Source organism: Tiliqua scincoides, chromosome 1 (genome assembly GCF_035046505.1).
Source record: "Tiliqua scincoides isolate rTilSci1 chromosome 1, rTilSci1.hap2, whole genome shotgun sequence".
Classification (NCBI taxonomy): domain Eukaryota; kingdom Metazoa; phylum Chordata; class Lepidosauria; order Squamata; family Scincidae; genus Tiliqua; species Tiliqua scincoides.
Genome location: NC_089821.1, coordinates 47364483 through 47505215, shown reverse-complemented (window position 1 = coordinate 47505215; position 140733 = coordinate 47364483). Strand labels below are relative to the sequence as shown.

Below are 140733 nucleotides of genomic sequence, written 5' to 3'. Positions count from 1 at the left end.
TTCTGTAGGCTGCTCATGCTAACTTCGAAGTTTCTCTTTGCTGCTGACTTTGTTGTTGCAACACCAGCTTCATTTCATCTAGAATGATGGTTACTTCTTCCTTAGCCACACAAGTTCACAGTTTCTCCCCAAGGAGACACTGTCTCACTCAGTTCTAACACCCATCTTATGGGCTTGTGCTCCATTTTTCCAAGCAGAGAGAAGTTCCAGGAGCTTCAGGAAAACCCTACATTTAGGCTTCTTTTGAAAGAGAAATCACTGGAGGCTGATGGTGTCTTGGAATATTTGGTTTCTTAGCAACCATGCAGGTTTGAGCAAAGTACATACTGTAACATGCTTTGGCAAGTAATACCAACAAATGCTTCCCGAATATCTAACACATACTGTCTTCGTCCATCTCACTAACTCAGCAAGGGAGGAGGAGGAGAATCACCATATCCCTTTGTCCTTCCTCTCTGGTAGGCACATCCTCCAGCTCTGATGCAAGGCACAGTGAGAGGAGGGAGAAAGGACCCCTATCTACATATATATGGTGATGCTACACATTATTCTATGTTATGTAGAATGAATTAATAGGAATATGTCACAAGTACAGTAGAGGATGAAATGGAAGTATAAATAATAGAACATATTCGATCATTTGCATTAGTGGTTTGCAAATTGCCTCGTTCCATCCTGATTTGTTTGTATGTAGAGGATTCTAGGATATTCCATGGGTGCACACATAGTTTTTGAAGGGCTGGGCGTCACCATCATCTTGTGTGAACTGAGTGAAAGTCATCCTACAGCCACACAGGATGTCCATGTATTAGTGGGCAAGTCACCACTGAAGAAACCCTGATAAACTTCCAGGGTACACACTTTGAAAATGACTGAATTATACTAACACTCAGTAAGAGTTTATCTTGAAGATGTTCTTCTAATTCTATATTCAAGAGAAATTGATGTGAGACAAAACTTGGCTTAGCATTCTGAAAACTTGCGTACTTCCTGCCAAAAGTACGTAGTCTAGTCTTCCCCTTTCCATAAAGGTCAACAAACATCTGTAGACCAAGTGTGGGAATCCTACAGATGTTGATATTGAGTGAGTGGCAGCAACTGACATTTTCTCTTGAATGCAACCACTAGTTCTTTGTATAGTTGATGGAGGTATTTCCTGTAGGAGGAGACTTCCAAGGGGTCATATTAAACCAGGTTATTTTCAACAAATACATTTATTTCTCTTTTCAGTAGACATATAGTCTACAAAAGTGCTTTCTTACACTAAGTAGTGATGAAAAGATGTCTGATACCTCAGTCCTGAAATTCAGGGTCCAGCTGTCAGAATATCTATGATTGATCACACATCATCAGTGACTGATCACACAAGTCTCAATTTGTGACATTGTGGGGGCAGTTTATCAATATCACTTGACATTTTTAAAGGAACAGTTGTGCCCTGCTTCTGCTGAACAATAACACTTTTAAGAAGAAACTAGTTAATTTAAAAAGTTAATTCATATTAACTTTTTAATGCTATGCTTCATAAGCAACACCCAAAGTTGTGTACAGTCAACGATTAAATTTAAAAAACAAAAATGAAAGACAACGAACAGAAGTACAGCTTGCAAAAAACACCAGCAGTAAACTAGCACAATGGTTTTATATTGCATCAGCCTACCAAAGCACTAGATCGGAGGCATTCATTCTTTATTTAGGCTGCCACCCTGTGCACAGGTAAACACACAGGCATGTGAACAGCAAGGCACTATGAGGTGCAAATCTACTTATTTCACACACTGCAGCTTCTGCTGTGGTATATTTTGAACTGTTAATGGCATAGTACAGTATTTATAGGATAATGACGTTTTTCAGGCTCCGAATTTCTCTAAGCAAAAGAATAATTGTCCTTGGGTTTTCTATCAAATCAAACTGCATACAGCAAGTACGATTGAAAGGAATCGCCATGTATGAGGACAGAGAACTAGGATATTGCAGTGAGTTAAAAAGTCCAAGTCTATGCATGTTTACTCAGAAATAAGTCCCATTGTAGTCAGTGGGGCTTACTCCCATGTATGTGCACACTGGCGGGGCTGTAAAACACAAGAGAGAGGGGTACATGTGGGCGGTTGGGTAGTGGGGTGTCTACCTTGCCCACAGTGTTTGCCTGTGAACTTTTGGCTAAGCATGATTTAAACTTGAATATCTCACATCCATCCAAAATGAATTCTCATGGATGGCCCCAGAGTGGCTCCCATTGTATGGCATACTTGAAGAAGATCTCCATAACATGACAAGTACGTTCCTTTTGTTTATAAAGTGGTTTATTGAAAGAAAACTTTCCATAACAATTGGAAGGTTGAGTTCAGTGTTTCACTGAAAGATTATAATGCAGTTCCAAATAGATCCACCCATAGACTGTACAGCAATAATTATGTAGGTCTTTTTTTAATGCACAATAAATAAAATGGTCAATTACAGCAAAATGACTGTAACTATGGCAACATATCTGTCTGCAGAGATTCTGTAGTTATCCTGTAGTAAATGTAAAAAATTCAATGTACAGAGAAATAGCAATTTCTCTGCAATTCAAGGTACAGATCTTACAATCTAGATTTGAAAACTACTACAAAAATATGAAGTACTTGTTCTGTGATTTTTGTAATGAACAGTGAAAAGAAACACATCCTGAGTCTTGAATCTAGGACACACCCTGAAATTCTGAGATCAGCTGCTCAACAAGTGTTGTATACTGGAGAGGATTTAGGACCATTTTCCTGAATGCTCCCCTATGTATAAAATGTTCTATTGGGTAGAACATTTCAGACTTATGTTTCGGGGCCTGTTTCTTACATGTAAATCAGACTCCCCCCCCCCCACTCCATATAAACCCTTCCATTAATGAAATTACATGAAGAAACCTCTCAATGTACAAAGAGACAAGCTGCAGCTATGTCGGCAATGGAGTCAGCACTTTTTGCAGCATAACCATCAAACAAATGCCTGTGTGAATTGTTTCTATGCACACAGCCTAATTCTATGCACATCTACTCAAAAGTAAGTGCCACTGAATTCAATGAGGCTTACTCCTTGGCAAATGTGCATAGGACAAGCTTTCAGATGGAAGTTGCTCCATGGAATTCTGATGGAGGGAATGGATCCTACGAAGGAAGATGTCTTGTTTGAACTAGGGCTTCCCACAGAAATAGTGGCCAATATGAGCTTAATCTGACATTTATCGCCAAACAGAATGCCTTTGAGAATCTGTGTAGGTGTTACTAGAATGAACAGTGTTCTGAAGTGAAGAATGGCATGCTTTCTAAAGATAAGGTATAGTTGACACACAATGCAAAAGCTGTTTGTACAGGAACAGGTGCAATATTGCCTGCCAAAGTTTACAATTGTCAATTTATAAACAAATTGCTAATTTCTGCCTTTTTGTTCATCTAAACTGTGTTCATTTCAATGTTCTTTCTTAAACTTCTGCTTCCAAACATTTTACTGGTGGTTCAAGTTTGGCTTGGGACTCTTCTGCCTTTTTCCCATTCTTCTTTAATTCCTGCTCTGAAGTTTTGCCACTTGTCTTCGTTTCTTTGATGTCTTTGGTTTCAACTGCTTCTTTTTTTTCCTTCTTGTTAGACAATGGAGACATTTTCTTATATCTTTGAACAGAAATGGAAAGCAAGTTAGGTAAAGAAGAATGGCCATTTATATAGTACAGCTCAGTTCTGGGAAACTAGTGGGAGAGAAAATATAACATAGCAGCAGCTGCAGTTATGTCTTGGAATGTTTGTATTAGAAATACTGTTTCACTAGCTCTTCAGATGCTGAAGTGGAAACACTGGCTTATGCAACAGCAGCCAAAGCCTGTCCTCAAGCATGAAGAAAGTCTTCATTATCTGTAGCAGCACAACCTTCTTAGTGGTGGCTCCCAATTACTAGTTGAAGGGTTCTTTAACAATATCTTAGTTATTCATATCTAAACTTTGGAGACTTTCCATTAAATCTGTTATTCTAACAAACCCTCTTCTCACATCTTAGATCTTCTCACATCACCCTCTTAGGTTTGGGGTGCCGCAGGGTTCCATCTTATCCCCCATGCTTTTTAACATCTATACGAAGCCACTGGGAGAGGTCATCCGGGGGTTTGGAGTGAGTTGCCATCGTATGCTGATGACACCCAGCTTTATCTCCCCTTTCCCCCTGATTCTGAGGAGGCAGTTGGGGTCCTGGATCGCTGTCTGGAGGCAGTAAGGGGCTGGATGTGGGCGAACAAGCTGAAATTAAATCCGGATAAGACAGAGGTGCTCTTGGTTCGGAAATCCACAGCTCGGGTGCTGGACTATCGTCCTGCTCTGAATGGGGTTGCACTCCCTCTGAAGGAGCAGGTCCGCAGCTTGGGGGTTCTCCTGGATCCACAGCTGCCCCTGGAGTCCCAGGTGGCAGCGGTGGCCAGGGGAGCCTTTGCTCAGCTTTGGCTGATTCGCCAGCTGTGACCGTACCTGAGCTGCCCGGACCTGGCCACAGTAACCCATGCCCTAGTGACATCTAGATTAGATTATTGCAATGCGCTCTACGTGGGGCTGCCTTTGAAGACGGTCTGGAAATTACAACTAGTACAAAACGCGGCTGCTTGTGTGGTTGCTGGGGCACGTTGGTTTGACTCTGCCGACCCGTTGCTCCGGCGGCTACACTGGTTGCCAGTTCTGTTCCGGGCCCAATTCAAGGTGCTAGTTCTGACTTTTAAAGCCCTTTATGGCTTGGGTCCGGGGTATTTGAGGGACCGCCTCCTTCCCTACAATCCTACCCGTGCTCTTAGATCATCTGGGGGGGCCCTTTTGACTGTGCCGCCACTAAGAGATGTGAGGGGGCGGAGGGGAGGAAGAGGGCCTTCTCGGTGGTGGCCCCCGAACTGTGGAATACCCTCCCCTTAGAACTGAGAACTGCTCCCTCGTTGCTAACGTTTCGGCGTGGAATGAAGACCTTTCTATTTCAAAAAGCTTTTAATTGTTGACAGGATGGCTGGCGTTCTTGCTTTTTATATGAAAATCCACGGGGTTTGTTTGTTTTTAGATTTTTTAATTATTGTAAATTGTTTTTTAATGTATTTTTAAGGTGTTTGTAAGCCACCTTGTGTGCCCGCTGGGCAAAAAGGCAGGGTATAAATTAATATAATAATAATAATAATAATAATAATAATAATAATAATAATAATAATAATAATCATCATCATCATCATCATCATCATCATCATCATCATCATCATCTGATAATAACTTTCAATCCCCAAGGAATACATTCTGATGAATGTGCTAGTTTGATCAATTTTTCCCCTTTTTTTTCTTAAATGGGGTGAAACCATGAGGCTAGGGAAGCTTGAACACTGTGGTTCTTCTTCTCCCAGTTGCACCCCCCCCTGCTTTTGCTATTTTAATTTTAAAAAATCTATTCACTTACAATGGAAACTTTTTTCTACTGGAAATAGCGCATGGAGGCATGCAATCAGAATGAAATCATGGCTGGGGCAAGTCTTAATGCCTTCTGTGATGATGATGATGATGATGATGATGATGATGATGATGATATTGGTATTTATATACTGCCTTTCTGGTCATTGGATTACTCCTCTGACTTTATTCAAGGCGGTTCACATAGGCAGTTTATCTCTAAACCCCTGAGGGGATTTTTACAATAACAGAAAGGTTCTGTCTTTCAAGAACCACACATTTCAGATGGATTTCTGGTATCACTTCTGGCCCCCAGTTGCCTCCCATGCTCATGCTGGCTGACAAGCAGCTCCTCTCACTTGAAGGGCAGCCAGGACCCTTCTTTGTTCACGCCAAAGAGCAGGTGGAATAACTCAACTCAGCTTGTCAGCTGCTTCAAGGTCTCACCATCCACAGAACTGCCAGTGGCCTCAAACTGGTGACCGTCAGATGTTACCTTCAGGCTAACAGTGTTACGTGAAAAGCCCCCTTTTTTCTTAGTTGTGATTTTATATCTGGTTATGTTATTATGGACTAAAATATCATACAGGCCAAACTTCCCATACAGGCCACAAAGGCGTCAAGTCAAGCTCATGGTGACAACATCCCCCTCCCTAGGGTTAACAAGTCTGGAAGAGTAAATCGTTGCTTAAGTGTCTCCTATTGTTGTATTGTTAACTCTATCACTGCTTATTGTGTAAGTTCCCCTAGCTAGGAAACCAGCCATTAGACACATTGAATCTTGCTGATAAGGGACATCTTGACCCCAAACACCCTGGTGGGTGGCAGTTTTCCCCAGCTCAAACATCCTGGTGGGCGGCAGTTTTCCCCCAGCTCAGCACCCAGCCCATTTCAGTCACAGCAAAAACCCTTTTAAGAGAGGGCTCCGGCCATGTGCTCTCTCTCTCTGACTCTTCCCCCAAGGCAGAAGGTCCTCCTCCCAGGACTCTTCCCCCCATCCATCTGCTCCTCAGGACAGGTAACTATCTTTTGTTCTGGAACTCTTTCCCTTCTTTCTTTCCCACCTATTTCTCCCCTTCTCTCCCCATCTTTAGTTAGCAACGGGGTTTAGCAGACCAGGGACCCCTAAAATCCTTCCCTACAAATTTCCCTTTTCCTAATTTCCTCGGATGCACCAAATACATGTCATATGCAACCACCATAAGCTAGGTACACTTTTCAAGTACTAGAACCAAGAAATGTGCATTATGTTTTCCTCTGTGCTTTTGTAATAAAAATCTAATCTTGTATTAAAAAGTTATCTCTCTCTCAGTCTCCTCCTTAAGCAAAAAAGGGAATTTCTCTGCATTATGCCGTCTTGTTATCTAGCCTGCGATCCTGAAGTTCCAAAAAGGGTAGTATACTAATTCCCCTATACAAAACAGCCCCTTTTGGTAACAACAGAGGCTCTACCCTCTAGACCAGACCTCATGCCCTGATCTGATGAGGCTGCTGCAGCCCACCATGTGATGATGGGGAGAAGCTGCCCTCATCCATGATCAGGTGGACAGATCTGTGAGCAAAACCTGGTGGGGTGCTGTGGCTTCCTGCCTGGCCCATGTGGTTAAAATATTCTCCTTCAAGTTGCTCTCCACTGGGGAACAGATGAAAGATTAGAGACTATGGTATGTTGTTCGGTCAAGGAGCATATTTGTACACACTATGCTATGTTAGTATATTTCTAAATTAAGCATAGATTACAAAGTTGCTATAGATCTCCAGTGCTTTCTCATCCAAAGGACACTAACCTCTGAATCCAGACTCCTGATATATCTCACTGCTTGGGGAAATGGAGAAAATGAGTAGTATGCTCATGAATAGATGCAGAGATCACTTAAATACCCTTTGGATGCCACACTGTTAGCCCTGCTTCCTGGCTTCATAAATGCCTTTCTGCAGCACAGTTAATCCACTGTAACCAAAGAACTGATGGAACTGATTTCCTCGTATTTGGGTCAGGTCCCAGGGAGATAGAATGCCACCACTTGAGGCCTTATGCAGCCATCAAGGCCTTAATGCTGGTTGCTATTTGGAGCTGCTGTTTCACAGGGGCTCACAAAATTCTGCCAGCCAAAAATTCCACATAACAATTATGTAAATTATATTTCTATTGACACCATTATGGTCACCCAGTCTGTGAGATCAAAGAGTAGTTAACAGGCACATGTTAAAACTATGGACTGGTTTACACTGTGCCCTGATGCATAAGATGCATGCATGATGGGATGTTTGGGTGTCTTAGTCTTGCAGTCTCTTCCCCCAACCATGTGCAGAACAGTCAGTTCAGTCGGATGTGAAGGAGTTGTGTTAACAGGATGGACTTGTAGAAAAGCATGCTTGGAAGCTGGTTTACCAAAAACATTCTATAGGCAGCGGGAGGAGTGTCAACATCTCGTGTCAAGGCACTGCGTGATGACCGTCAGGTTAACATTAACATTCATATTTATTGTAAAAAAAAAAAAGTTTAAGTATGTTGAAGTAAAAAAACAAACCATCGTACCTTTTGATATAGCAGACAGCTAAAACAGCAGCAGCTGCAAAGAAGATGAGTGCAAGCACAAGGAGAGCAGTGGGTACACCTAAAGAGAAAAGCCAAGAGACAATTTTTAGAATCACAAAGCTGGAAAGATCATCCATCATGTCTGGCACTACCCAAGGATGGCCAACACTCACCAATAGGTCAGGTAAAGCCAGTTCAAGGTAGTGTTTTGACCTAGAAAGTTCTTCACATCCTGAGATTTGCATACTTGAGATTCTCAGCCTGACGTCTGTATATCACACCTATGCCAGCTTAGGTGGGTGTTTTGAGCCCTAACTCAGACTGCCCTCTCTGCTATAGGACAGGATAACTGTGGCTAGGTTAGGAGCAAGGTCTTATTGCTATGGCCCTTAAACTGTGGAATGGTGTGCTAAAAGGTGCCAGGAGGCGGTTGACTGTGCTTCAGAGGAGTGCAAAATCTTTCTTTGTCTTGCTTTTATGACTAGGTAAGCTCTGCTCTGTTATAATTGATAGCTATTTTTGCTTTATTTTTATTTATATGGAAGCGTAATTGTTTCTACTGTGTTTTATTTGTAAGCAATCAAGCTTTTTGGAAAAGTGTAATAATAATAATAATAATCTCAAGAAAGTCAAGATCTTATGGGATTTTTGAATACAAACTGATAAAGTTTTGGCACACAATACACCAGATATTACAGTAATAGAAAAAATAAAGTTACCATTGTCAACATAGCAATACCTGGCAATAGTAGAAATGATGAAAAAGCGCATGAAAAAATTAGTAAATATCAGGATTTAAAAACTGAAATCCAAAGATTATGGCACAAACCAGCAGTGGTTATCCCAGTGATGATTGCTACACTGGGTACATTGGTGCTATTCCAAAACACCTTGAAGAGCACCTGAACAGCATAGGGGCCACAGAAATTATCATCAATCAACTGCAAAAAGCTGTTTTACTAAGAACAGCTTACGTTTTGTGATGGTGTTTATAATATCAAAATAAGATACAAGCCAGGCATCCCAGGTCTTTAGGAAGGACTCAATGTCTGGATAAAACAGTATTTCTCAACATCTGCCTTCCACTATACCACCTCACATGGTCCACCTGTTCACAGTACCACCAGAAGTAACTGGCAATGACATCATTGCCAGTTACTTCTGGGTTGGGGGGCCAGATGTGATGTGACAAACACCAGTAAGAGACTCAGGGTGGATAGGAAGGCTTTTTTTTTTAGTGCAAAAAACATGCTTTGAAGCTCTGCCCACTGAGCTGAGCTGTTTGTGTCATATTCCTGGTCTCCCTGCTAGGTGGCAAGAGTCCAGTGAGTACCACCAGACATCCACCTTAAGTACCACTGGTAGTACCCATGGTACCCTTCCTAGTTGAGAAACACTACGATAAAAACAAACCAGTCAATAACACCTAACTGACTGTGTGAAAATCTCATAATAATGACAATAATGCCTCTTTAAATTGCTTGACATTCAAGTGGGCCCACCACCACAGCACCTTCACAGTATGGCACATTCATGCTTTTGCCCCTTATCAACTTGACCCCACAAGGCATGGGGCAGCATTTAATCCCAGTGTTTTATACTGAGTAAGTATGACACAGTGTCTGAGCAAAGTATAACACAAATCACTTCCTGAAACGTAAGTCACCAAAAAATACCCAGTACCTAGGAATTTTTCTCTTTCATAGCAAACATGAATACATTGATTAGCATTATTTTCTATTCTGGTTTTCCCTGGCCCTACAGCAGAGCTGGAAGAAGGAGGAAAAGTTTCTAGACTGATGAGTGGAACTTTAAGGGAATAGGTTGAATTATGAAAAATTCTGTTAACAGGAATTCTCAGTAAAAGGCTATGAAACCCACCCAGTACCTCTGATTTTAAATATATTTGATAGTCTTTGAGGTGGGAATCTTTATTTTATTACCAGGCATTGATCTCCCATTTCAGACTGTTAAGAGTCAGAAGTCAAAATGCATAAGGGCTCACCATATTGCCTTAAAAAAAATTATCTTATATCTGAAAACTCTTACATACCTTGGACAAGCAAGCAAGCAAACATACAAAAGGTAAAGGAAACCCACTGATGACAGCAGAGCCTCTATTAAATCTATTAAGTCTATTTCATAGTACGGTATATTAAAAGCAGACTATCAAATTTCAAGCAACAAAAGCTCTTCATCAGGAGAAAGAAAGGGGGGCTGGTCTTAGCAGGCTCCAGCATAAAGGATCATTTGTGCCTCCTACTTCAGATTTGCAGTATGTTTTTGTGTTTTTCCACTGCTCCCATCGAACACGATGTGAACTATAAAGAAAGCTGGGAGTAAGGACCAAGTTGCGCATTACATTAAGCAGGTAGCTTGGGCCTATGTGCTTGCTTTTCCCGGCTGAAATGGAAATTCTTGGAATGGTGGTGGAGGGGAAAATCAGAATCAAGACTGCAGCATGGGATGGGGTTTTTTAAAATTCATTTCCACCCACCTCTCCATCACCCTTCCTAAGGTGGGCATTTGTCCCGAGAGGGAAACTCCACTGGGCTAACATCTCTTTGTGCTCTTCTTCCAAGTATAGACTACACCTATAAGGTGAGTCTTGAAGAAGTTACTATGGCCACATGTAAACATGTTACATTTCATATGCTACACTTCTTACACAAACCTCAGTTCTTATATTGAAATGAGTTGGAGTTGAAATGAGATCTTTGATACCAATACAGGAGGTTTTTTTGCTCATCAATAGAGAGAGGATGTGCAAATTCACAGCCCAATCCTACCCAGGTCTGGAACAGTGGGGCCACACAGCCCACGCTGTATATAGTGCTGGGATCGAGCAGGTTGAAGGTCTCTTTGGGGGGATGGAACATTTGTTGCCTTACACCATATCAAGTCCCAGCCTGCCCAATAGGACTACTCAGATCTGTGTCAGTGAAATCGCTGGTGCAAGTCAAAGAAGCCCCATGTTGGGGGAAGAGGTTCAAGAGAGGAAATAGGATATGGCAAAGGCCTCCACTGCCAATCCTGTCTCCCTAGTGGGCCTAATTCATCCCCCTCTTCTCCCTCCCCCTGCCCCTGCGCTGTACAGAGCATCTCCTACCTGCTCTATCAGGCGCAGCTCTGGACCCAGCACAGGACTTCTTGCTGGCGACCCTTACTCCCAGGGTGCCACAAATGTGCTTTAACACATGTTTGCAGCACCCTTGGCTGGCACAGTGGCCATTGGTACATATAGGATTGGACTGTCAATTGACTTATTTAAAATGTAAGACTGCTTTCCTTAGAAAAGGGGTCTTTATTGAAAAAAATTTAAGAATAAATAATACAATATTTTTAGGTATTCTATTTGGGGGGGGGGAAGAAGTGTGCATATTCTTTACTGCAGTGTGATCTTTGTTGTTACTTCAAAAGCATAACCTGCCCTGATTTTCACCTCCAATATTTAGTAGAATTTTTTAAAACTTAGATTTCTTCCTAGTTTTACCCTCACTTCTATTCAGGACCAGTCCAAGAACCAAGAACCTGTGTTGGCATGTCAAATGCTGACCTTCCTTACCCCCCACTTCCTCTCACTGCTTTGGGAAAGAAGAAGGAATGGATTGGAAGAGAATGTGTGAAGGAAAATGGTAGGCTAGAGCATTTTCCAGGGAGTAGCAGGAGGAAGAGTGATGGAGATGGGTGGGCGCCTTGCCAATTGCCTCATTTGGCCTCATAGATAGGATGACTCTGCTTCCATCCACATGAATACACATGTTTGGACCAGAATCCATGGAAAAAATTCTAAACCACCATAAAACCAAATAAAAGATTGTGATCTCTACCTCCAAAAATGACTCTGTCATTGGGAAATGCAACTCGATTTGCTGTGTGTGGTGTGGGCTCCTCAGTAGTTGGTGGTGGAATGGTTTCTGTTACGCATTTAAGACGAAACTTTGGAGATCTTTTTGTTTGTGGTGACTCAGATGTTTGAGCAAGTGCTGAAGTATCCTGTAATTCGACTGTTGAGGTGGCGTTCGTCTCAGTGGATGTTTCTGGTAATGCAGTTGTACCTGCATCTTCAGGTATGCATGAATCAACCCATGTGTCTGAAAAGAAGGGGAAAAAAGGTGAACTGAGATTTATTGGCACTATTTGGCATGTAGATCCCCATATTGAATTACAATGGACATTTTCCTAAGTATTGCCATGTATCAGAACCAATCAGATCATTCTATTGCTTCATTATGATGAAGAGCACACTTCATTATCACCATGGGATTTTTTTAGGCACACGTAACAGTAAACAGTAGGTGAGAGAAAATAACACAGGCCTACAAAATTGAGGGTCAGAAAAGTTTCTCCCAAAAGTTATGGTGGTTTGATATGAATTTGGGGTGCTGATTCCAAAGATGGCATCCGTTTTGCCCTATCACGTCTAGTTTTGGAGATATAGTATAATCTCATTAGTGAATGGTTCAAGGAGCTTCCTCATGAGGAAGCCTACACCATGGCTTCCTCATGAGGAAGCTGCTTGAACTAAAGAGGCTATGCCGTGTCTCCAAAACTAGACGTGATAGGGCAAAACGGATGTCATTTTTGGAATCAGCACCCCAAATATACCCAGGAATTGGTGTAACGTTTAAGGAAGCAAAATGTGTGTTGGCCTATGTAATTTGTTTCATCAGGCAAACTTAAAGCACATTAACCTATGCATATCCATATGGCAGTGGTTTTTAAACTGGGGCATCGTGATGCCCCAGCCTGAAGGCCCTGGGCTCTGCCCCCTTAAGGGGCGGAGGCAGCAAGGAGGCAGGAACACAATCCCCAGCACTGCTTCGCTAACAGGGCTGCAGGGATGGGGATGCACTCACCAGTTCCTGCAGCAGCTGTCCTGGGGTGCAGGGAGCCCTGCGTGAGCATCTGCAGGGCTCCCCAGGCTTCTAAAAGTGAAAGTGGAGTGATTGTGGAAAAACCCGGTTTTGTGGAAGTGGAATGGGATCACTCCACTTTCACTTTTAGAAGCCTGGGGAGCCCTGCAGATGCTCGTGCAAGGCTCCCCACACCCCAGGACAGCTGCTGCAGAGACTGGTGAGTGTATCCCAGTCCCTACAGCCCTGTTAGCGACGTGATCCTGGGGACTGTGTCGCTGCCTCCCCCCCACCCCCAACAAGACTTACTGTGGTTCAAACTCTCCAAGAGGTTGAAAACTGCTACCATACGGGCTTGTCACAGTCTTCAAGAACAGAAAGCATTACACTGTCAATAATCAACTTAGGCCACAACTTACAGCACAATCCTCCACAGTGCACCCTCTGGCCTAGCATGCACTGCATCAGTGCTAGCCATCACAAAAGTAAAGCACTTCACGATGGCATAGCAGTTGCCAGCACTGGTGCAAAGGCCCATGCTGGTCTGTACGCACTGGCAGAAGGAGTGGCACACGTTAGGAAGGATAAGATCCATGCTGAGCAGCATGGAGGCGGAATGGGGTGGGGGAGGGTGGGGAGGGTGTTTGGTGGTAGCAACACTCACCAAATCCTGTCCTCCTCCTGGGCCTAATCTGCCATAATGGATCCACTTGGACTTGTGCCAGCAATTTAGCTCATGCTGGTCCAAGTAGACTTGTTATGCAAGCTAGAGCTTATTCCAGGGCAACGGAACGAATGTCCCCTTACTTTGAGGAGCCTGACTACCTTCCAACTTCCCCCATAAGATCTGCTGCATCATTGCGGGTGGGGGATGTGGGACAGGTTGGATAAAATTGGGTTGCCTGTAGTATATTTACATCTCAACAAGAAAGTGAGATTTGCTTAGTTCTTACTGGAAAGATGTACCAGCAGGAATTCCCTGCAATAGAAATGTATTGTCAGCTAAAATATATCCATTTAAATGCACAGGACTTGTGGTCACTCTGTGTCCATAAGCGATGAGCCATATTTTAAGAACATGCAGATTAGCTGTTATTTGTTTGTATGGCAAATGCTGAAGATACACTCAGGGCTTCAGATATGATTTTGAAGAACCACTGATCACTTATTTTAAGGGTTTGTTTATGCACTCTGATACAGCTCGACTGGGACATCTGTAGCCATTTGAGTACAGTATAAGAAAGGAAGGAAGTGATCTCTCTGCAATTCTTAGTCAGAGTCCCTGGTGAAAAGCCTGATGACGCATTTTCATTCACAAAATAGGACACTGAATGACAGATTGGTATTACTTTCTTGAGCGCAATCTTAGATGACGCAGTGAGCCACACCTAGAAGGACTAAGTTAACTGAATTGTGGCCATACATTTAATAATGTTAGGAAGCTCCTTTCTACTGAGGCAATTGGCCACTTAGATCAGTGCTGTCAATACAATACTCCAGAATTTCAGACGGGAATTTTTTCCACCCCTACCTGGAGATTCCAGGGATTGAACCTGGAATTTTCTGCAGGAAAAGCACGAGCTCAGCCAATGAGCTATATAGCTGCGCCCATTAACCACAGATGTTACAGATTATCTATTAGAATAGTTCCAATGTACTTTAAATTCTTCCTTAGTGCTATGCATCATTTTTAACTTGCAGTCACTTTATTAACCGTAATACTCCCAACACAGTTTGTTTTAGCCCTTTTTCTTAACAGCATTCTTTCCTGGCTGCGACTGACAGCTAATACACCCAATGGGAGTGACACATTCCAGGTAGCAGCCAACCAGGCACTGCCAGTTTCCTGCCTAATTGTGTAACAATGAGTGCAATCCTAACCAACTTTCCAGCACCAAGGTAAGGACAATGCAGCTCCAAGGTGAGGGAACAAACATTCCCTTACCTTGAGTAGGCCTCCGTGACTGCCATGCAACTGCAGGATGCAACATATGCCCCACTGGCACAGCTATGCCAGTGCTGGAAAGCTGGTTAGGATTTGGCCCAGTGTCTCCTATTGTGCTGTTTCATGCAGTGGTCAACTTTTGGGGAATATATTCCATGTGCTGTTTGTCTCATTGAACTCTGTAACCATTGAACTCTGTAACCTCATTGAACCTATGGTAACTCTGTAACCATATTGTCTCATTGAACTCTGTAACCTAAAAGATTCAGTATGGCTGGAGTTTTATGAAGTAATGTACAGATGTTACTCATTCTTTTCTTAGGACCAACATACACTCTCTCAAAAAGGCCCTTGTATTGCATGCAGGCCCACTCAGTGGTCCAGAGAGGCCCAGGCCACTTTCAGGTTTTTCAAACCCTCCTTCTCCATCATAACAACTACTTAAACAATGGGAATGTGTCATATTTTGATCTGACAGCGATGCAATCAAAGTGAACAAGGGTTTACATTTGAGGGACCTTTGAACTTGAGGCCTGTGCTAAATGGCCCTCCTGCCCTCCCACATTGGCCTGAACGACTTGCATATTCTATTACCCCTGTCTTGTCCTGACCTTTGTAAAATGCTGCGGTTCCCCTGCTAGGTTTCCTTTTGCCAGTGCTGTGTGCAATAGTACTACACAAGTGTCATGGAAGACTATTGAACAGTACCAGTGACATCACTAGCAATAAGGAAACTGAAGGCCCAATCCTATCCTACTTTCCAGCACTGGTGCAGCCACAATGCAGTCCCTAGGTAAGGGAACAAATATTCCCATACCTTGAGGAGGCCTCTGTGACTGCCTCCCCACCACAAGATGCAGTGCACACCCCATTGTCACAGCTGCACCAGCACTGGAAAATTTGATAGGATTTGGACCAAAGTCATCATACCGAAGCCATTTTTGTAAATATTTTAAATGTTCTTTTTTTCTTTTCTTACTGAGTTGTCTCAACACCTGTGGCCTGGCATCATGGCACTATATACTTCCCTATCCTCTGCCAATAGCAATCAATGATGTGATGAGGGGCAAAAGAAAAATTCTTATTGACTAGATGTCAGGACACAGGGAAGTTGTAAAATGTATTTTGGGCTTCAGACTGCCCTCAGCACTGCCTTACCACTTCTGTGGGTTTTTCTAATACCAGCCGGACTATAGAAAAATGCTACTTCTACTGTATCTCTCTCTCTCTCACAATCAATCAATCAATCAATCAATCAATCAATCAATCAATCAAATTTATCTTTTCCTTCTGTTACATCTACAGTGCACCTGGCCCACAAGCTGGAAAAAGACTGTGGCCATCTCTGCTCCAATTGCAGATGAGTATTTATCACACACAATATTGGTAGACCAAACTCCCTATCATTCCTGCAAACTGCCTCAATGGGAAGTTCTTTCCCTTTTGAATACTGCCAAAGGAAGAGATTTGAGGCAAGATATCCTTGTTACACAACACACACACGCACAATTCAATTCAAAGTATAATTGTAATACAAATCTGCACTTACCTGAAGAATTGAAACAGTAACCGACAGTCTTATGATGATCTTGGACTCTCCAGACCAACACGCCAGTTTTGTTCCGACCACATTTACTATTTGGAATTATCCGAGAAATGACAATATATTGTTCTCTTACCCAGCCAAAACTGCAAAGAAAAGCATTAGTCATTTTCTTATTAAGTGTATTTCCAAATCAAGGAATGTAAAGTTATATACTGGGTGTTGATAAAATCCCATTTTTCACAGTAGCTAAGGAAATGGATCTAATGTTGGGCTTGGCTGTGGCCCTGCTCACCGCTGAAACACACTATGCTGCCTGTGGCTGGTTACTTTCTTTCCAACCTCACATGCCACACATGGTTGTCTGAGTGTAAAAGATGCTGTACGCCAGTGGTTCTCAAGCTTTTAGCACTGGGATCCACTTTTTAGAATGAGAATCTGCACCCAGAGAATCTGGTGGTCAGGACCCACCAGAAATGATGTCATGATCAGAAGTGACATCATCAAGCAGGAAGATTTTTAACAATCCTAGACTGGAATCTTACCCACACTTGCCCAGGAGTAAGCCCCATTGACTATCATTGTTCAAATCTAATACATAGTAGCTTGTTAAAAGTATAGATCTGCTACATTTCCCCAAAATCAGTCACCTACCATGGTAGCATCAAGTCTAATATATTAAAAATAAAATATTGAAATGAATGGGGACCTACCTGAAATTGGCTCACAACCTGTGGGTCCCCATCTACAGTTTGAGAAACACTGCTGTACCCTGAGCAATATTACAGAAAATTCACAATTTCCTGTCTTAAAGATTGGTAATATTATCTGCTATTGGTATCTTTTCAATTGGCAATTGACAGTCCTATGCGTGTCTACTCAGAAGTCGGTCCTACTGAGTTCAGTGGGACTTACTTCCAGGTTAGCATATATAGGATTGTAGCTTAGTCAAGACTCTAGTATGCACCATCATGTATGCAAATTGACATATATGTAAATGAAGAAGCCACTGAAAATCCTGTGGAAAAAATAACCTGTTAACATAATCTAAAGGCAGATAAGCGGTGGCAGATAAGCGGTGGTAACATGTTAATGTGTTGGCAACCTTCAGTCTCGAAAGACTATGGTATCGCGCTCTGAAAGGTGGTTCTGGAACAGCGTCTCGTGTGGCTGAAAAGGCCAATCCGGGAGTGACAATCCCTTCCACACTGGGAGCAAGTGCAGTCTGTCCCTGGTCTGTCTCCCTGGCTATGGGCCTTCCTTCTTTGCCTCTTTGCCTCAGACTGTTGGCCAAGTGTCTCTTCAAGCTGGGAAAGGCCATGCTGCACAGCCTGCCCCCAAGCGGGCCGCTCAGAGGCCAGGGTTTCCCACTTGTTGAGGTCCACTCCTAAGGCCTTTAGATCCCTCTTGCAGATGTCCTTGTATCGCAGCTGTGGTCTACCTGTAGGGTGCTTTCCTTGCACGAGTTCTCCATAGAGGAGATCCTTTGGGATCCGGCCATCATCCATTCTCACAACATGACCGAGCCAACGCAGGCATCTCTGTTTCAGCAGTGCGTACATGCTAGGGATTCCAGCACGTTCCAGGACTGTGTTGTTTGGAACTTTGTCCTGCCAGGTGATGCCGAAAATGCATCGGAGGCAGCGCATGTGGAAAGCGTTCAGCTTCCTCTCCTGTTGTGAGCGAAGAGTCCATGACTCGCTGCAGTACAGAAGTGTACTCAGGACGCAAGCTCTGTAGACCTGGATCTTGGTATGTTCCGTCAGCTTCCTGTTGGACCAGACTCTCTTCGTGAGTCTGGAAAACGTGGTAGCTGCTTTACCGATGCGTTTGTTTAGCTCGGTATCGAGAGAAAGAGTGTCGGAGATCGTTGAGCCAAGGCACACAAGGTACACACAACAAGGTTGTATGTTATACACACCAGAAACAAAATTTGTGGGAACTGATATTCTGTTTTTCTAGAGACCCTTTAAATTTCATTTCATGAGACAAGGGCAAGGTTAAGCAAAGTTGTGTAATAATGAAACTGAAAGAGCAGTAAAGATGGGTCTGAAATAATTAAGCAATTTCTGTCTGGCCCACAAGTCTACACATTTGATCCCTGTTGCGTATATGCAACATTGGGCAGAAATGGCTTCAAAATGGAGGTAATTTTAGGAAATCAGTGGGTCAGAAATATTTTAACAGTGATCAGTGGGTCAAGGAATATTTTATGACATGATAAAGTCCAACTGATACATGATTTCCACAGCCAGGATGTTATATGCTAAACAGTGAAAACAAGAGTATACTGGGATAGGAGAACAGTTAGGCATAGTATGAAGATGCACAATGATTATTCAGTATAACTAGGATCCAAAGAACCATGTAAGTAATAATACATAAGGGACGCTTTGGGCATTTCTGTGTTGAACAGTCACGTGAGTTACTGCATGAGTGCGGTACACAAGCAGTTCAAAATGGTGGATTTTTCAGATGCTCATATAAAACAAAGGGACTTGATTGAATTGATTTGACAATACCATTAGCATTGTCAGGACCCACTGGGCACAAACCTTTCTGCAGTCAAGGTCCTCAATGATGGTCTTCATAGCTGCTTTTCCATGCTTATTGCATCATCACTTGTTGAGATGTGGTAGTTCTCTTTGACAAGCATGTTGATTTGACTCTTGTTGTCTTCTATCACTGCTGTCACTGGCTGGCTGCTCCAAGGTTTGTCAATGATGTTTGTTTCTCTTGAAGCTTCTCACCCAGTGTCTGACTGTACTGATGTCAATGGTATGGTCACCATACAGATATGGAGTTTAGTATGGATCTCAATTGGACTGATTTCTTCTGCGGTGAGGAATTCAATCACAGCCCTTTGTCTTATATAAATATCTGAAACACCCACCATTTTGAACTGCTCATGCACCACACTAACGTGATATATCGCATTACCACTCTGTTGGTGAAATTAAACACATCTAGTGACCAGGCAAGCCCACAACATTATGCAGTGCCAGATTTGAAATTTTTTTTTTTAAAGGAGGCATTACCGACTAACAGCCCAATCCTATCCACACTTTCCTGGGAGTAAACCCCATTGACGCCAATGGGACTTACTTCTGAGTAGACATGCCTAGGATTGGGCTGTAAAGGTCCTACTAAAACACCAACCCTCATATTGAAGAATTTAAATAAATATTGTGACTCTCAAATGTCTCTCTTGCAGCTCTCAAACATCAGAAGTTTATTGTATGCGGCTCTTACATTAAGAAAGTTTGGCCACCCCAGTCTAGAGTTTAGATTAGATAGTTGAAAAGAAAGGTAGAGGACTCTTCATGATGTTGTCACTCCCTACCTCACCCTACCCTACCTCCGAAAGATGTTGGGAGAGTTAGAACAGACAAGAGAAAATATTTCTTTACACAGCGTGTGGTTGGTCTGTGGAACTCCTTGCCACATGATGTGGTGGCGGCATCTGGCCTGGACGCCTTTAAAAAGGGATTGGACAAGTTTCTGGAGGAAAAATCCATTATGGGTTACAAGCCATGATGTGTATGCGCAACCTCCTGATTTTAGAAATGGGCTATGTCAGAAGGCCAGATGCAAGGGAGGGCACCAGGATGAGGTCTCTTGTTATCTGGTGTGCTCCCTGGGGCATTTGGTGGGCCACTGTGAGATATAGGAAGCTGGACTAGATGGGCCTATGGACTGATCCAGTGGGGCTGTTCTTATGTGCATATGTTTTTACCCCCATTTTTGCCAAATCACCATCTCTATTCTGTAACTTTCTACATTTTAAAATTTGTTTTAGAAAACCCACCCTTCAAAAGAAAATTTTGCCAATGTGTTTCACACCTATGATTAATAATATATCATAATTAATAACCAAAAACAAAGCAGTGGATAAAAGTGGCACAACAAGAATTCAGCAAGAACTAAAGTTGCAGTTTATAAAATGGTCGCTAAGGGCGTTAAGCACAAAAGGTAAGGGGTCAGGTTTGCCAGCCTCTCCTGCAGGTAGAACATTGCCTTAGGCACAGCTAAATATAAACAAATTTGTACTATGTAAGAATATAATCTAAATATGAATATGCACACAGTATACATCGGCCATATATGAAGGAATAGACACTGGAGACTTGGGGAATTTATCCCATGTGCTGTTGGTAAGATGTGCTGTTGGGGAAAAATCAATAATTTAATCTAAGAATAAATCAAAAGTTTGTATATTGTTGTTTGCGAATGTAAGTGCTAATAATGATGTGCTAAAGATTATAAGTGAACAAGAAGAATTACTGTAGTCTGTTAACAGAAACTAACAGCCCAATCCGATCCACAGTTTCCTGGGAGTAAGCCCCATTGACTGTAATGGAACTTACTTCTGAATAGACATGCATGGGATTGGGCTGCCAGTTATTTAAGAAGTCACATAATTAGGAAGTTGACAGAGACATGAGAAATTTTCCATACTTGCAGGTTTCAAAGCCGTGCTTCCGGGCATTTTCAATCTGAGCCTTAGAAGCCAGGGTTAACCCCAGCTCCCCACATATGGCATTTGCTTCTGAGAAACTGAAGCCACTTCCTTTCTTATCTTTAATGACAGTTATGCCAGAAATTCTGCATGGTGAAGTGTCAATATCTGCAAATAGAGTAGAAATACAGCAGGTTATAAAACTATTGATATTGGTTCTTTCATTCTGTGTACACTGCAGGGTGAGTCTGTGCAAGGTATAAAAGAAGCGAGCTTAGGCCAAGTCTAGTTCAGGACTATCACCACTGCTTGGCAGAAGCTCTCCAGGATTTCTTGCAAGGCCTTTCCAGAGCCTTCTTCGTAGGAGATGCCTGGCATGGACTCTGTGACCTCAGACCCTGAAAACACACATGGTGTTGCTCTGTTATAGCCCCTTCTGAGTGCAAGAGGTTGATTAAACTTTTCATATTCTCTACCAACCCAAATGTTATGATAAAAGAGGATTGTCTGGTAAGTCTTATGCTAGGCAAAAACAGTGACTACTTTAATTATGAGCATTATTTCTCAGGGCAGGCTCTCTTTGGAGCAAGCCGACCTTGGAGGATAAGGGCATACTAGAATAGGAGTCCAGCTTTTATTATTCAGTGGCCTGTTGGTTTCATAATGAGTTTGTTGAAAGAAGGAAGTCCTTAAGAGTGTAAGTGTGCTAATCTTAGTATGCTGATTTTCAGTCTACTAGAGAGATAATTTTTTTTCAGAAATGTTTTCAGATATTCATGATAGATTCCACTGATGCCTTGAAGAGAACACATATGAGTTCAAAACATGAGGAAAAATGGCCAACAAAATTGGCCCCTGCATAAAGGAACAAAATTCCTGCGCTCAGATCTACATCGTGTCTAGTTTGACCCTCTCCTATGTAATCAGCCAGGTCATCGGGACAAAAGTCATATCTAACCTGTCTCTAAAACTTGCTATGAATAATAAATTATAAAATATTTTGGTTGGATCCTAAGTGGCTTCTGCACAGATTGAAGCCACTGCTGTTCATAGAAGAGGGAGTTAAAGAATATTAGTTAAAATCCCTCTTATCCTGCAGACTTTCTTATGCCATACCCTTTTGTTTCAAGAGTTCCAGGACCCTGAGGAAAGAATTTTCATCGAATGCTAGGACCTGCTATAGCAAGGCAGGAACAGAAAAGCTCACTTGTGTGAGCTTCCTTGCACTTGTGCTCCTTAGAATCCAACTCTTTATATGTGCATAAATGCCATGATTTTGACTGCATTTAAACTCATGTGAATGGGTTTTGTTTTTTAAATACGCTGTGATACTCATCAAAATGCTTTTGGTGTAGTGTGTTAGGTTTTTACACTTGGAATGCTGTTAAACTTGCTATCCAGAATTAAGCATGGTTGTGAAACATCTGCCATGATGGGGTATTCTTAAAATCAACTCAAAACACTGTCAAGTTACGCAGCCATAATACTAATATGTCATCAATTGCACTGACTTCTGAAAAGTCAGTGTTAGAGATGCCTACAAACTTAATTGGTTGCAGTAATTCTGTTTGTCAATACACGACTCAGCATTTCTTACTTTGATAAATAAATGAGCAAGCAAAGCACTATATGACAATGAAGAAAACAGCATCATACATTTCAATTTGGAGTAATTCATTAGCATTTCAGTTGCTTCTGCCAAGCGGAGACACCTTAGTTTCCTTTTGTGTATGCAGCCTTGGCAGGGTGGACTGGACTGATGCCTTCATTATACTATAATTTGGATTGTGCTTTAATTTGAATAGTTTATAGCAACTGCAACCCTGCACATGCCTGATCTTGGAAGCTAAGCAGCATCAGGCCTGGTTAGTACTTGGATGGGAGACCCCCTGGGAATACCAGGTGCTGTAGGCTGATACCATAGTCTTTCGAGATTAAAGATTGCCAACCATTTGTGAAAAATTCCTTCCTGAGAGTCGTGGGATGGATTGAATTACCTTTTCCCTTATGGTGGTAGAGCTCTCAAAATACACACAATTACAGCATGGAATTTAGTGGGAGAGCACTTTAGAAAAAGAGCACAAAACAATCATATTGGAACATACCTGTAAAAGCAAAAGCATCCTGTATTATGGTGTTTGTAATCCAGATTGAGAAGAAAACAGTGGTAACTCCAAAACAAGATATCATTGTCAATGATACCAGCTGCAGATTCAGGCCAGGTTGCTTCCCACCTTATAGTGCAAATAATGTACTGTGATGCCTCTTCACACCTTGGTCGTTTGGAGTAAGGTCCTTGCTTGGTGGTTTCAGAAAAGCCACTGACTGCATTGTCTCTCTTGCAGGAACAGCAGTCAACTTGTTGCTCAGCGAAGCCACCCAGAGGCCAAGGTCACTAGCTGGAAACATGTGACATCTCCACCCTCCAAAAAGTGAGAACAGTCTGGAAAATACAACTGGCTCAAAAAACATTCATCTGAGGAAGAGAGATAACACCGCACTATATTGTTAGCCTTATAAACAGGAGGAAGGTTTTCCTTATACCTCTGTAGGCTCATTCTGGAAAAGTTCCTGTTTAGTTCATTCTGATGATCCCATTCATGTAACCCAGTGTTTCTCAAACTGTGGGTCGGGACCCACTAGGTGGGTCGCAAGTCAATTTCGGGTGGGTCCCCATTCATTTCAATATTTTATTTTTAATATATTAGACGATGCTACAATGGTATGTGACTGCATTTGGGGAGATCTGTACTTCTAACAGGCTACTATGTATATACTTTTAATGTGATAGTTAATGGTGTGATTACTCCTGGGTAAGTGTAGATAGGATTGCAGCCTAGGATTGCTAAAAATTTTCCTGCTTGATGATGTCACTTCCAGTCATGACATCACTTCCGGTGGGTCCTGACAAGATTCTCATCCTAAAAAGTGGTTCTCAGTGCTAAATGTGTGAGAACCACTGATGTAACCTATTCAGCTGTTAAGATAGTAGCCTGTTTTATGGGACACAGCCTATTCTTTCTCTCTCTCTCTCTCTCTCTCTCTCTCACACACACACACACACACATCCCAGAGAGAGAGAGAGAGAGAACACCATACAAGGCACTTTCCTATGGTGAGAACCTTTCATTATGAGGGCTGTAGAAATAAAATGCTTATCTGTGGTGTCAACAGTGGGCATTGGGAAAGCTCTGCTGTGTAGCAAGTCAAGGAGAGTTCCAGCCACAAGGAGAGTAAGAGAGTTCTGTTCTCTCCAGCCCAGGGGTGCCCAAACCCTGGCCCTGGGGCCACTTGTAGCCCTTGAGGACTCCCAATGCGGCCCTCAAGGAGACCCAAATCTCCAATGGGTCTCTGGCCCTCCAGAAATTTGTTGGAGCCCGCACAGGCCTGACACAATTGCTCTCAGCAGTTTGACCTCTCACTCCCTCCACTGCTTGCTGTTTCATGTCTGTGATGCAATAGCGGCAGCAAAGGAAAGGCCAGCCTTGCTTTGTGCAAGGCCTTTTATAGGCCTTGAGCTATTGCAAGACCTTCATTCATTAATATAAGTTCATCTTTAATATATTCATTTATGTAAACTTACATAAATTTATTCAAATTTTAAATGTAAATTAATTCTTTTTTCCCCTGGCCCCCAACACAGTGTCAGAGGGATGATGTGGCCCTCCTGCCAAAAACTTTGGGGACCCCTGCTTCAGCCCACCCACTCTAGCCTCACTCATTCTGAGCCACAGCAGTATGACTGGCATCAATTATTCTCAATTATGTCATCTTATAACTAAAATTCGCTCCATGGCATAATCTTATTTATGACATAAATCCACCATGTCCTGGTATCACCCAGTGATGGGGGTAGGGGGGGAACACAAATGAAGCTAGAAAATGACACAAAAAGAGGAGAGTCTCAGAGCCCAATCCTATCCTTCCCCGAGGCTGATGCAGCTATGTATCTGGGAGGGTGGATTGGGAGGCTTTGGAGGGGAAAGGAAGCCCCACCTACTCCACATTGGGTCTCCGTGGACTTGCATCAGCTCTGTAGCTGGTGCAAGTTCGGGGTCAAAAGGGGCGGGAAGACTTGCTGGTGTGTGCCATTGCCACCAGATCTTCCTCCTCCTCCCTCCCAACCCAATTTCACCATCTCCTCTGCCTCACCTTCTCTGGCAAGAGTGTCAGGTTCCAGTGGGAGAGGTGGATCTCCACTGATAGAAACCTGTATGTCAGTGTTTCTCAAACTGTGGGTCGGGACCTACTAAGTGGGTCGTGAGCCCATTTTAGGGGGGTCCCCATTCATTTCAATATTTTGTTTTTAATATGTTAGACTTGATGCTACAATGGTCTGTGACTGCATTTAGGAAAATATTACTGACCTGTGCTTTTAACAAGCAACTATGTATATGAACACAAGAAGAATTCCACTGGATCAGGCCAAAGGCCCATCTAGTCCAGCTTCCTGTATCTCACAGTGGCTCACCAAATGCTCCAGGGAGCATACAAGACAACAGACTCAACCTGCCTCCTGGTGCCCTCACCTGTATCTGGCAATCAGAGGCAGTCTACCTCTGTAAGGAGGAACTTGCACATACCTGCCATGATTTGTAACCCATGATGAACCTTTCCTCCAGAAATTTGTCCAATCCCCTCTTAAAGGCAGCTAGGCAAGTTGCCATCACTACTTCCTGTGGCAAGGAGTTTCACAGACTAATTGCATGCTGGGTAAAGAAGTATTTTATTTTCTCTGTCCGTCCTAACTCTCCCAACACTCAATTTTAGTGGATGTCCCCTGGTTCTGGTGTTATGTGAAAGGGAAAAGAGTGTCTCTCTATCCATCCCCTGCATAATTTTGTATGTCTCAATCATGTCCCCCCTCAGGCGCCTCCTTTCCAGACTGAAGAGTCCCAAATGCTATAGCCTTTCCTCATAAGGGAGGCGCCCCAGCCCAGTAATCATTTTGGTTGCTCCCTTCTGCACCTTTTCCATTTCCACTATATCCTTTTTGAGATGTGGCGACCAGAACTGGACGCAATACTCCAGGTGTGGCCTTACCATCGATTTGTACAACAGCATTATAATATTAGCCTCTTATTCTCAATACCTTTTCTAATGATCCCAAACATGGAATTAGCCTTCTTCACTGTCACCGCACACTGGGTTGACACTTTCATCGAGCTGTCCGCAAGCAACCCAAGATCTCTCTCCTGATCTGTCATTGACAGCTCAGAAGCCATTAGCCTTCGCCTCTGATTGTGAAGTTTTGATTTTTTTCCCCCCAATGTGCATGACTTTACATTTACTTACAATGAAACGTATCTGTCATTTTGCTGCCCAGTCTTCCAGTTTGGAGAGATCTTTCTGGAACTCTTCACAATCTCTTCTTGTCTTCACCACTCAGAAAAGTTTGGTGTCATCCACTTTTAACAATGATAGTAAATGGGACTTATTCCTGGGTAGGATTGCAGCCTAAGATTGTTAAAATTTTCCTGCTTGATGATATCACTTCCGGTCATGCCATCATTTCCAGTGGGTCCTGACAGATTCTCATTCTAAAAAGTGGATCCTGGTGCTAAATGTGTGAGAACCATTACTATATGTGTTGTCGGTGACCATTTTGCAACAGCGCAAGTGCCTTCCACTGTTGCAACATGCTCTGCAGTACAGCCCAGTCCTGAGCAGGGGAAAGGAACACTTTGACTGTCTCCAAAGCTCTTGTCCCAAATATATTTGTGGACAAACTTTTGGTGCAGCTCTAAAAATTGTACAAAATCAAGTGCGTTTAAAGGCAGAACAGAAACTTTGTGAATTCATAATTAGCGCCCCCCCATATTACAGAAAACAGGTTCTGGGTGGAATAAAGGAAAGATATAATATGAATTTTAGTGCTAGGCAGCTCACACCTAACCTGCATCTGCACAGCCAGGCCGTTTGTCCTGCGCTGCATCCAATGCACGTTAGAAGGCAGCTGGAGGTCTCCTTAGGGTAAGGGGCTATTTCTCCTCTTACCCCATGTCAATTCCCAGTCTGCCCTATGGAATTTCTCAGATTCGCACTGGTTATTTATCTGGCACAAATCCTTGAAGCCCTATGTAAAGCCAGGATGGCTGGGAAGGGGGTTAGGATACAGTGGAGGAGTCCACTTCCAATCCCACCTCCTCATGGGCCGGATCCATCCCTGTTCACACCCACCCAGAAATGCCTCCTCTCCATGCCCCTGAGATACTTGGCACCTTACTTGCTTGTGCCAGTGGCCCTGGGGTCAAGATGCAGCACCAGTGGGATGGCGCAGGTCTCCCTGCTGGTGCTGCTGACCCTCAAGTCATCACACATGCGCCTTATGGCATGTTTGTGACACTCTTGGTTGGCGCAGCAGGTGCTGCACCAACTGAAAAGGATGTTAGGCTTGCACTGTTATTTCAACAAAAATAGTCACCCATTTTGTCTAATCGCTGATGGATTCCTGTTGTATCCATTGTACAGCATAAATAAAAGTCACAAATGACCAACAGGGAGGACTCTAAAACAAAATGTTTATTTCCAAAACTCAAGTATGTGATGCTATACAGTACAATACTAGGACACCTGTGCAAAGTCTTACAATCTTACAATTTAAATAGTATATGCAAAAGATAGTGCCCCTTTGAGTTCTTCCTACTTAAAAACAAATCAGTGCTGTGCACAAGAAACAAATGTGTCTTGTTAAAGCCACATAAATAAATATTGCACTTCAAAAAAAAACCCCCATAAAGAACAAAAACCAAAAATTATTTTTGCATGAATACTGTAAAATGACTGACTGGCCTACTCTCTGTAGCCATAAAAGTCCTGTGAATTGAAAGGAATATGCATTTTTTCTTGCAGATACTGTAAAGGCACACTAAAAGCAGATAGTGCAGCCCAATATCTTGCCACAGAAAATATGGTCACTGATTTGTTAAACAGCAGGTTTTTAAAAGCATCTTGGCCAATAACTGCTGAGGAGCTGTTACTTCCCTTAGCCCTTTAATGATTGGTTTAAAATCTTATTAATGAGAAAGGGAAAATATTGACATCTTTGCAGATATATACCTTTTCCTAAGAACTAGTAAACCTGTAAACTGCTTCTCCAGATAGTGGATAGTTCAAGGTGTCAAATCTGCATACATTTAGCCATTTCTGCCCAAAGTTGCAGATACGCAACAGGGACCAATTGTGTATATGAGTGGGCCAGGCAAAAATGAGTTAAGTAATTCTGATCAATGGAACTATTTAGGGCAGCAAATTCACACAAGGATGTTGCTTTTCAACTGTAGTCAGCATTATCAAACAGAGCTGCTGCAAACATAACACCGGATCCTTTATCTGCAGTTAGGGAATTAGAATTGGCTTGCAGTTTGCATGCTCCCTCCCTCCATGGACATGAATTCCTCTGACTCACATCGACCACATTAATGTTCAAGTCAGCTTGAACTCCAATTGGCACTTATCTTACACTTATCAAGGTTTTGCTTTTAGAGAAGATGTAACCAGGGTAGGAAGCCCATGTTAAAAGCTTGGTTAAACAGCAAACACTAGTTAGCATTAACCATAGTTAATGCCACTGTTGATATAACATTAACAATGGTTAAGGCCAGAGAAGAACAGCTAGGAAAAATTCACCCCAGAGAGGAAGTGCATAACACTATGGCCTGCTCCCGCAACTATGGTTAAGGTTCAAGAGCACTACACATGGACCTGCCAGCTATGAAGAACAACAGCATGGTCTGCCCATAGTTGAACAAGAACAATAAATCTCAGTGTTTTATTTCATTACAGTAGCTGATCATCCCATGTACAACCTTCCACTGACTAGGAAGAACCAGAGTTCTAAAGATTTCAGCATCCTATGGCTTTCTGCTTTGAGTTTGTGCAACTGTACGGTTTTTCCTAATTTCCTAAATACCAAGTTAATATGTTGTAGTAGGTGTGCCTCTTCATTCATGTACAAAATATGTGAACCATGATGAAACTGCATGGTAGTGTTCCTTATTGGTTGGGTTATCTAGGCTGTGATCCTATGCACATTTTCCTGAGACTAAGCTCTTTTGAACACTGTGGGACTTCTGTCTGAATAGGAATGCACAGGATTGCACTGCTAGTCTAACTGCCAGCAGAAATTGTTTACCCTTTTTATTCATCTCTTCCAGTTTCAGAACAATTTGACACACGTTCTCATTAACCCTATTGAACTTGCTTTATCATACTATTTTATTCTTCCAAAGATTTCTAGAAATATAGCTAAATGGTGAAAATACTGTTTGACATCAGTGTTGGCCATTGACTTCCAGGTATCCAAGCTCGTTAACACAGCATTGACAACTCTCCTTGAGGAGAGTTCCATATTACACAGCTACTTGACTCATCATTAAAAGCACATACATCAATTTCCTTGAGTCTCCTAATTATGCTGAAGAAGCAGTTTCTCCATGCCCTGCTGTCAACTTAAATCTGACAGCAGCTTATTGGTAGCTTTCTATTTATCCTTTTCAGTGGAAAAAGGAGAGGCTACTACTCATCCATACATGCACTAAAAGAATGAGTTTCTATCATGTGTGTATGTCAGATGGAGTTTGGAACTCATGCCCAGTCATAGGAAGCTGGAAATACCCTAGTTAAGTTATTCCCAAACTGTGGGTCAGGACCCACCCATGGGTATCGACCTGATTTTTGGTGGGACACAAAACTGAAAGCTGATAGCAGACAAGGAAAATGTATGGAGCCTTATGGAAGAAGTATATGCACTCACAAGTAGACAACTGTGCTTCCGCTCTTATCGAAGGCCAGCAAAGGGGAACGCAAGCCACCAGAATGGTCCTGATCTGATAAATGTGGAGCTCAACAAATGTTCTAGAAGGTGGTTCCCCCACTACAGTAAAAAGGATAAAAGCAGAGGCTTGAGTGGCTGGTAAAGTGAAGCTTTTTTTTAGTCTTGTAAAACTAGGCGGGTCCTGACAGAATGTCATTTTAAAAAGTGGGTCCCAGTGCTAAAAAGTTTGGGAACCACTTCCCTAGCTAAATCGAAGTGGCTATCACACTTTAAGTACAAGGCATCCAGGTCTAAAGTTTTGCTAGTGATATTTCTTAACCAGCTGACCATTTTAAGGTACATGTTGTATAAAGCCCTCCATAAGATAAGCCTTTTCTTTAGTGCTTCAAATTCCATCATAGGAGGAATTCAATTCCTTCTGTACATCAATGAATATTAGATAGAATTTTGCAAAAGGCAAACAGTACAATCATGGATGGGAAGAACACCACCTTGTGATGTTTGCATCCCTTTTGCTGAAATAAACTCAGAAGACTCATCAGAACTCTCAGTAGTCCTTTCAAGCAGTCCCTATGGCAAGCATCAATTGCCATAGGGCTTGTTTGGAAATGTGTGGGCTTAGGCTTTGTTCTTTGTAATTTGAATTTATTCAATAATTCATTGTAATTTGAGTTTGAGTGTAATTTGAATTTGATTAAGACATCTGTCATCACCTGCCAGGAAGCAGTCATTCTAACCTTATTAGAATATTAGAATAAAGTCATTCTAACCTTATTAGACCTGCCAGGAAGCAGTCATTCTAACCTTATTCAGAGAAGCAGAAAATACACAGCAGAAAACACCTCCTTTCAACTTGCCCAGGGGCTTCTTTTAGTGCTAACTATTCAGATTCAATAATATGCAAAAAAAAACTTATGTGGAGAACATGAAAGAATTATGCTACTCAGGTTTACAGATACAATGTTAGGATGAAACTAGACATTATCCTGGTAATCTGTTTCCAAACTTGCTTTTACTAAGTTCTGAGATAGAAGAGTATGATGGATATCTACTGTACCCGTTTTTCCCCCAGATGGGTTTATTTCTGGTTTCAGAGATTTGCTGGGCAAAAACAGGCTCATCATGAGCTGCATGTGAATGCTTACATGCCTCCACCATATTTACAATGAACAAAGTGACACAGGCTGGATGCACATATAATTTTTCACAATATTTCCCTCACAGAAAGATGAAGAGAAAGCCAGCAAATATGTACATGCACACACTCTGCATTACATGTTACACTGTATGTATTGGTGGGGGTGGTAAGCATTCATGCTTGCACTCATGGAATGGGTCTTCTTTGGTAAGTGTAAAACTGGCTCTAGTGAGAAGATATCTTTAGCAGATTTCAGTTTAACTTTGTTCAATCCTTACAATGGTGAAATCCAATACAAGCATCTAAGCTACTGTAACTAAGGGCTTAATAAATGTTATTGACTTATATAGCAGGAAGTCTGTGGACAGCTTTCTTCAGAAGTACTGGAGTTCATGTTTCACCTATGAACCGCCAAGTGACAATGCCCCAGATTTTTTGTCAAACACTGTCTTTTCTCATGTGATTGTACTGATAGTCAGGCACATCAATCAGATAACAATAAGCATAAAGGAGACAGGAGCATTTATTGGCTGGTGTATCTGGCTAGTTAAAAAATATCACACTGCATTCATAAGTCTGATGGCACAGAATAAACTAAACGGTGGGTTACTGAACACATTTAACCACCCTGAAAGTGACAACGCATTGTTTTGCTTTGTGCACTCCACTTTTAAAATGGGTGTGTACTGGTGTATCATTAAATGGTTCTCCCGCACCTGCCCACCATTCACGCTTTCATTATTCTGTGCGTTGGTCATGTTGCAATCCTGAACTCCACCAGGAGTATTGCTGGACAGCAGAACAGGTTGCTTTCACATGTGGCCCATCCGATAACTCAGTACAGGAGAAAAAGTAGTTGTATAAACTGGAGATTCCCAGCACTACTGCAAAAATGACGACAATGGCTGCTACAATCCAGAACACGTTCCAGTGTTTATGCAGTTTGGGGTACAGTATTTGTACATAATGAATAACAACTTCAAGTTTGCTGCAAAATGGAAAAAAATATTAAGGAAATTTTATGAAGTTCATTGAAAACATTAACAGTCAAATAGTTATGTCTGAAATGCTACCATGTCACGCAATACTCAAAGCTATAACAGGTCAGAAGCTGTTATGTGAAAGTATTACAAGCAACTAAATAACTCAAGTGTTGTCACACACAAGAACTGATTGATAGCAAGAACTGCCTGAGTTTACTATAAATGTGAATCACACGCTAGCCATATGCACATAACTCCTTCATGTTACAAATGCCTCTCCCCCATTTGCACTTCCAAGTTAGCCAATTTCTGGTGTTAACTTCAATCATCTTCAAGCCTTTCTAGTGACCTTAAAGCCACATTTGTGAAAAATGCTCTTTGTCCAAATGACGTCACGCAATTTGCCCCACAGTTCATATTGAACAAATGGAGCATCACTCTGAAAACACAGTATGAGTAATAAAAACAGATACACAGTTGTGTAAAGGAAGTGTTCAAGAGTATGAAGAATGCTTCCTTTGTCATGCCATTGTTTTTGCTGCAGGTTACCTGTCCTGTTGAATTCAAGCCAAGCCAAAACAACGAACTGTTCATTTACCTTCAGAAGAGTTTAAAAAGCAGTTGGAGGTAGTGGGGGAGTTGCGGAAAGTTTTAATTCCAGCATCACACAGTGGCCTACTGAACCATCAATGAAATCTACTACTACTAAAAAACCAACTACTGAAATCTGATGGGGACCTTGAAATGAGGAAACAGATCAGAGAGGTGACAAGGAAGGACAGGGTTGTAATCATGGGGGACTTCAATTATCCTCATATTGACTGGGTCAATTTGTGTTCTGGTCACGATAAGGAAACCGGATTTCTTGACGTGCTAAATGACTGTGGCTTAGATAAGCTAGTCACGGAGCCCACCAGAGGACAGGTGACTCTGGATTTAATTTTGTGCGGTACGCAGGACCTGGTTAGAGATGTAAACGTTACTGAGCCATTGGGGAACAGTGATCATGCTGCGATCTGTTTTGACATGCACGTTGGGGGAAGAATACCAGGTAAATCTCTAACAAAAACCCTTGACTTCCGACGGGCGGACTTCCCTCAAATGAGGAGGCTGGTTAGAAGGAGGTTGAAAGGGAGGGTAAAAAGAGTCCAATCTCTCCAGAGAGCATGGAGGCTGCTTAAAACAACAGTAATAGAGGCCCAGCAGAGGTGTATACCGCAAAGAAAGAAGGGTTCCACTAAATCCAGGAGGGTGCCCGCATGGCTAACCAGCCAAGTTAGAGAGGCTGTGAAGGGCAAGGAAGCTTCCTTCCGTAAATGGAAGTCTTGCCCTAATGAAGAGAATAAAAAGGAACATAAACTGTGGCAAAAGAAATGTAAGAAGGTGATAGGGGAGGCCAAGCGAGACTATGAGGAACGCATGGCCAGCAACATTAAGGGGAATAATAAAAGCTTCTTCAAATATGTTAGAAGCAGGAAACCCGCCAGAGAAGCGGTTGGCCCTCTGGATGGTGAGGGAGGGAAAGGGGAGATAAAAGGAGACTTAGAGATGGCAGAGAAATTAAATGAGTTCTTTGCATCTGTCTTCACGGCAGAAGACCTCGGGCAGATACCGCTGCCCGAACGGCCCCTCCTGACTGAGGAGTTAAGTCAGATAGAGGTTAAAAGAGAAGATGTTTCAGACCTCATTGATAAATTAAAGATCAATAAGTCACCGGGCCCTGATGGCATCCACCCAAGGGTTATTAAGGAATTGAAGAATGAAGTTGCAGATCTCTTGACTAAGGTATGCAACTTGTCCCTCAAAACGGCCACGGTGCCAGAAGATTGGAGGATAGCAAATGTCACGCCTATTTTTAAAAAGGGAAAGAGGGGGGACCCGGGAAACTATAGGCCGGTCAGCCTAACATCCATACCGGGTAAGATGGTGGAATGCCTCATCAAAGATAGGATCTCAAAACACATAGACGAACAGGCCTTGCTGAGGGAGAGTCAGCATGGCTTCTGTAAGGGTAAGTCTTGCCTCACAAACCTTATAGAATTCTTTGAAAAGGTCAACAGGCATGTGGATGCGGGAGAACCCGTGGACATTATATATCTGGACTTTCAGAAGGCGTTTGACACGGTCCCTCACCAAAGGCTACTGAAAAAACTCCACAGTCAGGGAATTAGAGGACAGGTCCTCTCCTGGATTGAGAACTGGTTGGAGGCCAGGAAGCAGAGAGTGGGTGTCAATGGGCAATTTTCACAATGGAGAGAGGTGAAAAGCGGTGTGCCCCAAGGATCTGTCCTGGGACCGGTGCTTTTCAACCTCTTCATAAATGACCTGGAGACAGGGTTGAGCAGTGAAGTGGCTAAGTTTGCAGACGACACCAAACTTTTCTGAGCGGTAAAGACCAGAAGTGATTGTGAGGAGCTCCAGAAGGATCTCTCCAGACTGGCAGACTGGGCAGCAAAATGGCAGATGTGCTTCAATGTCAGTAAGTGTAAAGTCATGCACATTGGGGCAAAAAATCAAAACTTTAGATATAGGCTGATGGGTTCTGAGCTGTCTGTGACAGATCAGGAGAGAGATCTTGGGGTGGTGGTGGACAGGTCGATGAAAGTGTCGACCCAATGTGCGGCGGCAGTGAAGAAGGCCAATTCTATGCTTGGGATCATTAGGAAGGGTATTGAGAACAAAACGGTTAGTATTATAATGCCATTGTACAAATCGATGGTAAGGCCACACCTGGAGTATTGTGTCCAGTTCTGGTCGCCGCATCTCAAAAAAGACATAGTGGAAATGGAAAAGGTGCAAAAGAGAGCGACTAAGATGATTACGGGGCTGGGGCACCTTCCTTATGAGGAAAGGCTACGGCGTTTGGGCCTCTTCAGCCTAGAAAAGAGACGCTTGAGGGGGGACATGATTGAGACATACAAAATTATGCAGGGGATGGACAGAGTGGATAGGGAGATGCTCTTTACACTCTCACATAATACCAGAACCAGGGGACATCCACTAAAATTGAGTGTTGGGCGGGTTAGGACAGACAAAAGAAAATATTTCTTTACTCAGCGCGTGGTCGGTCTGTGGAACTCCTTGCCACAGGATGTGGTGCTGGCGTCTAGCCTAGACGCCTTTAAAAGGGGATTGGATGGGTTTCTGGAGGAAAAATCCATTATGGGGTACAAGCGATGATGTGTATGCGCAACCTCCTGATTTTAGGAATGGGTTAAGTCAGAATGCCAGATGTAGGGGAGAGCACCAGGATGAGGTCTCTTGTTATCTGGTGTGCTCCCTGGGGCATTTGGTGGGCCGCTGTGAGATACAGGAAGCTGGACTAGATGGGCCTATGGCCTGATCCAGTGGGGCTGTTCTTATGTTCTTATCAGCCTACTAAACCACTGGTCTCAGACATTCCATAAGGTAAGGTATGTTTCATCAAACTTAAAACACTTCATTTTCATTCCAAGCATAGCTATTTCTCACCTGCGTTCATTAATTATTTCATTGTCACTTTCACTCGCGTCACATTCATTGGGGCTTTCGTCTACTTTCTCTTCATCATCTTCTTTCAGTTCATCAAGTTCTTTGGTTTTCTTCAAACCTTCCTGATAACTAAGTGCAGAAATGCAGGTTTGTATTTCTCATCTTTTAAAAACCATCTACAGTATTTATGCCACATGACTTATGACCCAATCCCTGTGTTCCGCTAGCTCTGGTTGCAGCAAAAGCGCTGTAAAGCACTCTGCAGCACTGCAGGGAGCTGGTGAGCAGGTGGGAAGGCTGGAGTCTCTGTGAAGGCTGGAGTTCTGTGAGTACCAGCAGAGTGATGGAGTCCCACAGCAGCAGCAGGTGAGCCTAGTGTGGGGGAGTGGAATAGGGCAGAGGCTAAACAGGATGGGGGAATGGCAGAACAGGGAGCATATGGGGCAGAAGAAGGACAGATTGGGCCCAGGAGGGGGTTGAGTTCAGTGGCAGAGCACGTCGAATCCTAACCCTCTTCCTAGGGCTAATCTGCCTGCTCGATCAACTCTAATTTGTGCTAGTGATATTGCTGGCACAAGTCCAAATTGACCCATAGCAGCTGCTGCTGGGTTTCCCCAGGGCAAGGGGACGAATGTCCCCTTATCCTGAGGAGACCTCCAGCAGTCAAAAATCCCCCATCGGATACAGATTAGCCAGCACTGCAGCATTGCCACATAGGAATTTAGTTAGGATTCGGCTGTTAGCAACCAAAATAGCACAATGGCCTAAATGACTAGCTTGCCACCCGCTTTTACTTCATTTTCAGATTCTTGGTTCACAGAACCAGGATGTAAATATCATTATTACCACTGCCCCATTAAAAAGTACCTGATAATTACATATTTAGAGCTGATTTTCATCTCATCTGAGCCCAATTGGTTAATGGGTAGCCCATTACAAGGACTGTTTAGAGCAGCGGTACTCAAACTGGTGGGTCGTGATCCGCCAACTCATATAACATTGCCCTGTTCCCTTTAAGGCTCTTAAAGGGGTGAGGGCAGGGGGAAAGCAGCAAAGCGATCCCCAGGATCATGCCCCTGCGGAGGAAGGGGGGCTATTTTTGAACTAAACATACGTACTCTCAGGGCTGGAAGTGAATTTCTGGTTTTATCACGCTTGCAACTTTCACTATTTAGAAGCAGCAGGGAGCCCTGCAAGCACTCTGCGGGGCTCCCTACACCCTCCGGACCCTGAGAGCACATATGTTTTGTTTAAAAATAGCTCCCCTTCCCCTGCAAGGGAACGATCCTGGGGATTGCTTAATTGCCCCCACCCCTGCAAAGACTTACCCCAGGAGTAAAGCACCCGGGAAGTTTGAGAACCACTGGTTTAGAGCAACACTAGACCTTTATTTTAAAAAAATAGGAGTGAAAAGAAATTCAGAATAAAGGTGTGTGTGTTTTTTTGCAAGGTACATTAAGGTTTGAATCTGGAAGTTATCTTTACATTTGCAAACTGCGTTCACAGTCAAAGTAAAAGTCTTAGGGTCCAATCTGATCCAACTTTCTAGAACTGATGCAGTAATGTGACCTTACCTTGAGAAGGCCTCCGTGACTGCCCTCCCCACAGGATGCAGTTGTATAGGATTGGTAAGTTGGATAGGACAGGGCCCTCAGTTACTTATATTTACTCAGCATGGATATTTACAGATTATTATTATTATTAACAGTATTTATATATCGCTTTTCAACTAAAAGTTCACAGAGCGGTTTACACAGAAAAATCAAATAACTAAATGGCTCCCTGTCCCAAAAGGGCTCACAATCTAAATATTCTGATATTTATTCTGTATCTGATAAATACAGATCTGATATTCTGGTATTTTGTAGAAAACACACTTCATATTTCTGTGCATATCTTCCAGAAATGTGTAGTCAACAGAGCAAAAGGAGTTTGTGCCAAACTGATTTCTACATAAATTGCATTAGGTCACTTAAGTTGCAGTCATGATAGCTTACTAGGATTCTATTACTGGGACTGCCCAGGCCTTTTGCTAAACAACAGATTCCAGAGGTACAATGGCAGGAACCAAGTCAGTATAAGTTTGGAGGCATACTGGAAATGGACAATTCTCATTTAGCACTTCGTTACAAAACTTTAAACAAGAATAGAAGGCACACTTTTATATTTCATGAATAACATATTGTAATTCAAGGTTCTGGCTGTCTCAACAACAAAAAAAATCATGCTGTGGAACTGGTTTCATACAACAGAGGAAATAAGGGTCAAATCAGTTTCAGGGAATGATGCATCATGAGTCACAGCTATTCCATTATACTTTTGTTGAATTGTTTTTCTTAGTTCCAGAAGGTTGTTGTAGTTACAAAGACATCATGTATTGTTCAGCACAATCTCACAATGTGAGAACCTGCTTACTTGGAAGTAAGTCCCACTGTGTTCAATAAAGTTTACTGTCAAGTAAGTATGTATAGCATTATAGCCTTTGTTTATTTAAAAGAGATGCCCCAACTGCTATGGCAACACATGCTGAAAAGAGAAGAACACAGTAAGACAATTGTCCATCTGAAGTGCCTTCCAAGCAAAGTATCCTGTATGCTGGAATTTTTGGTTTCCAGAGCCAAAATAGTTAATGTGTCATTTTCTATTTATGGAGCAATGCACAGCTGGTAACACAACTTAAGCACTTGGGCACTGGGTTTTTCAAAAGAAATGCACTTGGGTAACTGGATTCCAAATCAAAAAGCCAGTGCAAGTTAGGTTGTAGAAACCTGAAGAGTTTTTTATTCTGAAAATGCTATCTTTGCAGAAAATACAAAGCAGGAAACATCTACTATTTTTGCAAGCCGTGCATTCTGATAGCCTATAAAATAAGAAGAGTAAGTGTACTGTTGTATTAGATAAATAAATAAAGTGTCCATCGCACAAGAATCCTACTTCATAATTCAGTTGACACTTATGCTCACCCTTTGTTATAAGCTTCCTCTTCTATTTTGGCCTTTGTCTCTGGGTTGATCTCTTCCGAGCTGCTCTGCGCTGGTGCTGAAGGAGAGGGTTCACAGTCAGGATCCCCGTTTGATTTTCCACTGGCAAATTTAAAATTAAGAAGAAACACATTATGTTTATCTTGCACGATAATGGAAGTACAATTCCCTTCTTAAGGCCCTCAAATACATCATTGGTAGAACAGCCATGTTCTCATCTATTTATAAATAGGGCCACAGCCTATAAAGCTACAGCAAATTGAAAATAAATTGAGCTTTTTCATTCAAATATATAGTACATTTTAAATTCTGGTGACTCTCATGGGAGAAGTTATATTCATATTTAAAGATCTCCAAATGAAACAAATGTGATTTAAAAGCATTTAGCTTTAACCAAATTGTACTCAAATGCCTACCAATTACGTATCTTTCCACAGTGGAAAGTTAGGAAGAGATTCAAAGACCAGCCATATGTTGGAGCAGGGGTGTAAAAAATAAGGGCCATGGGCCGGATACAGCCCTCAGAAGCTCTTTATTCAGCCCATGTGATAATTGTGCTTTCCTAGCACTGCCCTTTCAGCAGCACCACTTCTGGTGAGGCACTGGGAGGGAGTGATGGAAGGAGGCTTCAGAAGGCAAGGAATGCTGTTGGTGAAGGGGAAGCACAAGAGGTGTGAGAGAAACATTGCACCTTTCTGGTGTTGAGCTGTGAAGTGACACCTCAACAGAAACAGCACTGCTGAAAGGGCAGCCTGCGTAATAATTGGGCTCTCCCAGCATGATAATTGGGTTCTCCCATATCTTGAAAATTTGCATGTTCTAATTTGATTTGAAAATTTGATTTGCATATTATGTTAGCTAATGGGTTTCTATGTAAGAGCAAAGTGCTTATTTCTGGCCATCATCTCCTAAATGATGTAACTTCCTGCTTAATAATGTCACTTCCAGCATCAAACAGGTTCCATTAATGCTATTCGGCTCATTGTATGAAACAAATTTGATACCCCTGTATTAGAGACTGCAGTGAGAAAGCTGAACAGAGAATTCATTGTAGTTTTCCCACAATTAGATTAGAAAAGTGAACTGCTATACTTCTCTACATGTCTAGCTCTTTTTATCTTCTCTATTTTGGGACCAGGCATCTTCACACCCTCAAGAACTCCCCTTACAACAGCATGGGCAGCCCAATCCTGAGCTGCCCGGTGCCCAAAGAAGCCTGCCACCTGCCAGCAGCTACTTGGGGGAAGAGGATATTCATCCCCTTCTCCCAGGTAAGGGAGGAGCCCTGCAATAGGACTACTGGAGGCCAAAAACCGTTACTTCATGACAAGAACTGGAAGCGACAGTTTTTGGCCTCACAAGGCTTTCTGAGGGCTGGGGAGGCCGCATGCGGCTTCCCTGGCCAAAAGAAGGCCTTCTGGGGTCTGAAAATCATCACTACCTATTTTCGGCCAAAAATGGCACTGAGCAGGTGCCTGTGCTGAGCTGGCATTGAGTGTTGCAGGCATGCCTTATGGCATGTTTGCGACACTCAGCATTAGCAGAGGGCCAGCGCTGACCTGATAGGATCAAGCCCAAAGTAAATACATTTATATTTGTAGCTACTTCAAATAGCTCGTGCACACTAATGTTTTCCTGGTATAGGGGGTTGTTTCAGGTCAGGGTTCAAGCAGTTCAGCAATTTAAATGAATGAAAGTGACTACTGTCTACACTAGATATGATGTATACAGATGGTCCCAATCCTGATCTGGATTGGGACCATGGCACTAGAAGTTAAGCTTCTCCCCACTCCAACTTCACTTTCTTGATGAAAATGGCTCCCTTGAAAGAGCCTGTATTAGGGCACTCTAAAACTGCTATTTGCAAATATAGGTGTGCGCCACTTAACGACGGGGATATGTTCTCCAATCCATGTTGTTATGCCATTAGGTTGTTAAGCAAACATTCAGTCCAATCTAGTGCCTTTGTTGTGTAAACAGACACTCCCTGCCATAAACTGGCTGGCTGTACAGGCTACTGGAGATAGGTTGCCTCTTCTTTGCATTAAGGGCCTCTGTTGTGTTAACAGACACTCTGCTGCAGGCTATGGGAGTTCTGACTGCCTCATTAAGAGCTTCTTTGTTGTGCTTTGACCACAGTCATATATGCCAGTGGTACTCAAACGTTTCTGGCCAGTGGCTCCCTTGACCCCCATGGCTGTTGGCCATGACTCCCCATCATGTTCCTGAGGGCTGGAAGTGACATAATTAAACAGGAAGTGGCCAGAAATATTAACTATATTAAATATAATATAATATTATATATTATATTTATATTAATATTAATAAATTAATATTAATTATATTAATCAAATCATTAATTAAATGCAGATCTTAAAATATATTATTAATACACAGCAATATACATGCTTTATAAATGATCAGCTGCTGATCACTGTTGGAGACAGGATGCTGGAGTAGGTAGATTTTGTCTGGTCCAGGAGGACTCATTTTTTAAAACTTTGTAAGCATACCAATAGAATTGTTTTATCAGATGAACTTTGTGAACAACCAGTCTGAACAACCAGTCTGACCAACATTACACACACACACCCCTGTGGACCCCAATCCAACTAATCATTTTTCCCATTCTCCTTGGATAGGATTGAACCCTTTATTAATTTAATGAAATTAAATTTTTCCAGCAGCTGGTGGGGAAAACAAAAACAGACCATGAAAATATATCAGAGCTGTTAAGGGTTTGGTTAGGAAGCTGATTTGTCTCCTATACTAGGAGATGTACAGCTCAAGCCTATGCATGTCTACTCAGAAGTAAGTCCCATTAGAGTCAATGGGGCTTACTCCCAGGAAAGTGTGGATAGGATTGGGCTGGCAATCACTTCATCAATGGCTGATAAGTATTCCCTCCAAATAGCAAGATTCATCACTTTGAAAATACAGCCTTTCCTCTTCAGTCAAACAACAAGATTAATAAATCACTTTACAAACAGTACCCTTTTCCTGCTCCTGGTCAAGTAAAGTGTGTGCTTGTGTTTCCCCTCCCCCTTTGCCAACTGCATGGAAACACACTTTAAGGGGAGGGGGAGGAAAGTGGGAAGGTTTGGAGATCGAAAGGGGAGATTGGAAGAGGGAGGGGGTTGAAAAGAGAGATTTCACTTTGATAAGAAGCGATCCCAGGCTGGGAACTAGGAACCAACCAGACAAGGATCAGCGAGGGTTAAGGACTGCAAGCCGAGCATGCTCGGAAGAGGGCGCGGTGGCAGCAGCCACTCTCGCAGCTGAGCAACTCCTGTTTCTTCTGCTTTAAAAAAAGCGCAGATGACGGCAGAAGATGGGCTTGCATTCTGCCCAGGGGTGTGACTGTATTGCTGCGAGAGGACATCCCGCTCCTCCCCTTTGAATTCCTGGCACCGCCCTAAAGAGCCACGCCTCATAGTTTGAATAACACTGATATATGCGGTATGTTGTTAAGCAGAAGGTTGTTAAGCGGTGGATTCCCATATTTAGAGAGACTCAAGATGCAGTTGCACATCTCTGTGATCTCATCTTGTTTGGCCACAAGGTCTGGTGGAAGCATAAGCCACAAACTGGCAGCCTAGTAGCTTCATTTTGGTAGGACCTGCAGTTCTTTTCTGAGCACTACTGACTGCTGCTTGGCCATCAACTTGTATGCAAACAGACATTTTCATACTGAAAGACTTCTATGCTTCTCTTAAGGAACCTGACCCCAGAAAAACCTCTCTGAACTTCGTATTCCTATACAAAATCTATATACTGTACTACATAAACAAATTCTAAGCCCCATCTTTACCCTTCAAAAATCAATAATCATAAATTCCAAATGTCAGCAAGACATTTCCTCCAAATGTGTTGCATTTCCTGAAGGAGGGAGAAAGTGCTTTCCCCTAAAAGAGGGGAAAGTGCTTTCCCTAGCTGCCAGTGTATTGAGATGTTTTAAGGAAGGATATTCAGGCACTAACTTCCAAAACATAAGTTCATCCTGTACTCTTAGTGGCAATTTTTTGTCAGAACCTGAAACAATGACTTGGGTGTGTCCCTTGCTCCCATCTTTATTCAATATTGCACTACTTAGCAAACATTCACATTATTTTGTGCTGAGTACAGTTAACAGCTTTTCAGAAACTTGGCTGACATACTATCCCTGTCTGCAACTCACATGTTAATCTTCGTGTGTCCTACCACAGCTTACGATCAAACCAATGTGGTATGGTAATAATGCTATACTCTATGAACCTATTCTGTTACCTTAGAAAATGGATCTTTTTAGGTCTACATAAATTATCTGCTAAACAAGTCTAAAAAAAAATACTCGTGAACTCACTTTTCTATAAGTGCTGGTAGGACTGGAGATGATGTCTGATGGCTTCTTCCATTTGAAGACTCAGACTGTGAATAAAGACGTCAATTCAATTTCATTTAGACAGCAACGACTATGTTTCTATACAATGTACTTAACATAGACATACACAAACAGTTTGCAACATTTTAAAACACTAAGGTTGTAATCCTATACACATTTTTAGTTTGTGTTTATGGAACTCTGTGCCACACAAATTAGTTTGTGGAACTCTTTGCCACAGGAAGTAGTGATGGCATCTTGCCTGGATGCCTTTAAGAGGGGATTGAACAAATTTCTGGAGGAAAAGTTCATTACGGATTACAAGTCATAGTAGGTATGTGCAAGCTCTTGGATTTAGAGGCAGGTTGCCTCTGATTGCCAGATGCAGGAGAGGACTGCATGGGGCTCCCCGCAACTCCTGTAACATGCTGCAGCCCTAAGTAAGTAAAAGCACTCCCTCACCCCCCTTAGCAATGTGATCCTGGGGATCATGTCACTGCCCTTGCCCCTTCCCCTGCAAAGACTTAGAAGTAAAACTCCCAAGAAGTCTGAGAAGCACTGCAGATTGTTCTAGAGACACAGTAGACTGACTCTCCCCCTTTTACCCCTTCTGCTTCTGAACTGATCTGCTGAATCTGGTCTTCATGTGCCTCTCAAAAAGATGAAACATTAGCACTAATAATGGTCCACATTTGTGTTCAGGTGCATTGCTGTACCACTGTTCTCAAAAGAGTCAGATTTACTGTGTTATTAAATGTGACATTTTAAGCATGGGGAAAATGCAGGAGGATAATGGATGATGTCACTCATAAAGAGTGCATGACAAATCTGTGATTAAACATCCATGCAGAAGTACCCTCTGTATCAGTTTATTCTTGATGTGAATCTAATATTTGATTTTTGTTCACATGAGTGAAAATGTGTCAAATAGCCTTAGGGCCCAATCCTATTCAACTTTTTCCAATTATCCAACTTTTCATATATTCCCTTACCTTGAGGAGGCCTCCGTGACTGAACCCTGCCCACCGTAGAATGCAGTGCATGCCCTGTTGGCACGGCTGCAACAGCGCTGGAAAGTTGGATCTGGCCCTTAGATTTATAAAAATGTGGCAGTCACACCTGCATGAAACCTATCTTTTTCTTTAAAAAGTTGATTTCTGCAGAATTTTAGAAATTTAAAAAGTTACCAAAGATGGCATCAAAGGTACAGGCAGTGTACTAGGTGGCTGTCCTGGAAGTTCAAATTTTGAAACCACAGCAACACTGACTCTTCTCCGAGGCATCTAGAAGAAAAATACATTACAAAACATCATATATCTCCACAGGTTATACAACCCAGCAGGTAAGGGCAAAGCAACCAGTAGGACAAAATTTTGGATGCAAACATTCTTAAAAAATGGACTCGTATTCACTGTTCGGCTCTAGATCTACTTTAATACAGATAATTAATAAATGATTTCTATTCTAATAGCTGCAACAGTTAGATATTTATCTTCTTCTAACAATTGTTACCAAGTCTACAAAATCTCATGGTGTCAGATCCAGAGGTGACCTAAGCATCCACATTGTCTGAACCCCCCTCCCCATTTTACTGTCCCTGCATGCGCACCAATAGATAAGGAGATGGGGAGAGTGGGTAATGGGTAAAACAAGTGGGTGAGGGGTGCGAGTAGGAGGGCAGGCCTGCCTGCTCCCCTGTAGATGGGGGAAAGATTCGCCATCCTCTTCCTTCACTTACCTGAAGCTTGGAGCCCACCCTCCCTCCTCCATGCCACTCCTATTTCAAATGAACAAAAGTAGAACATGCTGGGATACCAGAATGCTCTGCTCTTGTTCATTTGAAACAGGGATAGTATGCAGCCAAATAGGTGAAGGGAAGGGTACAATGCTCCCGATTTTCTGTGCCTTCTTACTTGGTGCTTTGTAAGCTGCTGGCTGGGTGGGGAAAGATGACCTAGAGGTGTGGCAATTGTTTTTCTCCCCTTCTTTCTCCAGCAACACTGACTGTTGCTGCGGCAATCTTTTTCCAACTCACTTTCAGTGAACCAGAAGAGAATTGGAATGCCAGCAGGAACAGCAGGCTGGAGAGGGTAGCAAACAGATGGGCTGGGATGGCAATTTTCAACCTTTTTCATCTCAAAGGAAAACTAAGGTACTAAAATTGTTAAAAAAGAAAAGAAAAGAAAAAAACCCCGGATGTTTGTGCCTTGACAAAACAAGTCACACTGCACTGAGGACAGGCTCACATCCCTCAGTGGCCCTACTAATATATAACCTCCTCCCAATCTCCTGCAGCACACCTGCAGACTATTCGCAGCACACCAATGTGCCTCAGCACAGTGGTTGAAAATCACTGGGCTTGGGGTTCACCACCTCTCCAACTTTCCTGCTCTATGCAATGATTTCATGATGCTTCATGGACAGGTTGGCCTTGGACAGGTTGGCCAAAACCAGAAGTACTAAAACACTTGCATGCAAGTTTAGTAATTTAACCTTTGTTAGCAATAATATGTGGAATAGAATCAATCACTGAAGAAATTCCCCACTGCCAATAGCTAACCCCCTGGTGGGATGAGGGAAGGGACTAGATGCCTTCCTTTCCGCCCCAAGGAAAAGAGAGTTATCTTTTTTTGTCCAGACATTCCAGAATCTGGATTTCTGATGAGAACTAAAGCAGAATCAATCCAATGCTAGAACAGAACTATTCCCTTGGCCTCATCCCTACTATACAAGGTCCATTTGTTCAGCTACTTTCGTTCAGCTGTCCATTGAGACAGGCAGGAAGACAGTGCAAACCACCCAACTGGGTTCACAGCAGCCACTGGACTCTGGATGGCTATTCACTGAGGGTCAGGAAGGAACTCTTTGTTAAAATTGTCAGCCCTGATCAGCTGTTAGGCTGCCATGTTTCTTGCCTGGATGAGATTTATTGGGATACGTTAATTGCTTACATTTGACTAATTACCATTATGTTCTTATGACTCAGCTTTGGCAGATGGATCAGTATGGACATGGAAAAACAACTACACTTAACAGAAACACAGGAAGACGTCTAGAAGATTCATCTCAGTTAAGGTGGATAATAGGATGTTCATAAGACTAAAAATGCTCTTTGTGGAAGGGTTTTCTTGCAAGGGGGAACAGGTATATCTGAAGGATGACATGAATTGTACCAGGCCAACATCTCAGCTAGCTGTCCAGCCTGTTTCCCAGGACACTTGAACACTAAATGTCACAACTACACCTTCCATGAGAAGCCAACTAGGAGGTTATGTTATGTTCCTGCAACACAGTTGTAGATTGCTTGATCCCAGCTATTAGTGCCTACCTAGTGCCTATTTCCTTTTCCCTGCAATTCTGAGGGTTTCTTTTAGAAATCATGTGCTTTTGAAACAAATTCAGGCTTCCTTTTATTTAAATGATTGTTTTAGAGTCAGTCAATCATGTTTATTGGGATACTTTCCACATCTGATATGCAACAAAGGGTGCAATTCTAACCCCTTATGTCAGTGCTTTCCAGCACTGGCATAGAGGCGCCAATGGGACATGTGCTGCATCCTGCAGTTGGGTGTCACTCACGGAACCCTCCTCAAAGTAAGGGAATGTTTGTTCCCTTACCTCAGAGCTGCATTGCCCTTATGTCAGTGCTGGAAAGCACTGATATAAGGGGTTAGGATTGCTCCCAAAGTGTGTGATATACTTTGTTGAAAAACTCTCTAGTCCTGGGCTGGCAAATATTAACTGTGGATGCCTTAGATTTTTAGAACATTGAAAGATTCATCAGAACCAGAGGGAGGGATTCTTCTAACTACACCTCCACTTATAATTAAAAGCTAGTGCCTGTATAGAACTCAGAGCGCAATTCTAAGTTGCATTGACGCAGCACGGCCTAAGCTGTATGCAGCATAGCTTAGGAGCAGGCTGGAGGACCCCTTGAGGTAAGGGGATATTTTTCCCCTTACCCTGAGTAATACCCCAGCCTGCCAAGTGGAGATACTTGGATCTGTGCCAGCTATTTAACTGGCACAAGTCTGAGCAGCCCTGTGGAGGGTGTCCAGACCCGGAAGGGAGGATAGGATATAGTTGTTCACTCTGCTGATCCTGCTGCCTTCCTGGGCCTGATCCATCCCCCATTCTGCCCTCCACCTGCCCAGAAACACCCCTCCCTCTCTCCATTCATCCGCATCTCCTCCCCCCCATCACTCCTGCTGCCCATCCGCATCTCTTACCTCTGCTGTCAGTTATTCTTTAGGGTGCAGTGCTGGTGGGGCAGTGAAGGCCTCCCCGCTGGTGCTGCTTACTCTCTGGGTGCTGCAAATGTGCTTTGAGGCACATTTGCTACACTCTCAGTTGGCGCAGGGACCACTATACTGCTGGAATGCCTCAATAGGACTGCACTATCAATGCACTAATCTGATTTCTCCACTTCTGTTTTTGGGACACCAGTATGATATATTTTGGGCCATGTGGTTATCCTAGCCCCTGGAATTTTTAACACAGGACAATAGTACATTTAGACTTCTTTAAGCAGCTTCATTTCTTTAAAACATGGAACAGTACCATTAGTTATTTGATTATTCTCTGTAAACCGCTTTCTGAACTTTAAGTTGAAAAGCAGTATATAAATACTGTTAATAATAATAATACCTTTCCAACAGAAAGAGACATAGATCTAGAAGTACGGGGCACACCATCATCTGCACCAAGGATCATTAAAAACAAACAGCAAAAACAGAAATTGTTAGAAAACATGAATGCCACTGAAATACCAAACAGGATAATTTTCTTTCAGCAGTGCTATTTTATACTGATTATGTGCACCTAATGCAATACTTGATATTATACAGGTTTAAGAATGATTCTTTTGCTATAACAGATAACGGAATGATTTCCATTCAATATAGTATGATTCCCAGACATATCAGATCCTTTATGTATAAATACATTAAGATCCTTGCTCTTTAATAGACCAATGTGCACTGTTGCATAAAATATTTAATCAGAAGATGTGCAACTTTATTCAACTACTAAAATTCTATTTTGTCAAATATCTGAATGATCTGCTTTTGTACCCATGTAGATATGGGAGTTCCCTGCAATAACAGATAGCAATGCAGTCATTTTTTTAAAACTTTGGGAGCTAAAGATGGTTTTTACCAGGGGAGCCATAACTTCTGCTAGAGTTCTGATTGGCAAGTTTCTTAAACTCCATGAGCTCAGCATGATCCTTTTCATACGTTCTCTTCAAATTCTCCACATATTGCATCATAACTTCAGTGGCCTTTGACATGCGTTTCTCCTGCAAAGAAGAGATGCAGCAACAGACAGAGAATATTTTCAACACGAAGCAAATGGCTGATGTCCCCAAAATCCAGGAAGACTGAGATTAATAAAACCAATATACGATTAATAAAACATGTATTGCCACCTCTCTCAGCAAGAGCTTTTCAGATCAATCTTACCTTCCACAGACAAAAGCAGATGAATTTTGTAAGGAAATTGCTATTGTGCAGTTTCAAGAGAGGCAATTACCTTTTCTTTAGTCATTTGCTTAGTTAACATCTAAAAGGTCTGGGCAATAATGTCCAGAAGCTGTTTCTCCAATAGCTTATTAAGATGAGGAACTACTACGAGCCAAGTCGAATCCAGTCAGAATGGGGCTGAGATCAGTGCTCTACTAGTGTGCACATGGGATAGAAAAAAAAGCAGTTCTTCACAGGGATGGGACCTTGGTATCCGCGAGAGATCCCTTCTCGGAACCCCACCCCCTGTGGATACTGAAAACTGCAGTTAAGCAAATCCACAGTTTTGGCCCCTAAAGCCTATGAAGGTGACTGAATGTGCTCTGGTCACCTTTAGAGGGCTTTCTGAACCCTGCAGAGGCTTTGTGCTTCCGCCCACAACCTCTGTGGGTTTCAGAATGGCCATTTTAGGCCAAAAAAGTCACTTCTGATTTTCTGAGGGGGCTGTGGATGGATGTTCACGAAGCCTGTGGGCAGATGCACACAACCTCTGTGGGCTTCACCTTCTGGAGGACACAGGAGTGCAGCTCTAGTCACCTTCAGAAGACTCGGGTTGGGCCAAATCTGGCTCAACGCAGGTCCAGGGGACGCACGTTGAGTCAGATCCACACACAAAATCTGCAGATATGGAGGCCCCACCTGTACTACCAAACAATTCCAACTTTATCCACAGGACATCTACTTTCTCCTCAAGGTACATCTAGGGACAGCAGCTAACTGCATAATTAGGACATAAGGTCCTAATCAAGGAGTGACTCCAATTATTCTGGTTATTGATGCACCACCAGTGAACCAAGAATGCCAAAGGCACATGTATTGCTTGCTGGAGGATCACGTGCACATTTATATTGGGGCACTTCTGTTTTATAACTAGATAGCACAGAAGTGCCAAACCATGAGTTTGTAATGGTATGGTATGGATGGTATGTAATGGTATGTATGGTAAACCATGGTTACCATAGTAACCATGAGTTGAAGGAGTAGTTTGAAGGTATGGCATGAGAACTGTTCATTTGTGTTCATACACATAGTTTGGAGGCTTCTTAGGGGCATGTGTATTCCTCTGGGTTGTGGTGGTAGTTTCCCATAAAATATGCTAATTTCAAGTAAGGAAGTCAGGGAAGATAGAAGATATTTGACCTTAATAGTCTTACCTGGCGAACAGCGCCAACCATCTCAGCCCGACTGGATAATCTAGAGGACAAACGATGCAACACAGCAATGTCCTCTAACAACTTCTGGTACATGTCTCTGTGTTCAGAGTGATGCCATAAGGAAGCTGAAGACTGAAATGATAGCATGCATTAATGTATCAAATCAAGGAGCAAGTCTGACAGAAATAGTCATTGTGATTCACAGTTCCAGAGCAGACCCTTGGTGGTCCTTTGGAGGTGCCAAGAAAAGGTGTTATTTAAAAAAGTTTTGAGCAACTAACAGAAAGCATCCTCCACTGCAGTTATATAACTGCCAACTGTTTCCAAAACCTGCACAATGATTGAAATTCCACTACAGGCACCAACCATAGCAAAATCTTATTTTCTAAATATCACACCTATTAAAGAATAAGAAAATCAGCATTTCACATTGAAAAAGAAGTTTCAAATACCAGACCATAACTTAGGTTCTTTTAAAAAGGATAGTTATACAGTACCCCCAAAAATGTAGTTATACTATTTAGGGCGCAATCCTAACCAACTTTCCAGCACTGGCATAACTGTGACAGTGGGACATGTGCTGCATCCTGCAGCTGGGGGGAGGTCGTGGAAGCCTCCGCAATGTAAGGCAATGTTTGTTCCCTTACCTCGGAGTTGCATTGTCCTTACCTTGGTGCTGGAAAGTTGGTTAGGATTGTGCCCTTAGAAAACTGGCTAAGGATTTCAGATACTATGTAGGCTTTCCGATGTGAATGGATTAACTTACTGACTTGGTATGAGGATGGTCTGAACACTTTTTGGCTCACTTAATCCTTATTTATGGGCCTTAATTCAGTGGTACAGCATATGCTTTTATATGCTGAAGCAGCTTCTTGCTTCCCTCATGGTTTAGAATACATGTGATTATTCTTAAAGTGAGCAGTGATTTGGAACAGAGTGTCATCAATATGCTGATGACAGCCAACTCTTTCCACCAAATACCAAGGGGGGTAGCTGAAATCCTGGAGTGCTGTCTAGAAGCAGCTGGGACCTGGATGAGGGTTAATAAACTGCGATTAAACCTGGATTAGACAGAGGTTCTCCTGATCCAGAAAACCACAACTCAGGTGTTAGATTGGTACCTCATGCTGGATGGGGATAGCCCTCCCCCTATAGGAGCAGGTCCACAGCCTGAGAGTCCTGCTTAATTCATGACTGCTCACGAATGGCCAAGTGGCGGCTGTGGTCCCGGGGCAGGGGGGCCTTTGCTCAGCTTTGGCTGCTGTATCACCTGTGACCATACCCAGGTCAATTGGATCTGGCTATGGTGATCCACCCCTTAGTTACATCACACTTTGGGCGCAATCTTCAGGAGTTCTTGGGCCAGTGCAAGTCCCTTGCGCCGTCCCAGGAGGGTCGCAAATGTGCCGTAAGGCACATTTACATCTCCTTGAGAGTTGGCTGGGCTGGTGCAGGGACGCGCGCTGGCTTGCAGAGGCTGAATCCAGCCTCTGCACTGACCTCGACAGGGAGGCTTGCATTGGCCAATCTTGGCCAATGCAAAGGTTTGGGGAGGGTGGGGAGGAGGTGAGAGGGAGGCATTCCAGGGTGGGGGGAGGGCAGGGGGAGGGCGGTCCTGGGGACAGGTAGGTGGGGAATGGGAGGTGGGGCTGGAACCTGGCTGTTATGCTGGATCCCAACCCTGTTCTCCAAGCAGCGTGGAACAACTGCAAGCCACTCTGCTCACCTCAGACTTATGCCACCTCCTTATGCACAAGTCCATGGAGACCCATTGGGGCTGCGATGGCTTACCCCGAGGTAAGGTGTTTTCCCTTACCTCTGGCTGAGCCACTTTGGGCCCCTATCTTGCGCTGGATACAGCGCAGGCCCCCTGGATTGCCTGTTCCAGTGCAAGATAGAATTGCGCTGTTAGACTACAGTAGCAATCTACATGGGGCTGCCCCTGAAGACAGTATAGAAACTGTAGCTTATTCGGAATGCATCTACATTCTGTGTGGTTACTGTAATGTGTGCTTACTGGGGCTTGGTGGTTTGATTCTGTCAGGCCACTGCTCCAATGATTGCACTGGTTGCCAATTTGTTTCTGGGTCCAATTCAAGGCACTGGTTTTGATCTACAAAGCCCTATATAGCCTGGGACCAGGGGACCTTTGGGATTGCCTATTCCCATATAGTCTGGCTCATCCCTTTAGGTCATCTGGCAGGGCCCTACTAAGAGTTCCACTGCCATCCAAGGTAAATGGGATGGTGGTGAGAAACAGGGTGTTGTGGCACTGAAACTCTGGAACATGCTTCCAGATGATCTTTGATCATCGCCTGCTGTGGAGCAGTTCCAACTAGGCTTAAAAACATGTTTAAGTAATGCACATCCACATTAAGTAGTGCAAAACCTTGAAACTGACATAATTCACTGTTTCCAAAAAAATAAAAAGGGGCAATGTTAACAGGAAACCAGGTAGCTGGATGCTATTTAAACAGTTTAAATGCTGCATTCCTTGGTACTGTCACTATCACTATTAATCAGTTACATAAGTTTATGCATGATCCTAGGTTAAGGGACTTTTTTCCTCTAAATTATCAATACAAAGACAACTCAGAAAGATCATGACCCAGATCCTCTTTCCCTGCACACCATATTTCTTAGAGGCCACTTCTGAATCTTCCAAGTTTTAGTGGTGACTTGTTGGATAGAGCGGGGACTTGCTTGAGGACTCAACTAACTCTAAATCCAACTGCACATCTGCAGTTTGCCGCATGACCTTCTGGATCAGGACAATTATCAGTAAGCGCCCAGCTAAAACACTGGCGACTTGTGGAATTAAATATTTATTAAAATTTACAACCATCTGTCGATTAAAGCAAAAGACATTTGATGCCCTGTTAATCTTACAATTCTCTAAACAACCACAAGTAATGAAGAGTAGGCTGCCAACATGAAGCTCTTCTGAATTTGAAAAGGAACAGATAATCCTCAAGTGTAGCTTTGAAAATGTAAACATACAATCTTCCTAATTCTTTCTTCCTCAAATTTCTTCATTTTGCTGCTCTTCCTGGCAAGTCTAATAAGAGATTTTACTGTTAAGACTAAGGCAAATTGAACAGCCCTACTCTGCTTTTCTTATCAGAGGTGGGTTAGTAAGCAAGCTACAGAGCAAGAAGAGTGGACAATCCTGCTATTATTTTAATAATGTTTAATCTTTTCTTCATGAATCAGCATGAAACTTTGCTGATGTCAGTACTGGACTTCTTGAAATTTTTCACACATGAGTGTATATAGCAGCTTCATCAAATGACAGAAGAGCAGTGCCCTGTCCAATATGACAATAATAGTTTTCACACTGTTGTGGATTGGAGGCATGGAATTGCCTTTAGTATAGACATTTCAGAATGGCTGCACCCAACTCTACAGGTGCAGCATCCTTAAACATGAATCAGCTTTGATCACATACATGATCTATATTTAAAAGCAGATTTACATTTTTCAGTTACATTAAGACTTAACAAAAGAATAATCCCCATTATGTGGAAGATGGGGGGAGGTAAAACAAAGCAGAATAGCACTTGACAGTAATTGCACTCCTTAGAGTAAAACCTAAGCCATTGATACCCATGGAAAGGAAGCATGTTGAAGACTGGTAAACATGGCCTGGTGTTGTCAAGAAAGCAACATTTTTCTGGGTATCCAAGCAATAATTACAGCAAACACAAGCTGAGAAAACATATGTGTGAATTGGTTGTAATATTGCATTATGACAGTAGTTTATACTATGTCTGCAGAAGAATAACATTTGCAGAGGTACAGAGTTTCAAGAACTGAAAGTGGAAGAGGAGCCATCTTGGAGAGAGTAGTTCCCTATCAAATCCAATATCTGCTCTTTAGTGACAGACAAACATAATAAATTCTTAATGAAATGTTCCCTCTTACTTCTAAAAGAAACCAGATAGAAGATAAAATATGATACAGAATTACAACTACATGGAGTTATGGCAGCCCACTATACAATATTCCTTGTTCCTTTCCTTCATCTTTGAGTGTGTTTGCCTGGGGCATTTCTCAGGGATTAGAAGAGCTCCTCAGCCTGGGGGCTGGGGATAAGAATAGGCCCTCAGTTTGGCTGTACTTGTCGTAAGAGGCGACTAAACAGCCACCGGGTAGATGGGACTCAATAGCCTGGGAAGGTAGCTCATCTGAGAGAAGGAAAACTCTGATCCCAAACCTCCACTGCCTTGTGGCTACATCCAGTTATGGAAAAGGCTCCAGGAGTCAACCTCGAGGCAAAATCCGGAGCAGGAGTCCCTGAGGCAGTTCATGGCTGAACACAGTCACGCTCTGGCAACTCCTGCGATGCCGCTATAACCAACCATATTGGCCTCTGCCTTTCCATTGGACCATTTCAGCGACGTGGAGAGGGGGGATTTGCTGCATGGGTAACAGCCTATCCTCCATACCTACTTTACCCAGGCTTCGTGCACTGGAGAGGACACTCTGTTCCAGAGCCACCAATCAGAGCGTGACGCCATAGTCTTCCGAGACTGAAGGATGCCAACAAGAAGAGCTCATTCCATGCAGCTGATTCTCCACAGGTCACCTGAGGTCAAGTATTAGGCCCCTGCCTCTGAGCACTCAACACAGTGCAGAGCAACAACTACCCTTTTATGTTTAGGGGCAAGCTCCAGGAAGCTCTGGGCATTTTGTTTGGACATGAATGTAGGAAGAAAATATGCAAATAAGGAGCCAAACTTCTATGTAGCAAACTGTAAACTCGGCAACAGAATTATTCAATTGAAACATATATAGGCAACGTTTGATTTACATGTGAGTTGCATTCCCAGAAATCTGCACATGTATTAAAAAAATGATTAAAATATTTTTCTCCACAGGAATCAACGTAATGGATATAAGTTAGGAGAAAAGTCATTGAACACTCATGTTGATGAAGGATTGCCCAAGATAGTGTAGGGGGAGGGTTGAGGAGGAAGACTACTGGGAGTGGGAGAGGCTAATGTGGCAATGGCTGAGAAAGAATGATGAAAACAAAGATGCTGGCAAGGAAACTGAGAAAGCAGCAACCGCCCTTTCTGTGAGCGCATTTTCTTTCTTTTATCTTCTGCCTTTGGGAGTGAACTTAGAGGGGGCCTCTATAGTCCATTGTAGTGTCCAAACTTTCAAGGACATCCAGAAACAAGGGTGCCTCTGTCTTTTCCCACCTTGGGGTGAGGGGGATGTGGCTGTTAACAGTCACTTACCGTGCCTGCCTCTGCTCTGAGCCCTACGGAAGCAGCACCATTGTTATCAGCCTGAACCCCAGGAGCTCAACGGTCAACTTCATTGGCTGCTCTTTTCCAGACTCCCACCCCCTACAGGAAGCTGCCAGCAACTAACAGGATTGCTTATTAGTAATTAATTAGCAGCTAATCGGCTGCATTATTTTAAAAACTGCCAGCATAAATAAGACTTCAGGTACCATTGCAGACACTCACCTTAAGTCGACCTTGAGGGAAGGTTTTGAGCAAAAATCATGGAATTTTCTTTGATCCTTGGATAAGTGGGGAGGGGGGAGATTAAAACTTAGGGGGGAATCTGACTAAAATTTTGTCTGATTTTACCCAAGGTCAGGTTCTGAAAAATAACCTACTGCGCTCCTGGACTGTGGAACTTATTTTGAGTTTTGTACAACATGTTGGCTTGCAGCCGTACATGGAGGCATCTTTACAATTCTCAATCCAAGCAAAAAACACCTTCCACTCAGTGAGGCAAGAATTCTCTCTTACTTATTGTAAAGTTTGTTATTTTATACCTTTTACAACACTGTTAAACTTTCTGCTTGTATAAGAATTACACAATCAACAATGAATAGGTTTTGGAAACAGATCAGTAATACTCTTAAAATCAGATGTAACTGTGTTAAGCTTACTGAATCCTTACAAACATAAATGCCAATGAAAGTTCAACCATGGAAATTCTTACCGTAATAGCTACTTTAAAGTTGCTCAATTCTTTCTCTGTGTTCTCCTCAGCAAGATTTCTCTCTCTCTCTGCCTGGTTAATTCTTGATTCCAAAGTATAACTATCATTTCTGAAAGCCAACGAAAGCTGTACAAACACACTCTATTTGAGGGGGAAAAATGAAATCTCACTGTGATACAATTGGAAAACAGGAACCGTACTTAGAAGCAAATAAGTTTTTGGTAGGGATTAATTTCTGAAAAGAGAGGAAGTGCCACATCTCATGTCCTCTTGGAAGTCATATTCTCCATTTTGGAAATCTCTAATTCTGAGAAGCTGACTAAGCTTCAATCCAGCTACAAGAAGCCAGGACACCATTCATTACAAATTCTCCAAGGTTGTGCTGTGTTATGCAAAGTCCACGACCTCCCTATAGTAGAAAATGAAGTTTGTGCTCTTCGGTACCCCACAAATAAACCCTGAGTCACCCAAATCTAGCAGTCTTGCCACTAGGAGAAAGGCAGATGGCCAGGAGGTCTGGTCTAGAGGGCAGAGCCCCCGTTAGCCCAAAGATAACATCAGAAGGGCTCCAGTTTGAGGACACTGGCAGCTCCCTGAACGGCTGAGAATGGTGAGACCTTGAAGCAGCTGACAAGCCCAGCTGAGTGATTCCACCTGCTCTTAGTGTGAGCAAGAAGTGTCTTGGCTGCCCTCCATGTGAGAGATGGAGCTGCTTGCCAGCCTGTGTGGGAGAACTGGAGGCCAGAAGTGAGACCAAACCAGGAAGATCCATTCTGAAATGTTGTTGGTTCTTGAAAGAGAGAACCTTTATGATTGTAAAAATCCCCTTGAGGGATTTAGAAACGCTTGCCTATGTAAACCGCCTTGAATAAAGTCAGAGGAGTAATCTGATGACCAGAAAGGTGGTATATAAATACTAAGTAGTTGTTATTATTATTATAGGACCAACTACACATTACATTAATAATGTGCTTGACAACATCATGCTCATTTTTTAAATTTTCTAAATAGCAACCATGACCAGGGACAGGGAACTGATATGAACTTCAGCAGGGGCAAAGGATTATGCTTCCTTCCCTTCATGCCACAGCCATTAACCAGATTGTGCTCCTGCTGCTGCTATTTAGCAAGTAAAAAGTAAACATGTCACGGCCAAGCACATTATTAATGCAACGCATAGTCTAACCCCTTAGTCAGGCTGGTTCTGCAATTCTATCAGAAAGGAACTGGGAACCCCATGCAGCACTGTTATTTGATAGAGAGAGAGAGCTGCTGACATGTTAATATTTGATAATACACAAAATGGTGATAACACTGATGGTCAAAAAACAGAAGCCTCTCATGACTCCTTGACTTGTTTTTTGTAGACATCTTGGCAGAAAGTTCTGCTAGATAAACCAAACTGACGGCTATTCAAAAATCTCAGTATGATAGATCAAGAACAGCTTCCTTCAAAAAACAGCATGCCATTCTGAAGCACACACCTACATTACATGGATGTGTCCTCCATCCTACTATTTATCTTCCACTAAAGTAATGGAAGATAGTGAAAATATAATTGTCACCTAAACTTTAATGCAAGGTATGATATTCCTTGAAAACAGGCAAAACTTATGGCTGAAACTTATGTGCCAACACTGGAACTAATGTTCTGGTGACAGAACGTGCTTTCAGGCCATTGCAAATGATGATCCAGAAACACGTATAGTCACATGCTCCCAGACTACCACCAAACATATTGCAGAGGCTCCAAGTACATCAGTGGGAAGAAGGCTTGCCAATGGTGGTGCGGTGGATGGAATGGGTGAAGGGCTGGGGAGGTATGTCATGGTGGGAAGGGGTAACACCCAGCACAAGTGACTTGCTGCTGATGCTATCCCCTTGAGAGCAAACCGAGATACCCCCTTTTTCTCTTTGAACTTGAGCTAGCTAAAGTGCTGGAGCAGGTCCAAGGACACCCACTGTCGGATGAGAGGTTTATAGGGTCCAATTGCGAGGCTTGGGACAGGAAAGGGAAAATATTTTCCCTCAAGCCTCCTGATTGCCTCCCTCCACCATAGCATTCAACCCACAAAGCCTAATAACCATTTCTCTTAAAGCTCTTTAAGTAACAAAGATTTAACTTACCTCAACCTCTTTCTCAGTAAGTGGAGGGGAGCTGCAATAAAAACAGAATTAAAGTTACACAATGCTGCAGCACAAAAATCATTGTTCAGCAGATCCAGTAAGAATCTAACAAGGACAGGACATATAATTGAAGAAAACTGTCAAAGTCAGTTCAATTTGTGTGAGCTGTAAGCAGAGAGTGAAAAAATGCACCATAATACAGTACTATATATTATTATATATATTGGCAACCTTCAGTCTCGAAAGACTATGGTATCGCGCTCTGAAAGGTGGTTCTGGCACAGCGTCTAGTGTGGCTGAAAAGGCCAATCCGGGAGTGACAATCCCTTCCACACCAGGAGCAAGTGCAGTCTGTCCCTGGTCTGTCTCCCTGGCTATGGGCCTTCCTTCTTTGCCTCTTAGCCTCAGACTGTTGGGCAAGTGTCTCTTCAAACTGGGAAAGGCCATGCTGCACAGCCTGCCTCCAAGCCGGCCGCTCAGAGGCCACTTGTTGAGGTCCACTCCTAAGGCCTTCAGATCCTTCTTGCAGATGTCCTTGTATCGCAGCTGTGGTCTACTTGTAGGGCGCTTTCCTTGCATGAGTTCTCCATAGAGGAGATCCTTTGGGATCCGGCCATCATCCATTCTCACGACATGACCGAGCCAACGCAGGCGTCTGTTTCAGCAGTGCATACATGCTAGGGATTCCAGCACGTTCCAGGACTGTGTTGTTAGGAACTTTGTCCTGCCAGGTGATGCCGAGAATGCGTTGGAGGCAGCGCATGTGGAAAGCGTTCAGTTTCCTCTCCTGTTGTGAGCGGAGAGTCCATGACTCGCTGCAGTACAGAAGTGTACTCAGGACGCAAGCTCTGTAGACCTGGATCTTGGTATGTTCCGTCAGCTTCTTGTTGGACCAGACTCTCTTTGTGAGTCTGGAAAACGTGGTAGCTGCTTTACCGACGCGTTTGTTTAGCTCGGTATCGAGAGAAAGAGTGTCGGAGATCGTTGAGCCAAGGTACACAAAGTCATGGACAACCTCCAGTTCATGCGCAGAGATTGTAATGCTGGGAGGTGAGTCCACATCCTGAACCATGACCTGTGTTTTCTTTAAGCTGATCATCAGTCCAAAATCTTGGCAGGCCTTGCTAAAACGATCCATGAGCTGCTGGAGATCTTTGGCAGAGTGGGCAGTGACAGCTGCATCGTCGGCAAAGAGGAAGTCACGCAGACATTTCAGCTGGACTTTGAACTTTGCTCTCAGTCTGGAGAGGTTGAAGAGCTTTCCGTCAGATCTGGTCCGGAGATAGATGCCTTCTGTTGCAGTTCCAAAGGCCTGCTTCAGCATGACAGCGAAGAAAATCCCAAACAAGGTTGGTGCAAGAACACAGCCCTGCTTCACGCCACTTCGGATGTCAAAGGGGTCTGATGTGGAGCCATCGAAGACAACAGTGCCCTTCATGTCCTTGTGGAAGGATCTGATGATGCTGAGGAGCCTGGGTGGACATCCGATCTTGGGGAGAATCTTGAAGAGGCCGTCCCTGCTGACCAGGTCGAAAGCCTTCGTGAGATCTATGAAGGCTATAAAGAGTGGCTGTTGTTGTTCCCTGCATTTTTCCTGCAGTTGTCTAAGGGAGAATACCATATCAGTGGTGGACCTGTTGGCTCGGAATCCGCACTGCGATTCTGGATAGACGCTCTCTGCAAGTACCTGGAGCCTCTTTAGTGCAACTCGGGCAAACAACTTTCCTACAACGCTAAGGAGAGAGATGCCACGATAGTTGTTGCAGTCACCCCTGTCACCTTTGTTCTTGTACAGCGTGATGATGTTTGCATCCCTCATGTCTTGAGGTACTCCACCTTCTCTCCAGCAGAGACAGAAGATTTCATGAAGCTCAGTGACGATGATCTCTTTGCAGCACTTTAGGACTTCAGCAGGGATGCTGTCTTTTCCTTGTGCCTTGCCAAAGGCAAGGGAGTCCAGGGCCACGTGAAGTTCTTCTAGGGTTGGTTCACTGTCAAGCTCCTCCAACACAGGCAGACACTCAATGTTGTTCAGCGCTTCTTCGGTGACTACATTATCTCTGGAATATAGCTCAGAGTAGTGCTGCACCCAGCATTCCATCTGCTGCGCCCGATCCTGGATGACCTCGCCTGTTGCAGACTTCAGATGGGCAATTTTCTTCTGTGTTGGACCTAGGGCCTGCTTGATACCATCATACATCCCCTTGATGTTGCCTGTGTCAGCTGCTATCTGTATCTTGGAACAGAGCTGGAGCCAGTAGTCGTTAGCACATCTCCTAGCAGCCTGCTGGACTTTGCTGCGAGCAGCTCGGAGGACCTGCAGGTTGCACTCACTGGGACAGGCCTTGTATGCTGCTTGAGCTCTCCTCAATACAGTACTCAATACAGTACTAACACTCCATTGAACATGTTTTTAATTCATTTGTCTCTCAACTATACACTTCAGTATTACACTGAAACACACACACAAAATATAATTACTTAGCAAGGGTACTTTTTTTCCTGAGAATCAACCTTCAGTAAACTGAGGGCACAATCCTATCTCCTCCCTGACCACTTTAGATCCTTGCGTCGGTCCAGCTCAGCCGACACAAGGCTCAGTTCCTCCACCAGCGCATCAGCCTCCGCAGGCTGGTGCACCTCTGCACGCTGGCCTAGCTGACTCATGAGGAGTTCCAAACGTGGCTTACAGCATGTTTGTGACCCTCCTGGGCCACTGCAAGGGACTTGTGCCGGCCTAAGGCGCAGTTTGTATTGCGCTGTAAGTCTTGTAAACTAAGCAGAGAACGTTTTTCCTTGCAGGGAAACATTTTATAGTCATAGGCAGTTAGATACTCAGAATGAAAAATCCATCAACAACATAGAATAAACCACAATAATTAGCAATAATGTGACACCCAATGTGATAGTAATACAATATTGAATCAACATAAACAGAACTGACTTGAGGGAACCTATTAGACTAGTAGTTGACAGTTTCACCATTTCAAAATTGGTTACAAAGTTTTTATCGCCACTAACGGTTTTAGAAATATCACGCAAGACGATTAGATAAGGAAGAGCTAAAAGGATTGCCTGAGAAGCTGGCAGTTTTAATTTGTCTTAAAAGTTAAGATGTTAGCTAGAGTGTATATTTTGAAAGTACTGTACTTTTCTCAGTGACTGGAATGCCATACTATCTTATGAGACCACCTAACACCTAAATGGTAGATGCCACATATGACAGAGAAGCAATAATTCTATGAAGGTGCTCAAGACCCTAAACAGAGGCCTACATAAATATAACAACTCTTGACAGAGTATTGTTCAGAGTAATTTGGCCAGAGAGAGATAGCATATCCTGCCTTTCTTCTGCAATGACATTCAAGATAGAGTACACCGAATTTCCAAGTCATTTCCTGAGTGAGTGCTGACCAGCCTCAGTTTCCGCAAAGCTGCTGCATCATTTGCCTTCAAATTTTAATCCTGAGCATGCTTCATGTTCCTTGGCAAATGTAAGAGTTTGAGCCTTTCAATACTTGAGGCAATAGCTGCATATTGTTGATTCATTGTTACAGTACTGTGCTAAATAAACATCACAAAGGCTCTTTCACTTCCTGTATTGGTATGAAAGTTCTGGAGAAGTGGATAAGCCTGAGGCAGTATTGCTACAATATCACAGTAAACAGTACTAAAAGTGAACAGGAACTATCACTTCATTAATTTGGCCAGAGAGACTTCAGCAAATGTACAGTCAGGATGCATGTTCTTTAATATTTGGAGTTAGCTGACTGACTGCATTTTTTGATAACTACTATTTTTCTTACTGCAAACAATATACAAGTACGTTAACTATTACAATTTCACTTTCCAATTGAGATAATACCAAACCCGAACACACACACACACACACACACACACACACACACACACACACACACACACACACACAGAGCATGTTTATCCTACTGTTTCTCCAATGCACTCAGTGTGTGGTTTCTCCTCATTTATTGTCCCAAAAAACACTATAACAGTGGTTCTCACACATTCAGCATTGGGACGTACTTTTTAGAATGAGAATCTGTCAGGACCCACTGGAAGTGATGTCATGACCGAAAGTGACATCATCAAGCCAGAACATTTTTAACAGTCCTAGGCTGCAATCCTACTCACACTTACCCAGAGGTAAGTCCTATTGACTACCAATGTTAAAAGCATATACATAGTAGCTTGCTAAAAGTACAGGCCTGTAACATTTCCCCAAATGCATTCACATACCATGTAGTATCAAGTCTAACAGATTAAAAATAAAATTGAAATGAAATGAATTCAGATTGAAATGAATGGAGATCCACCTGCGATTGGCCCAACCCACAGTTTGAAAAACACTGCACTATAAGATAGGGTAGGCTGAGAGAGATTTTGATGAAATAGTTAACAGCTGTATTTCATTGTGGAAGATTTTCAATTCTGAGGTGCTTTAGGTTTCAAGGGGAGCTAGCCAATTAGAGAGCCGAGAAGGCAGGCCAGAAAGAAAAGATCACCAGACCTTAGGAAATTCTTCCTCTCTCTTCTGTGTGCTTCTGACTGGGTGAGACAGGGAGAGCTCACTCTTTGGTGAGCAGCGTGGAAGGCTGCTGGAGATCCCCAGGTACAGAAAGGGACCAAGTATCAGACAGGAGCATAAGGTTCTGTTTATGTTGGTCTGTCCTCCTCTCCAGACGCAGGGAGCTCTTGGTTCCCTCAGCTCAGGCTAGGATAAGTTGGGATGCAGGCTCTTGGCTTAGTCCAGCAGGGCCTGCACATGTGAGGCTTCCCTACAGAGCCAGCACCATTCAGGGGACATTAACCTGTGAGAGTCTATTTACATTGTTTTTCCGTCATCTCTTAATAAAACCTTTTCGGCTTAAAACCTCTGCCATATTTTGGGATCAATGAATTTGTCAGCCTCCCCACTCTGCAGGTGCTACTGACAGAGTGAGGGCATTTTAACAACCCTGAATAGCATTCTTGGGGAGGAGTTTTGCCCAGGGAACCCCTCTAGGAACCGGATCTTTTGGGCTGGTGGCAGCGAACTAGATCTAGAACTAGATCTTGTCCCACCAAGCTGCATGTTAAACCAATTGGAAAAGTGGGGATGGGAAGGGAGTGAGTGCTTAGCACTAGGCATCACCGCCCTGGATCAGTGGATGGTCACTAGAAGTCCCACCTATTTCATGACAGAGACACCAGCCCTAAGTTCATCTTGTGAGCTTTACTGCTGAGTGGGAATCCAGGTCCTCCCAGATTCTAGCCTAACACCCTAACAATTGTACACAGTGGTTCTCTGTCATGGTCACATGGCAAGAGGTGGAGAGACTGCACACTTTGCAATTGTAATTTTTTCACTTGCTACCCAGGAAGATGTGCCTTATATTTAGCAGAAGAGCAACTGTCCCTATTCACCACAGCACAGTGTCTCTTCTAGTGGCTCTTGCTGATGTTTCTGCAGAATCTTTTTAAATATGAGCCTTATTGGGACAAGGGACTAATTACTCTTGCTATGTAAACAGCTTTATGAACTTCCTATTTGTTGAAAAGCAGTATATAAATATTTGTAGCAATAATAATTTAATTACATTTAGCATCTCTTTCACAACATGCTGTCAGGTACAACAGCAGAAGTACCAATGTAGAGGAGTTTACCTTCCTGGTATAGATGTTTGTACATGAAGCTTTCGTAAAAGAGCATCAGAAATGTTTGGCATGACATCACATCTACTCTTTACTGCCGTCTCCTCCTCCTCCTCCTCCTCCAATGAGAAAGGAACTGGTGAAGACCCTGAAGAAGATGTTATTTTTTGTACAAAGTACCTTTGGAAACAATATTTCATTGGTATATTCTGAGCTGTAACACTACTAAACATGCACTCATATGATCTTGAAAATTTTAGGGTGTGGAGAGAAGGCAAAATATCATAGACTGCCCTGAGAAACCAAATGGAGGGAAAAGGCTACTCTGAGAATTCCCTTCATATATTTCTGATTGAAGGTAAAATCCAGAGAAACAATCACTAGCATTCTGTAATCAATAAATGAAACTGCCTTTTTTTCCTCTGAGCAGCAGTTCCCTGGATCACTCGTTCACAAACTGGGTTGCAATTCACCAGGAAACTGGAAGAGGGTCATTCTTCCTTAAGAGGTGTGCCCCCAAAACAAGTGCCCTGATGGCACCGCAGCAATTGTGTACCACTGGGAGCAAGGGGCTTTTAAATGTACTTGGGGGGTTATGCTGGCCTCAGGCAGGGTGTGGGGGGCTCGCAGCCTCCTCTGTGGGCCTCCCTGCTGCTGCAAATAGCTCCGATCTCTGAATGGAGTTATTTGCAGCAGCAGGGAAGCCTGCGAGTCCCCCAGACCCTGCCAGAGGCCAGCACAACCTCCCAGGTAAGTTAAGTCCTTTGCTCCTGTGGCACGTGATCGCTGTAGTGCCATCACTGCCCCCCCCCCTTAAGTACTTACCAGGTTCCCAAATTCCCTGTAGGAGTTTGGGAACCACAGCCCTAGATCCCGATTCACAAACCAACCAACTGATTTTTAAGATAATTTAGTTTTCTTGCATGCAAACAATCAATGGGATCTATTCATGTATAAATGCCTACTTGGCCAATAAGCAAGCATCTAATCCTATATTTATTTTCGCAGGTGGACTACAGCATTCTTTCTGAACTGAGGTTCTAGGTAGTAGAGCTAAATAATGGTCACATTGGGTAGTGACTGGGGGCAGAGCTAAACACTTTCTTCCCAGCCTCATGCCTTTCCCCAACAAAGACAAAATCTCCCATTAGCGTACACTTTTTTCTTTTACATCCATGCAGGAAAATATCACACATGCTTGTCCTTACTAAAATTTTCTAGCAAAACACTCCTCTCTCAAAAAAAGAGTTGACATCAGTAGAGGAGAGCTCCCCCACTTTAAATAATACATTTCCCAACAATTTTCATCGCATTTCACCTCTTTCCTGTTCAGCAGCTTCACTGAGGTCAGGGAGTTTAAGGCCAACTAAATTTTGATTCCGCATCAGTTTGTGCTCCTGATTGGAAAAAAAATGGAATTATTTCTTACGAAATCAACATTTCAGTAAGTACTATAAAATAATGCAAAGTCAGTGCTTTAATCATACATGGAAGAAGGCAATAGTAATCAAAACATTGTTAGATTTAATGCAAAAATAATCAGTCATAAAACAATGGGAGGTTTTTGGGGAGGGAGGTGTGGTATAACTATCCAGTGGCCAGCTATCAAGTTCTAGTTACCAAGAAGCTATTAAGATATAGTTAGGGCACACAGATAATGTGAAAAGGCAAGATCTATGATATTTCACAAGAAATTAATTGGTTCCAATATCATGTTGGCATCCTTCAGTCTCGGAAGACTATGGTATCGTGCTCTGAATGGTGGTTCTGGAATAGAGTGTCCTCTCCAGTGAGCGAAGTCTGGGTAAAGTAGATATGGAGGATAGACTGTTATCCATGCAGTAAATCCCCCTTCTCCATGTCGCCGGAATGGTCCAATGGAAAGGTAGAAGCCAATACGGTTGGTTCCAGCGGCGTCGCAGGAGTTGCCAGTATGTGACTGAGTTCAGCCATGAACTGCCTCAGGGACTCTGGCTCCGGATTTTGCCTCGAGGTTGCCTCCTGAAGCCTTTTCCATAACTGGGTGTAGCCACAAGGCAGTGGAAGTTTGGGATCAGAGTTTTCCTTCTCTCAGATGAGTTGCCTTCCCAGGTTAATGAGTCCCATCTACCCGGTGGCTGTTTAGTCGCCTCCAATAATTATCAGCCAAATATAGCTTTTCAGAAACTTTTCAGAAACTCTGGCTGAGCCACTTATGGTCCCTATCCTGCGCTGGATACAGCACAAGCCTCTTGGCTTTCCTGTTCCAGTGCAGGATAGGATTGCGCCCTAAGCTATATACCAGAAACACTGGAAGAAACTTCTAGTAGCCTAACCAACATGACTGCAAAAGAGGTATGTACACTACAGTCAGCCACGGGAATTTATTGGGCAATGTCCATAATGAGTACACTTTATTCCTGCCAATTCCTGAAGTGTTCTGGATGGCTTTTAAAGGGTTTCTTTTTTCAGTATGTGAAGGGATGAATTCACTTCCACACATACATTCATGGAAGAAAGGTAGGGACTAGCAATATCTTCCCTTGGAGTTAAATTGACTTCAACAAAGTTACATGCAATAGTGACTCTTAATTTCACTCCTATTTAGAATTCTATGGCTCTACAGAGAGTGACTGCAATCAGAAATTGTGTTTGTTTTTTTTTGTTCCAGTGGCAAAAATTGTCCTCTCCATCAACGTTGAAACACAGAAAGGAAAAAAAATTGCTTCTTTGCCATTGCAGCATAGTCCGAAAAGCAGGCTTAAAACTTTGACACAGACAGTTGGATCCTGTCTCAGTTTTCCTTAATACAATCTATGATGCACAAAACTAGTTCTCTAAAAACCAGTGGATACATGTTGCAGTGTATATAACCCTGGAAAAGTGTTAAAACCAGCAAGAAACAGGACACCAAAGGAAATGCATGAACAGCAGAAACTCTTGAAGCAATGTTTAAGATAAGATTTGTTGATATATCCTCAGGAAGGAAAGGTTTTTTGGATGTGAAGAAATCTCCTGAGACTAAAATGGGTTATTTCATTCCCAAATATTACTTTGAGATGACAGGACAGTTCATCAGTTTCTTCCTGTTTATATATAATGTACTTTATCAGAGACTGAAATACCTCTACACTGTGTTTTATGTTCACCTTAATAATTTGCAAGGAGGAAGCCACAAATGTTTCTCAGATAGTAAACATTACTCACTCAGTAGGAACATTTTCTAAGGCTCTAACAATATTACATTTTACATTTTAATTAAATATTGAAACTACACATTAGAGAAGCCAACTATATAGCCAAAAATTAGTGATTTAAACATTTTATTTCAGCTTCCGCTTTGCAATAATTTCAGCAAACCAGCCTATTAAAATACTTTACTATAACTACACAAGAGGGTGTGATTCTCACTCATTTCATAATCAGAATATGCAATCAGAGTCCAGAAAATTTCTCCTATTACTCTTTAAAAAAATAAAATAAAACAATGAAAAAGTGAGTGTATAATGATCATGGAGATTAAGGGAGTAAAAAGCAACTTCTGACAAGGCTTTGATAATAAAGGCTGTGGCTGGGAAGGATTTCATAACCAGGACAAGAGGCTTATAGTTTTTAGCTCAGTTCCATGGCCGCCTCCCAAGGATCCTTACCTGAACCAGTGGCATAGCTAAGGGGGGCAAAGGTACATTGCCCTGGGGACCACACCTTGAGGGGGTGCCAACCTGCACTCCCAACAGTGGATCCCAAGGTGGATCCGGAGTCTCAGAAGACTTCAGGAAAGCACTTCTGATTTTTTTAAAAACAGGAAGTGCTTTTCTAAGGCCTTCAGGAGGCATTCTGAGGAATGGGGAAGACACAGGGGTTTTTGTTTTGTTTATAGGGGGTGTTTAAAATGTTTGTTTCCCAGGTTCATTCACTTTACTAGCACGGCTTGTCAGTACTGGTACACAACCAAACACAGCCCAAAAGGAAACAATTGACCCATTTTATAGAAACATACCTCTCTGAGCTTTGTCAGTTTCTGCATTCGTATTGGTTGCACTTGTATCTGAAGGTCTTTGAATGCTGATGATTTACTTGCTATGTTGATGGATTTACTAATAGCAAAGTTTTTACTATCTTCCAATTGTGGTTTAAAAGGTGCTTTTTCTGTATTATCAGGGTCTGCATGATCCCATGACACAGCTCGTAGTAAGGGAGGGCGGGTACCACATGTATTAAGTTCAGTTTTACGAGAAACTTTGGAATCCTTTGGCAGTAATGCTGAACTCTTTGACTTTGGATCCAGTGTAACAATCCCTAACCCCTGTAAATAGCCTTTCAAAGGAAAGTTATTTTCTTTTATTTTTTTAGGGAATTGTTTTCCAAGTTCATTTTCACAGATGACTGTGCCGCCATTTAAAGATATTCTGTCAGTGTCACTACCTGAAGTGCAAGATCTAGATAAATTATCCATAAATTTATGTGGAGCAAAGTTCTCCTCTTGTTCAGACAGCTTCTCTGAGTTTTCAAAACTTGTTGTGTGAGGACCCAGTCTTCCCTGAGAAACTTTCCTCTGATCATTCTGCTTTTGATCAGTTAATCCTTTTGTGGCATTCTGAAAATAAAAGAATATTAAAAATAAAAACTACGTTAATCCTTTTTGTGGCGTATAAGAACTATCTTATAAAGACTGAAATCACAAATGACCACAATTCATGAGCTATACTGTTCCTGCTTTAAATGTCACCACACCCCACCTCCAGCTGTTTCTACAAGTACTGTAGTAATAGACGCACAATTTTGGGGAGAGCCTGTAGCTGAGTTGTGGAACATATGCTTTGCATGTAGAAAGTCCTGGTTGAATTTCTCTCAGCTCCACTAGAACCATCTGTTATCAGGGCTGGAAAGAACCATGGCTGAATTCTTGGAGAGCTACGGACAACAATACCAGATAAATACTGGTTTCATTCAATATAAGGCAGCTTCATGTGAAGTACAATAGTCAGGCTAGTGCCTGGGTATTGCCCATAACATTACTACTGCATCAGATATTATCTCCCTTCATTAAGCTCATAGCACATTTTTTCAAAGTGTGAAATATATGTAGCAAGACAAATGTGGCGCTCCTAATCTCATATTAATCTTGTAATGTTAATGTAAGGGTAGGGAGGCATTTGCAAGGAAGATTTTTAACTCTTCCCTATCCACTGATTTTTCTCTGAAAGTGACACTTTAAGGCCTCTTTATTTAACCTTTTTTACTGGCCTTTGAGAGTAGAAGCAAGGACAGCTGGAGGAAAAGGGTGAACCAGAGGCATCTGCAGAGGAGAATCAACAGGCACATGACTTATATCCCCTCACTGGCTGTCCCTTACAAAGGCTCCTGCACTCCTGTATTACCTTAGCAAATACTAGTATGGGAAACACACTTGCCAAGGTAATGTTCAGGTAACTGGTTGTCATGATAAGCCCTGAGGACAAAACAGTCAATAATTAAAAAATAATTAATGCATTCTTGCCTGCAGTGGAGACCCTGAAACAACTGTGGATGTGCATGCATCAGAACCTAGGAAATGAAAAAATGACATCACTGCCACATACTTAAATATATAAATATATACTTAATATATTGTCATTAGCCCCCAAATAGAGCAGTCGGATGGCTACTACAGACACAGAACAGAGCAATTTAGTACCCAAACCCTGAACAAATACAATGTACACTGTCATATTACATCAGTATTACTCACAAGATATACTTAAAATTATAGAATGCACTGTCACAATATTTGTTGATGATCTTTAGGGTGGATGGCTTTAAACAGAGGGATTAGGCAAATTTATGGAAGAAAATAGCATTCCATTCCTATCCCTTACCATTAGCACCGATGGAGTTGTGCCAATGGCACAAATTTTATCTGACAGTAGAGGGGCAGTACTGGAAGCCTCCTCAAGGCAAGGGAACTGTTGTTCCCTCACACCTTGTCAAGTCCCCATCATCCTATGGGCCTACTTGGGCCTGCGCCAATTCTTTGGCTGGCACAAGTCTGAGCTAACCCAAAGGGCAAGGCCGGGTGGGGGGCCTAGCACACTGGTGACACTGCTGCCACTGATAATCACCCCCTGCCCACTCCTGATTCATTACACTACCTCACTACCTGTCAACCAACCCCTGCACCAGTTTACCTGCACAGTAGTAGGTTGCTGGCTGTGATGGTGACGCTGCTGTTACTGCTTTATGACTGCAGGCAGCGTGCTCTGCACATCATTGGCCTATTTATGACAGCAGGACAGTGTCCCGCTATTGTTAAGCAGGGAAAAGATTGAACCATAGGTCTATCAATTGCTGTTAGTCCTGAAAACCAAACAGAATCCTCCACTGTAAAAATGGAAAGAAGCAATGCATGCAAGAGAGCCAACACTGGTGAAGGGTTGCTATCTTCATGCGTTGGTTGCCAGCTTCCCAGAGGCATCTAGTTGACTTCTTAAGGAAACAGGATGCTGGATTAGATGACATTACAATCTCATCCAGCAGGTCTCTTATATTTGTTGAAAATTTTTCACCTATTTATCAAGGAATGCTTCATAGCTTACCTCTAGGAAGTTTATGGGACCTTATGCTAACAGATTTTATTGTTGTTCTTAATTTTTTTATGTTTATACTCTCTCTTTTTTAGTTCTTTTGATCTTTTTCAATTTCCCAAACCATGGCTTTTTCATTTTTAAAGATTGTGAGCCCCTCGGGATTAGGTCTGCTAATAACAGATAGAAAAAAAATACTGCAAGCTGCTCTGAGACCCATGGGATACAGCAGAATATAAACTAAAATACTAACAGCTCAATCCTAACCTGTGCTAGTACAGCCTGGTCACAGTGGCCTGTACTGTATCCAGCTCAAATGAGGAGGCTGACGGTCACCTTGGGGTAAGGGGATACTGTTCAAGCCCCAGTCTGCCCTGTGGGGCTACTTTGTGGCTACTTGTGCAAGCTATTTAGTTGGCACAAATCCTAGCAGTCCATGTAAGGATGCTCAGGCCAGGAGTGGGGTAAAGATGTGGCATGCTCTGCCCTTCACCCTCCCCTTCTAGGCCAGATCCTCCCCTATTTTGCCCCTGCCAAAAAAACACTCCCTCATAACTTCCAGAATGCCTCCTTCCACTCCCATCCTCTGTGCTGTCTGGCACGAACTTACACCACCTACTGGCGCAGGAGCTGGATCCAGCTCTGCTAAGCTGGCACGGACCTCTGTGCTGGCCCAGCCAACTTTTGAGTTAGCACAAATGCACTTTATGGCATGTTTGCAAAACTTGGGAGCCAGCACAGGGGGCCTGCGCCAGCTCAAGTTGCTCTTTGGATTACACCTTAAATAAATAATTAACTAGTGTTGTGAGCCATCCTGATGCTCCTGTGGGGGCAGAAGGGGGGAATAAATATTTCTTACATAAAATAAAATGTTTAAAAAGAACATGCAGTACTGACTATTACCCGTTGGAAGTGTGAAAGAGTTGCTCCGAGATGGCGCAGGTGAAACAGTGGGACTAAGTGCTGGGGATACAGCTACATTAAAACAAAACAAAAACACCAACACCACCACATCAAAAACAAGTAGTAACTTCTTGTGAACTAGTTACTGAGTTTGTAGTAAGGTGAACTCTGTTAACAGATATCCAAAAGAGACGATGATATTTTCACAGCGAAATGGGGCAGGGAAGGACAAAGAATAGTTTAGTTTAACCATAAATTACCACTAGCTCCTTAGAGAAGCGCCATAAGCAGAGTTATCCTTCCACTGTGAAGAGCTCCCCTGCCCTAATGCTCCCTTCTATGAAAATTAAGAATGACAGCATATTAATTGTTTGACTCACACAATCTGCACAAAAATGAGGCACTCAAAAGAGGCAGCAAATCTTAAGTTTGCCTCAAATTCCAAAAAACAGCCTCTGCACCCAAAGGTGTCTGACCTTCAAAAATTTGCATCTCCGTCTCTCTTTTCCTAAATTTCAACCTATCAATCTGGTTTAAATTATTTTCCTGCCCATCCCCACATATCTGACAGTATCACCTTCTAGAACAGTTGATGTACATTACATTTCAAAAGGAAGACAGATTTACAGCTATCAGGAAAACATTCTCAGAATCACTTAAGTAATTTGGCTATGTTCCCTGGCTACTCTTACAGAATAAGACAATACACTTCACAACAATAGCTAGGTTTCCTTGATAGAGCATAATATAAGAAAATAAAAGTAATATCAGTGCAAATTAAACTGCAGCTTATTTAGCAGAGGACCTTTTGGCACATTGTAGCAAAGAAAACAATCTGTAGCTTTATTTTAAAAAATCCTAAGCTGCTTTTCCCCTCTGAAGAAGGGCAGCTAAAATAAAAGCAATACCACCTCTTATTTAAGAGAGTGTATCTATTCTATTTTGTATTCCATTCCAATTCCTCAGAATTTAAGAGTGTGGTTCAAAAGCTAGGAAAGTTGAAATTTAATCCAACAGAAGTAATAATTGTCATTTTTTCAGTCTTATCAGTATTGAATGGGCAGGTTCCAAACAACACAGTCCTGGAACGAGCTGGAATCCCTAGCATGTATGCACTGCTGAAACAGAGACGCCTGTGTTGGCTTGGTCATGTTGTGAGAATGGATGATGGCCGGATCCCAAAGGATCTCCTCTATGGAGAACTCATGCAAGGAAAGGGCCCTACAGGTAGACCACAGCTGCGATACAAGGACATCAAGAGGGATCTGAAGGCCTTAGGAGTGGACCTCAACGGGTGGGAAGTTCAACTCCAAGTTCAGGCCCGCTTGGAGGCAGGCTGTGCAGCATGGCCTTTCCCAGTTTGAAGAGACACTTGGCCAACAGTCTGAGGCAAAGAGGCAAAGAAGGAAGGCCCATAGCCAGGGAGACAGACCAGGGACAGACTGCACTTGCTCCCGGTGTGGAAGGGATTGTCATTCCTGAATCGGCCTTTTCAGCCACACTAGACGCTGTTCCAGAACCACCATTCAGAGCGCAATACCATAGTCTTTTGAGACTGAAGGTTGCCAACGTTCAGTATAGTTTCTGCCATCACATGCAGTTAGAGGAGTTACCTATAGTATAATCCTCTCTGCTTGGTGTTGCTTACCCTCAAAGCATGCTATAATGCAACAGTGTTTTAAGTGGGAATAATATATTCAGAATATATAAACTCTAAGAAATACACAGATTTGAAAGCAGACTGTACTGGTCTGCTATTATAAACACAACCAAGAGTTATGTAGCACCGCAGAGACTAATATAAGTATGTCTCTATGGTGTCACTATATCATAAAGATTCATGGTGCCACATTTTTGTTAAAATGAAATTAGTTCATTGATGTAAAATACGCATTGCATATCCATGTTCCATTTGCGCATAGCGTTTCAAAATAAGTATTTTCAAATACATATGTACCTGTGGGAGATTCTGAAAGGCTACTCCTTGATTTTCTTCCTCTTCGTGTAAGAAACCTCTCACTCACTCTCTTTGCTTCTTCTAGCAGCTCAAGATTCTTCTTTTTATCTTCATCAGATATTTTAACATCTGGTAACTGGTCATTCAACAAGTCAATCACATGACCGGCATTGTCTAAACAGCAGAATATCTGAATTACAAGTTGTACAAGTTGTAAGTGTTCATTTGAAGTGTTTCATCTAAGGTCTAGGGGGTCAAGCTCAGGAGTGGAGCACATACTTCACATGAAGAAAGTCCCAGTGTCAGTGTCTGGCAATGACAGATTCAGCAGGTATGGCTGAAACCCTGGAGAGTCTACAAGTCAGTGCAGACAATGCTGCTTGGTAAGATATCATATCAGGCAGCTTTATATATTTATTTGCTTGCTGTATGGATTGGATTTTATCCACTTTCTTGCTAACTTCACTCTGTTGAAGTGATGGAGCCTTTGTGATAGATTATACCTCTGATCTGAAATGTGGTGTAGATGTGCTACAGTGGTTTTACAATTAATTGTACAGTGACCTCCCAGATGCAACTGGAAGGCAGTTCCAATCACGTCCAAGTGATCCTCTGAGGCCCTCCAGCGTGGGCTTGAGATCTGCATTGAGTCAAAACCACAGATGCCAAGTACGTGAATAAGGAGGGCCCACTGTATACAGTTTCCTAGAATCACATTCACATACCAAGTATGAGCAGCTGCAGTTATATTCAACACCTGGTACACTGGGCAAACACATTCAGTATTACTCTTCAGAAACCCCACACGTTCCTTATTTATAGATAAAAAATTTAAAATTGTACTGATGCAGCCATGCTCACTAGGATGAAATATGAATGCCTGAAAGACACAGTGGAATCACCTATTTTCCTGCTTTATTTCCTGTACTGAGTTTGAAAAGCTGAAAGTCAGGACAAAACTATACTTTAGAACAGTGGTTCTCAAACTGATGGATTGTGATCCACCAGGGAACCGGAAGAAGACCATTCCCCCTTAAGGGGAATGGCCAAGAAATTGGCCTATCCCCCACAAACACCAGTTCGCAATATGTCCCTGAGTTTCTCCCTGAGAGTTTGAGAACCACTGCATTAGAATAACAATTATAATAATATCACTGCTTTGGAACAAAGACCAGAAAATAACTTTATTAACAAAAAGTAGCTGGGGCTGAATCCAGCTAAGAGGGGCTGAATCCAGATAAGGACTGCAGTGCATGTGGAGTTATCCATTCCCCAACTTTAGGGTGGTTGTTGGCAGGAAAATAGTGTCAGATGAAGGGTTAACATCTCAACATGCTGTAGTCCTGATCTGGCTCCATCCGTCTTTTCCCTTCTTGTTAATGAAAGGACATTTCTGATCTTAAGCATGTCACTTTACAATGCAATTACTGTCATATGTATGGGTCCCAAAAACTTAAGTTTTCCAGTCTATCATACTGTATGTTGAGATTCCACAGTCATTAGAACTTCTCCAGGACCAAACAATCCATAAAACCAATGGATTTTTATCAAGTGATATCTTAGCTTCCATCAATATATTTGTTTATGTACTTTTTAACAAGGATCACATTAGAAACATGAAATTTGTTTCTTACCCACAGAGGTCAGTGAGCTAGCTGAAGTCCTATTGTGTCTGTTAGAAAGCCGACGAGGACTAATGGGTCTGGGAAAAAAGATGCAGGAACAAGAAAAAAATCCAGGTAAGATGGCAGGGGAGGAGAGAGGGGGTGGCAGAAGTGTGGATCAGGGATGGGGGAGGACAAAATGAGGCAGTGACAGGGTGGGGGGAGGGTGGAATGGGGTGGTGATAGGGAAGGCAGATCGGGTCTGGGAAGGGTGTGGGTTTGGCAGCAGCTGTGGTTGCTGAATCCTAACCTCCTTCCCAGACCCAATTCCATGGTGTGGGTCCATGTGGACCTGCACCAGCTATTTAGTTAATGCAGGTCCAAGTAGACTCCCATGCAGTGGAAGCTTACCCCTGGGTAAGGGAACAATTGTTGCATTTAAGGCCTGTATACATTTGGTAGTGGTACCCCACCACCACAGGCTGCAGTGGTAGCGATTTTGGCACTGTCCCATTGGTAGTGGGGGAAACAATAGGATTGAGCTCTGATTCACACATTTCCCATGTAATATCTGGTTTGGCCATCGGCCACCTGTTCTGCCCTGTTCATTTTTCCTTTAGGCTCTTATTTATACCTAGGAGGTTACTCTGCAAATGCAATATGTGGAACCCTAATTTTCTTTAAAGCCCAGATTAAAAAAACAACAAAAAAATCTAACAACCCCTGACATCTTCTGTGCAACTTTAAGCTTAATTTGAACACTATCACACTTATCTTAAGTATATATGACAGCATCTGCTTCACTCTCCTCTTTCTTCTCCCTCCCATATCTAAATCCAGATAGCAAGTTCTGTGAGCAACTTCTATTTTGCTTATGTGAACCTAAAACTCTATAAACACTGATAGCACATTATAATAATGTTCAGTATTTATTTTTGAATTACCTGAAAGCTAGATTGGCATCTCTTTCTGCATCTGGCAAAATTGTATTCTCTGGAAGAATGATATGAGGTGTGTTGCATGTTGCTGCTTCAGCAGAGCACTCCTGAATAATTTGTGAACAAAAGATTAATTTAAAAATATAACTAAGAAAGTAACAATATATCAGAAACTTAACTTGAATGAAGCAATAAATGCTATCACATTATTCTTACATGAAAACTTAAGTCTAATTTCTTCACAGGATCTGCGCTGTTTACGGCCCGTATACATTTGTGAACTCTCAATTAATTGCAACTGAAATTTGTATCTAATTCTTGTTAAGTTAATATTTATGTATGTCTTGGATGTTCTGAGTTCAGTTTTGTACAGCTTGAGGACTTGCTGCCATGTTGGACAATTGAGTTTAAATTTAAACACATACCACCCCACAATGCACTCACTTAAGTTGGTCCAGTAACAGGATAAATTCAAGTAACAAACATGAATTATTCCTTACACTTCTTCTAAGCAGCTCAGTGAGAATTCTCCTTGGGCTCCAAAACTCCAACTTACCATGACTTCCTTGAAAATTGTGCCTTGACCATTTAATTATTCTCAACGTATGTGAACAGCTTTTGCAGTAAAGCTTGTTTTTAGTGAAAGCTGGATTAGCTGTGGTGTACATATATATAAACTTCAAAAGTAAATCCAGCTAAGGATATCTATGCATGGAAACAGGCTTGCATGACTATTACATGCGGATTCAATAACTAGAGGCATACCTCCTAAGAGCTCCCTTGTGAAGGTGCGTGTCTATCAGAACTGCATGGTTTCACATAGCGTAGCATATATGTACTGATGTGCATGCAAATGCAATGCCCAATCCACATTCTTGTGCAACTAGGTTCACTTTAAAAGCTTGTTTGTGACTAAATCAGGGTGTACAGGCTGTGGTGTTCAGAGAAACACATTTGTCTAAACACTATTCTAAAAATATTTAGATAGATGTGGAATTACAATCTATTCAAGATAATACTTTTTAAAAAAAACACTGATATATCATTCCCTCTGAAAGATGTTTACTACACAAACTGAACAAAAAGTCCTGGGAATTTCAAGGATTTTGTCAGAGAATCAGAGGTTTGAAATGCCTTTTCCCAGAGGAGAGCCTGGAGCCTGAAAGAATGATTCTGGCAAGGCTGCTTGGTAAAAGGCAGGCAATGAGTGCAAGACTAATCTTTATACTTCTTGCCAAGGCAGAGAAGAGATTATGGCTGTTGTTTGGCTCCATGGGTCTTCTTGAAGCAAATGTGGAGAGGCATAGACCTGCAGCTCTGGTCACAGGGAAGAAGCAGCAAGGCAAAACACAACAAAAACTAAAATGCAAAACAGAAGAATAAATAAAAGAAAGAACATCACCAAAAACAAGAAGAATAAGGACAAGATAGAGTGTTTCTGGAACACCAAAAATGAGAAAGTTCCTCACATTGCTATAACTATACTGGTTGAAGAAGAACTGAGACGGAAAGTGCAAGTCATGCCCATTCATGCATGGTTATTTTGTGCAACAAGGTGGGGCTCACACACCAAAATCTTAGAGACAGCTCTAGTCTAGAAAATTGTGAATGAGGTACTCTAGGCATGAATGCTCAGAGACCACAAAGAACAAAAAGTGCTGTGACACTGTAAGAGTCAAACGTTTTGTGGTTTCTCTGATGCATTTCATGCATTCAAAACCATTAGATTCAGAGTGATCTAGGAAGTTGATAGCTACACACAGACATGTATAGATTTAACACAAAACAATAACAACAATTTTCAGTCAGATGCTGCATTTAATTTAAAAATCTTAGAATACATAGGAGGCTGTGAATTTCCATTTAGCTGGTTCTCTTCCTTTTGGATTCAGAGTTATGTGTCATTAGATTCAATTGCAACTTCTTTTATATCTGTATTCTTTCACTGCTTTGGAATTACAAGCATGTTCTACACTGACAGCAGTTGGTAATTTCCATATTTTTGGCCATGATTCTCTTCTTTTGCTTACTGTGAAGGGGCTTGCTCATCCGCCACCCTCAAAACTGTCTTTTTAAAATTTTGCAATCTTACAAATTTGCCTCAGTACCTATGGCACAGGGATTATGACATTTAATAAATTTATACCCTCTCCGAGGTGGCACATCACAGAAAACCAAAAAGCCAGAGGAAAACAATCAGTAAAAATGAAGTAACAAGATCCCTTTTAATGTGGAATTAAAAGCCGGGGTGAATACAGATGTTTTCTCTGGTGCCAAAAAGGCTAAAAGTTACAGGTGTACAGAGGTAGACAAGGATTTCCACAGTCGGGTGCTGTTACCAGTGGTGTCGCTAGGGAGGTTCGGGCCGCACCGGGTGATGCGTACTGGGAGGGTGATGCGTACTGGGAGGGTGACACGCTAAAATTATGGTGGTTAGGAGTAACCCCATCATATTATATACCGTTGAATGCAGAATTTCGAGTGGAATGCAATGCAAAAAGCCAGAGTGAAATATCTCCTTTCTATCAAAAGTTATGGCCAAAAACCAGGAGAACAAAAAATGCATGGATCCCTATGGAATGTGAAAGTGAGCCGTATCGCGTGTTTACTCATGAGTAGACGAACTTGCCTTAGTCCATTGGAAGGTGCAGGCTGAGAGGAATCCAATGATACCAGAATGGTCCTGATCCAATGAATGCAGCCCCCAAAAACACCTGAGAAGGAAGTCCCTCCCTCCAAGCAGATGAATGTATTGAGCCCTATGGAAAGCGAAACTCAGTAGTGTTTACTCACGAGTAAGCAAATGAGCCTTGGCTGGTGTGGAAGATCAGGTGAAGGAGAGTGCAAGGCTAACAGAATGGTCCTGATCCTATGCACCTGGAGCCAAACAAGTGCTCCAGAAGGCAGCCTCCCCCTCCCACTAAAAAGATTCAAAACAGAGGCTTCAGCTGATAAGGTGAACTCTTTTGAGACTTGCAAAGCCAGGTGGATCCTGACAGTGATCTGGTTTAAACAGAAGTTCTTAAATTGAACTGGGCACTGGGTAGGGCTGAAAACCTTACTGGTTTTGGAGGGGGTATTACTGCAAGCAGGCTACAGAGGAAATTCACTTGTTGGAACAGGGCTGGCTTTTGCTTATTTAATTATTTGCTTTACTTTAATTATTTATACTTATTTATTTTAATTTGCCTGATGTCACTTCCACCATGACATCACTTCTGGTGAGTCTTGGACAGATTGTCATTCTAAAAAGTGGATTCCAGTGCTAAAAGTTTGAGATAAGGTGTTAGTAAGTTGACACCCTGAGGGTGTGTGTGACACCACTAGTGATCAAAATCACTAAAATCACAGTTTGGAGGAATAATACCATCATGTTATATATCAATCAATGTGTAATTTCATGCAGAATGTGTTCTATCTTTGTTCCATCAAAAGCTACAGCCAAAAAACCAGTGGGGGCGGAGTGATGCTACATCCCCACACCCACCACCTGGGGTGTTGCCCTGCATGGGAGGTGATGCGCTGGCATCCCACAGCGGGTGATGCGAACCCTAGTGATGCCACTGGCTGTTACAGATAGATAGACAAGCCCTGTAAGAGAGCTTTTCCATGGGCATTATTTACCGTTTGGGGCCTTTCTCCAAATTCAAGGAGTACTCTGATCATATTTTAGTCTTTCAGCCCAATCCTAACCCGCACTGGAATGGAGACCGACTGGCCTGCCCAATATCCAGAGTGGGGTTGGGGCTGTTTGTGGCTCAGTCTGGGGCAAGGGGAATGCATTCCCTGTACCCTGGGTAATGCTGTGACAGCCCCAATGGGGTTACCTGAATCTGCACCACCTAAAGAGGTGGTGCAGATCCAAGCAGCCCAGAGCTGCCCTGCTGGATCAGGCCATAGGCCCATCTAGTCCAGCTTCCTGTATCTCACAGTGGCCTACCAAATGCCTCAGGGAGCACACAAGTCAACCAGAGACCTGCATCCTGGTGCCCTCCCTTGCATCTGGCATTCTGAGGAGTCATCTGGGAGTGGGGTAAGGATCTGGCTTAAGTGCCAGATCCTGGCCCATGCCTGCTCTGCCCCTGCTGCCCTTCCCCTGCCCTGGAATGGCTCTTTTCCACCCTCCCTCCACATTCCCCAAGCCCTGTGCCAGCCTGCCTTGATCTTACCTTTGTGCCAGCTCTGTGGGGCCCAGGTCAGCCTTGGAAGGCCAGTGCATGTCCATGCAACAGCCTCCCTCCTCTCCCGGTAGTGCGAAAGTGCCCTACGGCACTTTTGCAACACTTCCAGGCCAGTGCACGTGACTTGTGCTGGCACAAGGGCCAGTTAGGATTGGAACCTTTGTGCTTTAGTTATCATTTTAGTGCTCCAGACAGTCAGAACGTGAATGAAACAAAGAGGGCTAGCTATGTCATTGTATGGGGAGGAATGGCAGCAATAGCCTGAACAGCCATCTTTTCATAATGCTATGTAGATGTTGACTGTGCTGACTTAAGTGTAACGAAGGAATTAGTGATCTGGGCTGTGGTTTGTATCCAGAGTACTACTGCGCCTTTGCAGTGCTGACACAGACTTCTGGATAAACTTGCAATGCTGTTGAGTACATGAACTTTCAAGAAATCAGTCACCTGCAGTTTAATAGAGATAAGCCCTCAAGATATTTCTACAGTACTAGTTTCCCATAATGAACCATTTTTACTGTTCTATATCTGGTAGACATTTTAGACCTACAGCAGTACAACAACATGAAAATGGATCAAAATCAAGATGTGTTTAACCCATGCTGCATGCCTCCCAAAATCTCACACAAAACTGAACTTGTTTATCTTCAAACCAGGAAACTAGCTCTCACCACAATGTGCAGTTTAGTAAAAATGCATGACAAATCACTGCAGGGTTCACTGCTGACAACATTTTCCTATGACTTAAAGGAAAAGTAGCGGATGTTTTTATTCAGAGTGTAGAATACTGTGTCCTAGGTTGAAAAGACAAAATGATAAGAGCAAAACTGAACGTGACAGATATATGTTGGTTTCAAAGTTTTCAACACATTTTAGAGAACATGATGATCTAGTTTTTAAAAATGTCTATTATGAAAAAAAATCCCAACGAGGCAGCTTTGAAGGTTTACAGTATACAGCAGAGGTTCTCAAACTTTGAGGGAGCTTTAGTCGCTCAGCAAGTTATTACGGGAGAGGGGCTAGGGCAGTGACGCGATCCCCAGGATCATGTCGCCGAGGGGGGTGCTTTACACTTACTTTCAGAAGGCAGGGCTGCAGCAGGCTGCAGGAGGTACGGAGAGCCCTGCACAGTGCTCCTGGCGGCTTGGAACGTTCGCTAAAAGTGGGCGCAAAGCACCTCTTGCAAAACGGAAGTGCTTTGTGTCTGCTTTTAGTGAAAGTCTGCCTCCCACCCCTTCCCCCGCCCAAGAAGCATTACACGAACAGGTGGGTTGCGACCCACCAGTTTGAGAACCACTGGTGTAGAGTATTAATTGCTATACTTCCTTTCACACATTCTACTCATGCTATCCAAATTGTAATATGTAAAAAAAAAACAATTAAGGGAAAGTTGAAGGCTAAGAAAAGTTTATTTTAAACCCTTTACCATGCATAAGCACAACAGTTTACCTTACGTATATGATAGATATTGTTAAGGTGATGTCTGTGTTAGTATGCACATACAAGTGTTTGCAAACATACACATTTAACATGATTTTCATATGAAATTTAAGACCCACTGAAAATGTAGAACAGAGATTGAGGGCGCAATCCTAACACTTTATGTCAGTGCTTTCCAGCACTGGCATAGCAGTGCCAATGCGATGTGTGCTGCATCTTGCAGCTGGGTGTCACTCATGGAGGCCTCCTCAAAGTAAGGGAATGTTTGTTCCCTTACCTCAGAGCTGCATTGCCCTTATGTCAGTGCTTTCCAGCACTGTTAGGAAACTGTAGCACTGTAGGGTTAGGATTGTGCCCCGAGTGTCTGGCTATTTTTTTATTGTATTGGCAACCTTCAGTCTCGAAAGACTATGGTATCGCGCTCTGAAAGGTGGTTCTGGCACAGCGTCTAGTGTGGCTGAAAAGGCCAATCCGGGAGTGACAATCCCTTCCACACCGGGAGCAAGTGCAGTCTGTCCCTGGTCTGTCTCCCTGGCTATGGGCCTTCCTTCTTTGCCTCTTAGCCTCAGACTGTTGGCAAAGTGTCTCTTCAAACTGGGAAAGGCCATGCTGCACAGCCTGCCTCCAAGCGGGCCGCTCAGAGGCCAGGGTTTCCCACTTGTTGAGGTCCATCCCTAAGGCCTTCAGATCCCTCTTGCAGATGTCCTTGTATCGCAGCTGTGGTCTACCTGTAGGGCGCTTTCCTTGCACGAGTTCTCCATAGTGGCAGAGTGGGTAGTGACAGCTGCATCGTCGGCAAAGAGGAAGTCACGCAGACATTTCAGCTGGACTTTGGATTTTGCTCTGGCTATACGCATGCAGAATGCAACATACAGTCAATACAACAAAGAAGTTATGGATTGAGCTTGCTGCTGACCAGAGTGCTCCTCTAACTCTGGTAGCAACTACTATTTTCTCCCAGGAAGGTAATATTTTCTTTTCATTCCAGCCAAAATACTTTTCATACACCATCTCAGGAGCCAGTAATTACTGAGGTAATTGCTCAGTACAGGGCGAATGAGGAAAAATAGAGTGGTAAGTTTCTCCTGTGAGTCCTCCAATAGGGCTTGTGTCAGGGCAGCTCTAGCTGAAACCCAAGTAGAAGGTGCAGACCATCTGAACAATATCCTTATAACTGCCAAGTCCGCAGGGAAGCTGACAATCACTCTCAAAACAAGCTAGAAAAAATATTTCTTGGCCAGCCTCACAAGCAAGGAAGTTCAGGGAAGGACAATCATGCAGTGGAGCAAAAATGAGATCTACATCCAGTTTTAATTGCTAGTGCTGTAACACCTTGCTATGCTGCATGACTTCCATTTGTTGTCAATGTGGAAGATGCTCCTGGGAAATTTTAGAGTGGATGTATTTTACAGTGCAGACTTGGCACATCAGATGCTTGTCATGAATACCTAAATCAGGGATGTCAAACTTGTTTCATACCGAGAACCAAAGTTCCGAGAACCAAAGCATTCATGTTGCCTGCTGAGGGCCAGAAATGACACCATTAAACAGATGATGGCCAGAAATAAGCACTCTGTTCTCACATAGAAACTCAAATGACAGAAGAGAAAGTGTGCAATATCTTGTTCATATTTCAAAGAAATGAAGGAGCCTAATTATCACAGCAGCCAGATAAATTGCTTTCAGGGACTGCATTTGGACCATGGGCCTTACATTTGACACTCCTGACCTAGATGTTATGTTAAACACGCAGCTGTCTCTAAGAACTGCTGTCCTGTAACTCTTCTCCTCTGTAACCTCTAGTATAGTGGTTTCCAAACTGTGGGCCAGGACCCACTGGTGGGTCAGGACCTGATTGTTGGTGGGTCGCCAAAGGGTGATGGAAAGATCAGATAACTATTTGCTTCAAGAGCTGGGGCTATTCAAAAATGAGATACGGTAGCTGCTAATTACCCTGCAAAGAGCTCAGCTCCTGCAGTTTGCAAGCATGTGTTAATATAGGGAGACAAATGTTTGAGGGTCTTTTTTTCCTGGTAATTATTACAAACAAAACAAAAAAACAAACAAATAAAACTTTTTTCTTTCTAGATCTGCTTTTTAAAAAGTCTGGTAAATCTAGGTGGGTCCAAATAGTGTTTAAAAAAATGGGTCCCAGTACTAAAAAGTTTGGGAACCACTGATCTAGTAGAACTTGCCTCGTGACCTCACAATGTTCTGGGTTTCTATGCCCCCAGGCTCCTTCCCCAAGCATCATAACAAATGATACTGAATAAAGGTGAGAAAGTTCAGGAAGTTGTTATGTCACAAAAATGGGAACTAGATAAGCAGCACCTGCAAATATATTACATAACCAACCCCTGCTAACTTGGTTAGAGGGACTTTCTCAAGTGGGTGTTCTTTTATTTAATAGGGGGAGAGTAACTGGCCCTCCTCACCCTAGAAAAGTGTCTTTTCTAATGGCTGTCTGCTGATGTTCTTTTGCATCTTTTTGGATGCCCTTTTGGGACAGGGAGCCATTAGTTATTTGATAGCCTCTGTAAACCGCTTTGTGAACTTTTCGTTGAAAAGTTGTATATAAATACTGTTAATAAAAATAATATTTCACCAATAAATTAAAATACATGCATGCATGCAGAAACACACTCACACAGCATATTTACATATCTGAGACTAGCAAAGCACACAGTATACATCAGTTTCTCAGTATTCCATCAGATGTTATAAAGGTTACTTACTTTGACTGGAATAGATGAATTGGAGTGCTGTGTCCCAGCTGGCTGTCCCACATCTTCAGGTAGAGTTGGCATAATGGGAGGCGAAGGACACGTTGAATTGCAGTGTGGACTGAAGGGACCATGCACTGCTGGGAATGTCTGTTTCAAGTTAACCTCTGAAGATAAGCACTGAGGGGACTTTTGATCCAGAGACTGTAGCAGATGCCAAAAATACAAATCAAATCCATTTAAAGTCTAGGCTGTTAACACTGGGATCACTTTATAATAACAAGCACCAATAAAGTTTAAAGTAAAAACTGATGTTTCTCCTTGTGTTTTATTAGCTAAGGCTTTCAAGGTCTAATGTAACATAGTACGGACATTAAGAGAAGTGTTTCCAACATTCCTTGAATTATTGCAAGGGATGTTTCAGTGGGGAGTTCCGAAAGAACACTACTTTTGCTCTTCACAGTGCCTATGACAAAAAAAGAGGATCTCTGGTTCAGCGACATTGCAACTACGGCATCCATGACTGCCATTTCTTCATAACAACTATGTATTAGTGAAAATGCACTTTAGTGCCTGTTAAAGGCCACTAAAGATATAGCACTTGGGTCAGCCCTTCCACCTTAGTAGCTGGTAAACTTTATAAGAGCTATTGCCTACCCTTTGGCTGCTCCCAGTCAGATTTGGAGCCCCTTAAAATGAGCCTTTTGCCCAACTTCATCATATGGCCAGAAAATACTACTGAGGAGAAAGCTCATAAGATAGTGGTTCCAAAACTCTCTGGGAGAGTTTGGTCCACTGTTAAGAACTTGTGGGGGAGGGGCGAATGACAGTGGCAGCACAACAGTGGCCAAGGACAAAAGGGCGTGTTTTTTTAAACTTATCCCTGGCAGCACTGGCCCTGTGGAGGGTGCAGGGAGGCTATGGACCCTTCTGCAGGGCCCCCTAATAATATAATAACTAGGTATTTATATACCGCCTTTCTGGTCATCAGATTACTCCTCTGACTTTATTCAAGGCGGTTTACATAGGCAGGCATTTCTAAATCCCTCAAGGGGATTTTTACAATCATAGAGGTTCTCTCTTTCAAGAACCAACAACATTTCAGAATGGATCTTCTTGGTTTGGTCTCACTTCTGGCCTCCAGTTCTCCCACGCAGGCTGGCAAGCAGCTCCATCTCTCACATGGAGGGCAGCCAAGACGCTTCTTGCTCACAGCAAGAGCAGGTGGAATAACTCAGCTGGGCTTGTCAGCTGCTTCAAGGTCTCACCATTCTCAGCTGTTCAGGGAGCTGCCAGTGTCCTCAAACTGGAGCCCTTCTAATGTTAACCTCGGGCTAACAGAGGCTCTACCCTCTAGAACAGACCTCCTGCCTCCCTAAGCCTCAGAACAGCTTAGAAAAGCAATTGCAACCAACTTCTGCTTTACAATCACTTATTTTTTGCAGCGCAGTGGAACTGTAAGCACAGTTATGAAGTTATGAAGCATGTAATTCACAGTTATTATGGAGGGCTTTTCTGTTGCACCAGATCCAGCCCGTGGGTTGTAGTTTGGTAAACACTATTCTAAACAAGCAATATATGCTGTATGGATTCAAAGGATGCAACGCCAACTGTGTCAGCATGCAGTCCTGTAGACAGATGTCAGCCCACCCCTGTGAATAGTAAAGCTCATACATTCTATTAATATCTCATCTCATTTCCTTAATAAACCTCAGAAGTCATTGTCTCTCTTTAGGCACAATTTATAACAAAACTGACCAAGCTGTATAGGTGGTATATTTTTTAAAAAAGGACCTTATCTTCTTTCTTTTTTTCTCCTAACATTTTAAAAACATAGGTTGAGATCTTGAGTGCCTTTACATAGAAGTAGGTTCCATTGAACTCAATGGAACTTACTACTGAGTAGACATGACTAGGATTGCTTTGTTACAGTAACCCTGCAATCCATGTATGATTACTCAGAAGTAAGTCCCACTGTACTGAATTGAATTTATTCCCAGGTAAATGTGCAAAGGATTGTAGCCTTAGGACACAATCCTAACCAACTTTCCAGCACTGGCATAGCTGTGCCAGTGGAGCATGTGCTGCATCTTGCAGTTGGGGGGCAGTCACGGAGGCCTCCTCAAGGTAAGGCAAAGTTTGTTTCTTACCTCAGAGTTGTATTTTCCTTATGTCTGTGCTGGAAAGTTGATTAGGATTGTGGTCTTAGAAATTTAGCTTCATTTTTGAGAAGCATGTAAGTATTTGTGGTTTCTATGGCAGATTGAAACATTTCCTGACACAGAGCCTGGGATGTCATTACTGTGTCACAGAGCCTGGGATTTCACCTTTTTTTCCACTGAACCCAATGCAAAAGTCATGCCTAGAAAAAAACATCTGTAGGTCTTTAAAGTGTTCCACATGCATTCAAGTTCCATTAGCATTCCTACCCAAATAAAACTTTATTAAATAGTTATATGGCCTAGAATTACTATGATGATAGTTTATAATGTACATGCCCTCTATCTATTATCTTTTGAGGAATAGGATATTTCCAGGACTTATCTTCACAAAAATTAGGTTTTCAGGAGACTCGCGCAAACAAAAAAGCTTGTAATCCCAAAGGGCCTATATCATTGTAAATTTACTGCTAGGAAACTCCTATCTTCATTGACAATTACGTACTTCCATTAAATGCCTGCTCTTTAAATATAAAAATCCTCTTGGAACACACAAATATCAAATTAAAAATAATATACTAAATGGATTTAGAATTAAAGAGAAATTAAGACCAACTGAGGTAAAATCTCTCAAACATCCAATACAGTGTTTCTCAAACTGTGGGTTGGGACCCACTAGGTGGGTCGTGAGCCAATTCCAGGTGGGTCTCCATTTCAATATTTATTTTTAATATATTAGACTTGATGCTAATGTCTTAAATTAAAAGGGGATTGGACAAGTTTCTGGAAGAAAAATCCATTATGGGGTACAAGCCATGATGTGTATGCGCAACCTCCTGATTTTAGAAATGGGTTATGTCAGAATGCCAGATGCAGGGGAGGGCACCAGGATGAGGTCTCTTGTTATCTGGTGTGCTCCCTGGGGCATTTGGTGGGCCGCTGTGAGATACAGGAAGCTGGACTAGATGGGCCTATGGCCTGATCCAGTGGGGCTGTTCTTATGTTCTTATGCTACCATGGTATGTGACTGCATTTGGGGAAATGTTATAGATCTATACTTTTAACAGGCTACTGTGTATATGCTTTTAACAATGATAGTCAATGGGGCTTACTCCTGGGTAGTTTTGGAAAGGATTGCATCCTTGAATTGTAAAAAATTTTCTGCTTGATGATGTCACTTTCAGCCATGACATTACTTCCAGATTAATGACATCACTTCTGATGGGTCCTGACAGACTGTCATTCTAAAAAGTGGGTTCTGGTACTAAAAAGTTTAAGAACCACTGGTCTAATAAATTCATTGCTTTTTCTTACTTTTGCATACAAGGACAAGTTGAACCCATATATTCAGAATTATGTATTTATTTTGGATGCTTTGGGTTCAGAAATATTAGGTGTAACGTCCCAAGGACATTTATTATACATACAAACAAACCAATATAAGCAATTTCTGCCCAACATTGCATACAGGAATCAAATGTGTACACCTATGGGCTGGACAGAAATGTGTTAAGTAGTATGGCTGCTCTACAAGAACTCTTGCTGCAGTCTGCTTTAATGAAAAAATTGTCTCAGCTGAGCTCAGGGAAAGTTTGCATTTCATGCAAATCTCCAATTCTCTTCCAAGGAGTTCTGAATCACTGTATTACTGGTGTGTATTTAGAGAAGTGGGAACAGCTTGAGCCCACCCAACAGAGCAAGTCAGTACCCTATGACTGACTTCCAATGACTAAGTTTACAGCACAAGTTTTACTGAACACAGTGGTTTTACTTCTGAGTAAGGTAAATAACAGTTTTAAAACACCTCCACCCATGACTGATACAGGGATGCCTTCAAGGCAAGTTGCAGAGTTAAACAGCAAGGTGCAAAGGGAAGATTAGTTCCTCCGAACATGCTTGGTGTATGCGGTGAACATATACTAGGGGGGGGAAGCCAATGATAGATTCAAAAAGGTGACTTGTAAGTGAAAAACTGAACAAGTAGTAAGTTGCATCTGTTTGCCCTGGCTAATGTAGGGGAGAAGGGACAGATTTCTAAAGCTCATAATGGCAGATTTCAAACATGCCTGGGACATAATATATGTATTTTGCAGAAGCTTCTGTGGATGCTACATAAACACTATATGTATATGATATCAGTTTTACTAACGACCACCCTTGAAGGGTTGTTGTTTCTTCATTCTCCTTTGTATAGAGTCATGCTGAACAGGCAATTTCTGACAATTCAGGAATATTAAGGAGTAACTATTCTTCATTGTCCAACAACACTGCTCCAGAATGATAGGAAAAATAGGTTGGATAATGTGCATGCATAGGGAAACTGCAATTAATTAGAATTTTATTCTGGTTCTTTTAGGATAATCTAGAGAGATTGGAATTTGATTCATGATTTTATTTATTACCCTGTGCAGCTGAAATTGGCACTGTGCTGAAGTGGTAAATAAAGAGGAAACCTCATGGAGTAAACTGAGTATGAAATTCAAGAAGTGAAACATTCACCCTTTAGCAGAGAAGATTATAAGTATGCATTTTATAACCTGTAACACTGGCTCAGATTACACATGCTGTAAATTAATTTGGGAGAAAAAACCAACAGCCCAATGCATTCAGCTACTCTCATACGTATTTAATACAATGTAAACAGATTTTGTTTATTCCTTGCCCATTTCATAATCTTATTGCTTAAAATAGAGAGGCAGAGGATTAATCTTCGCCCCAAGGCTCAAATCTCATCACTGATGCATTGAACTTTCATGTGTCACTAAGCAGTTTAGAGACTACAGTCTTCAGGAAGTGATGTTCTAAGAGTTCTATTCCATAAAAGGAGAAAGTATTTAGAAATGTTTGGCTTTCAAAACTGTTCCATTCTTACAGCTCATCTGACCACAGCAAGGAAAGCTGAATACAAATAATCAGTAAGCTTACCCTCTGAGTCACAACTGAATACTTTGGCAAAGGCTTGGAAGGAAGGTGCTTTACTCCATCTTCAGTGTTAGCTGGATGACCGTTGACCTCAAGTCTTCTGGTTAACCATAGCAAACAAAAGCACACAGCCACACAGTTACAAGTGAATTTAAAAATAATTATCTAAGATGCCTTGTTGCTTTTATATGACCATCAGGCACTATATACTGCTTGCATCAGAGGGTGGTTTTCTAGATTTACCCATATAGGTGTCTGCTGGTCTCTCTGACATTTTTCAACAATGTCTGTACAGGAACACACCACAGAGCAGAGAACAGAACTTACTTTCTGTACCTGCACTCTATATGGGATAATATATAATTATAATAAACTATAAATTATAATAAACTATAATAAACACTAATATAAGTGCTTGCACTACAAAAAGTTAAAAAAGTCTTGGACAAAAATGTCTGGATTTCGGAATAGTCTGGATAAGGGGTAATTGACCTGTACAATCAACTTGCATAAAAGGAGTATGCACACTGTTAAAGTACGCTAAAATACAAAACATAAGGAAGTTCTTTCATAGTGCTTGAGTTTTCTGCATGATGTTATTATGAGACTGGATTGTGGCTACTTTCAGGCAGTAACATTTTTCCCTGTTACGTCTGAACACTTTCTCCATTATTAAGCTCTCCAAGAGCCAAAAATGACATTAAATAATTAACACAGCATATGTGTGCAATCTATTAAGGACTCAAGTGCTTAAAGCCAAGCCTTCTCTGGCTTTATTGCCATCTTTGAGCAACAACATGAAGGATCTGGTAAAGATTAAACATCAATATCAACTGGTCATTTTCTCCCTTTTGGCTAAGTAGTTCTCTATCCATACCACAGGATGATCAGAAATACCAGCATCAACATCCTAAGTAAACCACCAAGGACCACTCTATCAACTTCCCTAATGTGGAGCTCCACCAGAATAAAGTTTGTAAGCAGTTGTCTAAAAGACAGCTACAATAGGAAGACCTTCCAGATTGAATGGGTGGCCCAATTCTAACCTGCGCGGATACAGCCAGACAACAATGGCCTGCACATTATCCAGTTCAGGTTAGGAGGCTCCTGGTGGTCATTTCAGGGTAAGGGGATATTTTTCCAGATGTGGGGGTTAGGATTCAGCACATGCTACCGCAACTGATCCCACTCCCTTCTGCGCCCAATCTGCCTCCCATTCCATCTTTCCCCTGCAGAAAAACAACCCCTCCCTACTCCTGCCATGCTCTCCCACCCCCTGCGCTGCCTGGTGTAAATGTACCCCAACTGGCTGGTGCAGGGGCTGGATCTGTCCCTGGCAGGCCAGCACGGGCTTCTGTGCCAGCCCAGCCAACTCCCAGGTTGGCTCAAAAATGCCTTATGGCACATCTGCAACACTTAGGAGACACCATAGGTGGCCTGCGTAGGTTCAAACGGACATTTGGGTTGCGCCTTAATTAGCAAGAATATAAAATTGTATTTTTCCCCCCTCTCCTCTATCTTCTAGTATCCGCAACACGAAATACCAGAGAGAAAGGCACTATGGAGTGAGAGAGGGAATGAGAAGCTGCCATTATAGAAGGTCATACAACCAATTCTAAGGCAAGGGTTAGGCTTACAAATTTTTCTAACTTGTTTTAAAAAAAAAATTCTTAAAAATGAAAAAGAATTAACAGTATAGTATTCACTTTCCTTTAGAGATTTGAAATATATATATATATATCCCTTAGGCAGTTCATGGCTGAACACAGTCACGTTCTGGCAACTCCTGCGACGCCGCTGGAACCAACCGTATTGGCTTCTGCCTTTCCATTGGACCATTCCAGCGACGTGGAGAGGGGGGATTTGCTGCATGGGTAACAGCCTATCCTCCATACCTTCTTTACCCAGGCTTCGCGCACTGGAGAGGACACTCCAACTTCGCCATACGGCGTCGGCACAACACGGGAAGCAGCAGTTTACCGGTTATAAGTCTTTGCTCGATTGGCGTAGAGCATGACGCCAGGGGCTGCTTCCGACGGTGGGAGAGATCATTGCATCTCATTGGGCAGCTACCGCCCGCCTTAAGCTGGGCAGTCCCCAGCCAGTAAGGTGTTGCCTCGCCACGGTCCGTTAACCTCATGGGGTGCGTGGGGTTTAGGGTGAAAACCGACAAGCGGATCGACAACTCTGCACCATGCAACAGAAAACAGAAAACTACTGCCCTAAAGCTGGGCACCTGGAACGTTAGGACAATGACACCTGGCTTCTCTGATGACCTGCAAGAAATAGACGACGCACGCAAAACAGCTGTCATCGACATGGAGCTGAGCAGACTGCAGATGGACATCGTCGCCCTTCAAGAGACGAGGCTGCCAGATTCTGGATCTGTCAAGGAGAGAAATTTCTCATTTTTCTGGCAGGGAAAACCACCAAACGAAACCAGGGAACATGGCGTTGGCTTTGCGGTCAGAAATACCCTGCTGAAATCCATCATCCCACCTACTGTGGGAAGTGAAAGAATTTTGTCCCTGCAGCTCCAGTCATCAGCAGGACCTATCACTCTCATCAGTGCTTATGCACCGACTCTGTCGTCTCCAGCAGAAGCCAAAGACAAATTCTATGATGACCTGGCCACCACTGTCAAGAAAATCCCTGTAAAAGAGCCATTGTTCATCCTCGGCGATTTCAATGCTAGAGTTGGTGCTGATAACAGTTCATGGCCCACTTGCTTAGGTCAGTTTGGCACTGGGAGGATGAACGAAAATGGCCAACGCCTGCTAGAGTTTTGCTGTCATCACGGTCTCTGTGTCAGCAACACGTTCTTCAACACAAAGCCCCAACATAGAGTCTCTTGGAGACATCCAAGATCAAAGCACTGGCACCAGCTCGACCTGATCCTCACCAGACGCTCCAGCCTTCCCAGCATCAAGATCACACGCAGTTATCATGGTGCTGCCTGCGACACTGACCACTCCCTGGTGTGCAGCAGAGTGAAACTGCAAACAAAGCGACTGTATCACACGAAAAAGGAAGGAAGACCTCGCATTGATACCAGCAAGACCCGGGATCAGAGAAAAGTGGAGGAATTTGCACAAGCGCTTGAGGAATCTCTTCCAGGCCCGGCCGACGCAAACGCATCCAACAGATGGGAACATTTCAAGAATACCGTTTACAACACCGCCTTGTCCATATTCGGCAAGAAGACCAACAAGGCGGCAGACTGGTTTGAAGCCCACTCTGAGGAGTTGACACCAGTCATTGAGGAAAAGAGGAGAGCTCAAGCAGCATACAAGGTCTGTCCCAGTGAGCGCAACCTGCAGGTCCTCCGAACTGCTCGCAGCAAAGTCCAACAGACTGCCAGGAGATGTGCTAACGACTACTGGCTCCAGCTCTGTTCCGAGATACAGATAGCAGCTGACACGGGCAACATCAAGGGGATGTATGATGGTATCAAGCAGGCCCTAGGTCCAACACAGAAGAAAATTGCCCCTCTGAAGTCTGCCACAGGCGAGGTCATCCAGGATCGGGCGCAGCAGATGGAACGCTGGGTGCAGCACTACTCTGAGCTATATTCCAGAGAAAATGTAGTCACCGAAGAAGCACTGAACAACATTGAGTGCCTGCCTGTGCTGGAAGAGCTTGACAGTGAACCAACCCTAGAAGAACTTCACGTGGCCCTGGACTCCCTTGCCTTTGGCAAGGCACCTGGAAAAGACAGCATCCCTGCTGAAGTCCTAAAATGCTGCAAAGAGATCATCGTCACTGAGCTGCATGAAATCCTCTGTCTCTGCTGGAGAGAAGGTGGAGTACCTCAAGACATGAGGGATGCAAACATCATCACGCTGTACAAGAACAAAGGTGACAGGGGTGACTGCAACAACTACCGCGGCATCTCTCTCCTTAGCGTTGTAGGAAAGCTGTTTGCCCGAGTTGTACTAAAGAGGCTCCAGGTACTTGCAGAGAGCGTCTATCCAGAATCGCAGTGTGGATTCCGAGCCAACAGGTCCACCACTGATATGGTATTCTCCCTTAGACAACTGCAGGAGAAATGCAGGGAACAACGACAGCCACTCTTTATAGCCTTCATAGATCTCACAAAGGCTTTCGACCTGGTCAGCAGAGACGGCCTCTTCAAGATTCTCCCCAAGATTGGATGTCCACCCAGGCTCCTCAGCATCATCAGATCTTTCCACAAGGACATGAAGGGCACTGTTGTCTTCGATGGCTCCACATCAGACCCTTTTGACATCCGAAGCGGAGTGAAGCAGGGCTGTGTTCTTGCACCAACCTTGTTTGGGATTTTCTTCGCTGTCCTGCTGAAGCAGGCCTTTGGAACTGCAACAGAAGGCATCTATCTCCGGACCAGATCAGACGGAAAGCTCTTCAACCTCTCCAGACTGAGAGCAAAATCCAAAGTCCAGCTGAAATGTCTGCGTGACTTCCTCTTTGCCGACGATGCAGCTGTCACTACCCACTCTGCCAAAGATCTCCAGCAGCTCATGGATCGTTTTAGCAAGGCCTGCCAAGATTTTGGACTGACAATCAGCCTGAAGAAAACACAGGTCATGGTTCAGGATGTGGACTCACCTCCCTGCATTACAATCTCTGAGCATGAACTGGAGGTTGTCCATGACTTTGTGTACCTTGGCTCAACGATCTCCGACACTCATTCTCTCGATGCCGAGCTAAACAGGCGCATCGGTAAAGCAGCTACCACGTTTTCCAGACTCACAAAGAGAGTCTGGTCCAACAAGAAGCTGACGGAACATACCAAGATCCAGGTCTACAGAGCTTGCGTCCTGAGTACACTTCTGTACTGCAGCGAGTCATGGACTCTTCGCCCACAACAGGAGAGGAAACTGAGCGCTTTCCACATGCGCTGCCTCCGACGCATCCTCGGCATCACCTGGCAGGACAAAGTTCCAAACAACACAGTCCTGGAACGTGCTGGAATCCCTAGCATGTATTCACTGCTGAAACAGAGACGCCTGCGTTGGCTTGGTCATGTCGTGAGAATGGATGATGGCCGGATCCCAAAGGATCTCCTCTATGGAGAACTCATGCAAGGAAAGCGCCCTACAGGTAGACCACAGCTGCGATACAAGGACATCTGCAAGAGGGATCTGAAGGCCTTAGGGATGGACCTCAACAAGTGGGAAACCCTGGCCTCTGAGCGGCCCGCTTGGAGGCAGGCTGTGCAGCATGGCCTTTCCCAGTTTGAAGAGACACTTTGCCAACAGTCTGAGGCTAAGAGGCAAAGAAGGAAGGCCCATAGCCAGGGAGACAGACCAGGGACAGACTGCACTTGCTCCCGGTGTGGAAGGGATTGTCACTCCCGGATTGGCCTTTTCAGCCACACTAGATGCTGTGCCAGAACCACCTTTCAGAGCGCGATACCATAGTCTTTCGAGACTGAAGGTTGCCAATACAAATATAGAGAGAGAGAGAGAGAGAGAGAGAGAGAGAGAGAGAGAATGAGAATACATGGAAGTGCAGGTGACAGATTCTGAATAGGCAATACAAAATCCCTTTAAATATATGATTAGCACTGCAATGCAGCATGAAAAGTCTATTTTCCCTAATTGTGGTCAGAAACTGGTTGCTGAGATACCACTATATTTACTGTAAAACTACTAAATTTGATTACAAACATTCTGGTCTCTACTAGGAGCCTTTATAAGGTCTACTCTACATAATTAAGAACATATCTTTATATAAAGGATTTGTGCTTCCAGGAAGGGGCCCTACTTCAGTGGTACAGCACATCTTTTGCATGCAAAAGGTCACTATGCTGAGGATGCTAACACCTTACATAGGAATAAGTTCCTTTCCTCAGTTAGCCTTTCCTAACTGTAGGCTCATTCTTCAGGTTCAGTCATTTGTGTGACCCAATACATACAGGCAATCAAACTGGCCTGGCCCAAGCCCTTTGGTCCTCTGGAATGGAACCCTGAGGTGCAACTTCATTTTATGTCTAAAATTCCTAAAATGGGTGTGTAAAGCCTCCCTGACTTCCTTCCAATCATACCCTGGTAGCAGCATTCCACTCTCCTCTGATGCTCCAGTGTGGCAGCAGTGGAGGAAGCAAGAGCCATTGCTAAGGCTCCTCCAGCAGAAATTATGCTTGTTCACCCATCCCTACTCCTTCCATCTTCAGCAGTGGTGATGTTTCATTTGCTTCCACTTCACTCCCCCCCCCCCCCAGCTTTTAAGAGTGAGAAGGTGAGGATGACAAAAAGGAAGTGATAGGGGAAGCTCCTCCTTTCCCTTTCACTGGTTCTGCTCCTGTCCAATTTGCTGGTTGGTGGAAGATTTAAGATGGTAAAAAGGAGGTACTTCTTCACATGGGACATAATTAGCCTGTGGAATTCATTGTCACAAACTTGGATGTTCTTAAAAGGGGATTGAAGACATACTTTGAGAAGAGATCAATCAGCGGGTAGGAGGTCTGGTCTAGAGGTAGACCTCTGCCTCCCAGAGGCAGCTAGTGGGCCAGTGTGTGTGATGGTGGGAGAATGCTGGGCTAGATGAGCTTTTGGCCTGATCCAGTAGGATTTTTCTTATCTTCTTATGCTCTTTTTAAACTTAAGGGGAACTGGCTAGGTGGGGAGCAGCCGATGCATCTGTATGCACTGTTTGTTCATCACTCGAAAATGTTACCTGGCTTTTGGGAACCATTAGGTCCCATTAGTGGGCCAGTCATACAATCAGGAAAATGAAAGGAGGGAAGCTAATTCAACTCTGTTGTGTGTTGGAACCACAGTACAAGCCATGAAGAATTCTTCCTAATCACTGATAAAAGTTCCCACACTGACCATTTTGCCATTGTATCAGAAACTACTGGTATAGTTAAGATTGGTCCTTTGTGGAATCACTGGCTAGGTTTCCAGTGCTGGAGAAGCTAAAGCATTACTGACTCATTTGCAATCCTTTGGTTAGGTTAAGCAGTATTGTCCCCCCAAGTCTTTAACTTGAAATATCATCGAAGCTCAGTCAACAGTATTAGAGAAATGGGTTGCAGCTTCTAACATTTAAGGAATCGTTATTACTCTTCAAGCCTGCGAATTGTTTGTTTGCCTATGTATGTGTGTGGTACACCAATAAAGGTTCTGAAACTGAACTTGAAATAGTATGCTTAGATACAAACAGGACCACCTCCAAGGAGGCACCATAACCTCCTGTTTCAAATAGCAAGCTGGAATGCCTATCTTGATGCAGACTGTAAATATGCAGGAATGTACCAGAACAATACTGGACAACAGAAAAATGAGACGAAGAGTGGAATAATCCACTTGTAGAAAGTGAAAAACTACATAAATATTACTCTTGAAGCTCTTATCAAGCTCTACATAAATATTACTCTGTGAAGAGCTGGACAAAACTGTTTATTACGATTTCTAAAACACAGTTTTTTCCAACATCCTCCAAAGACAGAATACCATTCTAATATTTTTACAGATAGTTATGAAAGACGATAACATTTGGCTGGTGTCACATTGGTCAGATTGTAAGAGGTTAGAAACTTCAGTGACAATATTTTAAAAAGAATGCATTTCACATAAAGAGAGGGACTGTATAGCAATGGCTCCCACTTAACCTTTCAGTTTAAAAAGTGTTCATCACTCAGAGTACAAATCCATTAACCCGAAGTTGCTTGTTCAGTGTAACTCTATTGGCTGGATTCTTTTCATCAACCCACCTGTATGTTCTCTCTTTGTGTTCTCCTGTTCTAGCTATGCCAGAATAGTGGTGGGCAGGGATTTTTAGCACTTACAGTGTAAAGGACTATTTAAAAAAAAAAATCAGAAAACACATTGTCATGCTTGTTTTCTCCCTTACCCTGCCTCCTGAGGAAAGAAAACTAGAAACTAAGAAAACTGAACACACTCATCCTTCTCCCTATTCCATGAAAAACTCAGCTACAGTGAAAGCCAAATTAAATTTTAAAAAATTAATTTTTTTCTTAGGTGCCTAACCAACAGGAATTTTACTGTGCCAATATTGAGATAGTGCTCTGTGAGGTGGAGAAGGAAAAAAAGGAAAAAGCAAGGTACACCTCCCCCACTCTCTGTTGTAATGATTTTCCATTGTTTGATTTTATGTAAGCCTCTCTGGGGAATTTGTTGGTTGGGGCACAAATGCTTTAAATAGATACACACATACAACAAGTTTTATTCACACTCTAAAAGATATAATCAAATTAGATATCAACTAGTCAAATTCCACACTGGAGAAGGAAACTGTAACAGCCTTATAAAAAATTAAAGCAAAACTTAATGAAGCAGCAGAGAACTGCTGCTGAGGAAGTAGAGAGGGGGGGATGCAGCCTTGCATTTCATCATTTTTTTGAAGGTTAGATGTGACTTTATGTACTGCAATAGTTTAACAGAAAGTGTTCAGCCTGTAAAAGACTTAAAAAGGAGTTGGAGCATATGACAGAGTTAACGGGTGCAAAAAATGGCCATAATAAGTAGAAATCCTAATCACGTATATCTCTTCTACTATGATGAAAGTGCCCACATGTTCCTGGTTCAGTATTACTGGGTAGCAAAGTTATGCATTCATAAGATTCAAGTATTAGTTGCTTTTTTATCTATTCAAAATAATCAGTGACACAAAAACAAAAATAAAGAACGCAGACTAAAGACTTCCAATGCATGCTCTGATGTTAAGTCACAGGCACATGAGATGGACTCATTTTTCATCACTAAATGTCTCACTAGTAAATGTTCAACAGGTTACATGCCACTCACATAATTACATCCCACAGAGGACTTGCGGTAGTAGCAACCAATTCAACCAACTGGACAAAAGAATAATTTTCTGAAACACCCACAATGGCACATCTAATGTTTGGAACACAAAATAGCTTTGTATTATTTTTTTTTTAAAAGACGGCCTCAAGGGATAAATCTGCACTTTATGCAACAAATGATTAACAATTGTGCATATGTTTCTCTTGACTAAGGTGTCCAGCCACAGATTTGTCAGCTGTGCCAAGAAGGCTCATCCCCACACCTGCTTCCAGTCTGGTGCTGGAAGGCTTGCCTCCAGTGGTGTCAGGAGCAACAGAAGTTACACAGGAGTGAATAGCTTGGCTTCCAACAACTCTGGTAATTGTCTCCATTGGTATGGAGATGGACATGCTACAGCTGGGTAAGAACATAAGAACAGCCCCACTGGATCAGGCCATAGGCCCATCTAGTCCAGCTTCCTGTATCTCACAGTGCCCCAGGGAGCACACCAGATAACAAGGGACCTCATCTTGGTGCCCTCCCTTGCATCTGGCATTCTGACATAGCCCATTTCTAAAATCAGGAGGTATTGCAAGGCGGGGGGGGAGGGGCAGGGGAGGATGAGAAGACCATGCACAGAGAGTGGCAGGGTTTAGAAGCCCTGCTACTAGCTCATGATGGGGTGGATGGCTGTGACAGGCAGGCTCCTCTCAACAGAGGAGCTCTGTCCAGGGACATAGAACATACTGGCACTATGGAGGAAGAATGGGCTGTGGCCGTAACCTGGTCCCCACACACTCTCTGAAGTCATGAGGGAACTGCTTCCCATGTCCTGCAACTCACACCCCCAAAAGGCACCAGACATGCCCTCCAACCAGAGTCCTGGCAAGCCTCAGCTCTTCACATACCTCCTCAGACCAGAGAAAACCTTGTTAAAAGCATCCATTCTGTTGAACAAATACAGGAAGAGCATTTATTTTCACACAACACAGAAAATGAAATTAGTTCTTTAGGACACAGTCCTAACCCACTTTTTAGCACTGACATAAGGGCCAAGCAGTTCCAAGGTAAGGGAACAAACATTCCCTTACTTTGAGGAGGTCTCCATGAGTGCCACCCAACTGTAGAATGCAGCACATGCCCCGTTGGCACTGCTATGCCAGTGTGAAAAAGTTGGTTAGCATTTGAACTTTATTGTCCTAAGAAAAATGGGGCTTAGGGTTCCTGTTGAAATTAACAGGACTTGTTATTCATACTGGGGCAAATTAAACATTAGGTGGTAACATGGCCCCACGCGTTCTGGGTCGCCCCCCCCCCAAAAGCAGAGGAAAGCAAGCTATGAAATAGGGTAGAACCATGGCTGGGATTAGTACTTCAACCTCATCATGGTTCAGATTCCAGTCATGCCCTACCACCACTATTTTAGTAAGAAAAAGGCCTCTTTTGGCTTTCTATGGAAATTGTTTTTCTAATTAAAATAGCATACAAGAAGGTTGGGATCAGGAGCAGGGCCATGGTGGGAGCAACAAAGTATTAAAGCCCCTTCTACTCCCTGATGCAGTTTTACTCCATTTTGCAGGTCTCCCCTGTGAGGTATTTTTTTGGGGGAAACACACCCTATGCACAAGCACACTGCACATTAGAACATAAGAAGAGCCCTGCCAGATCAGGCCAAAGGCCCATCTAATCCAGCTCCCTGTATCTCACAGTTGCCCACCAAATGCCCCAGGGAGCACACAAGACAACAGACACAATCTGTGTCTGATCCTAATTTGTCTAATTGATTTCAATGCTGTTTAGTCATGATCCACTTTCTTAGGATACAACTCAGTAACACAATGGTTCTCAGTGCCACAACTACACTGAGCATCTAACCCAAGAATGCTATAATTGTGGAGACCATGAAAGACCCTGAGTGCACAATGAAGTACGGTACCATAGCCTTGGATGACAAACATTGCTTGCTCACTAGTATCATGTAGGCAGGGCTTTTTTTTGTAATGGAACGCACCGGAACGGTGTTCCGGCACCTTTTTCCCCCCTCCTCTCCGCCCCCACCTTTTTTCCCTCCCTGTGCCACCCCCGCCCCACACTGCTGGCTAGGGAGGGATTCGAACCTCCAACCTTGTGCTCCACAGCCCAGCACTCTCTCCATTGGGCTATAGGAAAGCCTATAGTTAAAGTGTTCAGAACTAATATATAAGATCTTGAGCCCAGCTGGTGGCCATCAGCGCCTCAAGTATTAGTTCCAAACACTTTGAGCCGAAGAGCTCTTATGGCTCAATTGCTAAAGTGCTGGTCTGTGGAGGCTAAGGGTTCAAATCCCTATGAGGAATAATTTTTTTTTTTTTTTAAGGTGGGGAGGTGCTCCATGGCTGCAAAATATAAAGGTTGGTTGCCGGTTGCCAAAAGGGGGGCCAGTTGAGGCTGCAAAACTCCTTTTGCAGGAGTTTTCCTTTGCAGTGTTTTCCTTATGTAAATTGCCCCCATAAGCAGCTATTTCCTACAACTAACCACTTCAGGGAATTGTTCTCAGCAGAAAAACAGTATGAGAGGAAAGGGTTAACCCCCCCCCCCCCCCCGGCACTGGACCTTTAGAGTTGTTTTGGGCAAAACTTTCAACTTCTGGTTACAAGCATGCCTCTTTAGCAAGTGCACTGGCTTCCAAGTGCACACAACTTCAAAAGGAGTTATGAACGTCTCCTTTTGCTCAGCACGGTGTGTAATTTAGTGGTGCTTTTGCATAGGCAGAATAGTGCTGGGCTGGCAACAGCTGGATGTTTTGAGCTATGTACGCTTCAACTTCTGTACAGACCTCCAGAACCAAACCAGTAGGGGACTTAGGGCCAAATCCTATCCAATTTTCCAGTGCCGGTACAGCTGTGCCAACAAGATATATGCTGCATCCTGCAATAGGGGAACTGTCATGGAGGCATCCTCTAGGTAAGGGAACATCAGGGCTGCATTGTGGCTGCACTGGCACTGGAAAGTTGGATAGGACTGGGCCGTTAGTGTATTCACGTGGATCTAGCTTGCCCCTAAGAGAGCTTATCATGCATAGCAGGAAGCTGAGCTAAATGTTGGTTGTAAAAGAAGAAATGTTGCTGTCAACCACCAATTTCAACTGTGAGTTATAAAACTATCTAGTTGTTAAGTATGTTAGGCAAAGGAAGTGGAAGGGTGAAGTCCTCTGTAGTCCTTTCCCCAATGCCACTCACCACTGTCTCAGAAACCAAGCAAAGAAGCTGGCCTATTCATACCCTTTGCTTTATGCACAACAATAAGAAAGCCCTAGTAATGTACATGATGGCGAGGATTTCTTTCATCCCCCTGTCTGCCTGCTTACTACCTAAGCCATTGCCAGAGCTTTGCCACTGTTTCCTCAAACTGATCATGTATTGCCCATTTTTCTGTTTTCAGACCCCTGAACATGTCACTTTTGGAGGGGGTGTGTGTGAGCATATGTTTTGGGGACAAAATATCTCCAGGCCTATAATGCTGTTTCTGCCTTCAGAAGGGGAAGGGAAACCACTCTTCCATAGTGACCCTGTTAGTATCCAGCTAACACAATTTTATGAGCACTGAGCAAGTTTTGCCGCAAATACAACCTCTCCATGGACAGTATTATTCATTCCTATGGGGAACAGTATAACAGACTAAACTTTATATACTATAGTTGTATAGGGGATAATAAACAGATGCATTTGGGGGACCCACTGTTCCAGTGAATAAATCTATTCTCAGCCCTTGGTAACCCCCTAAGAAACCATAAATGGTTTATTAGGAATTCTTTGTCTTGAAGTTACTTGGACAAAGATGACATGATGATCCATTGGATGGTGAAAAATGAGGTTTCCCCTGCTATTGCACTCATTGGCTAGATTGTTAGAAGGCAGAAGCAAGCCTGAGTTTCATTCAGCAGTCTGGTAGAGAAGGATGACTGCACATTACTCTCCCATTTTTATTTTTTAAAAGTCAGCAGAATGAGAACTGAGAGTTTAGGAAATGGCCTGGAATATTTCTGGGCAGTTCGCACAGGCTGCCACATGACTAGGTATTTGTGATTTATTTCATTTTACTTTAGCTTACTGATTATTGCTCAGTGAGTCAAGAGCATGCCTCAGCTACACACAAACAAAATGTATCTTTTTTTGGTCTTACTTATAAGACACCTTGATTAGGATTTATTATACCAAGACATGATAATGACTAAATAAATCATAAAATTATGAATCAAACCCAATTCCTGAACTTATTAGTAGGAAAAGAAAGAGGAAGAGTGTAAAATAGAAACTGAAGCTTCAGGACCAAATCTAATTTCCTAAGAAGTATAAGCTTGCCTCTTAGCAGCTGCCAAACCAACAGCAATAGGAATGCAAAGAGGAAACAGTGACTGGTAATGAAGTCTGCTGGTTGCCTCCTTTAAACAATAGGCCAGCCCCCACCACCACCACCGTCATACCTAGGGGAGGTCAAGGGGGACAAGTGTCTTGGGTGGCACACCTGTGAAGGCGCTGCCACCACCCACTGTGCCCATGGCCACCCTGGATTTTTTGCTGTTTTTTCAAAGCAAAAGACGCGGATGGTGCTCAGATCTGCTGCCCGTATCTTTCACTCTGAAGAGGGGAATACAACAGGGCGGCCATTTGGTGCATGACTACCAGAAGTAATTGTGGTGATGTCATGACACATGTGCGTTCCTGGCTCCCAGGAGGCAGAAGAGCCAGGAACACCAGTGCTCCCCATAAACCTGGTGCTGACCTCGGTTGTGGTAAGATCTCTTTAGAGAGAGGATGCTAATGTGATCTATTATATAAGACTTGAGCTCCAAAGGCAAATACTGAGTGTAACTAATAGTTTAAAAGTTGGATAATCTACTGTGACAGGGCTATCCAAAAAAACATACATATTTTCTGTCTAGTAGTAAATATCATAAGGCTGTATCATCAGTTACCATAGAAACCTATCGCGGATTGCATTCAATATTCTTAACCTTTTTATCATTTATATTTTAGATTAGAAGAACAGTACACTTAGGAATACATTTGACTTCTCCCAGTTGTTATTCTAAAGCGCTTTTTGTCCACTGGAATGGGTTGTTTTCTTATGCTACAATGGGCTATTTCAGCTTTATTTCATTAACTGCCCAAGGTTTTGTTTTTCTTGGAATATTGCTAAATAGAAATTTTAAATAAGGTATCTGAAAACAAAGATTCATAACTCTTTAGAATAAAGCCTCCTTTGGGAGCATTAAATGTGCCTAGTTTTAGCCACACCATCTCATGATAAAAGTGTTTATTAGAAAAGAGCTTTAACTGTACAGGTCATTTTATTAACACAATTCTCATACAACAAAAATAGGTTCACTTTACCTTTTATTGTTTCTCCCATGTTCTGTTTTATAGGCATGCCTTCTCTTGTTTAACAGATGTCCTCTGGATCCTTGTCTCTGGCCCAAGAAGAACAGATTAGGAAACGTCCAGCATCTCTTTTGGGTCCAAGTATATTCTAAATTCAGTGCTTCTGTGATTAACACACAATACGTGAAGATCAGAAACTTGGAGGCAAAGTTATATCTTATGTAGTTTACAAATGTGTTTGCTATAAAAAAAATCATTTACAGTCAAATGTAACCTGGCACTTTGGCAAAATTTCAAGGTGGTTTAAAGAAGGAAAATTATTTTAAGGAATAATTAGCTCCAAGAAGGAGTTTTTTAAATTATGGAGTACTGCTGTTCTTGTTTGGGGTATTCTAAAGAGTTCTTGCTGGCCCTTTCCCTTCTGAAGACACTGCAGATGATGGGAGAAGGCAGTTTTTTTGTAAGATATTTTTGAACACAATGAACAGCCCAATTCTATCCTGCTCCAGCCAATAGAGTACAGCACAACTTCTGCTGCATACAATGGGCCAGCTGGGGACCAGACAGTGATGGTCAGTAAAATAAAGTCAGTAAATTTTTACTGACAATAAAGTCAGTAAAAAACTTTATTTTACTTACCAACTCTGCCATAATCCCCAGTGGACCTACTCAGAACTGCTCCAGCTCTTTGGTTGGTGTAAATCCAAGTGGATCCAGAGAGATGTGTCGAGGCCAAGCCAGGGGCATAGATTATTGGTAGGGCTGTTGCTGAAAATATCCATCCTAGCTTGCCCTCAACACACCCCCAGCTGGCTGCAATCCCTGCCCCAATTCTCCCCTAGATCACCCCCTCCACTAACTTACCTGTTCTGGCAGGGGCTAGGTGCCCCTTTGGTACATGCTGGAACTGCCAGGCATTCCTATTTGCGCTGGCTGCCCTGGCCCATGCGCCACTGCTGTGGCTGCCATGCCAGAGGCCTGGGCTTTGCACTGATAGAACGCAAGTCTTAAGAGTAAAATTTATTTTTTTTAATTATTAGAGGTTACCAGAATAGACAAAACATGACCCTAGAATACACTGAAAGTTCTGAAGGCAGAAAGATTTTAATGCAAGCCTCGGGAGACTATTGCAGCTTTCCATGGCATCTATGGCTGTATTCATACCTACTTTAAATGTCTTTAAAATTGGCACTAATGTGTTCTTTATTTCTTCTAAACTAGTGACCCCATGTTAGAGAAGTATTAAATTACTTGTCCAATATTTTTCTCCTATTGAAGATGTAGTTTCAAAGTCACAGTAGTCCTATGTGAGTTATCCACAGAGTTTTCAAAGTAAAGATTTCACAACAAGTTATACTGCTGCCTGAAAGGAAGAGAAGATAGGAGGCAATTTGCCAGAATACTAAGCTTCCATTTCTGATACAGATGTTAAAACCAGACATCTTTGGACTGGTTTACCTGACCACATTTATTATTATTATTATTATTATTAACAGTATTTATATACCGCACTTTAACTAAAAGTTCACAAAGCGGTTTACAGAGAAAAATCAAATAACTAATGGCTCCCTGTCCCAAAAGGGCTCACAATCTAAAAAGATGCAAAAGAACACCAGCAGACAGCCACTAGAAAAGACACTGCTGGGGTGAGGTGGGCCAGTTACTCTCCCCCTGCTAAATAAAAGAGGAACGCCCACTTGAAAGAGTGCCTCTTACCCAGTTAGCAAGGGTAACTAATTTATTGCACCATTGTATACCACTATCAATCAAGTAGGTTAACAGTGTATATTAGATAACAGAATGTAAAAATTTTTAGTTGCAGGTTAGTTACAAAAGTTAGTTTACTCAAATTAGTTACAAAGGCAAGAAAAATGTAGGACTTGACAGCCACTTCTTGATTCAATTGTGTAAATCCATGGTTCCCAAACTGTGCACTGTGGTGCCCCTGATGCAAACTCAAATGGGTGTTGCAGGATAATTTAAAGGTGCTACAGGATATTTTAAGGGACACACAGTGAGGGGTGCTGTGAACACATTACAAACAGCCTAGGGGCACTGTGAAAAGAGAAAGTTTGGAAACCATTTGTGTAAATTGTTCCACACTACCATGGTCTTCAAGGTATAAAGTCCATAGAATGTTAACGTCAAGCTTTGCTGAGTTCCAGGTTTGTCTGAACCAGTGGTTCTCAAACTTTTAGCACTGGGACCCACTTTTTAGAATGAAGATCTGTCAGGACAACTGGAAGTGATGTCATGACCAGAAGTGACATCATCAAGCAGGTAAGTTTTTAACAATCCTAGGTTGCAATCCTACCCACACCACCTAGGAGTAAGTCCCATTTACTATTATTGTTAACGGCATATACATAGTAGCCTGTTAAAAGTACAGATCTGTAACATTTCCTCAAGTGCAGTCACATACCATGGTAGCATCAAGCCTAATATATTAAAAATAAACATTGAAATGAATGGGGACTTACCTGAAATTGGTTTGTGACCCACCTAGTGGGTCCTGACCCACAGTTTGAGAAACGCTGGTCTAAACTACAAGGGAGCATGATCCTACCACTATTTCAATTCTCAATCTCAAAATCAAACTAGACATGACCATAAACATGTAAGTTTACCTTCTGGGTTTATCTGTTTTTTAAAAACTAAAGAGTTTGCATGCAGGGTGACAAAATGGGCTAAAATAATCACAGAGGGTTGGAAGGTTTTGCCTTTGCTCTGGTCCCAATTGCCTCTGGTCCCAATTGCACCCTCTCTGCACTTTTTTTAATGGGAAAAAAATGTCTTCCAATGTCTCATTAGACCCCACTGCCATGATTTCACTTTAAAAAAAAATTATACAAGAAGGGCTGAGCCACCTGGGGTAAGTTTGTACATTCTCTTGAATGAAAGCTTTTCCTAAACTGTACCACCTTAGAGTAGAGGCTGGAGTGCACATGCTTTTATGCTTCCCATATAAAAATAAAGTAAAAATCTGAAACGAAAAAGCAAGCATTCTGGGGAGAAGAATTCCCTTTGGCATGATTATTTCCTGTGGGCCAGGATTCATTTTATATAGCGGAGAATTCAAACATACATTCCTCTGTAGTCTGAAGTGGTGGAGTCTAGGAAATGTTTTATCACTAGAGACTGCTGAATGCAAACATACAGGAAGCACAGAAATTAACTGATCTTACCTATAAGTGATGTCTGAAGCCTGGAATTGTCATTGTCAAAGTAGCGTGTGGGACCATAAGTCAAGAAGGGAAAATGAAGTGGTAACAGAGGTGTTGACTCACAGCAAGCAGAATCCTCCTGTTAAAATAAAATGGCACAGACTTTTTTTAATAGCTTCTGAAACTACCAACTCATGTGACCCAGATCCTCAAGGAGATCTATCCTGGCACTTCCCAACTTGAAAAACAATTCTCTAGACACTTAGCCAAATAGCAAAAAAGCAGGATTTCCTATGGAACACACAAACATCTACCTTGTGGAGAACAGTCATGCCAGAATACATACAACTACAAGACATGGCCATCAATTCCAGAAGGATAGTGTGGTTACACTATTGCAATACATGCAACAGAGTGACTTGAGGTACATTAAAGGCTAATAGAGGTAGGATGATACAAATTTTTGTGGATTAGAGCCCACTTTGCTACATATATATGGGCACAGAGCAAAAATAATTGTAATACAATAGGGCTGAGGGCCTGCACTGTATCCAGCTCAAGTTTGGGGCTGGCTGAGGCTTGGCCCAAGGCAAGGGGTAATAATTTCCCTTGCCCCAGGTAGAACCACAGCAGCCCCAATGGGTCTACTTGGATCTGTGCCACCTAAATTGGTGGTGCAAATCTGAGCAGCCTGGAGCTGCCTCGGGCTGCCTGGGAATGGGGATAAGATCCGGCATAAGTGCCGGATCCTGGCCTCGCCTCCCGCTCCCCACCTACCTGTCCACAGGCCCTCCCGCCACCCACTCTCCCTCCTCAAAATGCCTCCTCCCTGCACTCCCAATGCCCTCTCAGAGCCTCACACTAGTATGGAAAGGCCAGGGCAAACTCAGCTGCCCCGGGGCCTGTGGCAGTGTGGGGAGGCTGGCGCACATCCCAGTGCTAGCCTCCCCAACTTGAATGGCGGTGCAAACGTGCTTTATGGCACATTTGCAACCCTCCTGGGCTGATGCGAGGGACTTGCACCAACTCAAGGGTGCTTTAGTATCGAAGACTTAGTGACATTTCCAAGTCACTGTATTTCAGCAAAACAGGATGATCTAATCACTGCAATTCATGCTTGGTAACTTCCAGGGTAGAATATCACAGTGCATTCTAAATGAGGCGGTTTCTGAAGATGATTTGAAAGCTTCAGCTGTTGCAATATGCAGCTGCTTTCCTATTTATGTGACTTGACTTGGTACTTATTTTATATTACTCAATTTAAAATATCTTCATAGATTATCAATTCAACCCTGGGCCCAAAATGCTGGCAGGATCTTTAAAGCTCTATGTCATCTAGGTCCTGATTATCTCAGGAACTACACTATCTCCATGCCATCCTTTCAAAGATAATTGAAAGGATGACCTTTTAATTTTGTTTATTTATTTATTTGGAAAATGTTTAGAGTTGTGGATTTTCTGTTCTGCCTCTCTTCATATTCTGATGCCAATAAAAGAGAGTCCAGCATGAAACTGCTGAACTAGAATTTCTCAACAACTTTGACTTCATTCATCTGGGGAATAATCAAGATCAGGCTTGGGTTTCACCTCTCCCCTGAAGAGTGTTATTTAACCATGTTAAGAAGTTCTGTTGTTTTAATCAATTACTGTTATTGTGGATAGTCATTGTAAGTTTATCTTGCAAACATCTGGGCTTTGCATAAAGCTGTCATTAAACTGAACCTCTTGCATTTTATCACCTGTTCTCCTCTTTATACCAGTGTATATGGATATACTTCATGCATCTGGTACAGTGAGCACTAGCTTATGAAAGCTAATGCTGCAGATCTGTGAACCAAACAGTTCAGAATATTTATATATGGTAAGGCATAGTATGGGAGGTACTTAATGCCATTGTACTATCTGGTTCACTCTAACTAGATGTGTGAAACCAAAGTTTTCTTTAGGATCACAGATGAACAACATAAGTGTATGGGCAAGAATAGGGGACAATAATAGTCATACCCTAACTCCTTGCCCAGAAATTTTTTTTTTTTAACTTTGAACAGTAACACTGTTAGGCATAGAAAATTTAAACTGCAACTCATTAAAGGCAGAAATAGGATAAACAGACAAAATGTCAATGCTAAACTCAAAATGGGGGCTGAATTGTTCCCTTGACTTTCTTTGGGAAATTCTTGAGTCAACCTCAAGGAAACACTAGCAGGCACCTATTAGAAATGAATGGAACTGATTAAAACAAATAAGAAAACAAAGTAAAACTATTTTAAAAACACAGTACAACTACGTACCCACAGTTGTCAGTACATTAAAATTTAGACCCCTTATTTGTCATTTTTAGCTCCATTACATCTATCTCACTAACTACATACTGTACAAAGGTTAAAAAAAAGCAATCTTTTGCCAAAATATATTCATTTGCATTAGAAGCAAAAACACAATCATGCTCAAAAGATAATTTAAGAACGCCAGCCATAGAAGAGTATGCAGCTTGGCTAACTGCCCATATGTTCCGACACTAGAGAATACCACAGGGATTACAACGAAAATGTTAGAGAGTTATCCCACATTGCTTATTTATTTTTAGTGGCAATTGGTTCCAGTTCATCTAAGAGTTCTTTGACCAAAAACTGTTTACACAAAGTTTGGTCTGTTTGTAAGATAAAATTGCTTGATTTACTTGTACCACCATGCTAGGTATAAAACTCAGAAGGAGCATACTTTCCTATTCTACAGCAAATGAATGAAACTACATTTTGTTTCTACCATGTTCATACATATAAACAGTGTATATATTGTGGTTTGCAAGGAATGTTGGTCACAGAATTATAGGTAAAGTATATCATGAAATATTCCAAAAAACATACTTTCTGGTAGATCTGATGCTTGTTAGAGGGAACAGGAAAAGGGTGAGTATAATAATTTGGAAATTTGTATAATAATAAAGAAATTTGGAAATTTGTTCTTGGAAATTTCTAATTTTTCACCTCTCATGACTGGCAAATTTCAATGGATTGGAAGGAGCAGCCTAGATCTGCCTGTTGGGCTTGCAGCAATTTTAGTCAGGACAGAATATGTCTTGTAGATTTTTAAGTTTAGCAAAAAGCACTGATAAGGCAACACTACTAAACTAAAGCAACCTTCAGAATACAGTTTTCCTCTAGGCGAATTTCTCTAACTTGAATGCTCCTCATATAGGCAAAGCTTTGTTTGTTTCTTGTTCAACAGAAAAAGCAATGGATTAATCTGACAACCATAGGCCAACAGCAGTAGTTACCAGCTTAATCTTTCAAACAACATTCAAAAAGGCTCATTTTCCTTGAAGGAGTGGCTCATTGGTTTGTGAAAAGTTCTGTGAAGTCAGGCTCAGCAAGGTTCCATCTGTGGTGCTTGCTTCCTTAATTCCTTCCCAAATGTCTACAGCAGAGGTTCTCAAATATTTAGCACTGGGAACCATGTTTTAGAATGAGAATCTGTCAGGACCCACCAGAAGTGATGTCATGACCAGAAGTGACATCATCAAGCAGGAAAATTTTAACAATCCTAGGATGCAATCCTACCCTTCACTTACCCAGGAGTAAGTCTCACTGACTATCATTGTTAAAAGAATATACATAGTAGTTTTTTAAAAGTACAGATCTGTAACATTTCCCCAAATGCAGTTTCATACCATGATAGCATCGTCTAATATATTAAAAATAAAATATTGAAATGAATGGGGACCCACCTGAAATTGGCTTGTGACCCTCCTAGTGGGTCCTGACCTACAGTTTGAGAAACACTGGTCTAGAGCAGTGATTTTCAACCTTTTTAATATCATGCCACAATGGTAAGACACTAAAATGACTCCCCCCAGGGAGAAAGTCAGGGTAAAAATAAAGTTGTTAATAATAATAATAATAATAATAATAATAATAATAATAAATGGTCAAGGCACACCATTGGTTTTTTGACAACTGACAAGGCACACTGTGCTGCCAATAGGCAGCTCACATCCCCCAATGGCCCTACTATTGACTCTCGTCCAAATTCCTGCGGCGCACTTGAGGACCATTCACAGTACACCAATGTGCTGTGGCACAGTCGTTGAAAATGGCTGGTCTAGAGACTCTCTACCCAATCCTGAACAGTGCATGCTGGCTTACCGTGGCACACTGTCGCAAATGTACCATAAGGCACATTTGTGGGGCCTAGCACCAGGTGGCCGCCAGAGCTCCACCACTTGGTGGTTGCACGGACTGCCGAGCAGCGGAGAGGTAGATGGGAGGAGGCAGGGAGGAGGTGTTCCGGAGGGGAGGGAGGCAGGACCGGTGGAGCAAAGCTCCACTGGATCCAGAGCCTTCGTGTCAGGCTCACTGCCCAACGCAAAGGCTCTTGATTCTCCACCAACCTTTTGGTTGGTGGTGAATTGAGTAGACAAAAGTCCCCTTCTCCCAACAAGCTGCCAGCAGCTGTCCGGAGCATGCAAAATGCAGGGGTGGCCATTTTCGGTGCTGCTGCAGTCCCGTGCCCCAGACAGCTCAGGATTGGGCTGTCAATACCTACAATGATCTCTAAAGGTTTTACTGCTCACTACATATTCAACCGTACCATCTTAGATATCATGGTTCCAGAGGCATTACTGACTGGGGCACAGAAGAATTCTTTGGGTTTTAGATATTTAAGGGCAGAATGCAAAATTTGGTGCAAACTGCAAACCCTGACAGTCTAAAGGCAGAAAGGCACTAAGTACTCAGGAAGCCAAGCTAGGAAGCAGATAATAAGTAAGCAGCTTTGTATCTGAATGCAACAAACTGTTGAGGAGACAGAGCAGGAATTAAAAGCTTTTTTTGTTTGTGATATTTATAAAACAAGCTAGCCCCTTGTGTAACCTGTCCCTGCTGAAATGGACCTGCAGTATCGCCTTATAGCCATCTACAGTAATAGGACAGGACTGCAACAGGGAACAGGTCAGCAGCTCCTATGACTGTAGTGCCTGAAATGTAAAGTGTGTGCACTGCAAGCTCCCTGAATCCTATAGCCAGTGCCCCCCCCCCCCGCCTCCATAGGAATTGCACAAATCTGGGGCATGATCTATTTTTATCACAGGTTTGGTGAAAACTGACAGAAGGTACTTTAGTCTCAATCTAAGATGGGGGGGATGGTGGTTTGACACTCTTACAACTTTTTTCTCAGGGTTGTAGGCTATGGACCAGAAAATATACAAGTATGTCAAACCACGACCACCACACCATGTATTTTTCCATTTCTGGATGTGAAGTCTGAAACTGCCAGTATATATGGTTAATTAGAAGCAATTCCCATTGATTTCAGAGTGTTGTAAGGATTTGAACTGTAATCTTAAAGCTTCAAACATGCAACCCAGGTTGCAGGTGATAGATAGGATAGGAACAGCTCTGCCCCAATCCAATAGATTTCTCCATAGGAAAGTTCCTGGTCAGGAACAAAATGGCAATAAGCTATTGTCAATTCTCACATCAGTTAGAGAGTGTAATTGCCATAGCAACATAGTGTAGGCATTTAAACAGAGCAACAGACTTTTTATAGCATCATCTTGGTTGTCAAACTGGCATGTGCTTTTATATTCAGAGAAGATACACTGTGGTGGTAGTGGGAGGACAGTACAGAAGATGGTATAGTATTCATCCTGAGAAACTCAGAATTGCAGGGGGGGGGGGAAAGGAAACATACTTTGGATCTGAATGTTTCAATTCAGACCTCCTTTCATTTTTTGAAAGCAACACAACTAGACCTAGAGATTTTGTATTGGGGTAAAGGCCATCCCATTCTATTACTGAAGAGCTGGTACAGGGCAGTAACTAAAAGAGCAAACTGTTCGATGAGTGACCCTTGTTCAAATCTCAGCCCAAGTCAGGAACTCAGAGTAGCTATATGCAAGTCTCTGCCCATAAGTCTCCTGTGATCTCCCTTCCAAAGGAAGCCACTGGTAGTGCTACACTACTTTTCACAACTTGGAGAAGTGGGATTTGTGCATAACAGTACAGACACTAAACCCAATTAATTGTTGCTACCACCTAAGAAAAGAGAAGCTGTCAACTCAATGCATTATTAAGTAGGAAATAAGTATATTTTCTTCTCTCAAGTCACTGTTAATATTGGTTGATTAATGTTATTAAAAAATGAGAATTTGATGTGTGAAGAGTCTGGCACTCTTGTTTTACCTTCAGGTCATACCTGGCCAGGAATGAACAAGAAAAGGTTGAATGAGAGTTTTCATTGGGACTTTCAGAATTCTCACATACAGCTGCCTGAGATTTAAAGTATAAGATAATATATTCCCTCCCCTCCCCCATTAGGTGAGGGAAAAGAACAAAGAAAAGGTTAGAAGTTGGAAGTTTCTGCAGTACTGTGTACTCTGAATGAGACACAGATTGGATTGGATTTGTGAGAGATGCAGGTGCAGCTTTCAGCAGGTGCAGCTTGTCATCTCAGAGATGACAAGTTGCACCTGTGGAAATTCTCTCTCCTACACAATTGTTAAAGGTCCAGGAGCCCTAAAGTTGAAAGTTTGCCCACCCCTGCTATAATGGAAGCTAAGCAGAGACACCTTTCAGGGTGGAGAGGTACCAGCTGGGGATGAAACCTGATGTTGCTTGCTAGAGGGTTTTGCTGCTTACCTCCTTCCAAAGATCAGCCTGGATATTTGTAAATAGAGGAAGCATTTCCTCTGTACCAAAAACTATCAGTGATCACCAAAGAATGCAGAACCTGGGTAGTGCCATGCCACTGAAACCTCTTGCTACTTGAGTACTATGAGTACATAAAAATATGTTGTCAAATGTAACACTACCAGCATGGATAGTGCTTAGCATTATTAGGCCTTGCTCAGGGATGAAGAAAAAATAGCATATGCAGTACAGTCAGAAACTTAAAACAGTTGGAGAAAAATCTCATTAATTTCAACTGAATTGACTGCTAAGTAGGCATTGTTAAGGAGAAGATTTTCAGGGGCAGCATGTATGCCTGCTCTGCCCGAATTCCACTCTAAATGCCACCTACATCCCCCATGGGATGTAAAAGGGAAAACAAGTGGATGTGCTCCCATTGCCCTTTCCCTTTACTTATGACAAGTGAATAGGTAGCCTCCCAGCTCTGCCCTGCTTCTGTTTGAAATGAACAGGAGCAGTGGATGCTGGAGCATTTATGACAAGCATATGTCATGCTTGTCATACATAAAGGAAAGGGGGAAGGGGAAAGACTCCAGATTGCCTTTCCCCACCTAATTAAGCTCCAAAAGGCAGAGAGCCGTGATTTGGAGCCACAGTAGCTTTTTCTTTCCCACTTCTTCCTCCAGCAGTGTTGGAGGGAGAAGGAAGCTGACACTGCTGCAATCTTCTAACTTACTTTCCAGTGCATGGCAACATTGCATGGCAAGGCTGGCCCCAAAGATTCCATTGTGGTGGAATGGTTGAAAGTTGGAAAAAAATGTCCCAAACTATTCTAGCGATAGGCTGCCGCTCTGAATCATTTCCAACAATGGTCAAGGAGGGATTTCCTCAAAACTCCTTAGGACTCATTAAGCTTTTTGTTTGGATTAAGCATCAACCTCGTGTTCAGAAGGGTGGCTTTTGTTTGTTCTTTTGCCATCACCACGCTACACACAACAGTGGAAAATATGAGAGACTTTAAAGAAAGTCATATCTGACAGGAACCACCTGGCCTCATAGAAATCACCCACAATGCACAAACCATCAAGTCCACCAACACTTGATTGAAGAAAAAAATTAGCACAATTGTGGTATATACGTAATTCTAGAGAAAAGACTAATAAGGCCCGCTACTCTCATAAGGTTGTGCTGAATTCCACCTGACTTTGGAAAAAAACTTGAACCTGTTAGATTTTTACAATCCAATGTGTATTTTGCACGAATGCACTGCAGTTGTTGTTGGCATCCTTCAGTCTCGGAAGACTATGGTATCGCGCTCTGAATGGTGGTTCTGGAACAGTGTCCTTTTCCATAACTGGATGCAGCCACAAGGCAGTGGAGGTTTGGGATCAGAGTTTTCCTTCTCTCAGAAGAGCTGCCTTCCCAGGCTAACGAGTCCCATCTACCCGTTGGTATTTATTCTCAAATTACTGTTATAACCACAAACTTCTCTTCTGCAAAATGGCCTCCTCTCAGCAATCGGATCTTGATAAGCTCTCGGAATGTGCCACGCCTTCTTGCCAGAATGGCTCAAACCAATCTGGCAATGAGAGCTGTGAGAGGCAGTCTGAGCGGCTTGCACATCAACTCTAGACTTTGGAGCTGGCAGAAGCTGCGTGCAGGGTAGCTGTTACTGATTTGGAACTACTGCTGCTGCAGGTATGCCTGCTTGCCTGCCCATTGTTCACCGTGCTTATTGTAAAATGAGATTCACCATAAATCTCCATTGTTCTGTATCCAAAAGGGAAACTAATTTTGTACAAGATTGCCCCGGATTGTTCTGCTGCTGGGGAAAATGAGCAATACGAAACAAAAATGCAGTTTTCACGATTTAGTGACCTGTAACAAGTGATTGCTGACAGCCCTGAAATATATTGTAAAGAGGAACACTTCACTTTGGAGGCACAAATTCAACAGCTACCAGAAAATGAGACATAAAGAAAATTGGTACTTTTCTTTTAAGCCAAGTACAGAAGAAGGGTATGAATGCCAAATTAAGAGAATGTGAATTTCAAAGCCTTGAGCAGAACTCTAATATGCTTAGCATGGATATTTGCTCTTATATAATACCTTCTGCCATGTCTTAGGAGGACACACTGTAACATACACATGAAGATAACTTCGGTATGCAAACTCCTATATATAGTATCTTCTATTTTAGTACTAATAATTATTAAGTAATACAAGTCTCCAAACACACTGACAGATGAATTAAAGGCTTAGAATCCACATAACACATAAATTTGCATTTTAATCCTCTCTTTGAACCAGCCCCCAAACTTGCCTTGGATAAAAAATTGCTTAATGTGTAAAGTGAGAGCTTCAGCTCAAGCCTGGCTAAAAGTCACAACTGTAATCAAAATTCTCACCTGAACAGGAGGGACTGATTATAGCTACTAAATAGTGACAGAGACACTCTGTGAATCTTTTGCCTTCTACATTTCTACTTCAAATGCTTTACAGCTGAGCAAGGATGCTTAATGGAAACCAGGTCAAACTTAGCATTCTAAAAGAAAGTAAAGCTTACATTTTAAAATGCTTCAAAGACATTTAGGGCACAATCCTAACCAGGTCTACTCAGAAGTAACTCCTATTTTGTTCAATGGGGCTTAGGAAAGTGTGGTTAGGATTGCAGCCTTAGAAAGACATTTAGAAAGGCTTGATAAAAATGGATAAAACTTGATAAAAATGGGAGCCTGTGCATTTAGCTCAGGATAGATATTGAGCTGTAAACTGAGTTAGTTCTAGACATCTGGTGTTATGTAGTGATTGTAGAAAGTCTGCTAATTCAAATCTAGTCTGATCCCTGATTTTACTAGCTTTCAAGTAAGCCTCTAACTTGGCCTTCTATTTCCAATGAGGCAATCATTACACTGAAGTAGTTCTATGTGAAGGGATTAAAAACACCAGGGCTCAATCTGATCTGACTTTCCAGTGCTGATGCAGCCACAATGCAGCTCCAACAAACATTCCCTTTCCTTGAGGAGACCACTGTAACTGCCCTACCAACTGCTGGATGTAGTGCACGCTCTATTGGCACAGCTGCAAATTTAGATAAGTCTGGGCCCTTACACAGTGGTATGTACCTAGTCCTTACATAAGGCAATAAAGCAAGTGCCTGTCCCAAGGAAACTGCAATCTAAAATAGACAATCGGGAAAACAGGGAAAGGGAGGGAGAGGGGAGGCTGTTCCATAACAATATTGTTACAGTATAGTGGTTACAGTCCTTGGATTCCTATGAAGCCTTAGCCTCATAAGGTCCCTGTTATATAAGGGATCATTAAAAGCTTATTCCATGATGGTGTGTATTTTGCTGTATTGTGTCTTCCAGCGATTATGCTCTTTTTATTAACTCTATTTAGTTGCTCTTGAAATGGGAATTTTTTTGCCCTTCAAACAGAGACAGAATACATTTTCAGTTGATTAAAAATTTTTTTCCTTGTTCAGTTCATGAATTTAATGATATTTTAACACTTTAGGATTGAAACTTAGTCCTACTCACCCTAACAGTACAAGCAGGTGAGGTTGTTCCACACAGGAAGTAGGGATACTTCATGTGCATGTTCTCAGTCTCACTCAAATAGCCTGGTAAACATCTTGAAATCAGTAACTATAAAAGACTTAAAAGTTTGTTCCTTCTCCCGCAGCATTAAAATCCCATCACCACAACTGAAATTCAGAAGTACTTGTTACTCTACAAGTCTTCCTGTTAAGATGTATGCATACAAGATAAACACAGTCTGATGTTTGTTCAGATTCATACAAGACACTTCCACTGCAGGATCCTTTACAGCTGCCAAAGCATTGCTTTTCTTCAAAGAGAGGGAAGTGGATTTAAACCAGTAGTACTATGCAATAACTAACATACCATTAAAGTATTTGGCAATACCTGGGCCCAGGAACAAGATACTTCTATAATGTTTACTCAGAAGTTAATCCCATTTGGCAACCGTTTCCTACATGCTTAATCAGAACCTTCTAGCTTCTGCCTGTAAATGTCTCTAATTAAAGTTACAGTAGCCTTGAAAAGTCTCAGAAATATTTTGCCAGTCAACACTGAACAGGCTGGCATTGCAATTGTGCATAAGCGTCAAAACTAGGCACAAATCAAGTCTGACAGCAGACAGATCAACAACCCTAAAACCAATGGAATACAATGTACTGGCAATAAATTAATCTGGATTCCCTATAAAATGAGAATGAAATAGCTCTGCGACTGAGGAGAAATATCTTGGTAGCTCCTCATGGCAACAGGCCTCAAATGGGCTATTTTGCAAGTTCTTGGATGTTTATAAGCATGGAAGAGACTTTCCATTGCTTAACCTTTCATCCCAAGGACTAATGGTTCTCTATTGGCATCACCATTGTATTTTCTAAAAATTAAACTGAAAAGAACAGGGGAGGGAACACGACAGATTTTCTTACTCTAGAGTAGTGATTTTCAGCCTTTTTCATCTCATGGTACACTGGCAGGGAACTAAAATGGTCAAAGCACACCATCTGTTTTTGACCATTGACAAGGCACACTATGCTGCCAATGGGGGACCCTCAATGGCCCCATTAATAAATGATCCTCTCCCAAATTCCCATGGCATACCTGGGGACCATTCACAGCACACCAGTGTGCCATGGCACAGTGGTTGAAAATGGTTGCTCTAGAGGAATATTGTTGCACAAAAGTGGTAACCTAGCTGATCACAGTACTTTCTGTAAGTGTAAAGTGCACCTGTTAGTATAGAGAGATACAAGATTTGTTCAAAACCAAGTAAACATTCTCCAGAATTTGAAAAATGAAAGCAGGATGGTACCCAAGTGACAAATAGTGTAGAACTCAGACAGCCTAATGTTGTCCTTTCAAAAAGTCTTTTACATTCTTATTCTTATCCAATTTTCACTTCCATACAACCAAAAAAAGAAGTTTTGAAATGTTAATATTGAAAAGGTGTGCAGTATCTTGCTCTCATGTTTAAGTTACACAACTTTAGGTTAGACAACATTTCCAGTAGACCAGAACTTCAGAGAGCAACACGCACACACTTGTGTATTGGTTATTCTTGAATAGCAGGATGAGAGCCCTGATAAATGGATCCTCAGGACTCATAACTGGTCCAGGTTTTGCACCTACATATTGAATGCACAAGTTCTTGATATCAATATAGGCCACAAATCACATTTCACAAAACGTAAGTGAAAATATGGGTATTCCCAAATTCATATTGTGAAATGAAAGTAAGACAGTCTAATAAAGTTCTAGAAACCAACAAATAGAAATAGTTTTGACTTGTGGAAGCTACAGTTTACCATAATTCTGGAGAATGTAGAAATGGTACCACTTTCTATGGAGATAATGCAATGTATTATTACTACTATATTTGAGTTAACAACATGGCTTCATTTCAATACCCAGTTGGTCTGCAATACTTGTCAAAATGTTATGACCATTTCCACACACAAGACAGCTTGGGGCATATTAGGCACAGTTTAAACATTCTTCTGCATAAACTAAACATTGTTTCTGTATTTTCTATAAATATTTCATTCCAGAGGAAATTTTTTAACATGCCGAATCAGAATACCATGGAATTAGTCCAAATTCACTTGCATAAATGCACATATAACCAACAAGCTCTTCAAACTTCCAGCTCATAGTAGCTGGCAGTGAAATACATTTTACATACAACTTAATAATCAAAGCAAGCAAAATGTATAGTTCATTACAATAAAGAGCGTTCATTACAATAAAGGAGTGATCATGTAACTGGACTAAATCATAAATCAAAACTCTCCTATAGTATATTTATAAATTTTTACTACGAATTTTAAAAAAAATTCTTCAGGTTTAGAAGGTCTTTCTCTATTTGCTTATAGCATCTTTTAAAAGCAGATAGGAACCACACCAAAGAGCCAGCTCCGGAAATGTCTTTTTAAAAGACAGGTTCCAGAGGCAAGTAGGTAATCCATCAAATACAGCTGTTCTGCTGTATACTGTAAGTGAGCATACGGCACAGAAACTCATACAATTGCATGTCACTGTAACAGTGAGCTCATTTTACACTTGTTTATAAACACAGTAGTAGCCATGATCTCAAATTGTTAGAAAAACAGAGAAGAGTCGTGAATTATTCTAAACTTAGACCCTGGTTTTTACTGGTAACATTACTTGTTTTAAACACTGGACTGCAACATGGACTAGCACCGACGTTTCTTTAGCATGGTTATGTGCTTTCAAAATAGTATGTGAGGAGGAGGATTTATACTGCCTCATTACTGCTGTTTAGGCAATTACTGAAAGCCAGTACAATCAATAACATTTCACGTATGCAAAGTATAACCATGAGGTACTGTACCTTTAAGGAGAAAAATGGTTCCGCTTTGGAGCTTGGCTGAAGAAAGCTGTTTGGTCTTGGTTTATAGAGATTACTTACCTAAAACTGAGCTATTCCTCTTGTTTTTCCCCCTTCAGGAAAGCCTCCCTCTCCCTCTCTCTTTCCCCTGCTCTCTCTGGGAGCTTTTACCATTTAAGGTCAATGTTACATCTGGCTCCCTTAACTAAGCTAAAGCACTTTCTAACTCAAGAGACCAAGCAGAGCTTCTAACATTAAAATCAGTTTTAGTTTTAACTAACTCCTCAGAAAGCGTCTGTGTCTCTGGGAGCAGCAGAACAAAATAGGCTTCTCCTCTTTTAGCACAAATGTTGAGAACAAGAGGCAGAACCACATTAGCATTATCTCACAGTTCAGAACACAAGGACGTTACTTACTCATTTCTGAATAACTAAATTTAAAATGGGCAAGTAGGAAGGCGATGAAATAGCAAGACTGAAGCGATGTATTGCATTAACCCTTATCACAGGTGTTCACAGCAACAAATGCAATTATTCAGGGATTTTTTCTTTTTTGTGTGTGTAGGCAAAGACTATCAGACAAGTCACTAAGTACATGCACACACTTAGAGAATTCTGGCCTAGTTCCAAATAAGGACCTTCCCCCCCTCCCCTTACAAAAAAATAAACGAAAACCACTCAGAGATCCATGGAGGAAGGGCAGACTACAAATGTAAACTCAGGTAGCTCTTATTATATATCCTGCATAGGAAGAAGAGAGGTTAGCAAAAGTTCTATTTTCATGTATCTACACACACTGTACCTGAGGCCTGACTCTACACCTTACTTAGCATAAACCAGACTTGTCAAGCCTGTGGCTCCTGAGTCATTAGTGACCTGCCAGGTGATCAGTAAACCCTCATTTAAGGCTCTATCCATACTAAGGGTCTGATCCAATGCAGTCTGCGCCAGCCCAGAGCCAGCATGCACTGTCACAAATGTACCATAAGGCACACCTGTGACAGTGTATGCCAGTCCAACACTGGAGCAGGCCCAGCACAAGCTGGCACTGAGTCAGTGCTGGGTGGAAGATGGCTGACTGCTACCAGGAGCTCTGGGTGAGTGCTGGGCAACGGAAAGGTAAGTCTGGTCAGGGGGAAGTTTTCTGGGGTGGGGCAAGGGTGGGGAGAAGGCATGAAGGGGACAGAGATGGCAGCAGGCCCTGTCACCATATCCTAAACCCCCTCCTGGCCTGGGAGACCCGACATGGATCTCCTCGAATCTGCACCTGTTCACTAGCAGGCACAGATTTGAGGAGACCCATTAGGTCCACCTTGGGCTTACACATGGTAAGAGAGCTTAAGCTCCCTTCTCCCGAGTAGCCCCATGCTGCTAGCCAGCCCAGCTGGATGCCATAGTTGCCATTTCAGCACCACTGCAGCTCTGGGCAGCATAGGATTGAGCTGTAGTATGGTATAAGTGAGCAAAGATTAGCAGGCTATGGTTTGGCTATAAGTGATCGCACAGCACCTGATCTGGAGCTTAAGGGAGCAATTGGCCTGATGGAAAATTTCCATTCAAAAATGAGCAGTCAGTGTAGACAGACATTACTGGCCAGGTGGCAATGCCACATTGCAAGGCAGGGAGTGTCAATTATTGCAGATGAAACAAGAATGAGGCAGAACATTTTCATAGGGAAAACAGATTTGTTACCCTAAGGATTTGCTATCATAACTGAGCAAGTTAACATGCTATGTACTTTGTCTTCAATTTCAAGTCTTGGACCATGATATAAAAAGCTGGGACAATATATGACTGGAAAGGTTTTTGATAAAAACTTGTTTCTAGGCTATTATGAAAAACATTTCATTTAGGAAAACTTGCTTCTTACCTAGTAACCTGGGAAGCTCCTATAGAAGATTCTGCCTAATGTTTTCAGGCAGACAATTAAGCTACTGCTATTTAACAGCAACAGCAACAACATTACAGGTCCAGCCTATTTATACACAAATTTTTTATACACAGATTTGACTCAACATGAATGGCCCCTGCAACTGAGAAGGAATGTGCTGATCCCTGGAGAAGGGGAAAATGCACCCCTTAAAATCAGTTTAAAAAACTGAACAGTCCTTTAACAATAGCCTCCTTAATGAGAGGGGGGGGGGCAGCTGGCTGACAATCCATCAATCCTTTTCTCTCCAGCGGACCCCTCCCTTCCCCCTGAGCATATGACAGAAAGGTGATCACTTTGCATTGGTGAAGGGAGGGGCTGAGTGAGTGCTTGGAACTGGACCCACACGAATAATGAGGCTCAACCTGTACTTCCCTCTGTTTTAGTAAGGGTGTAGATGCAATACTGGATTACTTTAAAATTTGATTACAAATTCAAAAAGAATACAAAAATATCTTCCAGTCTCTGTGCAACTATAAGCTTTTCTGCTTAGCTTGATTTTTGTTTCAATAACAGCAATAAGTTTTACAAAGGGGAGCCAGAGCAAGAAGGGCCCTTAGACAGTATGGCTTACCTTTGCAACACAATTGAGTATCACTAGATAAAGAACCAAGTAAGGCAGCCCAATCCTAACCTGTGCTAGCACAGCCAGGCCACATGGCCTACACTGTACCCAGCTCAGGGAAGGAGCAGGCTGGAGTTCTCCTCAGGGTAAGGGGATTTTTCCCATTCCCCTGAATAACCTGCCCAGTGGGGCTACTGGGAAACACACATGCTAAATCATCACACAAGTCCAAGCAGTCCCATGTAGGGCATTCAAGTCCAGGAGGGAGGATAGGATACAGTAGAGACCTCTTCTGCTGATCCTGTCCTCTCCCCCGCCTGATCCACCCTCCCCCCATCCCAAAACATATCCTTCCTGCTTCCGTGCTGCCCTCCTCAAGCCACAGCACCACTCACTACTCTTACCTCCACTGGCGGCCAGAGGCTTAGATGCAGCGCTTCCTACCAGCACTGCTTTCTCTAGAGTCATCAAAAATGTGCTTGTATGTTTGTGAGACTCTCCTGCTGTGCCAGCAGAACCAGAACTTAAGTTTGTGCTGTGAAACACATAGGAAGGCCCAAGAAACACTTAAGACAACAATCTCCACTGCTTGCTGTTTCATGCCTGTGATGTGGCAGCAGCAGCGAAAGAAAGGCTGACCTTGCTTTGTGCAAGGCCTTTTATAGACCTTGAGCTATTGCAAGACAGTCATTCATTCATTCATATAAGTTCCATCTCTAAAATATTCATTTATGTAAATTTATTCAAATTTTAAATGTAAATTAATTCTTTTTTCCCAGCCCCCAATACAGTGTCAGAGAGATGATGGGCAGTCCTGCCAAAAAGTTTGGATACCCCTAGACTAGAAGAAATAACAACAGAGAAATACAAAAGTAACATACACCTGAAAGGAAAAGGGAAAAGTTTGAAAGGTTTCAGAAGAGTTCATAGTGTGGAACAAAGCCAAGGGCAGCCAGTCAGTGACCTAGACTGAATAAGGGACAAAAACTATTAAAAGCCAAAGCTTTAAAAATCATGGCATTCTAAACACGATAACATAGCTGTAACCTGAAAGAGCATGGGATTGTTCAAAGAGATGCTCCCATAAAAAGAAAAACAAAAATTTAACAACCATCCTTCCCTTGCACACACGCACAGGGCTGTTGAAGGCAAACTTGGCTTTTCATTCCTTTTTTACTTTTACTGGTTTTTATTTTTTGCTTTTTAAAAAAGCAGTTCTTATTTCTAGAAAAGCAGGATAATGTTGACAGCTTTCTGGAAATTGACACAGAAATATATTTCCTAGATGAGTTGATGCTGATATTCCTGGACAGGTGGCAATGCCAAATTGCAGGCATGGGCATGTCAACTGAGGGCGCAATCCTAACCCCTTTCTTTTCCAGCACAGGCATAGCAGTGCCAATGGGACATGTGCTGCATCCTGCAGTTGGGTGTCACTCACTGAGGTCTCCTCAAAGAGAATGTTTGTTCCCTTACCTCAGAGTTGCATTGCCCTTATGTCAGTGCTGGAAAGCACTGACATAAGGGGTTAGGATTGCGCCCTGAGAGAACAAAAGCCACTCTACTTATGCTCATGGAATGCATAACAGTGGAAGAATTTTAACATCTTAATATATACATATCACCTCAAATGGTTTCCCCTACACTGTATGGGCCCATCTCCATGTAGATTAATACTTCCTCTTACCCATCCCACTTCACTGTTCCTGCCCAGGAAAGCGAAAAAAATGATGAAATAAGACTAAAATGAAACCTCTTTCCTAGAGAGAACTAGAAAGTTAGAACATTTTTCCTCAAAGCATCTGGTTTCTTCAAAGTCTGTTAGAGGCCATTCTTAGAGAAATGGTTGAAAGACAGCTAAATTTATCTGTAGGAAAGGAAACTTTGCAGATTTGATTTATGGTAACTTTTCATAATAAACAATAGCTGCAACACCAGCATGTTCAGTGTAGACAAAGCACTAGAGATGCTTTTCAGGTCTCCTGTGTTTTTAGATAGAATTTACCTGCTTGCAGATCCTGCTCACTATATTGCTTCCTGCAGATCATACCTGAAACTTAGAGATGAACTGCCTCTTGATTTACCTCTCTTATTTGGTACAGTATTAGTGTCTGTTCCCACCAAAGGAAGGGGTAGGCTTCTAGTTTAATTGGACTGTTTCATTTTTATACCCCTGCTAACTGGGTAAGAGGCACCTTTTCAAGTGGGTGCTCCTCTTTTTAACAGAGGGAGAGTAACTGGCCCTCCTCACCCCAGCAGTGTCTTTTCTAGTGGCTGTCTGCTGGTGTTCTTTTGCATCTTTTTAGATTGTGAGCCCTTTTGGGACAGGGAGCCATTAATTATTTGATTTTTCTCTGTCAACCGCTTTGTAAACTTTTAGTTGAAAAGTGGTATATAAATACTGTTAATAATAGTAATAATGAAATTACAGTATATGTTTCTACACTGCAAACTTTATTTTAAAGGATTTAGATTGGGTCCTAGGTCTTTTTTTTTCTTTATTAGTACATATGCCCTTTGAGTCCTGGAATTTTGCCTTCTTTCTGCCATCGGTATATCAAGTTGAACATACCTTCCGCACACAGATTTTAAAGATGCCTCCCAAACAGTGGCCAGAATAATGGTTTTACATTGCTAGGAATAATGGTTTTAGATTACTTGAGAGGAATGATACAGTATAGTGTACTTCTTGCTAAGTGTTTGTACAATGCAGTTACTAAAGTGGGTAGGAATCAAATGTCAGCTGACATAGAAAGTTACCATTTTCCACAAGGAAGAAAGCACATCAGTGGAAAAAAATCAAGTGCTTTTTTTGCAGTTTGATATATTAAATACAAATGTCTAGCACCTCATTGATCACCAGACTGATCTCTAGAGTATTATGAAGCCATGTTTGAAAATGATATTTAGTTTACATTTTTACTGTTCATACACAACACAGACCTATCTGTACCACCAAAGATAACAATTATTTGTTAAATAACATCTTTGCAGTAGGGATGGCTGCTTCTGCAAAAATGTATCTGATGGAAAGAAACTGGAGGTGGAGGGGCTCATTAAAACCAGACATTTGATTTAATTCTGTGCTTTAATTCTATGCTTCTGGTACACAGTAGACACTTAAAAATTTTTATGTAAGCATCATTTGCATAGTATAGCACTCCTTTAAAAAGTGGGGAAAAGTTAATTACGTACAGTTTCCTTAAAGTGTGATAATCACTAGAAGCTAGGGCATGAAGAGGCTAATTATAACTGTTACTAAAAATAATATTGCCACATACTCTGTTATTTATTGTTCTTGTGTAGGAATTTTACACCTGCAAGGTTGCAAAGTATGTCTTGCATTATACCCCAAACCAATTTCGAATGCCAAAACAGGCTCACAGGCAATTGTAAGAGTTTTGGGAGGCCTTAAGTACTCACAGTAATTTTTCATTTCTTAGCACAGTACCTAGTCAAGGCAGTTTATTTTGTACTTTATGTGTACTTACATCCCAATGGATGAGGATATAGTTATAGCCTTAACGATTTGTGTAACAATTTGAGTAGATCTGTCCAGCAGTGACTGCAATAAATGCTAATATAGACATAATTTATTCATATTCATTTTTTTCTTTTTCTGCCTTCAAGTTACAAGTGGTGGTTAAAAAAAAAAGGACAATGCCAAAGGACAACACTGAAGCCAATTTCTAGCTGCAGGTAGAATAAAGTAATCAAAAGTCCTGTAATCAAGTAAAAATAAGTCTGGACTCATTGGAAATCCATTATTTTAAATGAGTTGCTGACATTCCAGAAGCTAAAGTCTATATAAAAACTATTCAGTCTTTCAAAAAAGACAATTCAGTCTTTTGACAGGAAGCAATTATCTCGCATGAACAAAGACATTTTTAAAGTTCAGTAATTGACACAAAGGGTTATTTCCTTTCGAAACTAGGTTGGGAATATGACACTTAGCTTGTACATTTTGATGATTAACATGGCCAACTGCATGGCAAAGTCTGGGAAAATCCAGTATGCAAAGGTTTATTCTAATCAGCAGTCACTTCTGCTAATGCCAACCAAGGGATTTCATCATATATATAGTATCAAAGCTGACCTAAGAACTCCTGGTACTTGAGGTGGCATGGGCAGCTGAAAATATTCATGTGGTTCAATGCTAGACTTAAAAGTTCAAAAAAAAATTTGATTTGTGTTTCGATTTATTGTGTTGGTCTCTGCGCCGGCCCAGCTGACTCTCAAGGAGTCACAAACACGCTTTATGGCACGTTTGTGACCCTCCTGGGCCAGCACAAGTGTCTTGCGCCAGCCCAAGGATGAGCTAGGATTGCGCCCTTAGGCTCTTATATTCTTCAATACAAAGCCTACCACACAAGCCCAGAGAGAGGAAGAGAGAGTATACAACCTAACAATAAAGTGAACTCTGTCATGTAATTCTATTTTTAAAACATAAACAAATCTTGTTCTCAATCTGCCCTGAGAAATCCTAATTTTATATACAGCTTCTTGGTATGACAGATGTTATTCTTAGTCAACTCACAGAGGACTGGGGACCGCTCTTCTCTGTTCATTAGCAAGGGAGGTTACTCCCCAGAGAAAAGACATGCTATTATAAACCAAAATAGTTAAATTACAAAGTTATTCCTCAGCTCAAGGGTCCAATAAAAAGGCAACCAACTTCTTTTCAAGACTGTAGCAAATACAACAGGAGCACTGGCAGTTTTAAAGGTATTTTAGAAGCATTTAAATCTCAGATTGTTGGCTTTTCATTTTGCAGTCAGATTTTAAAAGAAAAGCAGAATAACAGCTTTTAATAAATATTAAAATTCCTATAAGACATTCAAGTTTTAAAATAGGCCTAAAACGTATGGGAATGTAACAAGCTGATTCGTTTAACTCAAACTTGAATTCTAGGTTCAAATGGCAGCTTTCATCCTCCTGACTACACAATCAAATAATTTGGTATGCATACAGACAGATCAGATAAGGAGAAAACCTTTAAAAATTCTTATGTTCGAATCAGAATTACATTTCTCTCTCACACACACACAGACCCACCCACTCAGAGCTCAGTTGGGTTTTCCCTTCTCCATCAGTTTTACCTTGATGTTTGACATATATTATTGTAATGGTTTCTAAACGTTAAGAGTTTCCAACCTTAAATTTTCTTTTTCAAAGACCCATTTGTCTATTCCCATATAATGAACTTCTGACCACCAATCCTTTCAGCAATCAGCAACCACTCCCAGGCACTTAGCATATGATATTCTATTGTAACAGACTGGAATATGTATATTCCAGCTTTCTTTCAAAAGAATTCAATGTGGTGTACATAACATTCTCTGGCAATCTTCCAATTAGATACTGACCTGATCTAGACCTGCATAGCTTCAGGAAGGCGCCTGCGTCACTTGTGTGCCTTCAGGCATGCTATGAAGTCCTGAAGTTAGTTCTTGTAATTTCTAATTGGTATCTGTCCGCCCTGGATCAGGGCAGGACAAAATTTAACCCATTTCCAACTAAAAAGAACCTGTTCATTGTTAACATGAAGAATTCCTCAAAGATGTATGAAAGATCACTAGGCCAAGTAGTGGCTTAGAGATATGAAGATATAATTATTTCCTTGGAAATGCGGACCGATCTATTCTGGAGAAATTTGGAGACTTAACAGTGGCTTACACAAAAACATTTGGATTAAAAACACACAATACACCATTGGTTCCTTCAGTCTCACTTACCTTGCTCAGTTTTTCGTTTTCAATATCAAATGCAAGTTCTTCCTGTACAAAGCACTTTTCATCTGCTCATACCAAGAGAACAAAACAATGCAAATTAGAGAGTTCTTAAAATGAAGATATATCTGAACTGCGTGCTAAGTACTAAAAGGAATAAAACTTTGCAGACATTATGTCACACAAATTACGCAAGTGTATAGATTTGGCATTTGCCTTTTCTATAGTTCAGTCAACCACAGCCTGGCAACAATACCCATCAGCACAAATCAAGGCAATCCAATTTTATTATACCTAGCAACGGTTACACTCATCTTCCTACTCAACAGCTGAAATTAACATACTTGGGAATGGTGTTCGTGGAGCTGCTGCATACAAATAGATAATCTAACAAAATCTGCAACTGAGTACACAAACTGCAATAGGCTAAAAACGGCTAAAATCGGCTGCTGTTGCCCACAAGCCCACTGGCTATTGGTGGAACTGTTCCAATGAGTCAAGATACAACATACCGACAACTAGTTTTGCTATTAAAATGGGAGAAATAGTTTGGTACGGAGAAAAATATACATGGAATAGAGATACAGTGTATACGGTATAGAACTGGATAAATACATAAAATGGGGCAGAAAGAGAAGGATAGGGGGCATGAGGATTGGGAAGTCAAAAGGCAACATGCTGAGAAAGCTCTGGGCCAGGGTAGGCCAGGCCACTGACTCAAGACACTGGTTTAAGTTATTCACAGTCTCCTCAGCTAGGATTGGTGATAAGATCATCTATCCTGGGGTCAATCGATCTCCCTAAAATGTTGCAGGTCTCCCAGAGCAACGCAAGCCCCAGCACAAGGAGAAGTACCATTGCTAGGCGCTTTCCCCCTCTGTTCCCTCCTGCTGGTGGGAAGAAAGGGGTGGAGCTGACTATTGGGCTTCTGCCATCATCTTCATGAGAAGCTCCAACTCTTGATGATCTCACCATAATACACTCCCAGCATGAGGTCAGTATTTTTCATGAAAGCTGTTGCCACTGGCAGGGTAAGGGAATGTACTTACAGTGTATAGTCCTTTCTGCTAATATGTGTCTACTTGGGGTGTTGGAAGGACTGCTGTTCAAAGGGTCATGGAGACAGTGGTCATTACAGAAGACAGTGCAATTGTCAAATTGCAACAGTTCCCCTGTCCATTTCCTCTCCTAGGCAGATGATCCTTTGTAATGGTAAGAAAAGCTCCTGTGAGCTGAAAGCAGTGTTGCTTGATGTCAAACTGGACAACAGTAAAAGCAGACTGATCTGGCATGTATGACTGAGGAAATGCATGACTGAGACAAGAAGAATTGCTCTTTCCCAGCTTTGCCCAATAGGTTTCAGGATACTGTACCAACCTCACCTATGGGAGGCAGAGTGAGAAAGTCTCACTATGAATAGACCTATCTTCTTGATGAGGCGCTCAGTTTAGCTGCTTACTGGGTCTGAATGCCTGTTTCTGAAGCTAGAAGCTCATAAGTCTCCCTGTCCAAGTTGCTGGGGGGTGATCTTGGAGGTGATGTTGGAGTTCTCAGACTTTTGGTGTTGGAGAACATTAACCTCACTGGTGGGGTTCCTGGTCATGGTGTTGTTCATGGCAATGATAACAGTCATGGGTCTGTCTCTGGTAGTATCAGCTCTCACACACAGGGCAGGTCATATTTTAAATCATCCTAGTGTCCTGTATGAGGGTGCTCTGGGCATGGAACACATTCAGATTATTTCTTTATCATAGTTAGCCTAAACCTGACCAAGCAATGATCTAACTGGGGTTCTAAACATTGCTGGGAAGGTTCAGTCTGGGTCTGCTCCCAGAGATTGACAGAGCCAGATGCATTTTCTAAAGCTTTGTGAGATTTTCCTGTAGCTATGGTTGGCAGTTCTCTCAAAGCTCTGAACAACATCTGGTATGCAGAAATGACCAAGGTTCTTGACATGATTGCTGCCAAACTTCATCCTCCAATGGGCAGAGCCAAGCAGGCTGTATGGTACACTAGGGAGCTGCTTGGGATGAAGCATCTAGAAAGACAAGTCGAGCAATGGTGGCAGCAAGTCCAATTAAACATGGGTGAGATTCGGTCTTCAGAACGACTCTGTGATGACAGTAGTGAAGAGGAATTTTTTCCTTGCTACCTTCACATCTGAAGAGTTGTCCACTGAAGATTTTTTAAGTTCTGCAGGGCCTTTTACATCTGAGCCCCATTAGTGAGATGGAGCTCTCAACAACTTGCTGTGACCAATTTGGAAAGAAATTTGCAGGTGAAATCTTTCGCATCCATGAGTTGGATGCCACACTGGCAGTTTGAGGTACCTTTCTGTCCTATATTGTTGGATTCTTTCCAGCTATTCTGCCTGAGGACATGGGCAGGATCCTTGGAAGCATGGGGCTGACCGCCGGTACTCTTGAGCTTTGCCCTTCCTGACTAATAAAACCTGCCAGGGTGGAGTGGGTAGGGAGAGTCATAAATTCATAGTTGGCAGAGGGTGTGCTAGCATCTTGTTTGAAGATGGTGGCAATGTGCCTTCTGCTGAAGAAGCCATCCTTGGACCTCACCATGCTTTTTTTATTTCCAGCCAATCTCCCACTTCCATTCTTGGGCAAGAATATTAGATAGGTGAGCGTTGCCCAATGCCAGGCACAATTTTATCCAAAACAAATTATCTAAATCCTTTTCAAACTGGTTCTTTACCTGGTTTCAGAACTGTGTTTGGTAGCTCTGGTGGATGATCCTGTTAAGTTTCTAGTATGGGAGAGCATACCTGTTGATTCCGCAAGACACCTCAGCAGCATTCAATATCATCAATCACGGTAATCTTTCTAGGATGGCTTACCAAGGTGGGTATCAAGCCCATTGCTTTGCAGAAGCTCCTGTTCTTCCTCAGGAGTACATCCCAGGTGCTGGAGAACTCCAGTTTGATCCTATGGCCATTGGCTTGTATTTAGATACACAAAGAACTCTAAGCATTATGGTTTTGTGAGGCTAAAAAGCACTTTTGTCAGTTATTCCTTGGTCACTCATAGAGTTACAGTTCTCCAGATAATAAAGGCAAGTGGACCAAATCATATATTATTGGAGAAAGCAAAAAACTCTACAGCAAAACTCAACATGCAGGTTTATTAGCCAGATCTTATTTCTTAGGGAAATGTTTCTCACCATTTGTTGCAATATAGTTTTGATGCACTGAGCACTGTTGAGCCACAGAACAGCAATTTTCCATGCCAACAAGTAACGTGCGCTCACTGCTGCAGTTGAAGTCGTTACAATTCAATTCTGTAGACTACACAAATAAATAATTTTAGTTATGAATATAAAGCTGGATTTTCTGCGATGTATATAGAAAACAATAACCTATCTTTATGTTTTAAGTAAACCCATTATATTTGCTTGAAAAATAAATGCTGCCTTTCTCCAGCGGCTGTAATTCAAATTTAAAGAGAGACCTCTAGGTGCTATATATCAAGGGGTAATTGTAAGCCCTGTAGATACTGAAATACAATGTAAAAATCTAAAGGTCCTTTTCAGCAAAACTGCATTTTCCCATTAGCTCTGCAATCATATTCATAAATATGTAATCCTAGTTATGCTATTTCTCATTATTACAAGGTTGAAAGATAATACATGGCAGATTTGCTACTCTATGGTAAACAACACAGCAGATGTACATTTTAATGCTGGAAACAGAAACACATAGTCTTCAAAAACATTAAAAACAGGGGAGTCCAAACCCTGGCCCGGGGGCCATTTGCAGCCCTCAGTGACCCCCCAATCTGGCCTACGGGAAGCCCTCAGTCTCCAATGAACCTCTGGAGCCTGTGCTGGCCCAACGTGACCAAGCATGAGGGCCGACTGTTTGACCTCTCACATGAGCTGCGGGCCAAGGGCTCCCTCTGCTGCTTGCTGTTTCATATTTGTGAAGCAGCAGTGGCAGCAAAGGCTGACCTTTGCTTGGCACAAAGTCTTTTATAGGCCTTGAGCTATCGTGAGAACTCCATTCATATAAGTTCCATCTCTAATATATTCATTCATGTAAATTTATTCAAATATTAAATGTAAATTAATTCTTTTTCCCCCAGCCCCCAATACAGTGCCATAGAGATGATGTGGCCCTCCTGCCAAAAAGTTTGGACACCCCTGTATTAAAAGATAAAACAATAAAAAAGAAAATGTTGTCTATTAAATAAGAGGGTAGTTTCAACTGTAATGAAAATTCTTGATTTTCCCCCTATTTTTTCATCTGTTTTAGACTTTCCTATCAGGGCCAGCCCGATAGGAGGATGGTCAGCCTAGCGATGAAGCCGATTGAAGCACTTGCTTTGAACGACAAGTTGGAGGGAGGTTTAGAGAACTGACAAGACGTACTCTGTCCCCTGCACTTGCCACCTCCAGCGCACACCCCACTGAGCTACTTAAATCATCTCTCCAGTCCTCTTCCTGTTCACTGAGAAGAGCTAGAAGAGCATTGGAACAGTGCCACTGGAGTGAGGGAAAAAGAAAAGCTGCTGCTGCAGCAACCAGCACTGCTGCCACCATTGCCACCACCACTTTTTTACTCACCCTTGGGAAAGGAGCTGGCCTTGGATGGTGGCAGCATCTACTAGTCCCGTGATTGAAACCCAGTTTCAGAAGGAGGTGGGCTGGAAGTAAGTGCTGCTAGGGGCTGTGGGCCCAGTCCTATCCAACTTTCCAGTACTGGTGCAGTCACAGTGCAGCCCCAAGGTAAGGAAACAAACAGTTCCTAACCTTGAGGAGGCCTCCATGATTACTCTTCCCCCCCCCCCCGCACAGGATGCAGTACACAGGGCCTCTGAGAGGAATTTTATCAGAGGGTACAAAGTTTCTTTTGAGCCCCTTTGCAAAGAGGGAGGGGAGAAACAGAGCAGGGAGGGTGGTGACGGGCAAGCAGAATAGGGCAGGGGGGGTGAAACAGGGTAGGGGGAGGGTAGAGACAGCTGGAAAAGTCTTTGGAGCCCATGTCAATCAACCCATGTAGTGTGCCCAGCATCCCGTGCAGGCAACATGTCTGAGTAGATAGGAAAACATAAGATCCCAGGAAATTTCTGGGCCCCCTCCTTTGGCTCCAGGGCCCCCCTTTAGGCCCTGGGCCCGGGTACAAATTATCCCCTTTACCCCCCTCTCCTAGGCCCTGGCAGTGCACACTCCATTGGCACAGCTGCACCGGCACTGGAAAATTGGATAGGATTGGGCCCTCAGTTTCTCTAACTAGCAAAACAATTTAACAGTATTCTCTATTCCACTGCCATTGATCAATGGATTTGGCTTCCATATTGCCTTAATCCAGCAGTGAAGAGGTTCTTCTCCAAAAGTGCAACCTGTCATTTATAACAAGATACCAAAATAAAAACTCCAACTGCAGACAATCTGTAACAGTTTAGCACTACAAAGCAGCATCAAGATAAAACTTTTACCTCCAATACGGAAATAACTGGATATTGATGTGACCCAGGAATTATGCCCCAATTTTCACAGTACCCTTGTATGAAGGCCATTGCTTTTAAGCCATTCTTGGCAGACAGCCTGCCTTCCCTATCTGTAAATTAAGCCTTATCTTAAAATTAAGTCTTATCATTACAGTCAACATGGATGAAATCTTTTATTGCAAGGTTACCAGTTTCTTGTGCTTTTCCAACAAATGATCCCTAAATACACAAAAGTTTTTAAAGCAGCATTTACATCTTTAATTATTGTATCTAGTTCAGCATTTCTTAACCAGAGGTACTCATACTTGAGGTGGTGTCTGGTGGTACACTACTTGTTTGCTCCTAACATCTATTCTATATACTCAGTTTACCCTCTGGGTTGCCTCCTATATAGACTTCTACACCAAGTATTACTACGACTAGTCAGTTCAAACATGAAAAACAGAAGAGAAAATAAAATGCATCAAAGCATAGAAAGAACTCTTGTTACTAAGACAGAACGTAAACTTTGCAATGGTAATTGAGCATAATATGTAGTAAATATTAGTGTTTTGATACATTACCTTAGTGGAGTTTGGAATTTTTTTCTCCATTTGAAAATTACATTTGTCTTCTTTTGAGTATTCCTGGGTCAGAAAGTGTCCTTCATCTTCAGAAATCCAGAACGGAAGCGCCTTAATAAACTGTAGGTTTGTCACATCTCTTTCTGGCGTTCTCTCGCTGAGTTCTCTTAGTATGCTAAGAGCCAATTCTTTCAGTTTTGTAGCGCTACATGGCTTTGCCTTCTTTTGGTCAGGCTGAATTTTATATCCTGAAATGTGCTTATTTGACTCTTTTTTCTCATCTAGCACATTATTTTTATCTGTTTCCAGAGACCTAGCAATTTCTAATATGGATTCTAGTCTTTCTTCTAGATTGTCCCATTTTTTCCCTGCTTCCAAAATTTTTTCCCAAGTCTGAGTTAGGACTGATATTGATAATTGGTCAGTATGAGGTAATATATGATTGTTGAAGGAGACAGGATCTACAGTTTGCAAATCCATTTTATTTAAACTAACTTCAATGTGATCTTTGGGAACATTGATTTTTGCTCTCCTAAAAAGGCATTGATCACTTACAGAAGAATCATGAATTTTTGCTTCTAGTGGGCTTTGCTCAGAATGTTGATTTGTTTCACTCAGTTCTTCTGTCTTCTGAAGTTCAGTGTTATTAAAGCTATGAAAGAAATGAAAGGAAAATTAAGATTAACAGCATCATTTTTCTTATAATAATAACTATAATTTGTATAGTACTTTCTTCATTTTTATATGCCTTACCTTTGTGCAATCCTTACAGCTCTGTGAAGATGTTTGTTTCTTGTGAGTAAGATAGCATTTCAGCCTAACAGCCCAATCCTATATTGCCTAGTGCACAGGGCTGCTGTGGCATCCTGATCACAACGGGCAGCCATTGACAGCTCCTCAGGAAAGGGGATGTTCATCCTCTTCCTCTGGGTAAGTAGCCCCGCATTGGGGCTACTTGATTCTGTGGCAGCCTGATTCTGTGCCTATTTTACTTCTGAGTAAAATAAATAAGACTATTTTCAAACACCTCTAGAGAAAGTATTATTGTCCACAGATTGCAGCTGGAGAGTTAAAGCTAAGATGGAATGGTTTTACTAAGGCCACCTAGTATGTTCTTGGCAGAAGAAAGATTTAGGGTGGGGAAGATCTCTTTGCCACTACACTACACAAATTCTTATGCTTAGTGAAACTGGATGCAAATAAATGGCTGGAAAGTTTTGCTCAGGTACCACTGGCTTATTAACTAGAAAAAATAATAGCAGATCATGACTATTGCTCCACTCTTCTGCTTTCTTGGCCTGTTCAAGTTCTGATGAGTACATGAATGTTGCATATAAGTTATTTACTAGAAACTTTAGTATTACGGGCTTTGCCTACATTGCCACTGAGGATGCAGAGTGCCCAACATCAGTAGTGAAGCCCTGAAAGATTCTTCCTTGCAGAGCTTTGGGTTACAAGGATTCTTCCTTGCAGAGCTTTGGGTTACAAGCTGTGTATACTATATATGCTCAAAACCCAAGTTCTTTTCAGATGTTACGATGTTCAATGGGACACTGTTCAATGGGAGGAATAAGAGCCCATCAGCAACCCTGCCCACATGTCAGTGTGCTCCCAAAGTCTTGCTCCTACAAATTTGATGACAAATGCTATACCTGGGGAGTGATCCATATCATGAGGAGAAAGCATTCCCAAAGTATGGTGTTTATTGGTGCAAGCACTGTGCATGGGAGAGTGGCTTTGACAGCAAGCTAGCCCTCAGTACCAGTGGCACTGGAAGTAGTCAGTGTGTCACTAGGAGGCAAATGGGGAAGTGCCTTAATGGCTGGGTTCTGATTTTTGCCACTGTACTCCCAGCAACTTGGCATTGCATTTTCTTTTCCCCCTCAATAAAACAAAACTTGGATAACTTCATTTGATCACTGTTCCACCCATACAACCTTGTTTCAAAATTCACCTCCTGTTTATATTTAGAACAAAGATTCTCTTTTCAGATTTTTGCTTAATGATAGAGCTCTAAAACAATAATTACAACACAGATAATGATACAGTCTTACTAAAGAAAGTAAAATGTATACTATAAGATTAAATGTTCCCAGACAGCAGAGTTTATATCTGCTTATTGTCAGAGGCCTTGCCCCTTCCTACTTTTGTTAGATACTGAAAGGACAATTTATATAAAAACAAGAGTATTCCAAAGATGTGTCTTTTCCTTTTTTTTGTTTTGTTTAAACATCTTTAAAGAGGTTATTATTGTTATTAATTAAGGGCGCAATCCTAACCCCTTATGTCAGTGCTTTCCAGCACGGGCATAGTGGTGCCAATGGGGAGTGTGCTGCATCCTGCAGTTGGGTGTCACTCACAGAGGCCTCCTCAAAGTAAGGGAATGCTTGTTCCCTTACCTCAGAGCTGCATTGCCCTTATGTCAGCGTTGGAAAGCACTGCAATAAGGGGTTAGGATTGCGCCCTAAAATAGCTATATCCCACACTTTCATTTTCCAGTAGGGAGGGACTCACAATGACTGCCAACAAAGTACAATAAAATTACAATAACATAACAAAACCAATAGCAGCAACCTAAAACAATAGTTAGTGCACCGTGAACAAAGCAGCAGTCCAGCAGTTCACACCATAGCATCACAAAGCTGAATGACAATAACAATGATGCTGAAAGCATTCTTAAGGCAGGGACTTCCATAATTTGGGTGCCACTGCAGAGAGTACTTTAATCAGCACTGGAACACGCAGAAGAGTCATAACAATAATATCACAGCTACCCTAATAACTAAGGGTCAGGAAAACTGGAGTGCCCCAAGGATCTGTCCTGGGACCGGTGCTTTTCAACCTCTTCATAAATGACTTGGAGACAGGGTTGAGCAGTGAAGTGGCTAAGTTTGCAGACAACACCAAACTTTTCCGAGTGGTGAAGACCAGAAGTGATTGTGAGGAGCTCCAGAAGGATCTCTCCAGACTGGCACAATGGGCAGCAAAATGGCAGATGCGCTTCAATGTCAGTAAGTGTAAAGTCATGCACACTGGGGCAAAAAATCAAAACTTTAGATATAGGCTGATGGGTTCTGAGCTGTCTGTGACAGAACAGGAGAGAGATCTTGGGGTGGTGGTGGACAGGTCGATGAAAGTGTCGACCCAATGTGTGGCGGCAGTGAAGAAGGCCAATTCTATGCTTGGGATCATTAGGAAGGGTATTGAGAACAAAACGGTTAGTATTATAATGCCGTTGTACAAATCGATGGTAAGGCCACACCTGGAGTATTGTGTCCAGTTCTGGTCGCCGCATCTCAAAAAAGACATAGTGGAAATGGAAAAGGTGCAAAAGAGAGCGACTAAGATGATTACAGGGCTGGGGCACCTTCCTTATGAGGAAAGGCTATGGCGTTTGGGCCTCTTCAGCCTAGAAAAGAGACGCTTGAGGGGGGACATGATTGAGACATACAAAATTATGCAGGGAATGGACAGAGTGGATAGGGAGATGCTCTTTACACTCTCACATTATACCAGAACCAGGGGACATCCACTAAAATTGAGTGTTGGGTGGGTTAGGACAGACAAAAGAAAATATTTCTTTACTCAGAGTGTGGTCGGTCTGTGGAACTCCTTGCCACAGGATGTGGTGCTGGCGTCTACCCTAGGCGCCTTTAAAAGGGGATTGGACAAGTTTCTGGAGAAACAATCCATTATGGGGTACAAGCCATGATGTGTATGCGCAACCTCCTGATTTTAGAAATAGGTTATGTCAGAATGCCAGATGCAGGGGAGGGCACCAGGATGAGGTCTCTTGTTATCTGGTGTGCTCCCTGGGGCATTTGGTGGGCCGCTGTGAGATACAGGAAGCTGGACTAGATGGGCCTATGGCCTGATCCAGTGGGGCTGTTCTTATGTTCTTATGTTCTTATGAGTGATTGAATTGTCAATTTAGCTCCAGCATGGAATACAAACAGGTTATACAAGTGTAAACAAACAAACAAATAATTTGAAATATAGCCATATATATAAAATAAATATTGCTCCCATCCTGGCTTAGTTAAGTGCAGTTTACTTTGTTAATGTTCTGTAAAGGCATTATTTAGATTCTGATGATGAAACAGCAGAAAGCCTAAAATAAAACCAATTAAAATCAGTAATTTAAATCTAGCCACCCGGTACTAAGACAGATGGAAAATTGTCACATGTCCTCTGGAAAATGCTTGAAGCATGGGCACTGGCAAAACTATAAAGGTAAAAAGGTCCATAGTTTTTGAGGACTACTATAAAGCATCTCTATACAGGGCTGAGCCACACACAGAAGGGCACGTGCTTTTCACAAACATTCTCCCTCTCCTTCTCACACACAAAGATAATTTTCATTTTAGAGGTGCGTGAAAGTCTTCTACAAAACAGAAGTTTCCTCCACCCCATACCTGGCAGCAGTCGCCACAATAAAGGCGACTTTCTGAAGTCCATGGGTAGTGGAGGTGTCAAAACAGCCTTCTTTCTAGAAACAGCATTATTGTCATATAGGAAGATGTAGCTATGCAAAGATAACATTACTGTTTTCAGGAAGACCTGCTTTAAATTGCAAGTGGTCTACTTAGCTGAAACCTACTACTACCTTTCATTGTGCTAAAGAAGCCGTATTCACATATTGCATATTCACATAATCGTGGGACCAAAAAATGGTTTCATTGACAGCTTCCTTCTTTTAAATCATCTACTTGATTCTCAGTGGTTGAACCAAGGGATATCTCCCTCTACTTACTAAAACTGCTATCAATTGACATGTGTCTATTTCTTAGGCTTGCCCAGAACAGGAAGTTGAAGCTTTAACAATCGAAAAGGAAGGAGAGATTACCATAACATGTAACAGTCCTGAAGAACTCTGTCTTTCCTTCTTTGTATTTCATTTTTGTGGACGGTCATTTTGTAGTAGAAAAACAATTGTGTTTTTCAAAGCACTTCACTGCTGGTTTCCTACATATGTTCTGGCCCCACAATCATGAGCATAACTCAACTAACACAAATAATTCCCTTCTTTTGTCTATGCGGTGTTGAGCTCTTGAGAAACGGGCTCAAATTATAATTCTGCTGAATGCGTTGTGGCTGAGTAGCCTAAGAGTGTTTACATCCCTGATTCAACTATTTGTTACTGTCTGATTTCTAAAGCTGCTGAATGTTTCTGTTGTTGTACTTATTACAGGTTAGGGCTGTTATTGCTTTTAGGCCAATAAAGGTTCCATACATACAAATAATTCCATCAAAGGCAGCAGCTGAACAGCATATTATTTGCAAAGCATTTGAAGCTCAAATCCAACCATGTTTACTCAGAAGTAAGAGCCCAATCCTGTAAGGCATGTTTGCAGGTCATACCACCGGGTGAACGCCAGTGGTAGCCCAGCACTCGCCAGTGGTGGGCTGCTGTCAGGAGAATGGGAGTTGGTGGGGAGGTGGCATTCCAGGGAGCAGGGAGGTGAGCAGAGGGCAGGGAGGAGGTGTGTTGGGGAGTCATGGAGAGGGCGGGGGAAGGCATTCCGGGGGGGAGGGAGCAGTGAGGGAGGGAGGCCTCCAAAGCCTCTGTTTAGGGCTCACCGCCTTACACAGAGGCTCTTGATTCACCACCTACCTTTGGGTTGCAGGGCTACTCACCCATTGCAGGGCTACTGCACTTACCTGGGGGAAGGGGACTAAAGTCCCCTCCTGAGGTGCTGCTGGCAGCTGCCTTGTGTATGTAGGATGCGGCGGCAACCATTTTCTATGCCACTGCAGCCATGTGCCCCAGGGAGCTCAGGATTTGGCTGTAAGTCCCACTAAGCTCAGCAAGATTTACTTTCAAGTAATTATACTTGAGACTACAACCTGTGAACCATCTAAAAACATAAAACCACATACCAGGTTGATTTTGCCAAAAGCTGTGAATCGAGAAATATTTCTAATCTCTTCAGGACTTTGTTCCACATCTCCATGAATGGGTACACATTGGCCAATATCTGTACTGCAATTACTATTGAGTGACCCATTTTCTGCTTCAGCTCCTATAGGATCAGGATATAGATGTATGTTGGGATAAATATATAACAAATGCTTTCAAGTACTGTATCGATATATGACTATACTATCAATTGTAATGAAGCTTCTTTTAACTGTGAAGCCAATTGCAAAATAGGTTTATCAGAACTACAGTTCTCATAAGAAATAGATTTTACTATCTCATAAAGAAATGACAAAGGTTAAGGCCCATAGATTGAACAATTTAACCCATTTCTCTTCTGACATTAAACCAATGCTGCCCTCTTCTGACACATACCATAGCTCACATTTGTGATTTTTGCTCAAATGTAACAGAAGTAGAAAACAATTTGTTTGCTTTACATTTTCCACAGAGTAAAGAAAAATCTTGATCTGTTGCAAACATTCTTGCAACATGCACATATTCTATATTTTGTAATCCCTTTATATTCCATTTCAGCAAGACAAGAGGTGGATGAAGGATGAAATATAGATCTAGCTTTGAATCTAAGTTAGGCAAGTACCAGGAGAGAAAGAATGTTTTTTTCAAAGGTAAGTGGATAAGAAAAATATTATCAAAGAGGACATACAGGCATGCCCCTGTATCTGTAGGGACTCTGTTCCAGAACCCCCAGCAGTTAAGTGAAACTGCAGAAATGGGCGAACACCTCCCCCCAGAGCCAAGGGGAGCACTTCCAGAGGGTCCTCTGAGCCCAGCAGAGGCTGTGGATGTCTGTCCGTGGCCTCTGCCAGGCTCAGACTGAGCCCTAGAGCAAAAAAATGTCACTTCCAGTTTCTCTGTGAAGCCCTCTGGGGCTTCCCTGGGCCTCCCAATGCCTTATGGCCTTATGCCTTATGGTGAATTTTTTAAATTCACTTCTGATTTCAGGGAGTTTCATTCTAATGCTCAGTGTGAGCCCGGCAGATATACATCTGCAGCCTCTGCTGCGCTCAGAGGATGCTCTGGAGGCAAGGGGAGCAGAGCTTCTGTGATTGCCCCCCGCAATGCAGGATGCAACGCACACCCTGTTGGCATGGTTGCATTAGTGCTGGAAAGTTGGATATGATTGTGCCCTTAATAGGATGGAAGCAGCAATGGGAAAAGAGAATACTTCAACAGTCAGTCTTGATAGCTTGACAGTTACCAGAGTCTCTACTGACAGTCTCCAGAGTCAGCATTTAGTAATCCCTGTTGGCCTGCTTTGAACTGATCTAAGACTACTTACAGTTTCTTTCATCAGGGCTTGAAAGATGCTGCTCTTCTGAGATTTTATTTCCTGTAAGATGTTCTGAAAGTGTTCCTGTGAATGGGGAAGTAAAAAAGCTTCACGCAGAGAAGTTTCTCTCTCTACATGGGCTGCTGAATTATAATGCCGGAGGGATAGGTTAATAAAAATTACCAAAGGGAAAAAAAATAAGTAAACAAATATTTGGAAGCTATGACATGACACAGAGAAATAAGACAGTTTTATTGTTCTAAGAGAAAGTTCATTTCTCAAGATACGGTACATGTTATAGTATACACTCTTGAAGCATCATTTATTTCTGACAGACTGAATTTAATTCAGTTTAATTCAGGGCACAATCCTAACATTCATTTAGGGCAGAGCAAGAACATTTGTGCCTCCTCAGGAGTTGGCTGAGCTGGCGCAGGGATGCGTGCTGGCCCACTCAGACTGCATCCAGCCTCTGCGCCGACTTGGAAAGGGAGGGTTGCGTCGGCCAAGCTCAGCCAACACAGGGGTCTGGGATGGGTGAGGGGGAGGCGGGGATGGGACCCAGCAGTTATGCCGGATCCCAACCCCATTCCCCGAGCAGCATGGAGTGGCTTGAAGCCGCTCCACTTTCTTTGGACTTATGCCACCTCCTGAAGTGGTGCAAGTCTGAGGAGTCTCACTGGGGCCATGGTGGCTTACCTGGGGGTAAGGGGAAGAATTTTCCCTTGCCCCCG

The 140733-nt window shown here is 42.4% G+C and overlaps 2 protein-coding genes across 3 annotated transcripts; both read right to left on the bottom strand.

The window, feature by feature from the left end:
- Nucleotides 1-2285: 2285 nt before the first annotated feature.
- On the bottom strand, nt 2286-23139 carry LYVE1 (lymphatic vessel endothelial hyaluronan receptor 1). The gene is made up of 6 exons (XM_066633131.1): nt 22874-23139; nt 20768-20936; nt 16316-16455; nt 11796-12059; nt 7966-8044; nt 2286-3641 (listed from the first exon to the last, which is right to left on the bottom strand). Exons 1-6 carry the CDS (start codon nt 22956-22958, stop codon nt 3455-3457), a joined length of 924 nt encoding a protein of 307 aa, XP_066489228.1. The 5' UTR covers nt 22959-23139; the 3' UTR covers nt 2286-3454.
- Nucleotides 23140-27323: 4184 nt separating this feature from the next.
- IRAG1 (inositol 1,4,5-triphosphate receptor associated 1) lies at nt 27324-118611 on the bottom strand. 2 transcript variants are annotated; one of them, XM_066639631.1, is made up of 23 exons: nt 118544-118611; nt 105549-105666; nt 102376-102526; nt 88272-88368; nt 83200-83391; nt 74850-74950; nt 73936-74003; nt 72302-72475; nt 70339-70416; nt 68379-68425; nt 66879-67475; nt 64218-64296; nt 62912-63047; nt 57248-57278; nt 55121-55261; nt 49154-49285; nt 47635-47776; nt 47125-47174; nt 43665-43760; nt 42460-42524; nt 38100-38219; nt 35137-35265; nt 27324-31670 (listed from the first exon to the last, which is right to left on the bottom strand). In XM_066639631.1, exons 5-23 carry the CDS (start codon nt 83269-83271, stop codon nt 31421-31423), a joined length of 2508 nt encoding a protein of 835 aa, XP_066495728.1. In that variant the 5' UTR covers nt 83272-83391; nt 88272-88368; nt 102376-102526; nt 105549-105666; nt 118544-118611; the 3' UTR covers nt 27324-31420. The 2 variants fall into 2 exon arrangements, with proteins under 2 accessions (XP_066495728.1, XP_066495721.1); XM_066639624.1 differs by lacking the exons at nt 88272-88368; nt 102376-102526; nt 105549-105666; nt 118544-118611 and having other exon boundaries at nt 70345-70416; nt 83200-83347.
- Nucleotides 118612-140733: the final 22122 nt, after the last annotated feature.

Coding starts and splice junctions, on each gene's coding strand:
- LYVE1 (XM_066633131.1), bottom strand. CDS start 22,958: ATGATATCTTGTTTTGGAGTTACCACTGTTTTCTTCTCAATCTGGATT. Junction 16,456..20,767: donor CACGGCTTTGAAACCTGCAA/GTATGGAAAATT, acceptor TTTTCTTTGCAG/TTTTGGCTGGGTAAGAGAAC. Junction 8,045..11,795: donor TGACAGAGTCATTTTTGGAG/GTAGAGATCACA, acceptor TTTTCTCTTTAG/GTGTACCCACTGCTCTCCTT.
- IRAG1 (XM_066639631.1), bottom strand. CDS start 83,271: ATGCCAACTCTACCTGAAGATGTGGGACAGCCAGCTGGGACACAGCAC. Junction 70,417..72,301: donor CCTTTCAGAATCTCCCACAG/GTACATATGTAT, acceptor GTTTTAATGTAG/CTGTATCCCCAGCACTTAGT. Junction 47,175..47,634: donor CAGAAGTTATGGCTCCCCTG/GTAAAAACCATC, acceptor TCCTTGGTGCAG/ATGATGGTGTGCCCCGTACT.